The 120223-nt window shown below is 34.6% G+C and overlaps 8 protein-coding genes across 8 annotated transcripts; 2 read left to right on the top strand and 6 right to left on the bottom strand.

Moving 5' to 3' along the window:
- Positions 1 to 4595: 4595 nt before the first annotated feature.
- LOC131854316 (E3 SUMO-protein ligase NSE2-like) lies at positions 4596 to 8167 on the bottom strand. The gene is made up of 5 exons (XM_059205414.1): positions 7850 to 8167; positions 6567 to 6717; positions 6124 to 6173; positions 5622 to 5742; positions 4596 to 4885 (listed from the first exon to the last, which is right to left on the bottom strand). The coding sequence occupies exons 1-5, from the start codon at positions 8045 to 8047 to the stop codon at positions 4743 to 4745; spliced, it is 663 nt and encodes a 220-aa protein (XP_059061397.1). The 5' UTR covers positions 8048 to 8167; the 3' UTR covers positions 4596 to 4742.
- Positions 8168 to 9120: 953 nt separating this feature from the next.
- On the bottom strand, positions 9121 to 23986 carry LOC131854311 (exocyst complex component 4). The gene is made up of 17 exons (XM_059205408.1): positions 23823 to 23986; positions 22816 to 22977; positions 21556 to 21725; positions 20796 to 20949; positions 19141 to 19243; positions 18114 to 18271; positions 17294 to 17508; positions 16777 to 16873; positions 16313 to 16526; positions 15388 to 15520; positions 14835 to 14969; positions 14173 to 14509; positions 13839 to 13970; positions 13400 to 13567; positions 12801 to 12998; positions 11855 to 12043; positions 9121 to 9733 (listed from the first exon to the last, which is right to left on the bottom strand). The coding sequence occupies exons 1-17, from the start codon at positions 23877 to 23879 to the stop codon at positions 9569 to 9571; spliced, it is 2787 nt and encodes a 928-aa protein (XP_059061391.1). The 5' UTR covers positions 23880 to 23986; the 3' UTR covers positions 9121 to 9568.
- A 726-nt stretch (positions 23987 to 24712) lies between these two features.
- Positions 24713 to 28454, top strand: LOC131854301 (protein Spindly). The gene is made up of 5 exons (XM_059205400.1): positions 24713 to 25515; positions 26040 to 26131; positions 26819 to 26933; positions 27389 to 27521; positions 28181 to 28454. Exons 1-5 carry the CDS (start codon positions 24822 to 24824, stop codon positions 28425 to 28427), a joined length of 1281 nt encoding a protein of 426 aa, XP_059061383.1. The 5' UTR covers positions 24713 to 24821; the 3' UTR covers positions 28428 to 28454.
- Positions 28455 to 29668: 1214 nt separating this feature from the next.
- LOC131854307 (uncharacterized) lies at positions 29669 to 42088 on the bottom strand. Its single transcript, XM_059205405.1, has 5 exons — positions 41926 to 42088; positions 34260 to 34374; positions 31607 to 31755; positions 30553 to 30713; positions 29669 to 29870 (listed from the first exon to the last, which is right to left on the bottom strand). Exons 2-5 carry the CDS (start codon positions 34365 to 34367, stop codon positions 29704 to 29706), a joined length of 585 nt encoding a protein of 194 aa, XP_059061388.1. The 5' UTR covers positions 34368 to 34374; positions 41926 to 42088; the 3' UTR covers positions 29669 to 29703.
- On the top strand, positions 40063 to 60183 carry LOC131854297 (uncharacterized). The gene is made up of 7 exons (XM_059205395.1): positions 40063 to 40135; positions 56607 to 56744; positions 56937 to 57044; positions 57310 to 57468; positions 57829 to 58010; positions 58745 to 59417; positions 59831 to 60183. The coding sequence occupies exons 1-7, from the start codon at positions 40070 to 40072 to the stop codon at positions 59972 to 59974; spliced, it is 1470 nt and encodes a 489-aa protein (XP_059061378.1). The 5' UTR covers positions 40063 to 40069; the 3' UTR covers positions 59975 to 60183.
- A 2629-nt stretch (positions 60184 to 62812) lies between these two features.
- LOC131854352 (uncharacterized) lies at positions 62813 to 64484 on the bottom strand. The gene is made up of 3 exons (XM_059205460.1): positions 64442 to 64484; positions 63861 to 64047; positions 62813 to 63329 (listed from the first exon to the last, which is right to left on the bottom strand). The coding sequence occupies exons 1-3, from the start codon at positions 64482 to 64484 to the stop codon at positions 62813 to 62815; spliced, it is 747 nt and encodes a 248-aa protein (XP_059061443.1).
- Positions 64485 to 73444: 8960 nt separating this feature from the next.
- On the bottom strand, positions 73445 to 94509 carry LOC131854306 (uncharacterized). Its single transcript, XM_059205404.1, has 9 exons — positions 94464 to 94509; positions 83023 to 83123; positions 82413 to 82477; positions 81460 to 81572; positions 81043 to 81122; positions 79811 to 79890; positions 78968 to 79157; positions 75220 to 75332; positions 73445 to 73938 (listed from the first exon to the last, which is right to left on the bottom strand). The coding sequence occupies exons 1-9, from the start codon at positions 94476 to 94478 to the stop codon at positions 73832 to 73834; spliced, it is 864 nt and encodes a 287-aa protein (XP_059061387.1). The 5' UTR covers positions 94479 to 94509; the 3' UTR covers positions 73445 to 73831.
- An 8215-nt stretch (positions 94510 to 102724) lies between these two features.
- On the bottom strand, positions 102725 to 108682 carry LOC131854314 (uncharacterized). Its single transcript, XM_059205412.1, has 5 exons — positions 107029 to 108682; positions 106554 to 106852; positions 105451 to 105856; positions 104538 to 104631; positions 102725 to 103646 (listed from the first exon to the last, which is right to left on the bottom strand). The coding sequence occupies exons 1-5, from the start codon at positions 108301 to 108303 to the stop codon at positions 103483 to 103485; spliced, it is 2238 nt and encodes a 745-aa protein (XP_059061395.1). The 5' UTR covers positions 108304 to 108682; the 3' UTR covers positions 102725 to 103482.
- Positions 108683 to 120223: the final 11541 nt, after the last annotated feature.

The following is a 120223-nucleotide window of genomic DNA, read 5'->3' as shown; positions in this document are numbered from 1 at the left end:
CGGGAACAGCTACATAAATATTTTATAAAGTTGATTATGGGATGGTGTATCCTAGACTAACGGTATACACTGGCGGGGTACCAGTAGAAGATATACAAAGGATAACGACGAAGTCTAATCAGGTAGCCCCTGATGGTACACTGACCAGTAACTAATACTTAGGTACAGTATTTGATGGCACATTCCCTTGTTGTAATAAACATTGTAAGAACGGAATTAACGAAGAATGATGTGGTGATAGGTTAACTAGAACCACGTGTAACTACTTATTTATTATCATTATTACAATGTATAATAACAAAAATAATGTTTGCTTATTCACAATAATATCGAAGTTGAAAATGATTGGCCGTAATCTAAAAATTCTTAAGTTTCTTGAACAGAATTAAACGTACACACGTGCGCTGTACATGTACAAATACATAATTGTATACGTACAAAAAAATCTTGAAAGATATGACGGTCCTATCATTATTCGGAGTCGTGTTTATTAGTCAAGCATCCACGTTTTTAACTCATCAATAATGGTTGTGTACCCACATAACGTCATAAGGAAAACAGCAATACTGACGGAATACTCAGGAGTACAATTAAATTATCGATTTTAAGTATTATATGTAAATTAGCTTTATACAAAACAAGGGCTATTTGATATGACGCTATATAATAAGTATAGGTCGCGATGTGATGATAATGGTAATTAGAATCTACTATTTTTTTAACATACATCATAAAAAAGATGAATAATACCGATAGATAATCTATTCCTTACCAAATATATTCAGCAACTGTCAATATAAAGTAATTAACTCTCTCTGTGCCATACTAATTATTTACTTTATCTCGTCCTTCGAGCCGGATAACTTTTAGTTTGAGATCATTACTCATTTTCACATTTACGTGTTTTTGATAAACTTCTGTTAAGTGACATTATATAATAAATATATATATAATAATAATATTAATTTATTTTAATACAATTACATATAACATATAGACTGTGACATCTGTGCCAGAAATCACTGTATTACAGATGCTTGGTATAGTATAATAGTTAAATATAGTTCAACAGCGTCATATCAATCGCCTTATCTAATAACAGTGCTAAAGCCTCATTCATTACAGCTATAAATAGCGCTTCAATACAACAATCAAATTGTTATTAATATTACGTACGTTACGTATACCTACGTTTTTTTCTGATTGTTACAGCATTTGTGCTACTACAAATTGTAAAAGTACCTCTGTTACAAACATTTCAATAAATGCAATAAATTAAGCGATACATTTAAAAATAAATGCTTTAATTTTGAAGTTAAGAAAGTATTACCCTACAACACACCCCGTGTTGTAGGGTAATACTGGCTATCAAAATCGCTGGTAGAAGAAATGAAAGTCACCAAAATTGTAAATGACAAGTTGCTTGTGAAGTAGTGCTACAGTGATGAATTTTTATTTATTTATTTACATATACATATATATCACATATATGTGAATGGTTTTATAAACTTACCTATATAGCAATATCATTGTATCTATATTATTACATATTATATTTCTTACTAAATAAATTTAAATATTATACGTCTCTTAGATCACGCCTAACGCTTTACAAACTCGATCCGCCGTCATCCCCGATGTACGGATGAAGGTATAACAGAGTCCACTAGTGCATCTAACAATGTAGCTTGCATAACTTGTACTGAAATAATATAATAGGAATAACCTTTGTTGAAATTAACTTAATTTTAAACACTTGATGTATTTAATTAAGATATTTTTCTTGACGATCCTCTATCCAATATGACAACATATTCGAAAGTTGATCGAAAAAGTGACTTTATATGACAAAGGGTAGGGCAGGTCCTAAATTTCGTGACGTCACATTCGAAAATCTAACGTCTAAGAATTAAAACAAGTCTTAACTCACTCACTGTCTCTCTCTTTCTCTCTCTCTTTATAGTTATATATCCTACATGTTGTTGTAATCAACTTTCCTTGTTTTTCTCCTCCACTTTACCTTATCCCAGATATCGTCCTAAGAGACCCCGCACTCCATCTTCTCTATAGCAATGACATCCCTTCCTTGGTCTGCCTCAGCATCTTCTGAAGGAATTCTCATTCAACTGGGGAAGTAAAGCTGCAGAGCCAATTAAACGATTAATACGTCTATAATATTCAATATAATTGAAAAATATGTGACTGCGCACTAGGGAGGCGGGGTGTCTTACAAATGTGACGAACTGTGACAAGGATGGGGAGGGGACAAGATATCATAAACAGGTTTCAACTCAAGTTATGCAAGAGAAGCACGTTTTCTCTAAATACCGCCATACTATGTAACTTTTAAGATAATCCGATAGTGCACTTATTAATAAATAGTTCCAAATCGAAGCTTAAATATTGAACTTTAGGATTTATAGAATAAGGACCATTGCGTTTGTGAGGCAACGTGTTATTGCCTGATAGTGCGTAAAACGGCTTAAATTTCTCATTGTATTTTGATAATATTTAATACTAGCTGTGCTAGCGGTTTAACTCGCGTGAAATTTATAGCCTATATGTTATTCTGATGTATAATCTATATTACTGTAAAGTTCATCAAAATCGTTCAGTAGTTTTTGCGTGAAAGAGTAACAAACATCCATCTATACTCACAAACTTTCCGCGTTTATAATATTAATAAGATTAGTCCAAGCTACACGTTAAGAGATACCCTCATCAGTTATTCGACAATGACAATGTTTATATATTAACTAATATGTCAATATTAAATTAAAATTTTAAATCCAGGGCTTAATGTGTCAAATGATACATTTTTACTATTTTATTTAAACTCTTCCCTCATTTGTTATTCATCAAAATCATGCATAAGTCTAAAGAATATTACACAATGAATTGAAAAAATATAGAATATTAATTTCATTAATTTTGTGTAAAATTTCATTGTCATTATCGCATAACGGATAAGGATATATCTTAAGACGTATCTTCTTCTTTATAGTAGGTACTAACACAATTACTATGAATAATTGTCAGCAACGTTACACAATAATAAGGCCTCGTGCTTTATTTTCCGGATAATTTACGCAAGGTAATGTTAATTAAAGAACTATGATTATGTATGCTTGCGGGGAAATAAATTTATATTGTGATATAATTGAGAAAATTCAGAAATTCATTAACCATTTAGATTGTGTTTCAAATTATTTCAATATTTTCAATTTTTGCTATACAATACAGTACAAATACAAGAATACTATAAATACAAATTACAGTCCTTGGTGAAATTATTTGGCGCAGTACAAATTTTAACATTAAATGTTATAATGTAATTTTCATTAAAATAAATTTTTAAATTATATATAAAATATAATTTTTATTGTTATTTTAATTATAAAATAAAATCTTTTCATACATATCCTCAATGTTTTCAATTGTAAACGGCAGGGAGTATAGTTCAATACTGTATTTTAATGCAAAGATGTAAGGTATAGTTTTATAAAAATATGCTTCATAAGGCTTTTTCTCATATTTGAATCCATAGCAGGAGCTGAGTCTATAGCTGTATAAATAGAATAAAATTAATATTATCAATATACTAATGAGAATATAGTATTTTGAGCTTCATTCACATAGTTTACTAGAGTTAAATGTATAATTCTTGTTATAATGCACTTTTATTGATTAGTTTTACGGACCAAGATTTATGACTCGATACATATACATCCAGATTTTAATCAATTGATTAATAAAGATTAATAAACGAAAGTTCAAAAGTTGAAGTGTATAAAATGGTAACTCAAATAAATGATGTTTAAAAATCTAGATGAAAATGTGTCGAAGAGTATTATTATAGAAATAGTTTTCTGCTAATATATATCAATTATTCAAAATATACAAGGCTTTTTATTTCCCAAAACTGACTGTATATATGGATCGTGCATACGTCTGCGCTAATGTTTTACGCTGGCGCGGCAGAACTGGAGGATGATACTCATTATCGTCAACACAGATCAATTAGCCCAATGTGGCATTTTCACCGGGAATTTATCACAATAGTTTCCATGGCGGAACCCCGTGGACCTGACCTGATATTCATGAATATGATTGTTTGTGTCGGTCTGGGTGTTCTCTATGTATTTTATGTATGTATTAAAAAAAGTATATATGTATTTATATCAGTTGCCTAGTACCTATAACATAAGCTCTGCTTAGCTTGGGATTAGATGACGCTGTGTGAATTGTCCAGGGATCTTTTTATGGATGATAATGGTATGATTCACCCGCCTGTGCTAACGGATTATACTGGCGGGGCAGCAGTGACGGATGATAGAAAAAGCCAGTCAGGCCAGTTAGCCCATCGTGGTAAATTCACAATGAATTTATCACGATGGTTTCCAAGAGGAACCGCGTGGAGGTCGACCTAACATGGTACATTGCTAGCAATGGGCATTACTAGTTAGTTCCCATTACTGATTGTTAGTAATGGGAACTAACTAGTAATGCCCATCCTTCCCCCCTATCCAGGGATATTATTATTAATATATATTTTCAAAAGTTAATAAAAAAAATACAAAGAATATCGAATAATATTACTTTATTTTGATCACAGTCGAGTATAAATTACTACTTACATTATTGTTGTCATAAAAAATTAATAGCTATACAAGTAAATAGCTTTGTTAGTAAAATTGTAGTGAATAGGAAACAGTAGTGATTTTTTTTGTTATTTTTATTTTTTAATTTATGCTGTCGTCTAAATTCAAAATGGACCGCTCTTGTATCATGGTGGAATGCTGCGTAAGAGTCATGCGGAACTTAAGCTCTTCATCAGAGATAAGATGTTGCTTCATGATTGGACTGCGGTTACCGCAGCCGGCGACTGAAACGATAATTTTTTTTATATAAAATACTGCTATATTAAGACGAATAAAAATTATCTGAGGTTTTGGCTTTCAAGGTTTTAATAAAGACAACTTTATTTAAGCTTTTGTTGATTGTGTTAAAGCTGCTTTCTGTTTGCTTTGGGAGAAGTGGAAATTTTGTACTTAAATTTAAATGAAACGACGTTTTTGTCTTCGCAGTTGTATTTTGGCGACTGATTGTAATGTACACAAACGGTGGCCGGCCGGCAGAAACACACATAACTGTAACTGCGGTCCGATATAGACCAACCACCTTTATTTCACAAACATAAGTATGGAAGGAATATTAGTATATCGAATATATAAAATTCTCGTATTACAGTGTTTGAAACAAAACTCCTCAGAAACTTAAGCAATTCCTATGAATTTTTATGGTCAGTAGATCTGAGAATAAAAAAAATTGGGTTGGACCACCATTATCACTTAAGTGTATGAAAAATAGGGTTCAAGCTATTCTTCATAAACCTAACTAATAAAGATGGCCAACCAATTATTTTTCTTTTCAAGTTATGGATTTTTTTTTAATACATGATTTGATATTGAAATATACATACAACTACCATCTTTCATTTACCATAAACTCCTATTTTTAATAGCAATATTAGTGCTTTAGTTTATATACCAAAACAACATTTGCAGCAAATATTGCCATATAAATTAGTCAGCTAGTACTAATATAAAATACATAGATACCTGGGCACTTGGTTTTATTATTCCTGATAATTAAGTTCATAATGGCGTCCTTTTCATATATGTGACCACAAACTGTATTCTTAACGGGATCAACTATAGGTTTCTTTGTTATTGGATCAATCTGGAAGTATAGTTAACATATATTTTTAATTGAAATCATCTTTATTATTTGAATAATGCTTATTTATATCCAAGGGCTACTTGGACATAAATAACCATTATTCGAATAAACTTAATGTAAGCATTTTTTAATAGTCTTTTTTTATTTTACCACTATTTTTTAAATGCAGGCTCATGATAAGAAACATGTGAAAAAAAATTATGTACGTAACAGAGAAGTAAAAATTTCAATCTACATATTCGGAATCTAGATAAGGAATTATAAATTGAATTAAAGTGTAATCTCATGAAGATAGTTTTTAAGCTATTCTTTTAGTTAGTTACAAAAACTAAATAACTACTAATAAATAAATTATTATTAATATTATTATAAATAACTTACATATTGGTCCTGTGTTTCAGTAATAGCTATATCGGATTCATCTAGATTCTCTGTAAAAAAAAACTTATATAAATCTAATCTTATGAGGCTGCTGATGTCTCAATTTCAAAATAGAAATTGGACAGTTTTAATTGGTATATTATTAATTTAATATTAAATCTGTAACAATGATTATGTCTTGTGGCAACTGTGGTTTGTATGGTTTTGTGACACATTGATTCAAACTACCAGAATCATCTTTAGCACCAGTCATACCTTGCCAAGGTATGACTGGTGCTAAAGATGATGCAGTTTATAAGCTATTTTCACCATCAAGTAGATCTGATTGTCTAACTTTCCAGTTACATAAAAAAAAAGTAACAGCTATACTGGTTTATGAATTGAGACCTCTGAGAGTCGATTCTCTGTCAACTCCAAGGTGCTAGTGAATATAAGATACTTACGTCTGGCAGCCTGCTGTCCCTTGTCAAACCGTTTCTTCAGTTCCAACATGTATGGATGATTGTTTATATTTAGTCGCTTACTTGCAAGGCTGCTTAGGTGACTTTTAAACCTTTCCTGCAGTGTGTCCACATTTGATATGTCTGTTTCTCTCTGCAAAGGTGCATTGTCATTAATATATCTTCTTCTCTATTTGAAGGACTTCTGCCAAATGAGGTTGGTGATTTTGCCAATGTCAGCAGAGGCAGATCTACCTAAGGGCTTTTTGGGCTGCAGCCCAGGGTCCCGAGGATACAAAAGCCCCCAGTCCCCACTTATATATATAAACAATATTTAGAATATAAAAAAAACATCTAGAATGTTAAAAAACCTATCATAAGGTTGCCAACCCTGAGATCACTCAACCCATGCAATGGCGCGTCTAAAGAAAGGAATGAGAAATCTCTAGTCGGTGTATTTTTTTAGATAAATAATATAATTATAGGCCCCTAAACAGATTTAGCCCAGGCCCTCACAAATTCATGATCCGCCACTGAATGTCAGGATTAGGGAGACAGAGTGGTGTGGTTTACAAGTTCTATTGACTATATTAATTAAAGTTATGAGGGGGGAAGGGAATTATTAGTAATGTGTACTGATCACCCCATTGTTAACAATGTTGACCTCCGTGCGGTTCCCCTGGAAACCATCATAATAAATTACTGGTGAATTTACCTCAATGGGATAACTGACCTGAGCTTATGCTCATCCTATCATCCTCCCCTCATGCCAACGTAAACTGTTAGCGCAGGCCAGGAAATCATACCATTATCGTCCATTAAAAAAAAAAATTAAGTCAAGACTCAATTTTAATTTCCTTTTGATGAGAATGCTAAACAAGGACTACATAACATATGTTTTATTTTGCCTAGAACTATGTACAGTGCACCCATGCATTTATTGTCATACAACAGAATAACTTGTTTATTAATTTAATAAGTTCCCTAAACTATCCCTCAAAGAGTCAGCATGTGCTTCCTAACATTATTAAAGCTTGCTTGCTTTTTCAGTATTTCCAGTATTTTTCCTAGGGAGCAGAGTATCACCTTATATTTTAAGGATATTGTTGCTGACGTACTGGCTACATACTTGTATAATGTATTTTTTTATTTATTATTAAGAATTTTATTATATATTTTTGGATAGAGAACATTTTAGTATCTGATAAATATTGTGACAGAAAATAACAGATATATTGTAAGACATGTTGTAAATATATAAACAAAATAAGGGTTGTATAACCTACTTTTGCCTTTTCCAACGCCTGAATAGCAACATCTTCCTGCGCTTCTAATAGACAGTATTCACTAACGTAAGACTTGAGTTTGGCAAATTCGGATTCCTTTTCCTCATCTAAATATTTGCTCACATTGTCTGTACACAAATATAAGCTAGTTATACATTCTTTTCTCAATTTAGCTAAGTCCGTGTCTGCGTCAGCCATAATGATGCCAGGTACATTTAGCGGTTAGTTTTTTATTAAAAATATCGATCTATTTTGAATGAATAAATAATTTTTGATAGACTTTAAAGAAATATAGTCAAATGAATTAAATATAGATATTAAATATAATTCTTAAACTAGTAAATAAACTTAAGCAAGAAAAGAAAACATTACAAAAAAGGAACTGGCATTGACAACTGATAGATGACAGTTCGTAAATGTCAATATGTCTTTATTGGCTGTATGGGCATAGGTCCCTTTGCCGTTCCTTTAAAGGATAACTGATAATATAAAACTAAAAAAAAAGGATGTGATAAGAATAAAAAAAAAAGGTCTTTATATTGTTGAACAATTATTTATAAAGATCAACAAACATATTTCTTTCCAATAGCTGGTTTTTATTGTGATGAATATATTTCCAAATTAGGTAACATTAAAATATATGACTATTTAAAAAAGATTATATTAAGTTTATTTAAATAAAAAAATATTTCTATTTATTTATAAGTTTCGCCCTTCTTACCATTAACCGGGCAAAATAAATAAGTATACATCCATGTTGATTAAAATAGTTATTTAGATGAATTCGTTATATGACCCTATGTTTTTTTTTTTTTTAATTTAGGTATTAGGATAATAGATTCAATAAAATGCTACGGAATTAAATAATATTTTTTATTAATAGTAATATAAATGCAGTTTGTTATAACTATTCAAATAATAATCATCTTATAGTATTTTACAATATTAACATAAGTGATTAAAATATACAACAGTAAATAATATTTTCTAGAATATTTGCAGTGCATAGTTACAATTATACATTAGCATTAAACATTTCAAATAAGTAAATACAATATAAAACATGCAATTTTTTTTTTAATGTCAGTGCAAATAAATCGTAGTCTTACACATATGTCGACATTGAAACATAATACTACGATATACGCGACTCCTTCGTAACCACAAATGTGGATACTTCAATCTAATACTTGCAATTAATTAGGGTTAGTAAGACGAACTACATGTAGTCTACTAAGCACCGCACAAATGTGTCACCCCACCTTATATTTTTACTATTGTTATTTAGTGTATAAGATAGATATTTCAATGTCCATTTTGTCATGTCTCAACCGATAACATCGGGAGGAATGAGATTATTAGTATTGTGGACTAATAATGTACCATGTCAGGTACTCCACATGGTTCTTCCTAGAAACTATCGTGATAAATTCACCAAGGAAATGAACTAACTAAACTGACTTCACCATGTATTTATCACAATGAGTTAACTGACTTTACCTCATGTTCAGCTTATCATTCTCCACTGGTGCTTCGCCAGCGTAAACCGTTAGGGCAGGCGGGTGCACCATTCCATTATCATTCATAAGAACAACATTGTATTGTGGTGTGTACAATTCCACCAAATACCAGTTTGATTTCAAAAAGACTTGTATCCAGAGCCGTAAAACATAGTAAGTAAAAAAAAAATAGAGTGTGGGGGTTTTGGTGGAGTGTGGTTCAGACGGTGACGCCGACGTGTCCTAGCGCGGCTGCGAGGCGGTCCTGGTGCGCGCGCATGTCTGCGGCCGACAGCCCGAGCCGGGTGCCGATCACTTTGAACGCGTTCAGGTACTGCAGCTCCGTAAACTGGGCGCCTTTTTCGCGTATCGAGCTTATTATTTCCTGGACATAATAAATAGAATGGAATATTGTCTATTCTATTTCTATATTATTTTTTATACAAAAATTTACAGAGTATCTTAACTTCGTTAAACCTTTGTTAAGAGCTTATTATAAAATTGAAGAGTTTGTAAAAGATAAACTTTTTGAAAATTAAAAAATTAAAATTAATAATTATAGTTGACAATATTATTTGATTGCACAATAAAAGAGTATGTTCTATGTTGATTATCGTAAGCCTCTTGTTAATGTGTAGCCATTTCAAATAACATTTATTTAAAAGAGCAATACATAAGTTGCTTTTTCATTCTTCTGGTGATGACTTTGCTTTCCATGGTAGAATAAAAAAATATATATGTGTGTCTACTTATTTTTATAAATTTATATTAATTATTTATTACTAAGTACTACAGGATACAGACCCCAATGATCTGTTGTTAAATGTTTGGAGCACGTCGTGGAGTGTGCACCGAAGGGTGTACATATTTGCGGACCACAGGGATCCCAATGACCCGTTGTTAATGTCTGTTTGTCTGTCCGTGTGCGAGGCAGTGCCGCAGGGTCGCCATCAATGAGCCGTCGTCGATGTCTGTCCGTGGTCCGTGTGTGTGTCCGTACCTGCGGCGTGCAGGCCAGCAGGTGCAGGTAGGCGTGCGCCCGGTGCAGCCCGTCGTGCGGCAGCTGCAGCGCGGCGAGGCAGAGCCGCAGGGTCGCCATCAATGAGCCGTCGTCGATGTCTGTCCGTGGTCCGTGTGTGTGTCCGTACCTGCGGCGTGCAGGCCAGCAGGTGCAGGTAGGCGTGCGCCCGGTGCAGCCCGTCGTGCGGCAGCTGCAGCGCGGCGAGGCAGAGCCGCAGGGTCGCCATCAATGAGCCGTCGTCGATGTCTGTCCGTGGTCCGTGTGTGTGTCCGTACCTGCGGCGTGCAGGCCAGCAGGTGCAGGTAGGCGTGCGCCCGGTGCAGCCCGTCGTGCGGCAGCTGCAGCGCGGCGAGGCAGAGCCGCAGGGTCGCCATCAATGAGCCGTCGTCGATGTCTGTCCGTGGTCCGTGTGTGTGTCCGTACCTGCGGCGTGCAGGCCAGCAGGTGCAGGTAGGCGTGCGCCCCAGCTGCAGCACGTCGTGCGGCAGCTGCAGCGCGGCGAGGCAGAGCCGCAGGGTCGCCATCAATGAGCCGTCGTCGATGTCTGTCCGTGGTCCGTGTGTGTGTCCGTACCTGCGGCGTGCAGGCCAGCAGGTGCAGGTAGGCGTGCGCCCGGTGCAGCCCGTCGTGCGGCAGCTGCAGCGCGGCGACAAGGCAGAGCCGCAGGGTCGCCATCAATGAGCCGTCGTCGATGTCTGTCCGTGGTCCGTGTGTGTGTCCGTACCTGCGGCGTGCAGGCCAGCAGGTGCAGGTAGGCGTGCGCCCGGTGCAGCCCGTCGTGCGGCAGCTGCAGCGCGGCGAGGCAGAGCCGCAGGGTCGCCATCAATGAGCCGTCGTCGATGTCTGTCCGTGGTCCGTGTGTGTGTCCGTACCTGCGGCGTGCAGGCCAGCAGGTGCAGGTAGGCGTGCGCCCGGTGCAGGTAGGCGTGCGCCCGGTGCAGCCCGTCGTGCGGCAGCTGCAGCGCGGCGAGGCAGAGCCGCAGGGTCGCCATCAATGAGCCGTCGTCGATGTCTGTCCGTGGTCCGTGTGTGTGTCCGTACCTGCGGCGTGCAGGCCAGCAGGTGCAGGTAGGCGTGCGCCCGGTGCAGCCCGTCGTGCGGCAGCTGCAGCGCGGCGAGGCAGAGCCGCAGGGTCGCCATCAATGAGCCGTCGTCGATGTCTGTCCGTGGTCCGTGTGTGTGTCCGTACCTGCGGCGTGCAGGCCAGCAGGTGCAGGTAGGCGTGCGCCCGGTGCAGCCCGTCGTGCGGCAGCTGCAGCGCGGCGAGGCAGAGCCGCAGGGTCGCCATCAATGAGCCGTCGTCGATGTCTGTCCGTGGTCCGTGTGTGTGTCCGTACCTGCGGCGTGCAGGCCAGCAGGTGCAGGTAGGCGTGCGCCCGGTGCAGCCCGTCGTGCGGCAGCTGCAGCGCGGCGAGGCAGAGCCGCAGGGTCGCCATCAATGAGCCGTCGTCGATGTCTGTCCGTGGTCCGTGTGTGTGTCCGTACCTGCGGCGTGCAGGCCAGCAGGTGCAGGTAGGCGTGCGCCCGGTGCAGCCCGTCGTGCGGCAGCTGCAGCGCGGCGAGGCAGTGCCGCAGGGTCGCGAGGCGCGCGCCGGCCGCGGCCGCCGCCTCCTCCCCCTGCCAGCGCCACACCACCGCCGCAGACATCATCTCGCCCACGCCGTCCATTATGTACTGATCACGATACAATATACTCGTTATATAATATTTATAACGAATGCGTGCGTGCGGGCGCGTAACTGACACTAGTCATCCGCATTTTTCTAGAACGGTAAAGATTGGGGTCTCGGGACGAACTCCTTTGCCCTAGCATTATGGCGGTAACAAACCCTGGGTAACGGGATTACGAGCCTCTCAGGACGAGTTACTTAAAAAAATAACTTAAGCTAGGGACATAACTTCATAACGGTAAATATAAGGACGGTCCCTGCAAAGTAGGCACGTGAGAGGGCAGTATAGCAAAGGAGATGAAGGACATCTTGGAGTTTTTAGTGAATAGGAGTCTAACACTACCCGTTTGCCTCTCCCGGTGTGGGCAGGTCTCCATGAGGGATTTTCTTCAAGTAAAAAAAAGACATGATTCAAGCCGTAAGTAGAGAGCACAATGATGTCCTCGGAGAGATTCGGGGACGCGGGGCATCGAACGATGTAACCGTTGCTGTAGCTCTTATCGTCACTCAGATTTACGGACACATTCTAGCGGAATAGCGACCGCACGCGGATTTTTATATTTATTAAAATATAAGCGTTCGGTAGTATTAATATCGGGCTAGAATTTTGTAATCCAGTAATAAATCAGGTTGGAGATCGTTCACAGTCTACTCTTTTACTTCTTTACCCCACAAATACATAACTCGATAAGAAAACTTACAATTAAACTAAACTTAACCTAAGAAACGCTATATTTAGGAACATTTTGTTGGGTACGTACCGCGAGCATGTGCGGCGCGAGCACGGGCGCGGCGAGCTCGTGGAAGGCGAGCAGGGCGTGCGCGAGGCGGTCGGCGGCGCGGCCCGCGGCCCCCTCCCCGCCGCTGCCCGCGCCCCCGCCCCCGCCCGCGCCCCCCTCGCCCGCCGCCGCCCCGCCGCGCTCCTCCTGCCCGAGGTAGTGTACGCACGCGATGCGCATCTGTACGTACGCACGAACATTTCAAATTTTACCCACGGCGACGTTTGCGTGTTACGATCGTTGTCGTATCACGTAAACATTACATCAAATCAAAAATAGTTTATTCACGTAGGACATTTAAGCCGAAGTATTTTTATTTCATATACATATACATTTGTGAAACAATTAAAACTAAATCTTATACCTTAAATAGTTTCGCCAATGTATCGGTGAGATTTCGTACTAAATATATACGAAGTATTCCTTCCGAATATTAAAATATCAGAGTTTTTTTTTGTACTAGATGATGGTAAACAAACATACGGCTCATCTGACTTTACCGTAGCCTATGGACGCCTGAAACAGCAGGGACCCGGTTGCAGACCCTTACAAAACTTTAATATACTGCCATGTACTCTTACCTCTAGATGCAAGAAGAGCAGGCACTTGTGCGATATCTCCTCAAAGACTAAGGCAGTCGAGTTGATATCATTGATGAATTTATCGGTCAGCTTTATAGAGCCGCTGGAGCCGGGCGACGGTCCGCTCAATAACGATGGTATCGTCTTTACGTTCGTGCATAACCAGTCCTGAGAATAAGAAACTATTTTTACACCACGAAATTTTAAAACTTAAACCACTGTTAAGTAAGCGTTAGTAGTAGTTTGTAAATTAGTATATAAATCAGTGTTAAATTTATTTTGAGGTAACTCCAGAAAATTCTTCAGTCTTATTGTAGTACTTGTAGCACTTGGATAAATTATGAGAGCACACACTATTATGTGTGTGATTTCTTGCCGTCACCGGCGTGTCCGAGCATGACTGCTGACACCGGTACACGTGAGACTGTTGTGTTAGTACCATGGTGGCGGCGAGCAGCGCGAGGTCTGCGAGCTGGCCCACGTGCGCGACGATCTCTCGCCGCGTCACCGCGCCGTCGCCCAGCGTCGACACCAGCGTGTCCGCCTCGCGCGAGTACGACTCCTTTAACTCCTGAACAAATAACAATACATTACCTATATAATATTCACTACTTTTGTATTATACCACAAACTCATCTTACAATATATATTTTTTTCGCATATGTCCATATAAACAATTGTAGTGTTACAAATGTTAGTGGTTTATGAATTGTTTCAACACATAAACAGTATACCCTTAGTCCTATAATGAATTTCAGCACAACAAAAGGTACCTGCGCGTCGACATTGTCCCTGGCGTGCGCCGCACGCGTCGTCAACGCGCGCCAGTTGGGCAGCGACTGCAGGAACCGCACGATGTCGTCGTCGGCGAGCCAGCGGGCGGCGCGGGAGGGCGGCGCGGGCGCGGGGGGCGCGGCGGGGGCGAGCGCGGGCGCGAGGCGCGGCGGCGCGGCGCGGCAGTGCGCCGCCAGCGCGCCCGCCGCCGCCAGCGGGGCCGCCAGCGCGCCGCCGCCGCACCGCCGCGCCGCGCCGCACGCCGCCCACGTGGCGCGCCACGCGCCCGCGCAGCACGCGAACACCGCCGGGTACGAGAACCTGCGACCACATTCTCTTGTAAAGCTAAAGCGCCTACTATTTTTTTCTACGCTAATATTTTGTTTCATATATTTTTGTAGTTTTTATTAAGTTTAAACATGAAAGTCGTACAAGTAACGTTGCGTCTTAAATTTCATTATTCCTGATGATTCGATGTGATTAGTCCAGAAAACCCTCGTATCAAGCTCCAGCCAATTGTGGCTTAAAATTAAAAATGGCCCTTATGTAATGTATAAGTCTGCTAATCGTAACGCTATGATTTTGTCGGCGTCGGCCGTGGTCCGAGTGTACTCACCGGGCGGGCGAGGCCGGGGGCGGCGCGGGCCCGAGGGCGGGGGGCGGGGCGCGCTCCCTCCAGGCGGCGGGCGCGCACATGGCGGCGTCGATGGCGGCGCGCGCCGTCGCCGCCAGCCGCTCCGCCTCGCACCACCGCACGTAGTCCGACAGGAACGCGCGCAGGGAGCACTCGCCACCCCTACACGCCCACAAACAAGTGAATTAAATAATAATAAAAAAAAACAATTACACACGCCAGTATTTGCAAAAGGATATATACCAAGCACGATTTACGTATAGCCGAATCGTAGTATGTTCCCCTAGAAGAGACGGGGGTCAATTCACACATCACTGAGTTTCAGATAATGTGATTAGGCAGTAAAATCATTGGACAGAAGTACTCTGTCCAATTATTGTTACAACAAAGTTTGAAAAGAGTAGTACTTTGAAAAGGTAAGATAAGGTTTCAAAATTGTCACATGATAACGTAATGCCTGGTAGTACTATTCATGTACACGACAATTACCACTTACCATCAAGTAAGCTGCAACTTGACATTCCAATTACATAAAAACCCCTAACAAACTTCATATATAACGGGTACACCTGGTACATACCCGGCGAGCGACTCGATGTGCGCACAGAGCGCGTGGAGCGGCCGCAGCACGGCGTACAGCAGCGCGGGCTCCGCGCGACACACCACGGGCCCGCGGCGGCGTGACGTCACCAGCACGCTCACTTCGCTCGTAGCTGCGTACGCAATTCAAAATAAGGTTCTTATACTGTTCAACACTCGTAAAGTTTTGTCGATATATGAAGCGGTGTATAAAATACGCGTGCATTATAAACGTAAATAGTAAAATTATATATCACCACACTATTAGTGTTTTTTTAATTAAATATGAATATCATCGTCGTGAGTATTCGGCTAGTACGTAGTGCTCAGTAAAAAAGTAAAACGGCGGGAAAGCAACCGTGTGCATCACGGTTTTATGGTTGAGTTTATTACAAATCAAGCATGTTGAAAAATATCATTCGACATTTGTTTAAAAGAAACCATTAAACGGCGTCTTTATCATTGTTAGTTCCTTAGTTACCGTTGTTGATTTTCTATCGTAAAAAAGCAACCGATCATTGTACATTTGAATTGAAATAAATTTAATTTTTGAACATGAATAGTGTTTAACGTACTAAATATATTTTTCATTATTTCTTTCACATATTCAACACATTCAGCTCTATTATGTCCTCGCCTTCGACTCGGTCTGAAATTTTGCTTCAATCCACTAGTCAAATTACAATAAGTAATTAACCTACAAGCGGAGGGGAAGGAGATTGTTAGTAATGAAAATTGATAATCCCTAGCAATGTACCATATCAACGTACTCTCCACGCGGTTCCCCCTGGAAACCATCATGCGAATTTGTCACGATGGGCTAACTGACCTCATGTTCATCTTATTATCCTCCGCTGGTGCTCCGCCAGCGTAAGCCGTTAGCACAGGCGACGGTACATTCCATTATCGACCCTCAAGAAAGTAACCTGCAAGCTTGAATAGTTTGTGTCGCCGGCGCTGCGGCCGCTTGCGTGCGAAGTAGTCGGCGAGGCGCGGGTCGGGGGCGGCCGCGGGGGGCGCGGGGCCCGCCGCGCCGCCCCCCGCCCCGCCCCCCGCCCCGCCGCCCCCTCCGCGCCCCGCGCGCGCCTCCGCCAGCCGCACGCTCTCGATGTCCAGGTACTCCGTCACCAGCAACTGCAGCTGCGCACGACACAAATATCAGCGTTATTATGTATTCACTTAGAAAATAGTAACAGTACTGTATGCACTTTTCATATTTTTGCAACATTGATTATTGCTCCTGTTGATTGTAGCCTATAGCCTTTTTCGATAAATGAGCTATCTATATTATCCAACACATCCAGCTCATTTATTGAAGATTATTATACAATTTTTTTTTAAAAACAAAATCAGTAAAATTACTATAAAAAATTATAGAAAAATTACTAACAACTTGCTGCACTGCACTCCAATAATGTTGTTCTGTGTGCAAGCTAGCATCGGATAAATGATATTTCTGTAGTGCCGCTCGCCATAGTTGCAGAAGCCTGTAAAATCATTATATTAATACATAAAACAAAAACCTTTTAGGGCTTGATGATGCATGACACAAAGGCGAAATAGAGTAAAATAACAATACACTGATGTCCTTAAGAGGAAAAGAGAGCGATAACAAGACATGGAAAGACAAGCTACAGTTAACTGTGACCATGCAATGGAAAAGTTACAAATGATAGAAACTAATGGCAGGTAGAAAATCTGAAGAAGGTGTCAAAAGAAACTGAATTCAGACTCTAAATATAAAAAAAAAATTAAAAAGGCTCAGGCTCAAAAATTAAATTAGAAAAGAACCTGAGCTGCATTACTAGCATATCATAATCTAGAAAGTGAGATGGTTACACTGTCATATTTCATAAATTAATAATAATAATTTATTTATTTCAACAAATAATTAAATTTATACATACCTTTTATTTCTTGCAGCACATTCCCTAAACTCCTCATTCAAGCTGGTCATTAGTCTAGCCAACGGTCGCCCCATCTCTGTCACACTGTCCGTGTCGGGTATCTCGCCGTCTTCTTCACCCTCAATGTCCACTTCCACGTCGCCTTCTTCGATTATACGACGTGTCACTGTATCGATCACTTCCAAGAGTTCATTTTGGATTTGCACTTTGAATTTCTGGAAATTAAAAAAACTTCACCTATAGACAACTATATTAACAAAAACAGATTATAACAATAATAATGAGTACCATGAGCTGTAATTAATTAAAGAAAAAAGAGGTTCCTACAACAGGAACAGGTTCCTTGTAGGGTCTGCTGTGATAACTATGACATTTATTTTGTTACCACGGGTAGTTTCATATACTTGCGGCTTAGTATACCTTTTCTGACTAATGCTGTGAAATAAAGATAAACAGATGTTAGGGAAACTACTCTGCTACCAAAATGTTAGGGAATTTACTCTCTGTATATATATAGGGGAATTTAGTGGGGAAGCGTCAGTCACGTACCTTTATGGTTCTGCGGATTTCTTGGGCTTCAGGGTCTCGAAGATATCTTCGCTAGCTTTCCAGTTTCACAGTAGGTTTAACACAGTTCTAATTAATTTTAATTCACAACACAATGCGCGCGCGTCATGGCCGCCGTACAGTCCGTTCAGTACTTGGTAAGGGAGGGGAAGGGAAGCCGCGGGAACACAAACTAACGGACTCTAATATAATAATCTGTGCTTACGATGTTACAGGGTAGATTTTGAACACAGATTTTAATTAAAAATCTTACTTCTGTAGCTTCCTTCAGCTGATCGAGTACACCTATCGCCTCTAACGATATCATCACCGTGGTTTCGAACGTTTTATCTTCTTCAGACAAAGATGCTTCGAATTCCGGAGTAATGTCTTGAAGGTACTCGTCTGTTACTTCTTCGCTTTTTGTAAGCTCTGCCAATAATGTGTTTAATTATCTATTTATGCAATGAATTCTAGTATATTTCTGTGACTGTTTGCTTTATTTTCAGATCTGTTACAAAGAAAGTAAAAGAGAAAAGAGGAGGACGAGTTTATTGTATGTTTTGTAACTAAATTCAATTAAAATCATAACTGAAAACGAAACTATTTTAGTTTTCAGTTATAAGCAAATATAATAGCTTCATCAGTATATTACAGATATACAGAGTGTAGTCTCGTACACAGGCAAGAATACAGAGTGTTTGAAAATGTGTTTTCATGCAACATTTATTATATATATTATTAAATAATATATTGTTCATATTCAGTTTTAGGGGGCAGTGCATTCCGCAATATCAGTATTCTAGCGTGAAGGTCGTGGGTTCGATTCCTCGCATGGTGGAAACATTTGTATTTATAAGTATGATTGTTTGATATCAGTCGTGGAGTATACAAGTAAGACAGTGTAGCATATAGTGAGTGCAGGAGTGATGCAGTAACGCAATAGTGTAACAGAGCAGCAGCAGTGCAACAACAAAAAAAACTGTCCCTAAGTATGGCATTACGTTTAGTAAGCTAGTTTAAGTAGTTTTCTTTTTTTTTATGTATGCTTGCTCTGGAGGCTTTAAGCTAGCCACCCGGAGGTTGTTGCCCCCGGAGTAGGTACCGGGGCAAAGGGGTTCGCCCCGAGGCCCCGACCTTTATCTCCCTAGGAGAGTGTGGATGATCAGACAGTCGCAGCGGTGTATTAACCGTGGCAGTGCAACAGTGTCATAGTGCAGAAGCGATGAGTTAAGTGTGGCAGTGATACAGCACAGTAGTGCAAGTGTCACCGTATAGCAGCGGTGCAGTGTTTCAGTTACCTGCTAGAAGTGCAGCGGGGGCGGGGCGCGGCGCGGCGCGGGTGCCGTACACGGCCGCGCTGATGGCGCGCACTGCCGCTTCGACCACCTCCAGTTTCTTGCCCTGCCGACACAAATTAAGTTCAACGATCAACGCTCTACTAAACATATGGGGTTAACTGATACCCTCGGTGTCTTATGCGGCTATAGGCTATGGGAACCGTTTACCATTAGATCGTATGCATGTTTGCCAAGGTCGTAGAATAAAAAAAACTGTATTGGCCCGCAGCGCGTGCGTCACCAGCGTCGTGTCTCACCTGCAGGTGGTGGCGCGTGGCCGCGAGTGCGTGCACGTGTGCGAGCGTGGTGTCGGCGGCCTGCAGTGCGGCCCGCAGCGCGTGCGTCACCAGCGTCGTGTCTCACCTGCAGGTGGTGGCGCGTGGCCGCGAGTGCGTGCACGTGTGCGAGCGTGGTGTCGGCGGCCTGCAGTGCGGCCCGCAGCGCGTGCGTCACCAGCGTCGTGTCTCACCTGCAGGTGGTGGCGCGTGGCCGCGAGTGCGTGCACGTGTGCGAGCGTGGTGTCGGCGGCCTGCAGTGCGGCCCGCAGCGCGTGCGTCACCAGCGTCGTGTCTCACCTGCAGGTGGTGGCGCGTGGCCGCGAGTGCGCACGTGTGCGAGCGTGGTGTCGGCGGCCTGCAGTGCGGCCCGCAGCGCGTGCGTCACCAGCGTCGTGTCTCACCTGCAGGTGGTGGCGCGTGGCCGCGAGTGCGTGCACGTGTGCGAGCGTGGTGTCGGCGGCCTGCAGTGCGGCCCGCAGCGCGTGCGTCACCAGCGTCGTGTCTCACCTGCAGGTGGTGGCGCGTGGCCGCGAGTGCGTGCACGTGTGCGAGCGTGGTGTCGGCGGCCTGCAGTGCGGCCCGCAGCGCGTGCGTCACCAGCGTCGTGTCTCACCTGCAGGTGGTGGCGCGTGGCCGCGAGTGCGTGCACGTGTGCGAGCGTGGTGTCGGCGGCCTGCAGTGCGGCCCGCAGCGCGTGCGTCACCAGCGTCGTGTCTCACCTGCAGGTGGTGGCGCGTGGCCGCGAGTGCGTGCACGTGTGCGAGCGTGGTGTCGGCGGCCTGCAGTGCGGCCCGCAGCGCGTGCGTCACCAGCGTCGTGTCTCACCAGCAGGTGGTGGCGCGTGGCCGCGAGTGCGTGCACGTGTGCGAGCGTGGTGTCGGCGGCCTGCAGTGCGGCCCGCAGCGCGTGCGTCACCAGCGTCGTGTCTCACCTGCAGGTGGTGGCGCGTGGCCGCGAGTGCGTGCACGTGTGCGAGCGTGGTGTCGGCGGCCTGCAGTGCGGCCCGCAGCGCGTGCGTCACCAGCGTCGTGTCTCACCTGCAGGTGGTGGCGCGTGGCCGCGAGTGCGTGCACGTGTGCGAGCGTGGTGTCGGCGGCCTGCAGTGCGGCCCGCAGCGCGTGCGTCACCAGCGTCGTGTCTCACCTGCAGGTGGTGGCGCGTGGCCGCGAGTGCGTGCACGTGTGCGAGCGTGGTGTCGGCGTGCTGCAGAGCGGCCCTCAGAGCTGGCGTCACCACAGACGATACTCACCTGCAGGTGGTGGCGCGTCCGCGAGTGCGTGCACTGCGAGCGTGGTGTCGGCGGCCCGCAGCGCGTGCGTCACCAGCGTCGTGTCTCACCTGCAGGTGGTGGCGCGTGGCCGCGAGTGCGTGCACGTGTGCGAGCGTGGTGTCGGCGGCCTGCAGTGCGGCCCGCAGCGCGTGCGCCGCAGCCAACGGCCGGCCCGCTGCAACTTCAGCTCGCACCGAGCGCTCCGCTACTACCACGCGCTCGCTGCAACAATGGCGTGAGGCCGACATCCTGTACTCCACAACTATAAGTTGGGATCACGCACGATGTATAGCGCGGGAAAATCAATAAGCGCGATCGTGAATTAATTTTTTTTTTGAGTTCACTCTTCGCACGTGGTTGCGCGAGTGTTTTATGTCATTACAGTTTCTTCAAAATATTATTTTATATTCTACAGACTTGATACTCTAAAGACACATTTAAGATTTATTATTTTGAAAACCAACAGCAAATTGAAATAATAACAAATAATATGTTTTTAAAAACACAAACACTGCTATTGAGATTCAGATTAATCTTTTTTATAGTAGTAATTTTTAAAGTCCTTATATATTGATGTTGCATTTATCCACGAGTCTAGTTTATAAAATATAATTTTCAAATATTACTAAAGTAGAATATATATATACTGTTAAGTTCATTTACTTTCATTTATTGTAACAAGTAAATGAACAAATATTTCATCATTTACTCGATACAATAAATGAAAGTAAATGAACTTAACAGTATATATATATTCTACTTTTAAATTTAAAAATGTCACTGTAGTGAGTGGGTGGTAAAGGGTAAAAGAGAGGTGGGTGCGGTTACATGTCTGTGAGCATGTTGAGCGCGTGGTGGTGCGTGCGCGCGTCGGCCCAGAGTCGTCGCAGGTCGCGGCGCCGCAGCTGCAGCAGGCCGCCGCAGGCCGCCAGCCGCGCCCCGGCGCTGTCCCCGCGCCGCCCCCACGCCTGCAGCGCCGCGCCCACCGCGCTGAACTTCTGCTCGCCACGCGTCGTCCAAGATAAATTACATTTTTCAAAATTAGAAGTTGGAGTTGCCTCGGTTTATATGAGTCGATTAAATTATGTACACCGTCTTAATCGTTATCTAAATACTTCTAAAATTATATATTCTGTGTAAATTTAAAACTGTAAGGGAAAAATATTTTAAATAAATTTAAAAACTTTAAACGATTGTCTACAAGACAAAAATGTATTAGGTTGTTCGGAAAGTAATCTCGTTTTTTCCTAACTTAGAATTTAATTGTATTTTTTGCACTCAACTTCACACTTAAGCCGTATAATTTTTATATGCTTTGAGGGCTCATATAGCAAGGCTTGTGTGTGAAAAATTACAATTAATTCTATGCAGTAGTTTTTGGTTGGTGACCTTTTAAATATAGAGAGGAATAAGCAGCATTTTCGAAATATCTTATTTACTACAGAAAGGACAAAAATGCTGTTCAAGCCAGTAAGAAATTGACCGATGTGTGTGGAGAAGGTGTGTTAACAGTATGCGAGTGCCAGAACTGGTTCCTAAATTCGATCAATCGGATTCAATCCGGCAATTTTGATATCAGAAAGGCCGCTTGAAGCTGATAAAGGCTTTGGTTGATGCGAACTGGCAAATAACACAACAAGTGAGATCGGACTGAGGTTAAATTTATCAAATTTAATAATTTATGACCACTTGAAAAGCCTGGGATGTTATAAGTGTTGTTATTCGGTACACTATGCACTTAATCTCTGTTCAATCAAATAACATTGTCAGTTTTAAGTTAGATATGTTCTACAAAAACATTATTATCATATATAAATTCTTCAATTTTATAATAAGGTTTTTTACTAAGAAAATATTTTATGACACATTTGAATTTTTTTCTGACAAATTCAAAGAAATTTCTGGAAAATTCAAGACTGGGAGTTTGTTATAAAATATGATACCACTTCACTTCTGATGATGCACTATTAATTTGATAAAAATGCATCTCAAGGTTGTTAACTATTCATGCGTTAATCATGTGTTAATGTTCTATAGTTCTCAAAACAAAAACAATATGAGCTAAATACAATATTTTAATTAACCCACTTGCATAACATCCATGATCTCCTGTGCATGTATAGCCACCAGCTCATCGAGTCGGGCATCACTCTTCTTGTACTCTTTCTCCAATTTAGCTCTCTCTTTCTCTCTCTGCTCATTTGTTTCACTTGCAGATAATGTGCGAATAACTGACATCAACAAGCCACTCTAAAACGATAAATTGAGTTTTAAGAAAAAATAATGTTTAAGGATTGTTTTTATGTGTTACAATTGACAAGGTAGCTGATATCAAGCAGTAAATATAGGCTATATACAGAGGATTTTTGTTTTTTTAATTAATTAGGTCACCAACAAGGTTTACACCAACACAATTACATTACATTACATATAACATATTTAATATACTAAGCACAACCTTAATTACAGACTACTGCAGCTTCCAATTAAGAAAACATATGATGACACAAATATACTATTAAAAAAATATATATTTAGATTAAGATTGCCTTTGATCCTGTAATTTCACTGCCTTATCTGCCCCACAAACAAAACACAGCTCACAAAGAAAGCTGCATGGTATAGTAGTGGTAGCAGCAGAGTGAGAAAGCCACACAGATAACTCTTTATAGTCAGGGGAAAAGGGAATTGTTAGTAATGTGGATTGATGATCTTATTGCTATCAATGTACCATGTCAGTTTGACCTTCATGCTAAGAGGTAAATTCACCACTGGTGTCCCGCCAGCGTAAACCGATAGTCCAGGCGGATGCACCATCATATCATCCATGAAAAAATATGTTTACAGCCTACATGTGATAATTGGATCTGAATAAAGTAGTAAAAGGCAAACTTCTACAGATGCACCAGCCAGTAGTGATGGTTAATACTTACAGGGCACCAATGGAGGATGATAAAATAAGCATAAAGTTAGGTCAATTAGCGTAGAGTGGCCAAATTACAAGAAATTTATCATGATGGTTTCCAGGAAGAAAATAGCTGAGGTTAGAAATTTTAAATTTTAAATATAGTTTCATATATAAAGAAATTTTTTACCGTTTCTTTTCCCTGTTTTACACCCCGAGGGGGTTTAGTAGGGGGCGGTGAAGACATATTTAGTATGACGATGAAACAAATTAGTTAAACTAAAGTTACAACTTTATAAAGTAACTTTTTATACTTCGTTTTGATAACAATAAATAATAAGAAAATGGTATTTATTACAAATTTACTAAATTAAACAAAAACATTTATTTAAATTTTTACAGAAATAAACAAGAAAAATAATATTTATTTCCTTTTGTTGACAGCGGGCAAAAATTACTCTGTGCCGTTCGCTGACAGAAATGACATAGTGTCGTGAGATATGACAGTGCCAGCCTTTTCAGTACTTTATCAATACCAGCGTTAAATTTTGATAGTTTTCACAATGCTTAGTTCGACAGTGACCCCGATGGTACCACTTCATAACAATAAAAAAATTACAGTGTAAAAAAACTTCTGTAATATTGGGAGAAATATTCTACCTATATACAACTTAAATTGAAAAAAGTTGATCTTGGGATTATTAATATTTAAGTAATTATTGTTAGGCAGTGCTGATTCTTTTCCAAAAATGTCGATTTCTTAATCGATTCGAGGCGAAGTCTTAAACAAAAACAGATTTATTTTTTATTGTTCTATGAAAAAGAGGCGAAAGTAACGGAGTATGGAGTCACATCGCAAGTTTTTGAATTTAACATTAAAATAATTTTGTGGTTCTTGACAACAAAAATAAATTTTTGATTTCTATTTAGGGTGAAATGTCGGTTCACAGTTGTGTAACAATTTATAAAATATATTTTGTTGTTCGAAAGAATGCATTTTTCGTTTAACACGTCTCAGATCGCATCCCTAATTTTCATTCATTTCAGTCGTTCTTTTGTCAACAGTATCCGTCGTTATTTTGAAATCAAAATATTTTTTTTTCATATATCGTATTGAAACTTTTGTTCTTTTTATAGTTCTAAATACTAAAATAAGCAAATTAATATTAATAAACTTCGTAATATCACAATGGATTATTCAATTATAAGTAACAAAACCGGCTGTACCGAAATAGAAGATATAACCAACGGCGAATTATCCGAACGTTATTACTTACTCAAAAAACAATTTGAAAATGTATCTAGCAGCTATGAAGCGACAAAACAAGAACTGCACGATATTAGAAGGAGTTATCAGACCGCTCTGGACGTTCAAAGTCATTTGAACGCTGAATTGGAGAGCCATCAGGCAGACGAACAAAAGCGAAGAAATGAACTGAATTTTCGGTTGACATCTCTACAAGATGAGATATCATCATTGCATGAGGAAAGGTCGGATATATTGGATAAACATTCGGTGGAAGTTAAAAAGTTTCAGGGAGAAATTAAACGACTGAAGGAGGAACAAGCAATTGCTAATCAAAGACATAGTCCAGTTAAAGATACGAGCGAGCTTGACGAAGCCCGAGCTGCTGTGACCACTGCTCTATCTGATGCTGCTGCAGCAAAAGCAGCGCTTGAGGAAGCACGCGCAGAGATCATGTCGTGGAGGATGAGAGCTGAGGAGCTGTTAACAGAGATGTCTGAAGTGAAGGCGGCGTCTGATTTGCGCCGTGAGGAGTTGAAAGCCGCTGGAGAGCGCGAAGCGGCTACTTTGGCGGATCTAGCGGAAGCGAGAGCATTGCTGCATCAGTGCACTGATGCTCAGGATGTACAGCCACATGGTAAATATTATTATATTAATAAAAATATTATGTGTATATTTGTTGCAAAATATTATACACTACAAAATTTCATTAAAATTAGTGGTGTTGCAGATAATTTTTTAACAAACGATGTAATATGAGATTTTTATATGTATTAACAGATCCAGTACATATGCTGCAGTAGTTCCTTTTATTGGGTCTATTGTATTTCTCAAACCATCCAGGAACCTATAGAAATGTGCATACAAAATTTCATCAAAGTTGTTCTAGCCATTTAGGAGGTTGTAGGTGGCCAACTCACATACAGAAGAATTCTATATATTAACATTTTTTAAAACTAGTATAGTTCATATTTTTCATTACAATAAATATATTAAATGATTAATAATTCCAACATTATATTTAATATATTAAAATAACATTCAGGTAGAATTGAGAGATTCTCTTTTCCAAGATATAATCTAATTGAACATATTTTTTTTATATTTCGAATATTAGCATTCAATTGCAGACATTAATCTTTTTCATCATTTCAATTCCAGCTGCTAAAGGCAACTCCATATTCGCTGAAGTTGAAGACAAAAGGCAGGAGATGGCTAAGAATCTAATACAAATGAAACAGACCAACTCACGGGTAAATGTTTATAATTATTATCTCCTTATATATTAGAGATATGTTAAAAATGATGACAATGTGTAAAACTTTATAAATTATTGTAAAAGTAGTACTTAACAATGTTAATATTCTCTTTTACTAAAATATTTTTTCTTAAAAATATAATGAATTTTTAAAATATATTTAAATTATTTTAGTCATAGTACAAATATTAATTTTATATAAAAAATATTATTATGAACTTGACCCATTTGTTGTGACCAAGTTTTTTACTTATGGAATACAAATAATATTATTATAATCTAATGTTATTAATATCTAATATATACAATGGCTTTTATAAAGATTACTAGAGATTTAGATTCCATTTAATTTAATATTCACCATTCTTATAAATCATATTTAAATGCTATTGCAGTTAAGCATTGAGTCCAATTAATATAAACAGGTGTCTGTAGGCTATTGTAATGTAATTCTATAATTACCTACATGTAATATAATAAGGTTTTTTATGTTCAGTGTAATGAATCTCTAATTACATCATGGATTACTATAATTGGCTAAGATTAGTAAAATTATAAATTAGTAATATAAGCTATTGTTATCTTGAAATAAATAAATAAAAATGTAATCAGATGGGCAGTATGCTTTTTTTTGCCAACATCGTAGTATTTGTTTATAACAAATAATTTAATGCTGTTGCAGTTAAGGAGAGAGCTTGCAAACAAACAGGCAGAAGTGGACACATTGCTGCATGAGAAACAGACTATTTGGGAGCAGCAAATTGGGGCATCAGCACATTATGACAAGGAACTTATAGGTGAATATATTTATAAAGCTAATACAGCTTGTTGCTGTGAAAAAGGATGAAATTTTCATAGAATACCAGGTTAAAATGGTGCAGTCCAAGACCACATAGGTTCCAGTGTGTGGGTATGAATTCCCTGTTCATAGGGAGTGGTGTGATTATAAAAGGAAGTTGTAGGCATCATGTCAATTCTTTGTAATACAGTCCCTTATATAGATTACTAGCTACTCGCCCTGGTTTTGCCCGGGCGTACATGTATTATACATATATACCTTCCTCTAGAATCACTCTTATCTATTAAAAAAAACTGCTTCAAAATCCGTTGCGTAGTTTTAAAGGTTTAAGCATACATACATAGGGAATGACAGACAGCGACCATGACTTTGTTTTATATTATGTAATGATAAAGGTTATATACCCAATCTGGCATAATAGTCGCTAAGGTATATTTATATTTCACATTACAGATAGCTATGAAGAGCGCATCACGCAGCTGACAGGTCTTTGTGAGAGGCAGAGACGGGAGCTGGCACAGTGGTTTGGCAAATTATGTGAACCGACTGCTAATGGTTGGCTGCCTGGAGTGTTGGACCATCTAAAGTAAGTATTTTCTTAATGATTAGAATAGAATAGAAAGTTCTTTAATCAAATTAACTTAAAAATCTTCAAATATTAGGGACTGCTAGAAAATCATCTGAATATGTTAGGTAACAAATTGACGAGTGAAGTCCCCCACAGCATACCTTGCCTTAAGAAGTTACTAGAACTCAAAGGCTAATCAGGACCATCTATAGACGATAAATCTAGTGGGAACCACACTACATGCAACATAACTTATACTACATGTGCTGCTTCGTAAATGTGTTTGATCACAAGAACTAACAAGATACTAGCATATAACTCTTTTAAATATTTGTTACTACATTTTTAAGTTGAAATGTTTGAATCGAAACTACCAACTAGCACTAATTCTTAAATACACAATCATCTGGTTGACTAAGTATAAGAGTAAATCAGTTGTAATGATTAGAGCAGACCAGTCTCTACAAGCAGCACTTGTAGACGAGTGTCATCATGAGTGAGATACGTAAATAATACAAACCTTATCATACATTACCTTACAAACATTTTTCTACATAATTATTGTCCGCACCTTTTAGTTTCGTTACCTTGTCTATCTCTGTTTCAAAGAATGGAAAATAGAGATGATATTTTTTAAAATATCATCATGGAATAACTTGATAATTTCTATTTTTCAGATCAGAATGTGAACAGTTAAGAGCAGAAGTGCTGTCCCGTGGTGTCGCCCAACTCGCGAGCGCCGCGCAAATAAGAGAACTACGCAGGAAGCTCGCCGTCATGACCGCCAAAGAAGCAAAACAAGCCATCAGCTCACCTACTGAACCTAATGTCCAAGATGATAGGGAAGATATTAGCGCACCTAGAGTGCAAGTCAAAAGTAAACCTACTATTGACGATGTGAAGAAGAAAGTGTCCTTTAATTAATAATAATAATAATCCTGGACAATTCACACAGCGCCATCTAGGTAGAGTTTGTGTTATGGGTACAAGACGACTGATATATACATAGATGTTTTTGTAAATACATACATAATATACATAGAAAACACAGACCGATACAAACAATCATACTAATGAAAAATAAATGTTTGCACCATGCAAGGAATCGTACCTGCGACCGTCAGAAGTAAAGCAGTGTGCTAATCCTTTATATCAATGAGGCCGTCAAAAAATCGGTTTGAATTAATTGTAATTAAATATTATGTACATATTAATTTTGGTTTTTTATTTGCTGATCTGTATATTATTAAATGAAAATAAATACTACTTTTCTTTCCACGCACAACTGTATTGAGAATTGGAATCACCTTCCAGCAACGATATTCCTAACAAAAACGATATTGAAACCTTCAAGAAAAGTGCTTATTCCTTCCTAAATGGCTGGCAATGGACTTGCAATGTTTCTGGTGTTGTAGGTGCTCATAGGCGACTAAATACTTTCCGTCAAGTGAGCCGCAAGCTCATTTGTCTCCTATCTATACATATAAATAAAATTGGGAGTGTCTGTTTGTAATATTGAAATAACCGTTTTTAATACATGCATATGAATATAAATACGGTACATACACCAAAATAACATTTTAAAAATTTTTGTCTGTCTGTTCCGGCTAATCTCTAAAATGGCGGGACCGATTTTAACGGGACTTTCTGGCAGGTAGCTGATGTAATAAGGAGTAACTTTGGCTACTTTAATTTTAGAAAAAGTTAATATCCACGCGGACGAAGTCACGGGTACAGCTAGTGCTACAATAAATGTGCATTTAATAAAAAAATTGAATGAGTAAGATAGGCCGTATTTCAAGCAGATGATTTTGTAGAATACAACTAGTTTTATTGTAAAATAAAACAAACTATTATTATATACACAAAACACGATTTTAATAATAGAAACAATATCTATAATAGGAGAGAATACAATAATAATAATAATATCCCTGGACAATTTACACAACCCCATCCCAGTCTAAGCAGATCTTGTGTAACTAGAAAACTTATATAAATACATTTTTTTTTTGTAAATACATATACATAGAAATTACCAGGCCGATACAAGCAATAATATTCATGAATATAAATGTACCGTACGAGGAATCGAACCCGCGACCATTCGTAGTAAAGCGGTGTGTTAAATCGCTAGACCACCGAGACTATAACAATATACTAGCGACGAAAACTGCTAGTTGGACTACGACATTTAGTGTCAATTTGACACAGCTTCCTTTAAAGGTGGCGGACCCAAATCTCTGAGAGCATGTTCCCTAGCATGCGCGACGTGCCGCGACCGTCGAGCATGCTCGCGAGCATCCTTCTGAGTTCGCGCTCGTAGACGAGTTGTGGCTGCATCTTGAACGCATTTTGTAAACGCACCTACAAATATATTTATTTATTTAATACACCAGAAGTAAATTATAAAAAATAATGAAGAATGAATATTAATTTTACATTATATACAATTATAATGTAAAAAATTGACGTTCATAAGCGGCTCATATGTTCTACATGAATAAATGATTTTTGAATTTGAATTTGAATATAAATGAAAGCACAGATAACATAATATTACATAATCATTCAATAATTTGATTTATTACTCCTAGTAATAAATCAAATGAAAAATAATTTATTAATGTAGAACACTACAGCTGCTTATGAACGTTAAATTTTTAACGTTTAAAAGCTTAGATAAATCTTTGTGGACTGTCCAGGGATATTACTATTATTATGAAATGTTACACTTTACCATTTTCTATCAAGTCAGCAGCTTTATTATAGCAAATGATGAATAAATGAAGAGGACCTTTTTTGTGCAGAATTGTTTTCTCTACAACTTTTATTTGAAATATTTTGTCATATTTCAAACTGTAATCGAGTTATTTTCGAAAATTAGAGACGTTTTTCAACGCTTTTTTTAATTTTTTTCATACCTTTCCGGATCTAAATTTATTTCTCAACATTATTCACGTTGTGGATTTATTTACGCCAAACTGGTCAATTTATGTTTTATTTTATATTTTATTGGACTATAAGTAGAAAAGTTTCTGCTAATTACCAACAGTCTCCCAGCACTTGATGGTGTCAGTAGGTGATTCATTGTTGTAACATTCTATCACTTGTTCCTTGCAGTCAGCGCATACTGGCACCACACTCAGCATGTTAGCGGTTCGCAGTTCGATCCTCGTCGCGGTTGCATTCAAATCTTCTACTGTCAAGCTGAAAAGTTAATAAAAATTTTTGTTGTTTTATTTCATTCTCAATTCTATATACTCCAACTCCAAGCCAGAGCCTTGTATAGACTTTTTAAAGTTGCAATGCATAGGTAAGGTCTATTTTTACCAAAAACGTATATCATTAAATGCAAGAACAATTTACAGCACAGTCTACATTTTGTACAGCGCCATTTAGTAATGGAAAGAGTAGAATACGTAAATTTTAAAAATATGTTGTGATAACTTCGTATAAAGCTTTAAAACTAATAACGTTTAAAAAAATCGGTATCGCAGGTACAGCACTACCCCGCTACAAGAGGTTACAATTTGATATTACACCTGTCAGTTTAGTCTTCGAGATTCGAAAAAACAAACTATAGGCCAACTGAGCCCGATTCTAAGTAACACGTACCAATTTATAATTTCATCATAGCAATTATCGGAGAATTATAAATATTTCAATTATTGACAGATACATGAACAATGGAACATAAACTTATAATCAACGAAAACATTTGGCGATATCGCCTTAAAGATCTCTTATGGAAATCTTTCTCTCTCTCTCTCTCTCTCACACTTGTCTCAGTAATTAAATTGAATTGAATTGAATTGGAAATATTACTTAAGATTAGGCTGTATGGTCTCGTACCTTTGCCTATCCACTTGTGGATAAAATATACTACTATTACTATAACCACAGATAACATAATATTACATACTATAACCACCTCTATGTAATAAGGATGTACGGTGTAAGGATCTTTGCCTGTTACATCATTGAAAAGGAGATGGACGAATATGGAAAAAAAGCCTCCATGTAATATTATCTTATCTGTGCTACCACTATTGCTTAATATATTGCTCCTAATTTTAGACTTGTGAGCAGTGAAAACTGACCCTAATGTCTCAGAGTGGTGTTCATCCAAACATTTTAGTTTCTCCATGTATATTTTGTCTTTATAGTCGGCTCGTGGTGCGATGGCGGTACTGGCCACTGCTGCGGCCGCTCCCCCAGCTAATGTTGCATCCTCAACTAATCTTTCCACCTATTACAATAAACGCAAAGTAAATAATATAACAATAATCATATCTCAGGATAACAGTGAACATTTCATACTTTTTTCATATAATTAAAACAAAAACATTTTTTTAGTTACCAAGACTCACATTGTTATGTTAATAATCATAATATAATAAAAAAAGTAAAATTATTGTCTGTATTAGACCATATTTTAATGTATGAGTAAAACCACAAAATTTTTAACCCGATCCTTTTTCCTCTTTTACTGTTGGTTTTCCCAAGAAATAGGTACAGATAGGTACTTCAAAAAAACATGTGTCATTTTGGCCAATTTGTCCTTCTCTTTAATCGACTTAAAAAATAAATAATTTACGGTGTGTTACAATATCACAATTAAGATGAATTGGCAAGTTGATGCATTTTTTATATTATTTTTACCTGACAAGATATATTTTTACCAGTAATCTACTGTTAACAAGGTACCATGTCAGGTCATACATTACTAGTAATCTCCTCACTCACCCTGTTTTTCTTTTAGAAATGATAATCGTATAGTGTATCAGCCTGTGGTAACAGATTACGCGAACTAGGCACCAGTGGAGTATAATAAAATGAGCATGAAGTTAGGTTAGTTAGCACATCTTTGGAAATTCACGAGGAATTATTATGATTGGAAACAACCCAGAAGGACCTGGTCACGTTAATGTCAACTGGGGATCATAAGACTCATTACTCGGGGAGGGATTGTTAGTAATGTGGACTGTTGACCCCACCCCATTGCAAAGTACCATGTCAGGTTGACCTCCACGCAGTTCCCCTCCAAACCATCTTGATAAATTCCTGATGAATTTGTCACGATGGGCTAACTGACTTGCCCTCATGTTCATCTTATCATCCTCCACTGGTACCCCGCCAGCGTATACCGCTAGCACAGGCGGGTGTACCATTCCATATGCATATAAAAAAAGTCTATATTGTTAAAAATTCTCTTTCTTTTAAAAGGTTCAACCTTTTTTTTAATCGTAGAGAAATAATTAATGAATTTTAAAGAAGATTAGGTTTAGGTTCTTATATTTAAATTGCACATAGCGCAGTGAACAACAGTTGCGAGCGGCTAGCTCATCAACATGTCCCGTTGGAATTTCTGCTGCAATACCACAATTGCGGTAAGAATTACTCTAACAGTGCTGTGAACGCATGCAGTGAATGTTAATTGGTATAAACAACTTGATAAAGATAGTAATATCTGAGGAATAAGGAATTGTATAAGAATTTATTTTCAACGGTTTCCGCGACATTGTCCTAATGAACTGGTGTCACATTGTCCTAATGAACTACCGTCTGTGTCACGCTCTGACAGTTTAGATATATGAATGAAAATAATATATTTATTATCTACTAGCTGTACTCGGACTTCGTCCGCATGGAATTTAACTATATTTTTCTAAAAAAAAGCTAATTTATTATATATATATCATATAAATATTAACTCTACAGAATATTATTGTGAAAAATAGAAAATATAGAATATTTAGAAAAAATAAGTCTTAATATTTTATTTGTATTTACAACTAGCTGTTCCCGCGACTTCGTCCGCGTGGAATTTAACTTAATTTTTCTAAAATAAAAGTAGTCTAAGTTACTTTTTATTACATCAGCTACCTGCCAAAAAAAGTCCCGTCAAAATCGGTCCAGCATTTTTAGAGATTAGCAGGAACAAACAGACAGACAAACAAAATTGTAAAAAATGAAATCTTGGTGTATGTAATGTACCGTATTTATATTCATATGCTACGTGCATATGAATACAAATACGTGAAAAATGGTTATTTCAAATATTACAAACAGCCACTCCAATTTTATTTATATGTATAGATGTATAAAAAAAAGATATAGATTGACCGTTTTTTTTTTTGTAAAATCGTATTAGTATTATTATTATCAATTTAGGTTTCTTCTGCCCGCGATTACGTACTGTAATATATGTAATGTTATGTTATCTGTGGTAATACATATGTACAACTGATCGAGATAAAAGAATGATTAATCTTTGTCTCTTCCAAAATGCGCATAGAATACTATACTATTTGGTTTGTTACTGCTATACAGCAGTAAGTTCTATAATAGAACGTGTATCTAAAGCTGCACTAGCAGACTCCTACCAGATCAGCCTGTGTAGAAACGAGCGTCAAGACGTCGGCAAGGGGCTGCTTAAACCTACATCTGCTGAACTGCAGATTTTCCCTCTCTGCCACACGATGAACCCGGCTAAACTATAGAATGCCTAGGATTTCATCTCATTAATGAAGTATACAAACTACTTAGGCAGTATGATAAATGTTATGATATCCGGTTTATAAAACATTAAAAAAAGAAGTAAGGACGCCAAACAAAAACTAATTAATAACGAGAGAGGGTGATACATTGGGTCGGGAACTTGGGAGTCAAGAGGCGATGGTGGTCGCCATTTTGTTTAATTTACAAGTCGGAAGAAACCATTAATAATATATTAAAAAATAAATAACTGACCATTTTGTTAGAGATGCTGATGTGCTGTTCATCAGGGTCATCTTCAGCTGGGTCAGCGCCAGGAGTGTGTTGAAAGTGCGTAGCCCGTACCGACTGACCTCCACCCATTTTGTAACTGTAAAAATAAAACAGCATTATTTCAATATGTATTTCAAAATTGTTATCATTTTTTAGAGTGACCGAATCGAGGAGGACAAACTTTTCATCGATTGGTCTTGCAGTTTTTTTGGGTACCTAGATACCTACCTAGGTACCTAATATACATACCCGTCATATCTTAGGTAGATACGGGTAGTATCTAGGTACCTACGATATAATGGGTAGGTATATCAATATATGTCTATATCTTATTAAAGTAATAAACGCGAAAGTTTGTTTGTCTTTAATATAATATTTGGAAAGGGGTAATATGTTTTGATAAAAATCTAATGGCAGAAGCATGGCTTGAAAGTCTTTTGAAAGGAGTTGATATAATTGAAACCCAAAATCATACTCTCCGTATAAAGTTTATTCTCCATACACGTGTACAATCTCAGTACATAATGGATGTGAGTATGGATAGATGTTTATTACTCTTTCACACAAATATTACTAAACGGATTTGGATGAAAGTATATCGTAATATAGCTTATACATCAGAATAACATACAGGCTGAATTTCAGGCGGGTGAAATCGCGGGTACAGCTAGTAAATAATATTTTTGCTAATTAGCAATAGCACGCAATAGTATTGATTCCCAGTTCCACAACGTTGGTGAACTTAGTGATACAGCTGTTTAACAGACTGACCCTACTTTCCAATGGGCATAGGTTGGATTCTCGCACAATATAAACCTTTGTTTACTTAGAGTGTTCATTAGGAATGAATGTGTACCGGTTTCTATGTTGAATATCGTATCTCTCATACTTGTTATTTTGTAATTAATTTATTCAAAATAACATTTATACAAAGAGCAACACACAAGTTTCTTGCTCATTCTTCTTGTGATGAGTCTGCGTTCCGAATGAGTGGTAGAATAAAAAATAACTATTCAAAAGTGCTTGTATTGAGTTTATTTGAATAAAGAATATTTCTATTTCTTTCATATATTATGTTTTTACAAAATGGAAATAGATTAAATAACATATTACATATAATCTTTTTGTATTGCTTTGGTGTTTTATCGTAGGTATATTATGTTTTTGCAAAAAGAAAACAGTTTTAGTAACATTTTATAAACATATAAATTAATATATTCTAAACTTCTGACAACTGATACAAGGCTGATTAATATTATATATTTTTTATATAATTTTTTTCACCTATTTTTTTAATCTTTAATATTCCAGAAGCCAAGGTAAAGGCAATGATTTGATGCAGCCTTAACTTGAATATTAGAATATTCCCCCAAGCTAATCGGGACAAAACAACCGTTTGTTCACTATCTACATATAAAATCGATAATTACTCCCTCAGGCAACATTGGGATCGTGTACCAATCGAATTACACCACACTTAGGTATGATAATACATCTTACATAACACTCGTAATGGTCTATCAAGTGGATACATCGACTTTTGTAATCAGATCTCATTGATGTTTTAGTTCGAGATAAGACACAATCATTTGATAAAGTGGTTTTTGTTGTTTTTGAATATTTTAAGATGTTTTCTTATATTTATTGTTTGCACTTCTGTGACCCACACATCACTTCCTGTGTTACACTGTTTTATGTTGATTGGAAGAGATCGCTATTAGAGACAAGTTCTTCTTTCATCAAGACAAAATTTCTAATATGTATTTTAATTTTTGTATTTAAAAATGCAATAAAGAATATATAAGATTTATCAAAAAATATTTAGTATTTTTTTTAAATATATCATAATTGTATGGTTTACTAATATTCTAGTACCTATACAATAGCACATCAGGGATACGCAACACGCGGCCCGCAGCCCGCGGGCCGCATGCGGCCCGTCAAACATGTTTATGCGGCCCGCCAAGCATTTCTATAATTCAATAATATTTTTCAACTTTCTCCCATCAATATATTGGTATAAAATTACATACTAAAGTATTACATTACGTAGTACATACTAAACCGAAACAATTTTTTGCCATTCACTTGTTCAAACATGCAATATGAACGTTTGTATTAAAATTTGTATAGGAATCTTTACTTATTTTTTTTAATTCTAATGTTTAATATAAATAAAGTTTTATAACATTATTAATAGGTATTACTGCGGCCCGCCAAAAAATTTATAAATCAAATTGGCCAGTTGCTAAAGGTTGCTCACCCCTGGTGTATGTGAATATAAAATAACGAACAGCCGGGTGCAAACGTAGCTTTGTTTGACCGCTACAACACGATCTATCTCAGCCTTGAACTTTCTTGTTCGTAATCACACAAACCACAGCATCGACTTATCTTCATGGAACATCATTTGCATGCATATCTACTGTAGGTACGCATAGCCGGATATTCCGGAGAGACTTCTTCTTTGGGGATCCTTATTACGGCCTCGGTGGTATACCTTTAGCACACCGTTTCACTTCCGATGGTCGAGGGTTCTATCCCTAGCACGGTGCAAACGTTTGTAATCATGAGTGTGATTGTTTTTATTGGTCTAGGAGTATATTCTGAATGTATTTACGAAAAAATGTATTTATATCAGTTGTCTAGTACACATACATTTTATATGAATTTCTTCTGTTGCTGCAAATTATAGTAATAACTAATGGCAATCCAAATTTCAATAAACAAAAAAAAACATACAAATGAATCACAGATAAATGTAATTAAAATATAGTGATTATTTGCTCAGTGGATGTAGTAAAAGATTTATTTTTATACGGAACCCTAAATCAGTCGCAGTTATATTACGCTACTTATTTCTTACAATTTGTGATGATATCACAGGGTATAAGCTATTTTCAATATAACATATTATTTCCATTATTACGACTGCATATATACAATGTTTGTAGACAGACACTTTGTAAAACATGCCATGATAATTTAAATTAATTCATTATCTTCATATATATCTTAAGTTAATCATCTGATCAAGTGATATGATAATGGTTTGAATTACAACTTCACAGATCAGTACTAATTGATTGTTATTAATATTGATATTAACATACAGCTATGATGAGTTTCGCGCTGTGCTTTACGTATCTGTGGTGACGTTAGTTTGCGCGGGAAAATACTTTGGATACTATTCTTATTCTTTTATACTCAAATTTGTCGACTGCGATTTGGACATTGTAAATTCAGTGCACATTTACACCGAATGAAGATCATTAATTCTCCGATTTGTCTTTTATGCTGTAACGAAAATCAAACATTAGAACATATATTTTTGATTGCCCGGCCTTCAATTTAGACAGAATTTTGCTCATTGCTAAGCTTCAATAACTATATAAGATTATTCCGCCATCGCTTCAAGAACTATTCAAATGCACTGCAACTTTTAAACCAATTTACGACTTCATCATAGCAACTATCGGAGAATTATAAACATTTCAATTATGGACACATACATGGACTTAACACAAACTTATAATTAATGAAAAGATTTGGCGATATCGCCTTGAAGAATTTTTTTAATTTCATGGAAATACTACTGAAGATTGGGCTGTATGGTCTCGTACCTTTGCCTATCCACTTGTGGATAAAATATACCACTACTACTATTCTTATTCTTTATTCTTTTTAATCTGTGCTATTTTTTTGCAGATAGACATGTGTTCTCTTTTTAAATGTCCTTTTTTATTATTTTAAATGCATTTTGTTATCTGTATCTATGTTGTTAACTATAATATTACTTAAACATACGTCAACCCATTTAACAATCGGAAAGAAAATTAATTTATTCCTACAATAAGTTTCTTCTCTTAAAATAGTAATAACGAATAAAAATAGTTTAATTGTATTTTGTAAGACACATTAATCAAATCGTTCGTTCGCGATTATAAAACATGTAATTTATTTGCGATTATCTATAAACCTTTTGTAAGTTTTAGATGCAAGTTATGTACTATATTATATATGTATAATATATATAGTAACAGCATTACATAGTATATATAATGCTGTTGACCGCAGCTGACTTTTACAACTTCACCAAAGGATAGGAGGCGAGTGCAGATGACACTCCAACCCTGTGGAAGTACGTAGGAAGCGGCTAAAAGTCAACTCCTGCCTAGTCAAATGGTCCGTATATAAATCTAAAACTGTAGATTGTAACCACCCCACTGATTGGGGTCACATTCAAACGGGTCACCCCATTGTCACATTCAAACGGGAATTGAAATTTAGACAGCCTGAACCGAAGTTCGAACCCATTAGCGGTGCCCTTAGACTAAAGTCGTATTCGTTAGGCAGGAGTTGGTCTTCAGTCGCTCCATAAGTCCTTCCGCGTGTTTGGAGTGCCATCTGCACTCGCCCCCTATTGTTCGGTGAAGCTCTAAAGGCCAGCAGATGCCAACAGCAGAATAGTTCGAAAAAAAATATAACCAATTTTTATTACTATATTATCTTTACTTTTGGTAAAGGACATTCTCTTTTAATGAAATTAACTGATCAAACAAGAAATACAAAAAATATCTGTTCCAAAAATAACAATTATTTTTGGAACAGATATTTTTTGTTTTCAAAACACTGCTTGCATGTGAGTTCGTATGATGTTTACGCATGCCTTTCTTGCGTATACGCAGTTTTATATCCTGATTAGCCAAGTTTTGGAAGGTACGTTAGCATCTCCAAAATCGAGTTTGGTTAATTTGGTTTTTATTACATTATTTTATGGTGCAATATTCCCGATGGAATTTGAACTGTGGGTGGTAATGTACAACATACAACTATGTGGGCTGCGATGGTTGTGTTGTGGCGAAAATGCTCAATAACTGTATTTTTTGTAATACCCGGAAGTTTGTAAGTGTGGATGGATGGAAGGATACATGTTTGATATTCTTACGTAAATAGTACTGAATGTATTTTAATGAAACTTTACAATAATATAGCTTATACTGTGCTTATGCGTAAACATGCGCACAGCTAGTGCTTGATAAGTATAAGTGTAGGTATACATAATAAATAAAGATAATTTCGCCAAATTACAATCAAATTTAATCAAGCCTTATATGAGACAGGGTTTACAAAAGTTTAATAATAATATAAATACTATATAATATCGTCTTAAGTACAGTTTGTACTATGGATACTAAACAATTGATTGAAATTGTAAATACGTAAACACTCAGACAAACACACATAATTATTTGTATTGGTACAAATATTTGTATGATTACAATCATTCTCATGAATAGAAATGTTCCATTGAACCCGCAACTATGTGCCAAACCACTAGAGACTAGATCAACGAGGCGGTCAAAGTTGAGTGATCGGTCAAAAGTAACTAAAGAAAAATCTAACAATTCCGAGCATAGAAGTTGTCAGTAGAATACTGACACCTATGATACTGATGTGTTCCCGAGGGCTCTAGATTTGTATCCATAGATTTAAAAAAATACTATTACATTTCTGTAATAACTATACCAACGTAATATTGACAAATTGACATTGACTTATTGTCAATAATAATAGTAAGCAGCGTCAAATAACTATTCAACATCCATCGCTGCTTCTTAACTATAATATTGTCAAGTTTAAATATTAGATAGCTATGTATAGGTAACAAAGGTCAAGAGTCGTAAGGATGAGTTTCAAAACGGGTTTCCGCGGGGCGCGGGGTATGATGTCATAGGAGGCTTCGAAGGTATATAGGAGATGCGCACGCGCCGCGTGCGTCTGTTATCTTTATGTGCGAGAATTTGGTGCGACAGATGATGAAGATGCTGACTTTTGTGACATTGTTCGCCGCTGCGGTAAGTAGTTATGGTCATTTTTTTTAAATAACCTTGAACAATTCACACTGTGCCATCTAGTCCCATGGTAAGCAGAGCTTGTGTTACGAGTACTAAACCACTGACATAAATACTTAGATTTTTTTTTGTAAATACATATATAATATACATAGAAAATACCCAGACCGATACAAACAATTATACTCATGAAAACAAATGTTTGCAACATGCGAGGAATCGAACCCACGACCATCGGAAGTAAAGCGGTGCGCTAAACCGCTAGACTACCTAGGCTGTAATTTAAGGTCAAGTTGATGGGTGATATTAGAAAATAATAAAGAAATAACCTAGTTGGACGGCCTCGGTGGTCTTGCGATATATCACCTCACTCTACTTACGATGGTCGCGGGTTCAATTCCTGTACAAACAGTTGTATTCGTGATTATAATTGTACATGTATTTATCTGCATATTTCCTATGTGTATTTGGTATTTAAGTATTACTATCAGATATTTAGTAATCATAACACAAATTCTGTTAGTTTGGAACTAGATGGTGATGTTTTAATTGTCCAAGATTGTTATTAAAATAATTAATATGATATAAGCATATAACACTTACAAATTTGAATACTAACATGATTTCTACATTAATTTTCTTTAACTTTGTACATAATATTATAACTGTGCTCTAACTAAAATATAAAGTATAGCCATCTGTAAACAATACTAGAATCTATATTTTTTATAATATGCTCTAATGTAATAAGTAGATTTAGTTAACATTTTAATTTTTCGGTACTTATTTCAAATAATTGTTTCTTTACTCGATTGTCTTTCTCTTTTAATTACACACTGCAATATATTATGGCAATTTTATTATTGACTGCTGTAAGCAGAGCAACTTCGCTTCTTGTCAGTTCTCAGAACTGAACGCAAGGAAAAAGAAACATAAAAATTGGGGAAGCAAAAGCAGCTAAAAATAACTGAATAAATATCTTATTCTTAACTTAAATTTATAAACATTAAAATATTTTAATTTATTTAATTTACTAGCTACTCGCCCAGGCTTCGCCCGGGTGTACAGTACATGTATTATACATATAAACCTTCCTCTTGAATCACTCTATCTATTAAAAAATTGCTTGAAAATCCGTTGCGTAGTTTTAAAGATTTAAGCATACATAGGGACGGACAGACAGGGACAGCGACTTTTTTTACACTATGTAATGAAGATCTACTTTTTATTATGACAGTGCATAAAGCAAGTATGCTGTGTAAGGGTAGAGTCCAATAGCTTACTCGGTTCTCTCTGCCTATCCAGTAATGTACATGCCGTGAAGATATTTTCTTGATATCCAACGTGACAATTTATTGTTTGACACAAAATTGGAAACTGGTTAATTTATGTCAATTAATAGACAGTCAAAGAAAAAATAAATTTCTTGAAGATTCAGATAAAGTTAGCTTACAAGTTAAGTATTTATCGGATGAACAAATTTGCTTTAATATAGCTAGTGAAGCTGTTAAGTAAGACGACAGATAAGATAATATTGCATAGTAAGACTGAAAGTCTGGCCACGTTTTTTTATACCTATTCACTTTAATTATCAACATCACAACCGAACTGCTCGAGTATACATGTTTTCGTGGTAGTTCAGAAAACGGGACAATTTTGCGTTCCAGAGTTAATTTTGGGGACACCGGGACTCGATATAAAAGGGACAGTACCATTTAAAACGAGACGTCTGGTCACATTATTGATACCCAACAAACATAAATTAAATTAAATATAAACAAAATCAACTTTACCTTGTTTTTGGCAATCGTTGAATTTATGAACTACTTGTTTTATTTCACAGATTTATCTTCCGGTTGTCTACTATATTCTTGATGTATTTACTATAATTTTGTATTGAAACTTGCAATTTGAAAACGTATTGAGTGAGGTTAAAATATGATAGATGTCAAATGAAGACGGCTTTTGGTAGCAGTATCTAATAGAACTCTATGGAAGGATTTCGATTTAATTTTCTAGTGTTAGCTGCCATACTCTTTCAAAAGGTTTGATGGATTTTGATGACATGTTATATGTATATTCGGTAGCTCTAAGAATAGGTTGTTATCTAGTTTTTATTCAGTGATAAGAGAGGTTCGCCCCAAAACATTTTCAAAATTTTGACAATATTTATATAGCATTTTATTCTCCCCTCTATAACTAACCTCTATTTTTTTATATGAATATTTCGTTAGGGCTTAACTGCTTGGTAGACCACGTGGAGATGGCACCGACTTGGCATGTTTCTAGCAAGGGGATAAGCAGTTACTATTGCCAATAATCAGTTTAATGATTTTTTATTTGAGTCCCTGGATGATTTCGACCTGGACAACCGAATCTAGTAGTTGGTAGTATCAATGTTCAGGATACGTTCGTAGGATTAGTGCTTGATGTATATTAAAACTGATTAAAGAACCTCGAAAGCAAATTATAAGTACGTATCTCAACAACAAAACAACATAAAAGAGTTGCAATTGCTTAGAATAAGGACGTAATTAACATAGAAACATTGTATGTTATTAGTATTCATAATGTTTACAATGAAATAAAATAGCATGCTTTTATGATACAAGTAAAAACATAAGTCTCCTTTTTAGTCAAATTTACTTTCAATTATTTGAATTATATTGTATGAATGACGATTTTACAGTTTTGATGAATTTAAGGTATATACATATCACGTAACTAACATATTTTCACCTTTGAAAGCGACTTCGTTGACTTGAACGTAAACTACATTATACATATCTACTCTATATTAGATGTCAAGTATATACGGAACTTTAAGATTATTTTTATCCCCTCTGATCGATCCCCCGTCCAATTCAAACGGGGATCGAAATTACGACGGCCTGAGCCGAGGTTCAAAATCCTAGTGGTGCCCTCATACTAAAGTCGTATCCGTCAGGCAGGAGTTGGCCTTCAGCCGCTCCATAAGTCCTTCCGCGGGTTTGGAGTGCCATCTGCACTCGCCCCCTAACGTCCGGTGAAGCTGTAAAGGCCAGCTGCGGCCAACAGAATTAGAGTAGTCCGAAAAAAAAATCTGATCGAGCCCCCGTCCAATTCAAACAGGGATTGAAGCGACGAACGACGGCCTGAGCCGAGGTTCGAACCTTTAGTTGTCAGGCAGATACTGTTCTTCTGCGAGATTGAAGTGCAATCTGCATTCGCCTCCTATCTTCCCGTGAAGCTGAAGAGCCAGCTGCGGCCAACAGCATTAGAGTAGTCCGAAAAAAAAAACACAAAAGCAATTATGTGTTATTAATTAAACACATTAATATTTTTTTAAAACATACATAATATATATAGAAAATACCCACAATGATACAAACAATCACATCGATGAATATAAATGTTTGTACCGAGCGAAGAATCGAACCTACGACCGTAAGAAGTAGAACGGCGCGCTACACCGGTAGACCACCGAGGACGTCAATTTTTTTTTTTCTCTTTATTTTTTTTTTGGGATTTTTGTGCACATAATGTGACGATGACAATCCCATCGTACCTATACTAATTAACAAAAATAAACTAAAAAAACTTAATCTAATATGATACCATCCAGAACAATAACTTGGCTGCATCGGAAGCTGGTTCTGCCAATATTTCATGAAATACTCCTACGTCTAACCTATTTAACATTAAAGCTTGGATGGTATATTCTCTTTTATATGCGTTACGAACACATTCCATTAAAATATGATGCAGATCTTCTTCTTTTCCACAAGCTACACAATTAGGGGATATCTTTTTTTTCATTAAATAAGCAAATTTATTTAATGGAATGTGTCCGGAACGCAGTCTATTCGCAATAACAATGTGCTGCCTATTAATCTTTGTGAGTGCGAACCATGGAATATGAGGAGGCTGGCACTGTATCGTTTTATACCATATGCCCTTTGACTTAGATCTTTCATCAAAATATTCTTTCCAGCTTTTATAGCACTTTTTTTTATACTTGCTTAGTATCTCTGAATAGTCTGGTAACACATCAATAATTACTCCTTCAGAGCAGGCTTTTTTAGCCAAAGTATCAGCCTTCTCGTTTCCCTGTAGACCTACATGAGCTGGGAGCCACTGCAATGCCAATGTCACATTTTTAACCCTAAAATTATTAATTTTATCTAAAATTTTGCATGCTGTTGATATTCCTCTGATATATAATAATAACTCAGAAAATGAAGTTTGACGTCTTATAGGTATAGGTATTAAAACGGATATAAAAAATAGGTTTTTATAATTACATATATAACACTACAATACAATTATTACAATACAATCATAACATGATTGATGACTGTATTCTGTTTTTTTTCTGAATTACGTGTTCTATTCAAATTTTGTACATCGAAGTCGATAATTAATTTGTGAATGAATAAAAAATACTTAAGTATTTTGTTTTTGTTATAAATTGGTCATAATAACTATTGGTATGTCCATATAATTACTGCTGTAGTGTAATTATTATTTTTGCTATGTATATTATTTACAAAAAAAAATGTAACTATGTATTTATATCAGATGTCTAGTACACATAACACAGGATCTGTTTAGCTTAGGACTAGATGGCGTTGTGTAACTTATTCTGTGTTTACTTGCTAATATTATAAATGCGAAAGTTTGTCAGTTTCAATGGATAGATATGTAGAAGGATGGATGTTTGTTACTCTTTTACGCATTGCTGAACAGATTTGGATGACGCGTTACAGAAATATAACTTATACATCAGAATAACACATAGGCTATAAACTTCACGCGAGCGAAACTCCGGGCACAGCTATGTTATTAATCATCATTAATCATTACATAGTATAAAACAAAGTCGCTGTCGCTGTCTGTCCGTCCCTATGTATGCTTAAATCTTTAAAACTACGCAACGGATTTTGAAGCTGTTTTTTTTAATAGATAGAGTGATTTAAGATGAAGGTTTATACGTATATATAATACATGTACACACGGATCGAGTAGCTAGTATATTTATATAATACTAGGTGTCCCAGCAAACGTTGTTCTTCCTTAAAATAAAAAAAAAATTTGGGTTGGACTACCCTTAACATTTAGGGGGATGAAAAACAGATGTTGGCCGATTCTCAGACCTACTCAATATGCTCACAAAATTTCATGAGAATCGGTCAAGTCGTTTCGGAGGAGTATGGGAACGAAAACTGTGACACGAGAATTTTATATATAAGATTAATAATAGTATTAAGTACATAATGATTTAATACATTACAAAAAGACGCCATTCGCTGCTAAAAGCTTTGTTTGAGAATAAAATTTATCTTTAAACACCTGATGTCATTTGCTTACAGAAAAAAGATGTTTGACCGGCATTAAATCAATTTTATTAGTTGTGGTTCGAAATATTAATTGTAAGAATTATGGTTCAGTATACATTAAAGGAAACCATTCGATTTAACCATTATTATTAACTAACATTATAGTGAAATTACTAAGCTACTGTTAAAAATAGTTTCTTTCATTACGAAGATTTCATTCGATCTTGCTTGTCTAGCGCACCTGGTTTATAGCACCGCCTCACTTCCGATGGTTGCAGGTTTGAGTGCTCGCACGGTACCTGCATTTGTATTTATGAGCATGATTGTATGTATTTGTCTGGATGTTTTCTATATATATTATGTAGCTATTTTGAAAAAATATTATATATCTAAGTATTTATATCAGTTGTCTAGTACCAATTACCTTGTAAGCACAGCTTAGATTGGGACTAGATGTCGTTGTATAAATTCTCCTGTCTTATTTTTACTATTTCTCGTGTCACAGCCAAGCTGGAGGTCTGTTAATAGGACGGGCTATGTCAAGTATCTGGTTACTATTTTCTTTAATTTTTCTTGAAACACATATTTCAGTATTATCTTAGATTTCCGGTTCTGGCAGACAAAGTATTACTATTTGTACAGATAAAGGCTTTGATAGAAATAGCTTTTAGATCCTAGAAATAGTAATTAATATGTGTATACCATGAGTGTCATGACAAATCAATAGAGGGCTACATGCCCTCTATTGATTTTAATATCTTTATAGATAAGGAATTGTGATTTCTCAAGTGAACCCTTAAATTCTTATACATAAACTAACTGTACCAGCAAACGTTGTTTTGCCTTAAAATAAAAAAAAAATTAGGGGTGGACTACAACATTTAGGGGGATGAAAAATAGATGTTGGCCGATTCTCAGACCTACTCAATACACTCACAAAATTTCATGAGAATCGGTCAAGCCGTTTCGGAGGAGTATGGGAACGAAAACTATGACACGAGAATTTTATATATAAGATATGTAAATCGAGATATAAAAACAATATGTTCGTTTGAGACACATAGATAGTTAACTAATTCTGTTGATGACAATCGCTTCTTCAAAATACCTGTTCCTTGCGAATCAGTAACCAATATATTATAATTATTCATTATCACTAGCCGGAAGATAATAAACCCTTGATGTGTCATTCATTTCTTAATATGATCTTTTCCTTATACCTCGTTTGACTTCCTGGAAATATTGTAGTTTCTGATCGTATAACAATAATTATGAATTGATATAAATATTGGGTCAATGTTACTCATAGTGTAATAAGTAATTAATTGATATTTTGCCGTTTTAGTTTATTTAAATATTTATGTGATTACTTAAGTTAAGACTAAGAAACTTAAGTAAAAGAAAGAAAAATAAAGTTTTGAGTAAACTTGGCTTATTTTCTACCATTTTTTTACCATTTTCTACCATTCTACCATGCTATTCAATTAATATATCTAATCGAGTTTTAACGAATAATTTTATGGTTATTAAAAGATATTGACCTATGTAAATACCTTCGTTTATAACCAAATTACTCGTGTTTTAAGATCTCTCTCTTGTTAGCTATTTATCCCATATGGTGGTGGGGTCAGCTTTCCTTGATTTTCTCCGCCACGTTACCCTATCCCGGCCATCGTCTTCAGAGACCTCGCACTTCGTCATGTCTCTACCAATTACATCCTCCTTAGTAAGACCAGATTAACTATATTTATAATAAAACGTTTTGTTTTCCCGAAAAGTCAGAGTGTATTTGAAAAGGATATTGTTTTCTCTTTTTAGCTTTTTGATAGTTCTTCTCAGTTTAAACTACTTACCTGAAATGATGACAAGAAATAATGTACTAAGAAAATACACAATTTTTAACTGACAATAATAATCTACAGATAATATCTTATTCTTATAAAATGTATTTTAAAGAAAACAGGTATTTTTCCAATTATTAGTAGGTACTTACATCTTATATCAAAATAGAAGACCAATTCAAACTGCATATTTATACAAAATTTCTTAGACATAGGTAATGTCTTTTTTTGCAAGAAGCAGGTGTCGAGATATTTCCCAAAACCTGTTCTTTTAAAGGTCATTTTTCTTTATCACCCGTGAATTATATTATTACTTTAGGAAACTAGTTTTCTTCGCAATTTAAATGGCGTTAAAGTAATTAGATTTGAAGTTAAATCTTACTTATTCATTTCAATATTGACCCAAATAAAATATGTTATAAAAAGAGGACTTAAATCTAGAATTGTTCTTTATTAACTCACAAAGAATTGAAATGATATTTATTATATTTTAATAAATTTTCTTTCGCTAAAGTGAGTATTTGATCAGTCTAAGGGTATATTCGTAACAGAGAGTCCTATGCCCCTCAATGATATCCAAAATGTGCTATTCCAATAATATCTTTTAGTTATAACTTGGTGATTTTAATTATTACTATTTATCACAATTTACTGCTTCTATTTATTATAGGTATAGGTACGAGTGCATACCATTTCATAGCGAATTTTGTTATTATTTAAATAAGTTATTTGTTAAACAACATTTGAAATTATTGTTTACAATCTAAAGATATATTTACCATACATTGATGCGTTATAAGAAACAACTTATGGGGAAATGATGTCATATATTATAGACTTAATACTGTTTACTTCGATGTTATTGTGAGTCGTAATGTTATTATAATAAGATTATAAATTACAATACAGATGTCGCAATGATACGGTCAGTCAGGAGTGCCTAATCAATTGATATATTTTTTGTATTGTTACGAGGTCAGTGCCTCAGTAGATTAAGTTGTGATTTCAGTAGCAGAATTGTGTGTACATGATTTTTTTATGATCATTATTACCATACTTTGTCTTCACTATATCATTACCATAAAACATATCTAGTTATTAGCACTTGTTGAATTTTTTGATCATAAATCGTATGCGTCTAAACTAAGCTTTAGAGTAATAATATAAGCTTACAGTATTGGCAAGTAAAACATACCAGAACGCATCAAATCAAAACGAATCCAAATATAGTTCCTTTATGTAGGATTTTTATATTTTAGCCGTTCATGAACGTAACATTTTTTCCCTACCATCCAGTTCAATATACAGATTTAATTGAGAAGAACTGGCAAGAACTCAACTGAATTTCTTTTTTTTAATAGTTATTTTATTTACTTTGCGTACTTATATAGGTCTATGTCTAACATTAAGTGAAAATTTCGTGCATGAACTACCACGCCATGCACGTTTGTCATTCAAGTAATCGTTTAGTGTAAGTGTAAGTGTAAGTGATGTTTTGAATTTATTTAGAGGTAATTCCAGTATATCCTTCGGTATTTTATGGTAAATTTTTATACCCATTCCCATGACATGGACTTTTTCTAAACGATAAAACTTAGCTATCAGCGCAGATAATATAATATCAGCAAGTTTGTCTATAAATCTAGTATTAATGTTATAAATGTGGCTGTTCCTTGGAAATAAGTGAAGATTTGAAATAAAATAGATGTGATCAATGTTCCCCTCATTCATAATCGCCATAATTAAATTCGAAAAACTCTTGCTATTCTGACGAGATAATAATATTATGGTTATAATAACTTAATTAAGGCAATATTTCTGTTTCCTAACATAAGCACTATTGTCTAGATTTTGTACCAGTAAATACAAGTACATCTATAAAATGTTGCAAAGCTATTAAAAAAACATACGTAATATAAAGTGCTGCAGCGCCATTGAGGCATGTAAAATTCCATGCAAAAATACAGATTTGTGAAGAACTAGGTATCCGAAGAACCTGTGTCATGGAAAGCTATATGCATGGATACCCTGAAATAATTTAATAAAATTTCTTGTACTTTACAATAATATAAACTTTGGTTATAGTAACACAACGAATCTCAAATTAGTCATGATATAAATGATGACACAATCCAGTTGTATTGTAATATTTATTGAGTTTTAATTTACGAACTAAATATAATTAAAATAAAAAGGAAGTATATTATGTTACAATAACGAATTTTAAAATTTGCAGACGGTAAAGTTAGACCTAGGTTTAGATTATACAGCGTGTACTTTGTAATTATATAAATATTAATTTGATATATAACAATCCATGATTACGTTAAATTTTACATACAAATAGAACAGAATAAAATTTACTTTATAATCATTTCTACCTTTACCTGATTATGACATTCATTTAAGAGATTTAAAAAAATCATTTTGATTTACTAATATCTAGACACGCGGGAGCGTGTCAAAGCCGAGTTCAAGTAAGAGAACTGGCAAGCCACTTTTGACCCCTCATAACTCAAAAACTCTTTCACATAAACCTGTCAAATTTGGTTCATTGTATCTTACTAGTCTTACTAATCTTATAAACGCGGAAGTTGTTGAGTATGGATGGATGTTTGTTACTCTTTCGCGCTAAAACTACTGAACGGTAAACTTTACAGTAATATATGTAGCTTATACATCAGAATATCTGATAGGCTATAGATTTCACGCAGGTGAAACTGCAGGCACTGCTAGTGTCATATACGAAGTTTTGTGAGTGTTGACGGATGGATGTTTGTTTATTAGTCTTTCGCGCAAAAGCTACAGAACGGATTTCGATGGAACTTTACAGTAATATAACTTATACATCAGAATATCGGATAGGCTATAGAGTTCACGCAGATGAAACTGCAGGCACTGCTAGTGTCATATACGAAGTTTTGTGAGTGTTGACGGATGGATGGTTGTTTATTAGTCTTTCGCGCAAAAGCTACAGAACGGATTTCGATGGAACTTTACAGTAATATAACTTATACATCAGAATATCGGATAGGCTATAGAGTTCACGCAGGTGAAACTGCAGGCACTGCTAGTGTCATATACGAAGTTTTGTGAGTGTTGACGGATGGATGGTTGTTTATTAGTCTTTTGCGCAAAAGCTACAGAACGGATTTCGATGGAACTTTACAGTAATATAACTTATACATCAGAATATCAGATAGGCTATAGATTTCACGCAGGTGAAACTGCAGGCACTGCTAGTGTCATATACGAAGTTTTGTGAGTGTTGACGGATGGATGGTTGTTTATTAGTCTTTTGCGCAAAAGCGACAGAACAGATTTCGATGGAACCTTACAGTAATATATGTAGCTTATACATCAGAATATCGGATAGGCTACTGATTTCACGCAGGTGAAACTGCAGGCACTGCTTGGATGGTTGTTTATTAGTCTTTCGCGCAAAAGCTACTGAACTGACTTTGATGAAACTTTACTGTAATATAGTTTATATATCAGAATAACACATAGGCCATTAATTTCATGTGGGTGAATCTAGGGGCACAGCTAGTATTATAGACGCGGAGGTTTGTGAGTGTGGACGTATGAATGTATGTTTGTTACTCTTTCGCGCAAAAGTTACAGAACGGATTTCGATGAAACTTTACAGTAATATAGCTTATACATCAGAACAACACATAGGCTATAAATTTCAGTGAAGCCGCGGGCACGGCTCTTTTCTCATAAATCGCCTGCTATATTTTGCTACCTGCCAGTTTTTTATGCGTTCATATTGCAGTCGGCGTATCAATCAAGTTTGCTTTTATATTTGAGCAAACATTAGCCCAATTTACGTCCAACGTACAATATGAATAATACTCGATGGCCATTATGTAAATATTATTCATAAATTCATATAGTGCTTGGCGAATCGGTCACCATTACATGTCAGTTTGTGTTATTATCATTTATTATTAAAATCTATTATAAGATGCTACGTAGTTCCTTAACGGATTTTCCAGAATACACCATTCGCTTCGAATCGTATTTATTTTATAATTGCCTGTATCTATCAAAGTTTTTGTTGGATGTCCGCGTTTGATTTTTTTTTTAATTATCATCGTCCGTCTGGCTTTGATGTTCATTTTTGTTATTTCATTCGTATTGGTTGAATATTTTTTGGTGATTATAGGTTCTTGCTGATTTAAATTGTTTTGGATGACAAATCTACAAGAACAAGACTTGTTACTGAGGGGCAGGAGATTATTAGTAATGTGGACTAACCATTGCGAGCAATATACCATGTTAGGTTGACCATCATGCATGGAAGACATATATATATTCTTGATAAATTTACACAATGGGCGAACTAACCTCATGCTCATTTTATCAACCTCCACTGGTGCCCTATCAGCATAAATTGTTAGCGCAGGCCGATACACTATTCAATTATAATACATAAATAAATACTTGTTACTACAATCCTGTAAGAAGGAGGTTTACTTTACTATTTAACCACAAAATAGTTGATCTATTGTTGTTCTTACAATCAATGAAAATGCATGCGTAAGGCATTGTTTAATTTTGTATTCTTCTATATTTATTTTCTATGATGTTGAACGAAAAAAAAACATTTTAATATTTAAACAATTTTAATATCCGTCCGTTATAATCATCTATTAAAATATTACTAGTTTATCGTTAACTCTTTCTGATTTAGCTGTTTAGTACACTGTTTTACTTTCGATAGTCGCGGATTTGATTTTTCGCAAGGTAGGTACAAACATTTGTACTCATGAGTATGTTTGTTTGTATCGGTCAGTATGTCTTCTAAGTATATTATGTATGGTTTAGTTGTTATGTATGTATTTACAAAAATAAATGTATAAGAATTTGTATCAATAACTAGTATCCATAACACAAGCCCTACTTATACATTATTTATATTATTAATCGGGTCTTAACACAAATAATTTTATGGCAAATAAAGGTCGACGTTTCGACTAGGTTGCACTAGCCGTGGTCACGACCTGACTGTAACGTCGAGAGGTTAAGACCAGGTTAATAATATACATAATGTATATTAAACACGAAAGTTAAAAAATAACAAGCTCTACTTAGTTTGATAGTAGATGGCGCTATATGAATTGTCCAATGATAAAGAAGTCACTAATCCTTATTTTCAATAATTTTCTCCCCACTGTTGTATAACACTAAATAATTTAGCTGAAAAATACCATTATCAGTATCATTGTACCAACAATACCAATGAGGGGTAATCTATTAAAGGACATGTGAAATCTGATACAATGACGTAAAATTATATATTCGCTTTTATGATTAGAGTGTGACGGATATGTGCATTTAATAAACATTAGGTGGGAAATACTATGTAATGACATGTCCTTGTTATCCAGTACTAACTGGCGAGTGATGTAACTTGAGGCTAACATGACGATAAAAGCAAACAATACACAGCAAAACCTATTTATGAATCTTGGGGACTATTCTGTTTAGGTTACGTTTGTAGATTAAATTGTTTAGGTACACTGCTATAATCTATAGTAATACCACAGATAACATAATATTACATACTCGTAGTAATAGTGTATATTTTTTATTGGCTGATAATGCGCGCCAACGGTATATGCTGACGGGGCACTAGTGGAGGATGACAATAAGATGAGCATGAGGTCAGTTATCCTATGATGACAAATTCGCTAGGAATTTATCACTATGATGTCCAGGGAGAACCATAAAGTAAATCTAACAAGGTACATTGTTTTCAATGGGGTTATTAGTCCATATTACTAATAGTCCCCTTACCCCCTCTATAGCAATATTGAGTTTGTAATGTTTATTTCTTTTGTTTTTACCGGCTGAATTGCAATTGGATCTCAATTAAAATTGGTGTGAAGATTGATTGTATCACAAGACAGGACATAACTTAGTTATTATTTTAAAAATGCAGATGTTGGAAGAAGTTTATACTAGCATATACTAGTATATACTGGTGGTCGCTGTATTTTGATCCTAAAAATATTAATTCATTTATCGAAATTGATCCAAAATTAGCGAAGGTCATTATGTCATTCTTCGGTCGTCCGTTAAAAAGACCGGTTTTGGTAATGTCCGGTGAATATAGAATACTGCATCCTATACTCTCTTTACAAAAAATGCATTCGAATTACTTTGAATAAAAAACAACATTATATGAGGACTATTAAAAAGTTTTTTATGATTTTTAATAAAGTCATACGCTCAAATTGATTGAAAAATCGAAATCAAAAGTCGTGTAGGACAATTTAGCTGCTTATCAACTTAATTTTTTTTTGTATTATAAAATTCAGTTCAGTTTCCGTTCAGTTCAGACTACAGATTCAATTGAGAAGAATTGGAAGACACTCAATTGAATTTTGGACAATATTTTTTTTTATATTTTATATTGGTGTCTATGTTTAATATTAAATGAATGATAAATGAATCCCGTGCCTGAACAACTATTGCCATACACGAGCAGATCACGTGCTATAAAAATTGTTTTTAAGTCTCTGTTTACCTCATCTAGGATTATAGTGATACATATATGTTATTATTAAATAATTGTTATGTTCGTGTCTTTTAAAACATAATATATGAAACTCCATTAATTTTTTTAACCTGTTTATTCTTATTATTGGATCAATTATTATAGATCATATTTAACGTAATACTACTACTATTTACTAGACTTAATACAGTGATTTTATTTAATTGAACATAAATTGTGTTAACTTATAAATTGAATTTTTCCGCCGCTCTCTTGAGGTAAACCTATAAATTTAATTTTTGCACCCCTCTCTTGAGGTAAACCTATGAATTGAATTTTTGCACATCTCTATTGAGGTAAAGTACGGTTCTCGACAACATATATTTTCTTCAATGGCTGATAATGGAAAGGTTCATGTAACGATTTACGCTGGCGGGGCTGGAGGATGATAAGATGAACATGAGGTCAGGTTAGTTAGCCCATAGTGATAAATTTACCAAGAATTTAAAATGGTAGTTTTCAGTGGGAACCGCGTGGAGGTCAATCGGATGTGGTACATTGGCTAGTAAACGGAGTACTAGTCAACATTACCGTATTTATATTCATAAGCATGTAGTAAAAAACTGTTATTTCAATATTACAAACTGACACTACAATTTTATTTATATGTATAGATTACATCATTACACTAATACCACAGATAACATAATATTACATACTAATACTATACTAATTTACAATAATGTTTACTGTATAACTTAAAAGTTAAATTATATTGATAACGCTGAAAGCGACTCCCGCTGTGAAGGTTTATTTGTTGAGTTACTAAATAATAGATATTTTAACACGTGTATTAAGATGTATAAATAATCAAAGGTTATGTCAAGAAGACGAGGTCCGGTTCCTGATGAATGAATCGTGATTCTGTGAATCAAACGCATCACCCGTGATTATAGTAAATATTAGGTAAATGCGTACAGAATTGACGTAACTGCGCTAAAATAAATCGCCTTGTTTGTGTGAATCATAATTGTAAATATTTATCATGCTTATAACCTGCTTAAAACGTTTTTATTATTGTTTATTATATATGTATATATTACTTACTTTATAAACATAGTGACAAACAACAGGATTGGCGAGTTTTGTAGATTTATAGATGACGTATAGACAACGACGGATAAGAAAACTGCGTTGGTTTGGACATTTGAAAAATAAGTAAATAATCCCGGACAACTCACTTTTTTTTTTCGGACGACCGTAATACTTTTGGCCGCAGTTGGCCTTTACAGCTTCACCGGACGATAGGGGGCGAGTGCAGATGGCACTCCAAACTCGCGGAAGGACTTATGGAGCGGCTGAAGGCCAGCTCCCCCCTGAAGGATAGGATTTTAGTCTGAGGGCACCGCTAGGGGTTCGAACCTCGGCTCAGGCCGTCGTAACATCGGTTCCCGTTTGAATTGGACGGGGGATCGATCGGAGGGGCGACCGGGGGCGCCGGTGTGGAAAGCCTGGTCGCGCTCAGGCGCCCGCGCGCCCGTTTGAATGCGCGATATGGTGTGTATGAGGTCGTCGTCTTCGCCGGCGAGGACGGTGTCGTGTGTGTGTGTAAAAGTGTGGTCGGGGTGGAACGGGTGGACCCGTGAGGAGGTTTACTGCCGTTATAGGGTCGTCGGGGTCAATGAGAACGTGCCTCGAGCGACGTTGCCGTGAATGTCGGATATTACTCCTCGGTGCATAGTCGACCGCACTAGTCGGTACGGTTATAGTCATAAGTGGGTTAGGGTGGGATTGGGCAGAGTCGAAGTAGCGTCTGATAACTCACACAGTGCCATCTAGTTATAAACTACATTATGGGTACTACAGACAATTATGGGCATACTTGAATACTTTTTGTGAATATACATGCACTAGCTGTGCACCCAGTTTCACTTGCGTGAAATTTATAGCCTATGTTTTATTCTGAAGTATCTTACTAATATTATATATGTTAGAGTTTGTGAGTTTGCATGGATAGATGTTTGTTACTCTTTCACGCAAAAACTACTGAATGGATTTTGATGAAACTTTATAGTAATATAGCTTATATATTAGAATAAGATATATGCTATAAATTTCATGCAGGCTTACTAGTTGTGTACTTACAACTAGTATGCTATATTATTAAGTATCATTAAAACCCATTCAGTACTTTTTGCGTTAAAGAGTAACAAATATCCATCCATCCACACTCACAAACTTCCGCGTTTATATTATTAGTAACATAATATACATAGAAAAACAACCATACAAACAAAAATGTTAATTATTCATGAATACAAAACTTCGGATTGCCTGAAGATACTCGTATATAGAATCCGCGAGTATTGGAAAGTAAAATAGTATGCTAAACTGCTAGATCACCACGTATACATAATATACTTACATACATATCCATTACGGACAATTTATGCACATCCTCCTTAAAGGCATCATCTCTACTAATGTTGTAAATAGGAAAGTAACTCTATCCGGCTGTCCGTCGAGGTGAAGGCATGCCTTCACCCCAAAACTACTGAACCGATTTAAATGAAATTGAATACAGATAGTCTAAAGCCGATAAGAGAAAAGAGGAAAAGAGATAAGCGAAAAATAGGATGAAACGGGTGGTAAGCGGGGATGGAATGATTTAGCCTAAATAATTAAAAATGCTACCAAGATAAGGCATTATTAATAATCTACGCAGGCGAAGACGCCGGAACGGTTAGTATTTCATAAAACAAAAAAAATATACATTTATCTTAATGAGAATTTTTATCTATTTACAGGTGGCATCGGTAGCAGCGGAAGCGAATCCCGTTAACATCTTCAAAATCGACATCACCCCCGAGGAGGCGCAGCAGTACCTGAACAGCCCCCCATTCACGGACCCTCAGCTGTCAGGGAGAACTGCTGTCTTACCACTGGTAAATACTCTTGTACCTTTATTTCTTTAATTGTCGTTCCGACCTCGAACCTCTCTTTATAAGAAAGGATTCGGTCTATAGCAAAGTATTTATTTAAGCCTAGTTACTTTGATCTACGAATGATCACAACATTATTAATATAAAAAGAAGCAGGGTGAAGTTGAAAATTTAATTTATTATGAAATATTCCAGGTGAAATACAACGACCCTAAGTTTCGAACTGCCGAAGCAGGTCCCACACTAGGCCACTACTGGAAGAATGGACGGGAGATTGAAAACACCGATGACTACTTAGAAGAGGTATCAAATCCAGATGTACTTCTCTTAATATCATAGCCAAACATCAACTGTACGGACATTATATAATCTCATGGCCCTTATGGTAACTCCTATTTATAGCCATTTGTGAGGACAACGATGTTATACCTCCGTAATCCATAATTCCACTACCATATCACCTATAGAGAAATTTTACTCTCAAGGAGAATAATGTAAGTAAATAGAGAAATTTTACTCTCAAGGAGAATAATGAAATTTCTATCTAAATGCGTAAATTGTTTTCCAGGTTTACGACGCTTCCCAATTTCACGGTCAAGACGGACTTGGAGCTTATGCGTATGGTTACAAAACACCTGAATCAGCCAAAGTTGAAAACCGCGTCCACTCAGGCGACGTTACTGGTTCCTACATATACAAGGCTGGAAGCAGTAATGACCTTATTAAGGTAAATGATAATAAAATGACTAAGATGTTATACACTTCTGAAAAAAATAAAATGCTACCAATAGAGGATAACATGAGGAGATAAGATTATCTCCACACACACAGATACACAGAAAGCTAATTCCTCAGTGATAGAATGAGCTATACTTTACTTTTAAAAGATTTTGAGATTTTTTCACATGTGAGATTTTTAAGAGTTTTTGACACATGGACATGAGATCAGGTAAATTAGCCCAACGTGACAAATTCACCAGGAATTTATCATGATAGTTTCCAGGGTGAATCGAGTAGAGGGTATGCTTAGTATATTAAAGAGCGAACTACTTATTATCACATTATAAGCATATTAATTTTTTGCTAGGTCAAATACTGGGCAGATAGTCAAGGTTTCCATCAAGAAGACAATCTTCCCAAATACCAACCACAGCCTGTGCAAGATACCGAAGCAGTGAGGCTGGCCAAGATAGCTCACGAGAAAGCATGGAAGGAAGCAGCTGATGCCAATCTTCATCCTTACCAAAATTTGCAACAACAGCAACCACAGTTAGTATCTATGAATAATGACTTGTTTTTTTATAGAAATCTTATTAATATAATAATAACGTAATCATATTTTCCTATTTCAGTATTATCAACTATATGGGTATAATTTATAACTGCCTTGTTGGTCTAATGGTTTAGCGCATCGTCTTACGATCGCGGGTTTGATTCCTCGCACGGTAGAAACATTGGTATTCATGAGTATAATTATTGTTGTGGGTCTTAGTGTTATCTATGTATAATATATTTGTTCGACATTATGGACAAAACTTTGTATATTATACTTTATCGAATCTTCAATAGCTTATTCAGTATTCGCACGGATTGTACATAATACTATCTAACTTATGTGCATTATGGGACACAGTTATCTAGATACTTTAATGTAATACTTACAATTAATTAAGGCCAGTAAGACAAATATAAATATTTTACTATTTTTAATTAATATATAAAATCAATATTTTAATGTACATGGGTTAGTTTACTCCCATCTGTTAATATACATCGTCTAAAGCGACAACATCGTATGGCTATTGCCGCAACATATATCTACTTTTAATCTAGAATAGAGTATTTTTCAAATGACAATAAAATTTTTCATGCAGATATAGTGATTCGAAGATTACACGCGCATACGTACAATTTTATAGTACAGCAACAATATTAGTGTCGATAATAGTCTGACTGTAATAATTTTGATAAATGTATATTATAATATATTTCCATCTGTTCAGGTATCAAAATTCACAGAATAACCAAGCATACCAAAGATACCAGCAAGGATTCCAAAGTCAACAGGGCAATCAAGGATTGGGAGTACTACATGCAAACCAGGGTCAAAATCAGCAAGGATTCCAAGGTCAAAGTGGTCTAGGATACCAAGGCCAACAAAGCAGTGCATTCGGAAGTCAACAAGGTGCTCCAGGATTTGGTCAGCAAGGAATCGTTGATCAAGCAGGTGATCAAGGATTTGGTAGCTCTCAAGGATTCCAGAGTCAACAAGGAATACAAAGTCAAGGCTTTGGAAATCAAGGATATAACAGTCAACAAGGTAGCCAAGGTTTTGGTGGACAAGTTCAACAGCCAAATCCCGGATTTGGAGCTCAACAATCAAGTCAGTACAAATCTCAAAATCAACAATTCCAAGATTATCAAGCACAAGGCTCTGCTCCACAAAGCTACGTAGCAAATGCTGAAGGGAACTCCGTAAACCGTGAACCAAAGTCATACCAACAGAATTATGCTGGTCAGCAACAGTACCAAACTCAAAGTCAAGGACAGGTTGGACAGCAGGCAGTAGCGAGTGCGCAGTACAAATCTGTACAAGAACAATATCAAAAGAATGCAGACCAACAGTACGAGTCTGGTCAATATGATGCTGCTAAATACCAGGATCCTGAGCCCACTGTGAGTTGAATTTAATATTTTATCCAAAGAACTTACCTGATTTTTTATCAAATGATATTAGTAGAATTAGAATTGCAAAAACAAAAATAATATTTAAAATAATATGAGATGTGAAAGAGGTGATGAAATATCAAATTGAATAAAAATATTAATAGACAAAACCCTCAAAATTTAACTACAATACTAATAAGGAAGGCTGTGTACTAACATTCTTGGATAGGACAATATCAATAATTTTATAACTAAACAAAATTTTATAAAATATAAATATAAAATATATTATATAAACTTAAATCCAAATTGAGTATACGAAGAAATATGCAACATTAATTTTAAATCATTTAATAAAAGTTTTATTAAACAGTGAAATGTTTTAGTAGTTATACAAATTTGATGAATATTTCTCATTTCAGGGTCCTCCACGAGGTTTCTTTTACAGTTACACCTACCCTGTATCTATCATAACAGCCAAGAGTGAACTGCAAGGAGGTGGTGTCAATCCTGGACATCCTGTAGATCACGATACAGTAGGAGTGTCTGGACAGCATCAACAGTAAAAATTACGAATTAAAACAAAAGCGTTATGATGTATAATTTGAAGTTGTTAAACAATTTCAATATACAATAAAAAGTGATAATCTTAGGTTAAATGATAATTCGAGAAATTCGGTGGCATTCCCAATTATGAGCATAATACATATTATAATGTACAATCGCAAGAAATTTATAAAAGTATACTGATTTATTTGCACTGTATATTTGTGTTGTTTTTTAAGAATCTAAAATCAAGGTATCATCCCATAGGGAACATGTATTCGATATTTTTATGTCTTTTATGGATTTGTTTCACATATTTATAATTGATTGAATCGTTATCTATTTAAATTCTTTCATCAATTAAGTTCGTCTGAATTGTATTCATGAATATTTTATTTAACTTATTTTCGATTTATTTGATTGGAACTTGAGCATGTGTTGCTTTAATTTACTAAGCAGCTGTAATGATTATTTTAATTGATTATGCTTGTAATTTTTCATATTATTGATCTTTCTATTCGTATATATATTTTATAAAGTATATTTCTCTTGCGATTGTATGTTTGACACAATTATCTTCATACTCACGTAGTACCTAATTACTTGCAATTGCTTTCTCCTACAACTTTACTACCACTTCTATATAGTAATCAGGAAGCGATTAGTGATCGTCTTTGGCTCGTTTGTATAGTGTTACGAGTATGACAGTTTGTATGTCACAAGCGTATTTGGGAGATTATTTGCGTAAATCGATTTGGACCTTTGGAACGACGAAGCAAGGTTATTGATGTTGCCATTTTATTTTTAGCATTAGCTTGTATGTTAGTTTTATTTGTTCTAATGTGGTATATTGTTTATTATTACAAAATTATTGTATTTGTGTCCTTTTTTATATTTAACGAAATTAAAAATTGTATTGCTTATTTTTGTTTCTTCATTTTAAATAAATTTAATTTATAGATTCATGTGCTGGCATTAAGTTAAAAGATCGATATAGATATCTGTTAAAATTATTTTCTGCTTTTATTTTACTTTAATATAATTAAATTTATCGATTTATTTTTCTTATGATAATAGTACTGTACCATAATATTTGTGTCACGTAGGTTGTAGTTTGATTGGTGTTTAACAGTGTAACTTCAATATTTATTTATAAATATATATTTTTATTTAATAGAATTTATATCATATAAAATTTCACTCGAAGATCTGATGACTCTGAGATGTAATAATTTACGAAGTCTTACCTTTTAAAAGCTGCAGGTTATATGCCCGCGTAATATGAACTTTGTTGTTATAATTAAGTTTATTTATTTAATTTATCTGTTCATAATTATTTGTATGTTCTATTTACAAAATATATTAATTGGTGCCATAATCTTCTTATTAAATATTTAGTCCTTCTGAGTTAAACTCTTGAACCCATTCATTCTCTTGAATTAGTGTATGGTATATTACCGTAACTTACAATATCAAACATGTATGTAACGATCATTTATATATCTATGTATACATAAAAAAAGTGAAATTATTTTATAAAAATAATATTGATTATTATGAGAACGTTTATTAAAATCAAATCAGAAAGAACATTTCATTGTAATTGATTTATAATAAATTATAAATTAACAAGAAATGTACCTTATTCGGAATAAAGTATTTATATTACTGTGTATTTTTATTTTTGCTGCGTATTCCTAATAAAAATACAGAAAACAGATATTAATACAATATTCAATACTTTCCCACAAAGAAAAAGAACTGTTTGTCTATGAAAAATTAACATTACGAGTTCTTAAAATGTAATTTGAATATATAATATTTTGTATGGTAATGACTACGTATGTTTTTTCTATTTACATCTAAAACTTTCAGTATTGCGTTTCCCGATATATTATTACTATTTATTGTGTATCATACATTTGATGCAATATAAATAAACAATAAATAAAGTCAATTAATATGTATTAATTGACTTTATTTATTGTTTATTTATTTGTCTCTCTAGTAGTGAGGATGTCCTCACTACTAGAGAGACAGAGAGAATAGAAGCTTGTTTATGATACTTAAATATTTTATTTAGTACTAGCTGTGCCCGCGGCTTCACCCGCCAATTTATAGCCTACGTGTTTTTCTGATGTATAAGCTAACTAGCTACTGTTAAGTTTCGTCAAAATCCGTTCAGTCGTTTTTACGTGAAAGAATAACAAACATCCATCCAGTCTCCTATTTATCGATACTCACAAACTTTATTGTGTTTATTATGTTAGTAAGATTCGTCGTTTTATATATATAATAAAATTCTGGACAAACATGGAGTAATGGTATGTCGATTAGACTATGTGATATATATATATATATATATATATATAATAACTATTTTCCTATAATACATGTACAATAATGAAGACTAAAGTAAGCATGCTTCTGTCTCCAAAAGTAGAATACTGTAAATTCATCTAAGTATTAAATATTTATCAATGAACAATTTTATACAAATAACATCTATTTGATGAATCCTGAAAAAGAAAATTTAATTTTATATATACAAATAACATATATCCTGAACACATTTTCACATCTCGCAATAACGTGTAATAAATAAATAAATCACAAATTTATTTATACTTATATGTTGTCTTACGCTTATTGTATACATTATGTAAACGGGATATTTATGACAATATTATTTCTGAACTCCCGATATTTCGAAGGTATTACAGACGTTATCCCGTTTATAAAAGGTGTACAATTGTAAACAATTATGTTAAATATGTATAAAACTAAACAGCTGACAAATGTATAAAACAGTCCTACGCGTATTGTTCACAATGACCGTAATTATATTCGCGTAATTATCACAACTGTCCTGGAATTATAGGCATTTCCACAGGCATAATTATAAATGGAGGTGCCTGATATTGCTTCTTAGTTTGTAACTCTTTCAGCAGTACTCTTAAATTTGCATCCTGTGGAGTTTCACCAGGTCTAGGCTTCAAAGGCCATCTTTGTCCAATACCTGCTATGATACTTGAAATCCAGTTATATATCCACATAGCTGTATCGGGAACGTTAATTTCTATAGGTAGAAAAGGTATTGTGGAAATAATACCTCCTATAGAAATTCTTCCTCTATTTGGTAGAAGTAATATCGCTTTTTGTGATTGTTCAACTGCAGCGTTGCGATCGACATCTGTTTCTGCGTTTACAATAATAGAGTCTAGTTCTTCATCGAGTTCCTCGTTGTTGGGATTCTTTAATTGGTTCTTATTTCCTAATTTGTCTGTATGAGAAAGTTTAAAATAGTTATTCGTGTCTATCATAGTATTTGGCAGTGCGCTTGGTAATATTAAAATCATTGGAGGTGCGGAGTATCTGAAATAAAATATATACGTTACATATAATTATTCGGCAGATAAGCATCGTGTTTTGAATACAGCATTCATTAATTGTAAGCAGGGTGTAGCTAGATGACCTTTACAATATTAAAATAAAACAAATGTTTGCCTATATTGAAAAAGAGACAAAATATTTTATATTTATGGTTACTGTAACAACATACTTTCTAAACTGTGCTTCAGATTGAAGATCACTGAAATTACTCTATACAAAAATACATTAGTCTCAAAAATATTTCCTGGGCGGTTATTTTGTGATCTCTATGCTGATATTCATGCTCAAATTTGATGTATTTATAATTAGCTGAATCCATAAGTTTAATTTCTTCTTTAAACGTATATAAAAATATATTGACAAGAATACTCTACTGTTTTACATATTTTAGCTTAGTTTAGTACTGGGTCATATTTCAAAATTCCATCTTTTTAATTGTTCTTAGACTCCTGCATACTCTTTTATGGAATTCTTGACATGAATGCTTTGTAATTTAAATCAAAAATAACTTACGGCAACATTGGCGAATTTACTAAATTCAACTGTCTTAACGCCTGTAACTGCTGTAAAGCTAATAACTGTTGCTGCAATGAGATCTGTGATGACTCCAACTGCAGAGGTTGATGAGACTGGAACGGTGCTGCGTACATCAATGCTAATTGCGAATATAACAATAACACTACGTGTAAACTCATTTTAACTGTCCCTTTTTATCTTTCCGTTGCTAATTAAACTTTATCACTGATTGTTCTTTGTTTTATCTAAACTTCTTAATCGTTATCTTCTCTATTTTAATTATCATCTTTAATTATAATTACTATATCAATTTGTTTTTTGTTAATATAAATCACAATAGATCAATAAATTACTTTGAGTAACTCTGTTAATGTACTTTTTACGTCTACTATATTTAAAACAGAGAAATTTAGTTTAGAACACTTGTGTTAACTGGACTGTACGTGAATAAAATTTAGCACTGGATTATCAATTACAGACAATGTGAATCCTTCGACGGTGGTCTTCAATGTGACAGCCAGGGACTGCGTACGCGCATATAATTATTATGCACACGTGATAACAACATACTAACCCACTGACTGCACTTCCGACCCTGTCGCTTTCTTTTCGAGGGTTCATTTGCTTTTCGACGTTTCTTGGTTTATTTTTAACCGACTTCAAAAAGGAGTAGTTACTCAATTAGACTTTTTTTTTTTAATAAATTTCGTAGTTTTAGAAAGTCGTTAGAGTTAATTTTCGTATAGATGACATACAAATTTTGCGAAATGTGATATTTATTTTTAATTGTGATTTTTTTATAAATTAACTTTGTTCGTCTATACTAACGTTTCCTTAATGGTATTGTCAGTGATTTGTTAGGTTTCAAAGACAACTGTATATATAATATATACTTAATTCTAGATTCAATTAATATTAAATATTGGTTGTAGTTGGCTTGATATAATCGTAATTGCTAACGATAGCGTGTATAATATTTTCACTTTTAGAATGTTTTTATTATTTTTTAAATGATATATATACTAGCACTTTCGGACTGTAATGTTCTAGGTGAACATTTGAAAGTCCGAATCCAACTTGTGAAATAAATACAACAAAAATTAAGGATTTTTGTCGTATATTTTTCACATGTGTAAAAAAAATACAACAATAATTAAGAATATTTGTTGTATTTATTTCACATGTTGGAATATTTACGGAAATTACTGACAACTAGCTGTACTCCCGACTTCGACCGCGTGGAATTTAATTTTATTTTACTAAAATAAAAGTAGCCTAAGTTACTTCTTATAACATCAGCTACCTGCCTTCAGATAAATAATATCAGAACAATTCAAACAGCGCCATCTAGACCCAAGTTAAGCTGGCTAAAGCTTTTATTACGGTACCAGATAACTGATACAAATACATCGATACTTTTTTTTTGTAAATACATACATAGTATACATAGAAAACATCCAGACCGATACAAATAATCATACTAATGAATACATATGTTTGCACCGTGCGAGGAATCGAACCCGCGAGCGTCGGAAGTAAAGCGGTGTGTTAAAGCGCTAGACCACCGAGGCCGTCAAAAGTAGTCTGAAATAAATACATAGAACAATGTTATGTACTACAATTTTATAAATATCGAAGGGTGAATATTTTTGTTTTACGGGTGTATAAATAGCAGAAATATCAAAATTAAAAAGAGTAGATGGAGTGAATTATACTCATTTTAAAACAAGTATGTGGTAATTAAATGTACGAATTACTTGATGGTAAAGGAATTTGTAGTTTATTAAAACGGAATTAAACAAAATTATATAAATCCATTAAGTAAATAAAACTATATCTTTACTTAATGGATTTATATAATTTTGTTTAATTCCGCTACCATTATCATGCGTAGGATTACAATTATTCAGTGCGGAAACTCGACCACCGCTACTGTCCTTAATGGATTTGTATTATTTTGTTTAATTCCGCTACCATTAGCTTGTGTGACACAATAAATATTTAGTGTTGTATGCCTACCACCGCTACTGGAAGCGTTATGACCTTAAAAACATTCTTATTATCTTCTAAATTATGCGTGTGGTGTCGCTGTAAGAATAGCACCACCCCCTCTCTTCCCGTGGGTGTCGTAAAAGGCGACTAAGGGATTCATCGACCAGTGGACGGGCAGCAGCGTTCTACTGAGTACCTACCATCATACTGCGATCGCCAACCCGCATACCAAGCATGGCGATTATGGCATATCCCCCCAAATGGATGGACCGATCGTCGTGGAGATCTTTGGGGGAGGCCTATGTCCAGCAGTGGACGTCTTCCGGGCTGCGATGATGATGATGATGATGATTATCTTCTAATAAAATGGTGATGATTTCTATCACTTGCAAAGACTTAGACGTAGACTCAAAGTTTTGCATTTACTTTATTGACAATATTAATATGGTTCTAACTTTAACGATTTCTCTGTAATTTAGTCGGCTGTCGTGACTACAGTGCAGCCTAATCAATACGTCATGACTGACATCAACTCAATTGTAGCCAAAAGATTTATCACATTGATCCACGAATTTAAGATCCAGAAAAGGTACTTAGGTATAACGATTTAAAATTGGTTTACAATAATCCAGACAATATTTCTCTATTGTCTTTTCCCTTTGCACAAAGATGCCAATGCTCTTTATTAACCCGGTTAAGATATATGTATAACATCTACCGATGTATAACATCTGTCGATCTACACGAAGTGATTTTAATTTTTAGCAATAAAAAAAAATTGTCTGTATGTTTTTGCTAATCTCGTATGCTTCTGGACTGATTAATTTTGAAAGGTCTATCAACATATGTTTATTTTAGAAATTTTATTTATTTTAATTAAAAAAAAAACACGCAGATGAAGTCATGGGTAACAATAGGTAAGGTAATAAAACTGGACTATTTTATTTATAGATTATACAAAGGTATGATTTTGTCAATGAATATGTCAATTCTATTACGATATTTCGTAAGGAGTTTTGATAAATGATTTAATTTTAAATAAGCTAGAATTTGAAATAAGACATCTATCGTTTTCAAATTACAATACACCCAATTAAATTTATACATATATTGTTGCAGACACAGCAATCACACCAAGTTTTCCAAAACAAAAATATTTAACGAAAATTCCACGTAGACGTCCAGTTTGAACAAAAAATGAGTAGTTTTTTGGTAGGTGTTGTTTGTGTCGTAATATTCTTTGTTACGTACGTGGAATCCAAATTATCCAAATCAAATGTTGTTTTTTCTTCAATATTAAAAAGGAAAACTAAAGTGTTATAATTACTTACCTGTTCTAAGTGTTATGTAATGTAATATATAATTTTGGACCGTCGTTTGACCGTTTCAAATGCAAATGATACAGTTAGTAATGAATATGTATAGGACGGATCCACGCTACCGGTTAAACGTGCTTACTTTATATCAACAAACGTTAATTGCTTCAAGTCAGTATACCTTTACAGTGGGAAAAAGTAAACGGAAAAACATACACAATAATTTAAATTTAATTAACAATATGGCAAGAATAAATAAATAGCAATAGAATAAGACTTAACTGCACTAAGACTAAGTTACATTTTTAAATGCAAATTTATAATATCACGGTTTTCCAACATCTGCCCTTTATTCTATATACATCTAATTTTTCTTATTGTCTTCGGGTTGGCCATCGTCAACTACGACGTCGATTTCAACCTCATACGTGCCTGGTTTCGTTCTTGAAGGTCTGACGACTACTCCTGGCATTTTAGATTTTTGTATACCATCTACTTCATTTTCAGCTGCATCAGCCATTTGCACTTTAACTGCTGGAGACAAAGTCGAGTCTGATTGAACACCTGCTGCGGCGGATGGATCTTGGGGTAGTCTTACAGACATCAGTCCTTGGACGCGTTGGACTAAATACTCCAATATTGGTCCAAATCTTGACACACCATCCGTGGTTACAAATAGGCGGTCCGCGGTATCGTCTTTGGGGTGTAATACGAACATGTTGAAGTTGAGAGTTCTGCGTACGGGCCTGGCTATAGCCTGACCAATGCAGATTACAGCCACTAACACGACGAGAGCCCGAAGCGACATATTCAGTGGTTGAGTGCGACAGATGTGCAGCGTGCGATTACCGCGGCGTTTCTCCCAGAACTGCGCCGGTTGCGTTTTTGCTCCGCATCTAAGCTAAGATAACGGGTCTCAAGCAAAAAGATCATAATTGCCTCTTGGTATACGGTGAGCGCTGGATAATTACGGCGATCTCTCGACACCTTTCGCTTGGAAAGCTTCTATCTTAATTTGAGTGAGTCATTATTAGACGCCCAATTTCTGATGATCTCCTGTGCTGAATTGATGGTGAGACGGTCATCAAAGTATAGGAATTTTCGAGGGGGACGCACAGGCCAATCATGATTGGTTACTGCTGTGTCATTACAGTGATAATAAAAACTGATTATAAACAAAACAAACTGTTGGAAGCAATGTTTGCATCTCGTGTAGCTCTTCCGACGGTGCACCAAAGTCATATTGTTGCGTGTTTGAAGTTTTATTTGGCTGAATATTGCATTGTTTGTTCTTTTGTGTGAAGGCATCAATCAAATTCGAGATCCACATAAACAGCTGGTTAATGTAATGATGCATTATCAAGATGCGGGTCAGTAGGAATAAGCGAAATGCGGTTTGTAGATTCTGCATTGTTCTACAATGTTAGCTGGGATGTAGAAACTTTTATAGTCAATTTGCGAGAACAAATTGCGTATTAATATTAGAGAAATTATGTGCAAGTATACAATTTCTCGAACAACTTAAGTATCACATTGATTAAGTAACAATGAAGTAGAAAAATAAGTAATGAATGCACATATGTCACAGGGTCCTATAGTAGGACTAGATCGAAATTCCAAATTATAATAAATAAATAACTCTGAACAATTAACATAGCACCATCTAGTCCCACGGTAAGCAGCCTGTGTTATGGGTACTAGCAATTGATGTAACTACTTAGTTTTTTTTTGTTAATTAATACATAATATACATAGAAAATACCCAGATCGATACAAACAATCATACTCATGAATACAAATATTTGCACTGTGCAAGGAATCGAACTCAGTACTAACAATTTTACTCATGAATAAGAAATGTCAGTATTGTACAAGGAATCGAACTCGCGACCAACGCATGTAAGGCGAGGGGGAGTCTAATTAAAAAAAAATGTTTAAATATTAATTTACTCTTTATGAAAAATATTTTCTTAATAACTTCCGTATTTTGCGTATTTGTTTGCGTGAGAAGTTAATTTTGTGCAAAAAATTCGATTGGCATACACGTACAAATATGATGCTACAAATTATTTAAATAAATTTAAAATTAAAAAATTCTGTTTGTATGGAGTTAATGGCTGTTAAGGACTAAGATTTCTTCGTAAATAGACATTTCTATATTGATATTACTGGCACTATTTTTCTGTTATTTTATGCGAATAACTTTACATGGAGTAATTTTCCCTCTCCGTTTGTTATTCACTATTTCGGTGTTATTCAATATTATATAAGAAATGATTAATATTAACAAATTTGATACACTTCCTTCGCATCATTTACATATCCAATAGCTTAGCTAATATCCGCGACTTTGCCCGCATCAAATTAAAATAAATGAAATTTCTATAATAAAAGAAGCCTAATTTACTCCTTATAACATTATATATTTGCATGGCAATTGCTCTAGCCGGTTCAGAGATTAGCAAGAACAAACAGACAGATATTTTTTTTTAAATTTAGAATTTGTAACTTTCATACCCATATACTTTCTTTTATATGGTTATAGTGATAGTAATTTGAAAGACACATAAATTTTATTTATTTGTATATAAATAAATTCTATTGCATTTCCTGTTCATAACCATCTATTTTACATCGACATCTATCATCAATCTGCTACACTTGAACACTGTGATATTGCAAATTGAACCTTATTCCCGCGTGTTATGAGGTTGATGCTGTTTCATTACATAGTGGTGACGTCTTTGTAGCCGATGGTGACTTGATATTTCTGGATGCATACAAGATAGTGGTCCGTTAATACTTGCAGTAAAGTATAGATTGTAAACTGTAACGGAGCTAGTCGAGATAAGTTTTGTACTTGAATGTTAACTGAATCTATTACTATTCAATACTAGATTATTACCCGCGACTTCGTTTGATTTTATTTATATTAAAGACAACCTGAGAGATGAGATGATGAGTTTGCGCTTTTTGACATAAAGACGGCTTATGAGATGAGATGACTAGTTTGCGTTTTTTGTGATAAAGACAGCCAATGAGATAAGATGAGAGGAAGGGCCTTCGTTTTATTCAGGCAAATGGTATACGAGGACAAAACTCGTGATACAAACAATTTTCATATTTAATTAAATTTCATTAAGATCTGTTCAGCCATTTAGTCGTGAAATAGGAACAGATAGATTAATATGCTTCAGTTTTTGGGTTTTTGGATATGGATTCACAAATCTGATATTTTGTTAAATAAATATGTGATTTCCTATTCTATTTAGGATTTTGATTTAAAAAAAATTATAAAATTATTGTTTAAATATTTTTTTTTTGTTTTTTTATAACACAGGGGACAAACGAGCATGCGGCTCACCTGATGGTAAGTGATTACCGCCATCCATGAGCACCCGCAACACCAGGGGAATTGCAAGTACGTTGTCGGCCTTTTAAAAAGGCCCTCTTTTCTTGAAGGAATTGAAGATAATGGAATTTAAATTTAATACTCAATTATAAAATAATAATAATCGTTTATTTATTTTATATTATTTATTTAAATCAGGTAATTAGGCCTATATTGTGATTGAGTAAATAATATATGCAATTTAATTTTCTACTTAAATAAAAATATCAACAACAGACTATCAACGAAATATCAACGTAACAATTATTTTAAATATTATTTATGCAAGTACAAAATTATTTATACGTATTTATATTTAGTGATAATTATAGTAAGAATATTCATTATAGATCAATGACGAAGATTGTAATATTGAAATAACCGTTTTTTACTACATGCATATGAATATAAATACGGTACATACAACAAAATAACATTTTTTACAATTTTTGTTTGTTCCGGCTAATTTCTGAAATGGCTGCATTCCGATTTTGACGGGATTTTTTTTGGCAGGTAGCTGATGTAATAAGGAGTAACTTAGACTACTTTTATTTTAGAAAATAAAGTTAAATTCCACGCGGACGTAGTCGCGGGAACAGCTAGAGGTAAATAAAGGTATTTACCTCTCTCGACGTCTCAACTAGATTGCACTACCCGTTACTAGTTGAGTCAGCGGTTATCTATATAATTGATGTTGAACTGTACTTATTCCGAATTGCTGAATTCGCACTCAGGTTCAAAAACTTTTAGTCCTACCACAGATAACATAATATTACATAGTCCTACTGAATACTTTTTAGTTTCTGGCAACTAACTAAGCCAAACTAGAAATTTTTTGGCACTAGAGGTTGTGACAAAAAATTTACATGCATAAATGGCCGAAATTGTCCTATATGAATAAATAGCTACTCGCCCTGGCTTTGCACAGGTGTACATGTATTATACATATAAACCTTCCTTTTGAATCACTCTATCTATTAAAAAAAAACACTTCAAAATCCGTTGCGTAGTTTTAATGATTTAAGCATACATAGGGCTGTCATTGTCTGTCCGACAATGACAGCGACTTTGTTTTATACTATGTAATGATGATTCCTGTGCCAGGAATCGGACTCACGTCTGTTGGAAATAAGGTAATATGTTAAACCGTTATACTATCGAGGACGTCAAATTATTTACTACCAAGATTCCGTGTTTGTGGCGTGGGTACTTTTGTTTCACATATTTCAGCGCGAAACAGCTTGCTTTGTACGATGTGTTCAGTTAAAATGGAAGCACGATATCTTAGTCTTCCTAAATGGCAACCCGTGAGTAGTACGACTGACGTCATAACAAAATTCTTTTTTAGTAATGGATTATAATGGAATGATGCACCCGCCTGCACTAACGGTTTACGCTGGCACGACACTCGTGGAATATGATAAGATGAGCATGAGGTCAGGTCAGTTAACCCAACTTAAAATCACCATGAATTTATCACGACAGTTTCCAGGGGGAACCACGTAGCCCATCGCGGGAAATGAACCATGAATTGATTACCATGGTTTCCAGAGTGAACACCACTTAGAGGTCAACCGCTAGTAATATAGTAGTACCGTAGTGACATGGTACATTGCTAGCTATAGGGTTATTAATCAATAACGTGAATAAAATTTTTATCTATCTATCTATCTAATCACATTACTCACAATCCACTTCCCCCATCATAACAAACTAAACAGAAAATTTTCCTTGAATATAATTTCCCGAACCTATATATAAGTACACCCTTGGCAGGCGTGTGCTCAATAGATCTGCCTTAATGATATCCGTTAATTGCGGACCAGGTGATAGAAAGTTGTACCCGCAGCACTGGTTAGGTTAGGTGCACTATCGCTCCATATTCTGAAGGGAGTCGACACTCATATACAAAGTTACGTACGCCATTAACGTATTTGAACATACGTTCAGTTTAATTAGTTTAATTACATTTCACCTCTCAGGGTTTAATTGCGCGACTGTTATTATTTCTGTATAAATTCTCATTAGAAAAATTCTTTATTTGTTGATTTTTACGTTATAAATTGAACTTGTATTCCAAATTTAAGCTTTCTAAATATAATCAATATGTCTGTATGTTGAAACGGTCCTAGAAATTAGAAAGATTAGAGTATAGACAAACAGGATTTTTTTTTTAAAAGTTAATCCTTAAATTACTTTCCATAACTTAAAAACAATAGGTAAATATTATTAAATTAAAAAAAGAGGAAAGAACAAAATAATTTCAAACAAAATTATTATTAACGTTGTCAGATTATGTTCAAAAATTTGCCATCATAACCACGGGGGTAAATTGTCGATGTATATTTTTTTTTATTTAGATTTATACCTAATTGAATGAATTCGACAAGATGCTATACATCCATAGACCTGCCCAATATTTGATAGTCCTTCTAAAAGCCTATCGAAAATAATAAAGTAGAATTTAATAAAACAGTTTTGTTTAAATAAACTTTTATTGTTCTTCCAGTTAGGCACAAAAATAATTTGTACTATTGTTTTTATAATTTTACAGTGTTTTATTAATAAATACATTATTATATAACAATATATTACATATTGTTACACACCACATGGATATCGAATTTCTAATGTAAATAGTATTTCCTTCTATAATTATTTTTATACGAATATATTGGAAACTTAATATTTATAATTATTCTACATAATTCTTACATCAATAATAAACAGCCAAATATTACATCAGTAATTTTCTTTCTCAAGTTCATTAATAGGTACGAGTAATCACATATTTTCAACTTTATTTACAAATTTCACAGTTATTTTGATAAACAGATAGTGTATTAACTAATTGAAAGATAGTGGCGTGATGGTCCTTAAAGATTTTAAGAATAACGAGTTATAAAAACTCATTATTTATGCTTTGTTCGAATTTGATACAAATCTAACTAATGCCTGTTACACACATATAGTTATAACTGAACCGATTAACTGTCAGTTAATAAGTACCGTCCGATTTTGTAAATCTAGTAGATATTCTGTATAAAAGTGTAGTGTACGACATACTCAAAGAGTTATATCCATCCATTATTAATGAATAAAGTTTAAATAAAAGAATAATAATCATTTACAGTTGTCAGTTCAGCCCAGAACGTCAAGTGTGAGCGGGCTTAAGTCTCCTGTATTTTTTTCAACAAATTTTCCTTTTTTTTAACTTCCTATAAATGAGGCACAGACATAAATTGAATGTGATTGAGATAAGTTATAGTCTATGCTTTTCTCCGAATCTGTGCAGGTCTAGCGTTGCGTCTCGGTTCTTCAGCTGGTTTTGTTTCACTGCCGTCGCCTCCCTCCACTAGTCGTTTTGGTTGTGCTTCTGCCACAAAAAATATTTTTATTTATATAACTAGCTGTCCCGGCAAGAGTTGTTTTGCCTTAAAATAAAAAACAAATTAGGGGTGGACTACCCCTAACATTTAGGGGGATGAAAAATAGATGTTGGCCGATTCTCAGACCTACTCAATACGCTCACAAAATTTCATGAGAATCGGTCAAGCTTTTCGGAGGAGTATGGGAACGAAAACTGTGACACGAGAATTTTATATATAAGATATACCATTATCGCATTATTTCTGGGAGCAGGTTTCTCGAGCATTTACTTATACTAAGTAACTAGTGCCTCAGGCTTTAGGAATCTTAGAATGTAAAGAAATTATATTTATTGTAAGGTTAAATATAATTTATTTACATTGTAAGATTCCCTGTAAGCAGTAAATAAAGATTATTATTATATAGTTCCTACGTTGTGGTTTTATTTCATGTTTATTTATTCATGTCCTATTGTCTTTGTCCTTGACTCTCCTAATTGACTCTTACATGAGAGGAAACAGAGTACTGATACATTGATTTCTTTTTTTATCATTAATCTATTTACTTAATTACGTATTTACATTTAGGTGTTCAATCTTGTATAGTGTTGTGTGAAAATACAATTTATACTATGCCAGTATCTTCGGAACTTCGCCTAAAGGGACTCCTTTTAATAATATATTTTAATTATTATATTATATTTTTTTTGCTTTTTAATTTTAGGTTCTTAGGTTATTAAGTTATGTTAATAAAGTAAAGTTAACTTTTCCTTTTTTTTTGCCATTTGTGTAAATTGTCATAGTGTAAATTAAAAATGTGTTTTGTTAAATTGTCTACCGTTTATACTATTATACATTTTTTGTTAAATTGTGTGTTTATTAAATTATGTCTACCGTTTATACTATTATACATTTTTTGTTAAATTGTGTGTTTATTAAATTATGTCTACCGTTTATACTATTATACATTACTTCTTCCCATACATTATATGTTTTTCTGTTGCGAATCTTAAAATTAATGTAACTGATATAGTAAAATGTCTCATAAATGTGTTAATAAAATATTCTATATTATTTCTACATTATACATTACTAATTGTGCCCACGGTTTGATCAGATTGAAATTTATAGCTTATATTATTGTAACGTTCCTATAAAATCCATTCAGTAGTTATTGCGTGAAAGAGTAATAAACATTGATCCATCCACCCACACTCACAAACTTTCTTGTTTATAATATTAGTATGTAATATTATAGTATAATGTATTTATATATAAGAAATACTCACCGTTACTGACTGTTTTAGGATTAGCCGGGTTTGGGAGACCCTGAAGGGCGATGTACTGGGAGAGCCGCACGGCCCCTTGCGCACCGTTTATTCCTTGTGGTGCAGGTCCTGGTCTGCAACACGATAATTAATAGTTCGATTAATTTTTTTTTTATATGATTGGAATAGCAAACAAGCTGACGGCTCGTTTGATGGTAAGTGGTCACCGTCACCGTACATGTACAGCAGCGGTCATCACGTTATCATATGGCTGGCGTGGTCGCCTCATGCTTTAGTGTATTGGAGTTAATAAGAGTTGTCGTTTTTCAGATTTTCTTCCGGAAGTTTTTTATATAAAATAATATATATGTATCATAAGCATAAGATGTCAGTCACATATCTAAATATATATAACTCAAAGGTGATTGACATAGTGATCTATCAACGCACAGACCAAACCACTGGACGGATCGGGCTGAAATTTGGCATGCAGGTAGATGCTATGACGTAGGCATCCGCTAAGAAAGGATTTTGATTAATTCTACCTCCAAGGGGATAAAATAGGGGATGAAAGTTTATATGAAACTTCGTCAATTTTAAACCGATCGGGCTGAGACTTTGCTTGCATAAAGCTACTATGACGTAGCCATCCCCTAAGAAAGGATTTTGATAAATTCCACCCCTAAAGGGATATATTAACGCGAGCGAAGCCGCGAGCATAAGCTAGTACAGGATAAACGGCGTTTGAAGCAACGGTGGGTTGTACTATAAATATAATTGAAATATCTATTTGTAATTTCAAATTAACAGCTTTTCACTAAATGCACGTGAAACTATATACGGTACTAACATCATAAAATAATTTCATAAATTTTTGTCAATATGTCTGTATATTTGTTATTTCTAAACTATGAAACGACTAGACCGATTTTGACTGGATTTTCACTCGCAGATAGCTAATGTATATTATAAGTAACTTAGGCTACTTTTATCTTCTATTTTTTTAATTCGAATTGGATGAGGTTACGTCTAGTTAGTATTATGTTGTCTGTTTTTTTTCCTAGATTAATCCAACTATTGTGATATTTTTCATATACGTAATATAATACAAGAAATGAAGGAAAAGTCCAATTTTTTTAACCTTTTAGTCGATTAAAGAAAGTAGACAAACAACAATATTAAATAATCACATTGCAATTAAAATTTAGTAACATCTCAGCCAATTAGTATACAAATATAACTATTTAGTGACTATAAACAGAACGTAATTAATTCATTAATTGGCCAAAGATAAAAACAGATCAAAGGAAATTACATGAGTTGTTGTTTAATCTATATATATGAATAAAATTGGAGTGTCTGTTTGTAATATTGAAATAACCGTTTTTTACTACATGCATATGAAGATAAATACCGTAAATACACCAAAATACCAGTTTTTACAATTTTTGTCTGTCTGTCTGTTTGTTCCGGCTAATCTCTGAAATGGCTGGACCGATTTTGACGGGACTTTTTTGGTAGGTAGCTGATGTAATGAGGAGTAACTTAGGCTATTTTTATTTTAGAAAAATAAAGATAAATTCCACGCGGACGAATTCGCGGGAACAGCTAGTAATACATAACTTTTCAGATTACGAACACTTAAAAATAAGACTAAACTAGTTCTTCAAGATCATTAAATATATGTATATATTGATATATTTATACTAGGTTATAAAATTTAAGAACATTAATTTCATTATTTCAGAGGAAATGATATGTCTTATGTAACATTTGACGAAAAACATCAATTAGAAAGGAGATTTATATGTGAATGGAATTTCTGTATTGAATTATAAATATGAATGCGTCGCCTATTGGTTTTCTATATAGAATTACTAGCCATCCACCCCGGCTTCGTACGGGTGTACATGTACTATACATATAAAGGATCCTCTTGAATCACTCTATCTATTAAAATAAACCGCTTCAATATCCGTTGCGTGATTTTAACGATTTAAGCATATATCGGGACAGACAGCGACAGCGACTTAGTTTTATGTAGTAATAACCAAGAGGCGTTCAATTCTGGCTCACACCACAAATAAACAACCTTTGTTGTTTTAATTTATATTTCTGATTGAGATTCTCGTAAAGAAAATAGCAACATCAAAAAATTAGTTGGTTGGGTAGGGATTGTTAGCAATTTGGATTAATACCAACCATTAAAACCATCATGTTAAATTCCTGGTGAATTCGCAAGACTGGCTAACTGACCTGACCTCATGCTCATCTTATCATCCTCCACTGGTGCAGTGCTAGCGTAAACCGTATTGCAGGCGGGTGCACCATTCCATTATCAACTTTACACAGTATAAAACAAAGTCGAAGACTGGCTAACTGACCTGACCTCATGCTCATCTTATCATCCTCCACTGGTGCAGTGCTAGCGTAAACCGTATTGCAGGCGGGTGCACCATTCCATTATCAACTTTACACAGTAGAAAACAAAGTCGAAGACTGGCCAACTGACCTAACCTCATGCTCATCTTATCATCCTCCACTGGTGCAGTGCTAGCGTAAACCGTATTGCAGGCGGGTGCACCATTCCATTATCAACTTTACACAGTATAAAACAAAGTCGAAGACTGGCTAACTGACCTGACCTCATGCTCATCTTATCATCCTCCACTGGTGCAGTGCTAGCGTAAACCGTATTGCAGGCGGGTGCACCATTCCATTATCAACTTTACACAGTATAAAACAAAGTCGAAGACTGGCCAACTGACCTAACCTCATGCTCATCTTATCATCCTCCACTGGTGCAGTGCTAGCGTAAACCGTATTGCAGGCGGGTGCACCATTCCATTATCAACTTTACACAGTATAAAACAAAGTCGAAGACTGGCTAACTCACCTGACCTCATGCTCATCTTATCATCTTCCACTGATGCAGTGCTAGCATAAACCGTTGTTGTAGGCGGGTGCACCATTCCATTATCAACTTTACACAGTATAAAACAAAGTCGAAGACTGGCTAACTGACCTAACCTCATGCTCATCTTATCATCCTCCACTGGTGCAGTGCTAGCGTAAACCGTATTGCAGGCGGGTGCACCATTCCATTATCAACTTTACACAGTATAAAACAAAGTCGAAGACTGGCTAAGTGACCTAACCTCATGCTCATCTTATTATCCTCCACTGGTGCAGTGCTAGCGTAAACCGTATTGCAGGCGGGTGCACCATTCCATTATCAACTTTACACAGTATAAAACAAAGTCGAAGACTGGCTAACTGACCTAACCTCATGCTCATCTTATTATCCTCCACTGGTGCAGTGTTAGCGTAAACCGTATTGCAGGCGGGTGCACCATTCCATTATCAACTTTACACACTATAAAACAAAGTCGCTGCCGTTATCTGATCGCTTATACATATCTTTTAAACTCCATTCATTCATTCATAATTTAAGAGCTGTGCTCTTGTCGGTGGAGCTCCCGCCACCTTCCACGATCTTCTATCAGTCCCTTTAGCTGTTGATACGACACGACTCCAACTTTTTCTTTAACTTGCTTGATATAACTGTGTCTTGGTCTTCCCCTTCATCTTTTAAACTACGCAGCGGATTTTGATACAATTTTCAGCAATACATAGAGAGAGAGTTTAAAAGGAACATAAGCCGAGAAATACAAAGTAATGCATCCGTGCAAAGACGGGACGGATCGCTAGTGAATAAAAGAAAAGACACTGGCAACATTAGTGTTATTATATTTAGATGAATACCTACTGGTAAGCAATAACTGGCTCCTGATACGCCAAATCAAAAGGTCTGTTCACACCCAGTGGTGCCCCAAGAAGCAGTCCAGGGTTGCCGGCTTGGATGGCCTGAACACCTGCCACTCCCTGTCTAGGATAACCGAGTACGGGCGATATAACTGACTGTCCTGACGGATCAAGAAGAATAGCGTTCTGGTAACCTAAAAAAAATATAGTATTGTAAAAAAATCTTGTTCTACATAATTTATTTTTTAAATTGGGATGGTCAATATCAAATCAAATCAAAAGTCATTTAGCCATTTTTGCCGATTATGAACGTCAAATTTTTTGTATTAATATTTATTCCCTACTGTCCAGTTCAGTAACCGGATGCAATTGAGAAGAATTGGCAAGAAACTTAACTGAATATTTTTTTAATAGCTAGGTTTTTTTTGGATATTTACTTTTTAGAAGAAGAAAGATATATGTGTATAAAATATACGTATAATTCTTATATGGGTCGACTGGAAAATATCTCTTCAAGGGATATGTCCAACTTTGTTCACATTTACTGTAAATTATTTGATTACTGTATTTTGTAAATACAAATTCAAATTCATAAATCATTTATTCATGTAGGACATTTTAGCTGCTCAAATTTACTATATTATATTTTTTCCCTGCCCTCCAGTTCAGTATATAGATCCAATTGAGAAGAAATGGCAATAAACTCAATTGATTTACTTTTTTTAAAAAGCCAGTATTCAAGAAGCTATATATGTTATAAAATGAAATCAATGTTATTTTGTAAAGAATAAAGTTTACTATACAATATTTTGAGACTGGGTTGTTATAATTTATAGAAGTTGCTTACCGTTTGCTGGAAAGCCTGCATTGCCTTGTGGTGCTGCTGCCACAATGTACACAGGCTGGTAACCTCCAATGGTACCGGGTCTGAAAGTGGGATTATTTTTTATATTACTACGGAGGCAAACGAGCATGCGGCCTCTAATGGTAAACTGTTACCGTAGCATATAGACGCCTGAAATACCAGGAGTATCACGTGCGCATTGTCGACCCTACTTTATTAGTTTTATATCATTATCACAACAAATTAAGGTCCAATTGTTTAGCGTCATCTACCTCTTTGACGACCTCGGTGGTATAGCGGTTAGCACACCGTTTTACGACCGATGGTCGTGGATTCGATTTCTCGCATGGCACAAACATTTGTATTCATGAGTATGATTGTTTGTATCGGTCTGGGTGTTTTCTATGAATAATATGTATGTATTTACAAAAAAAATATCTATGTATATGTATCAGTTATTTAGTACCGATAACACAAGCTTTAGTTAGGTTAACTTGGGTCTAGATGGCGCTGTGTGAATTGTCCTGAGATTATTATTATTATTATTCATCATCATCATCATCATCGCAGCCCGGAAGACGTCCAATGCTGGACATAGGCCTCCCCCAAAGATCTCCACGACGATCGATCCTGCGCTGCTCTACATAATCATAAAAAAATTAACTAACGTTATTTATTTTTTATATCTATATTGAACGACGTATCAAGATCTACATCTGAAGTATAGCTTTGTATGGTTGTGAGATGTAGATATTGACTAAAATGAGATAGACAAACTCGATGCTTTTGAATGTGGTGCTGGAGCCGGATGGAAAGATAAAGTAAGAAATGAAAGAGTACTGCGAGGGTTAAGGAAAAGAAGGTTATAAATATTATTATATTATATATAGAAAATAGGCTGGAAGATCTCACTATAATCTCACAATGTCTTTGTACCCCTCTAAACTAAACAATGAGTGATAAATGACAGTCAAGTATTGACATGCGCAAAACGACACTACTTTCCGGTACCCCTAATACTTATGAAGATATTATCAAAGGAAGAAAAAGAAGGAAAGAAAAAATGGGAAGACCAAAAATATAGTAATTGGATTATATGGATTACAATTAAACATATTGATGGAAAATAGTGCGAAATGGCAAACGATATGAGCGCTGCTCTTAAATGAAATGTATGAATATCTTCTTCCAAAAAGTTCAAATGGGGAAAGATAAGTGATAAGAAAAAGATATACCTGTATCCTGGAACTGGCATGTGAACGATGAACACTCTTTGTCCAGGTACTAGTCCAGGAATATTAGGAGACACTGGATTCTGGAATGTATTTGAATTTGTACACAAGTTAGTAAGAAAGTTTAGGACGCTTAGTATTTTGCACAGTATACACGAAAATAAAAACTTTCGTTTAATAAAGTAAAGTAGTAATATAATAGAATTACAGTATTCTCTGTATATAATAAAACTGCCAGGTATGCGGGAGACAAGAGACTTAGTCTCTACAACAACCTTTCTCAACAAGAGACCAAATTATTTTTAACATCCCCTATGTTAAAAAAATTTTGGTACTATAAGACGTGCATACAAAAAAATCCAATATTAATAAAATGCTTTTGAATTATTACTTTTTTGACTTGCGTAAAAAAAAAATAACCTGCTGTGGCGGTTGCTGAGGCTGTTGAGCGCCTGGTAAGAGTTCCACCTCGCTGTCCGGCTCCAAGGTTTCTAGCCTTGAAGGTGCACCATTTGAATTTGTATTTGTGGAAGCTGAAAACAATAGTTAAATAATTTACGTATGGATTCATTAGCGGTATTGTTTGTCGAGCATAAATATGAGTAATTACATGGTACATAATACATAAAGAAAGTAGTAACTTGGGTCGATTATTATTAATTTTAAGTTTGAACGATTATTCCCATTATATGACTAGAGCGGGATTATTACAATCTCGGTTTAAAAAAAAAACAAGCATAATTTTACGTGCATATTAGCCTAAGCGCTCACAAGATAGTCAAAATGATGAATAAAGAAAAAGGACATTAACATTTATAAAAAGAATGATGGAAAAGCACAACACTAACACATTGTGACAACTATACTAACTCTAGATGTACAGCTCACGTTAGTTTGGGAGTCAGAATTGCATTAAACTGTATACTGTATATCTATTGATGAAAGTTAAAATTAAGTAAATTGTTTATTTATAATTAATTTAGCCAAGGTAGATTTTGGAAATGTTATCCTTGTGAGTATCCAGGTTCCTATATATGTATATATGTTTCGATCACTAAGAATAGCACAGCTATTTATCCCTTCAGATCTATCCTCCATCCCATTGAAACAGGGATCGAAATTAGGTCGGTCTGAGCTGAGGATCGAACCGCTAGCGGTGCCTTCAGACTAAAGTCGTAACCTTCAAGTAGGATTTGGCCTTCAGCCGCTCCATAAGTCCTTCCGCGGGTTTGGAATGCCCTTTGTACTCGCTTCCTATCGTCCGGTGAATATGTAAAGGCCAGCTGCGGTCAATCGAATAGAATAGTTCGAAAAAATCTTATTATTTGACTGTATAAATTGGTGAAGTGAAAATGTTATTGAAATGAACTTACCCTGTTTCTGTTGTAGTTGATTATAATAGTTCGCTACCTCCGGATTGTCCAAATAGTAGTCATAACTGAAATAAAAAATATTTTAATATAATAACTAGATGGCGCTGTGTGAATTGTCCGGGTATAAGATATAATGATTATCAGCTTAACCTCCAAGCAGTTCTCCCTGAAATCCATTGTTGTTGATGTTAATCAATTTACTACGATGGGTTTACTGATCTGAATTCATCATCTCATCAACATTTACTGGGGCCCCATCAGTTCCATATTCATAAAAAAAAAATCTATTGCTAATACTAAAAAGAACAGAAACCTCTATTGTTTCCTGGCGGCGCTGGCAGGGCACCAGTGGAGGGTGATAAGATGAGTTTGAGATAAGGTCAGTTAGCCTATCTTGGCAAATTCATCAGGAATTTAACATGATGATTTCCAGTAGAGACCGCGTGGAAGTCAACCTAACGTGAGACATTACAAGCAGTGGGGTTACTAATCCACATTACTAACAAACCCCTTCCAGTCCCTTTATAGGATTAGTGTAGAAATGAGTTGATAGATAATAGAAGGTAGAGACAGAAGTTCAAAATAAATATAGGCAAATATGCAAACTTACGGATTTATCTGTTGTAACTGTGCAGGCGTGTTTTGAGGGTAGAGTCGCGGCGGCGCGGGGGGTGCAGCGTGCACTACCATGCACAGACAGGTGACGATGTACTGCAAATATTAGTATTCATGATTACTCATATATTTCTTTATATCATCTTCATCATATATGAAGGAATGAACTCCCTGCTGAGGTTTTCTCGAGAGATTACAGCATGGGGGTTTTTCAAGAAGGGTATATTAAGGTTTCTTAAGGGTCGCCAACGCGTATGTGACACTCCTGCTGTTTCAGGCGTCCATAGGCTACGGTAACCGTTTACCATCAGATGGACCGTATGCTTGTTTGCCACCTAAGTGGTATAAAAAAAAAGTATTATGGATTTACTGTTTAATGAATTTGAAAATATATCAAATCAAAAATCATTTATTCATGTAGGACACTTTAGCAGTTTATGAACGTAAAATTTTTTGTATCAATTTTTTTCCCTACCGTCCTGTTCAGTATACAGATTCAATTGAGAAGAACTGGCAAGAAACTCAACTGGTTTTTTTTAATAGCCAATTTATTTACATTGTGTATAGGTGTGTATGTCTAACATTAAGTGAAAATCCCGTGCAGTAACTAGTATTGCCATGCACGTTTGTTCAACAATGATAATGTGTGTAATAGGTTTTACTCAATAAATACGATTTAACAGATGTTTTGAATTTATTTAAAGGTAATTCCAATATAACCTATGGTATGTTATTTTAATGAAATACTTATTGAATAAAACTAGAGCTATATTGCTCTGTAATTAGTATTAATTATTACTCACATATTGCTCCAAAAGGTATTATATATTTACTGTATAATCAATAAAAAAATATGAAGAACTACTTATTAAATAAAGTCTATCTCAGTAAATGATTATTTGGCAGGCGACCGTGTATGGCGTTAGTTGTTCAAATAAGGGATATATATTTTAATTATGTTACATATACACTACTTATAAGTAATGTAATAATTAAAAATAAAATCTGACAGAAAAAATTACTAGTTGACTTTCTTGCCAAATCAAAAAAGTTAAAAGAAATATACAAAAAAAATGACGTGCATGAATTATTTTTTAATTCATGAATAATATCTAAATTTGAATGAAACAATTTTGTGTTTCGTTCAGTTGAACTAAATCATTATGATTCATGGGACGTGCGGTGACTAACATTTCACCTTCGCAGAGGTCCAGATGAGGACAATTGACCGGAAAATGACCCCTAAACTACGAACTGTTACGAAACATCAAAGATGGCGAATATTATTACGTCACCATAAAAATTGCATGCCTATAGATACTAATTAAATTATTTCCTTTTAACAAAAATGCAATAGCACATGCTGGTGGTCACTACATTATCCACATTTGAATTTAAAAATGAATCTGTATTTTTGTAAACATGTACAAGTTTTCAAATCAAATAGAAAATAATTTATTCATGTACGACATTTTAGCCGCTTATGAGCGTCAAGTTTTTTGTATTAATATATTTTTTCTAATAATATTCTTGTACAGTCGAGAAGAACCGTTTATTTTCAAATCGATTAGAAAGACGGCCGCGTTGGTTTTCTTCTTTCTATGGTCGCAAGTTCAATTTCTTGCCGTATGCAAAACACCAAATTCACGATAAGTTCACCAGGAATTTAACATGATGGTTTCCAGAGGAAATGCGTGGATATCAACCTGATATAATATATTCCTAGCAATTATATATAATCCACATTACTAATAATCTCCTTTGCTCTATCATCCAGGGTTATTATTATTATTTTGCCATATTGACTTTTATTTATATAGGAAGTATTCCGACTCACGGTAATGTTAATCGATGATTCAATTGATTACAATGACGCCAACGATGATTTACAAAAATTACCATTGGCATTTGTGCACAGCGGCGACACGGGTTGGTAAAAAAGAGGACTACTGCATTTACAAACGATCCGATCGATGGGTAGATCCATTGTGACAATTATACCAGGAATTTAACATGATGGTGACACGTGAACCGCGTGGAGAACACCCTGACATGGTACATTGCTAGCAATGGGGTATTAATCCACATTACTAACGATCTCTTTCTCCCTATAATCCAGGGTTATTATTATTATTTTTCCACAAACATCTATTAACATTTATAATGATAAGAAACACGTGATCAACAAGCTCAATCTGACATGGTACATTGCTAGCAATGGGGTATTAATCCACATTACTAACGATCTCTTTCTCCCTATAATCCAGGGTTATTATTATTATTTTTCCACAAGCATCTATTAACATTTATAATGATAAGAAACACGTGATCAACAAGCTCAACCTGACATGGTACATTGCTAGCAATGGGGTATTAATCCACATTACTAACAATCTCCTCTAGTAACAATCCAGGGTTATTATTGTTATTTTGTCACAATCGTCTGCTAATATTTATAATGAAAAGAAACACGTGATTATGAGAATAATAGGAAGTATTCCGACTCACTGTAATGTTAATCGATGGTGATGATTTACAAAAATTACCATAGGTATTTGTCCACAGCGGCGACACAGGTTGGTAGAAAAGTCGATTTACTGCATTTATAGACGATCCGATGGGTAGATAATAGTTTTGTTATTTATTATGGCGCCACGGAATTTGTAAGGTTACGACTGTGGATGTGATGCTTTATGTTTACTATTGTCTCGGTCTGAGATTGTTGTGATGTAGTGGTTTATTACTTCGAGTTAGACAGCAAAGATCGTTAGTTCAAATCTGGCCAACACAAAAAAGTAGTTTGCGTGTCAAATAAATTTACATTTCTGATTGATTTTCTGGTAATATATACAATATAATCAATAAGTATAAACTGAATTAAAGTAATATTTTTTTTATTTAAGTTAAATTAAGTGAAATTTAATTTAAATTAATAAAAATAATTTATTAATAAGTTTCACTATAATATTTTATTTATTCAGGCATTTTATTTGTACCTTTTCTTTACTTAAAACTTGGGTACATGTAAGAGATTACTCTAAGGGGTAGGGTCGCATCAATTGGCACTTTATTTATTAAATAATCGTAATGTACTCGTAAATGACGGCGTTTTTCATTTACTCATTAGTACAATAGATACACTCATGCGAAGTCAGGGTGAGCAGTTAGTAGTATAATCATACAATGGAATCCTGGAATTTTATTACTATAGTAGAATGTAATGATAAAGTTGGTTTTACCAATTACTATTACTGGCTGAGCGCCAATTACTAAGTATTCATAAACGTTTACGTAAGTTAATAAATAGTTAATTCTTAGACAGTATGTTATAGTACCTATATAGGGAATTTCTCAATACAATATACAGCTCAGAAGAGGAAGAAAGGGTTTTGTTAGTGAAACCCTGAGCAGTTCCCGGGACTTGTGACCGGGAACTGCTCAGAGATTCCCACTCTGCCAGAAGATGGATCCGGCACCCAATATTTTTTTATGAGGGTCTTATTTTTATTATAATATTTAACGTACCTAATAGTATCTCTAGAAAGGTAAAGTTTGTATTATTTGTTTGTTCGGGGAAATCTCCGGTTCTTATAATCCGATTTAAATCTTTCATTGTTAGAAAGGTTTATTATCCCCGAGTGCTATAAGCTATATCACGCTACGACCAATAGGAGCAGAGCAGGAATGAAAATTGTGGCAAAAAATATTTATTTTCAGCTTTCGCTGCAAGCGCTGCGTAAACGGTTAAAGTTACGCAAAAAATATTTATGACGGAATTGTTGGCCTTTAGTTCTAAAATAAAGTCTACGACAACATATGTCTATCCTGTAACATTAGTTTACTGTATCTTTTTTTATTGGTAATAAAATTTCTTTTGAAATAATGCATTACTTGCGATGGTGTGTTTATAAACACGATATTCATTCTTATCTAAATAAATAGCTTATTTATTGAGTGGAGCGCAAAGCGCGGAGCGATCTTTGAGATCAGATTTGCACTCTTTGTAACGATACTCCTCCGAAACGGCTTGACAGATCGAGACCAAAATTTCATCGACGATAGAGACCCTCTCAAAAAATTCCGATCGGTCATGTTCATGAGGAATGATCGGTGGTAAAGTTTGCCATAAACTTATCATGGTGGAAAAAATCATATGCTACTGAAAATTATTATAATCAAAGGCCGAGTTTAGAACTTCAAATGTTGGCCTCGGGGCGGGTTTCTTGCATCATAAATCAGAAATAGAACTACAATATTGTATAACTTTTCTCACAGCCTTGTCAAAATATCTACATTCAAATGTAATAACTTAATACATAGATACAAACATCCAATTACGGTAACAATGCTGACATGTCACAAAAATTGTAAGGGCGTACACACATTAGCATAATAACGGATATGCAAGAGGTAATAACTCGTCGGAAGACGTCAGGTGAATTAGTATGCAAGTGGCGTATAATCCTTCACCCACATACTGTCAACCCACCAGCCGAGACTATAGTGATCGATGTTCACATTCAAAGATGGATTTAGAACAAAAATATCACACAGACAGACACAGTTACCTAGATATATCAATATAATAATTGCAATTAAACATGCCTAGTAAGAAAAATTCATTATTGTCTACTAAACACTGACGTGTCTCAACCATCTTACATTTTCCTATTGTTATTTATTATATACTAGCTACTTGCCCTGGTTTCACACGGGTGTACATGTATTATACATATAAACCTTCTTCTTGAACCATTCTATCTATTAAAAAAATGCTTCAAAGTCCATTGCGTAGTTTTAAAGATTTAAGCATACATAGGGACAGACAGTGACAGCGACTTTATTTTATACTAGCTACTCGCCCCAGTTTCACACGGGTGTACATGTTTATATACATAAATCTTCCTCTGGAATCACTCTATTTAAAAAAACCGCTTCAATTCAATTTGGTTTTGTATTCAATATATTTTATTATTTTATGATCGATTACTTGAATTTATTATTATATAATGTTGATTTAATTTTATTTATTGATAGTTTTGGGTTTTATTCGGTCTAAGTTTGTTTGATTTTAATTATAATTGATTAATTTAGTTTGATTAGATTCTAATTGTAATTAATATATAGGTCGGTATACCATAAATTGTTAATAAAAGAAAATTGTAATTAATTTTAATGGAGATAGATAAAATTAACATAGGAACGGACCGCTGTCTGTGGAAATATACAAATAAAAAAAACTGTATTACCTTCCTTACTTTATTACCTTTAATATGTATAATTATTTTAATTATCCGATAAACATGTCTAATTCATTTAATAAATTATATTATACATTTTCATTGACGTTTAAATCCATTGTTATGGACACTATAAAGAGGTCACTGAACCCTGTCCTATGTCTGTACTTTTATACGTGAATCACTTCACATGAGATTTGGACGGCGATTCCATGGAATTATTTTTTGCGAGCACAATAAAGTTTATTGTGGAATATAACATAAAACATAAAGCTGACAAACGTACGTTTATTGTTGGTAGAAATTATTTTTAGTTAAATCACCAGTCATAGTAAGTAGCTGACCCCGCGTACCGGTCCGCGTGGAATTTAACTTCATTTTTCTAAAACTGAAGTAGCCTAAGTTACTCCTTATTATATCAGCTACATGACAAAAAAAGTCCCATCAAAATCGGTCTAGCCTTTTCAGAGATTAGCCAGAACAAACAGACAGACAGATGAAAATAGTAAAAAATGTTATTTTGGTTTATTCACAGTATTATATGCATGTAGTAAAAATGGTTTTTTCAATATTACAAACAGACACTCCAATTTTATTTATATGTATAGATGTATAGATAAAGTCAAGTAAACTCGTCTAATAGGTAGGGAAAAAAAATAAAGTATAATGTAAAAAACTTGACGTTCATAAGCGGCTAAAATGTCCTACATGAATAAATTTTTTTTTAATTAGAATTTGAATAATGTACCTGCTTTTTAATGGATGAAGCATCTTATCGTCCTCCACTGGCGGGGCACCAGTGGAGGACGATAAGATGAACATGAGGTCAGGCCGGTTAGCCCATCGTGATGAATTCACCAGAAATTTGTCACGAACCATCGTGACAAATTACCACGTGGTTCCCTCTAAAAGCCATTTTAGAGGGAACCACGTGGATATCTGGTTCACATTACTAACAATCTCTTTCCCCCAATGTATATATGTATATATATGTATACCTACTATATACATTATCTTAATTATTGTCTTGTTTTTATTCTAATACTAGCTGCGGCCACGGTTTCACTCGCTTGAAATTTATAGATCATGTGTTATTCTTATGTTTAATCTAAATCTTATTATTATTAATATTATAAACACGAAAATTTGTGAGTTTGGGTGGATATTTGTTACGCTTTCTCACAAAAACTTCTGAACGAATTTTGATGAAACTTTACAGTAATATAGCTTATACATCAGAATAATATATGGGTTAAATACTAAAAATACATGATGTGAATTGGGCGAAATATAATGATAAATATCAAGTAAGTGTGATGCAGATGAAGTAATCCGAGTCAGTTAGTACGCTACTATAAAGTTTCATTTGGAGCCGTCTAAGTTGTGGTGATCATCAGACCGCTTCCAAAATCAGTTGCAGTCAAGCGCTCCGCAGGTAAGATATTAGTCTTGGACAACATTTTGATGAGATTTTTTTTTATATATTTCTAAAAAATTAATGCCCAAATACAAAAAACAAAGCTGCATATGACGGTCTTAACACCATAAGGCATTTTCTCCCAGTCGTACATAGGGCAAACAGAGATTAGTGGGCGGTGCATTTTGAATAATCGTGAAATAAATAATAAAAGGAAGTAGGTACAAAATTTCTTGCAGGAAAGGTTACATGACATTAAAATCATAGAACTTTCTTGGTATTTTTAGGCACACATCAGTAAAAAACCATAGCACATAAACGGTTAAAACAAACGATATAAGCTGTGCCTTCATTGTAATTGTCAAATCATATTCATTTATGCAACAAGTCAGTAATATATTAGTACAAACACAGTAATGGACCGAATTGTTAGATTCTACCGTCTCTTTCCGCGTTTCAAAATGGTTGCAAACTGCAAATCTGTCACACGTATTTAGCCAAGCATGTAGGTAAGTAGTTGTTTGTCGTATAGAGTTATTTATTCCTTTTATTGCGTCATAGTAACGCAAGGTGATGGTAAAACTGTAATTTTGCGGTAATTGCGGCCGTTGACAGCGCGGGATGCGCGTGGTTGATTTTACGAGCCACATGCGACCTGATTTCCAAAGTTTTTACTCCACTTGCAACGAAAGTGGGGTCCTATTTTAAGGGTTATAGCCACAACAATGATATATAGTTTTGAGTTTCTCTGTCTACGATTCTTTTAAAAGAGTATTTTTTATAATTATTCCACATATATACATAGTATAACTGGTTGACATGAAATTCATAAAATACATCAAAACTATCTCCTTCATCATCATCATCATCATCGCAGCTCGGAAGACGTCCATTGCTGGACATAGGCCATCTATTCTAACTATCTCCTTATTCATTCCAAATTCTATAATTATGACTATATATTTATTTTTTATATTAAATTTGAATGGGGATGAAATCTGAATTTGGGGGAAAGGTTATAATTAAAAATGCTGCATAAAGTCCCTAACAGGCTAGTGAAGTCGCAGGCACAACTAGTATATAATATACTAGCTGTGCCCACGTTAAATTTTAATAAAATAATAGCCTGTATATTATTCTGATGCTATATATGTAAAGGTTCATAAAAATCCCTCCAGTAGTTTTTACGTGAAAGAGTAACAAACATCCATACTTACAAACTTTCGCGTTTATTATATTACTAGCTACTCGCCCCGGCTTCGCCCGGTTGTACATGTATTATACATATAAACCTTCCTCTTGAATCACTCTATAAATTAAAAAAAAAACCGCTTCAAAATCCGTTCCGTAGTTTTAAAGATGTAAGCATATATAGGGACGGACAGACAGCGACAGCGATTTTGTTATACTATGCAATGATTAAGATTAAAATAGAACTGCACGTGACGTTTAAGCCAGTAAATCATATACAGACAGTACGTCATCCTACCTAATGTTTTCCTCACTGTTATTTAATAATGTTTAATTTTTATTGCAAGGAAAACAACGCTCTACGGACGGTACTACTGGTGGTCGCTTTTGTGTACATGCGTTAGTGACATCGACCTCGGCGGTGTAGCGGTGTAACCCCGTCACTTGATGGTCGCAGGTTCGATGATACAAACATTTATATTTATAGTCGACCTTGGCGGTGTAGCAGTATAGCCCCGTTACTTGATGGTCGCAGGTTCGATGATACAAACAATTATATTTATATTATTAGGCCGATTGTCTGGCATAGGTATTTTTTAATGGATGATAAATTTTCTTTTCCTTTCTTCTTGCACTGAATAAAATATTTTTCTTTCTTTCTTTCTTTTTTTTTATTTATTTAATTCAGGCTACTAATGGTAATAATACAGACTGACATACATATGAATGATATTAAAATTAATATTAAGTACACATTGGTAATGGTAATGCACCCATGCCTGCGCTAACGGTATACGCTGGCGGGACACCAGTGGAAGATGATGGGATGATCATGACATCAGGTCAGTTAGCCCATCGTGATAAATTCACGAGGAATTATCACGATGGTTTCCAGGGGAACCGTGTGGAGGTCAACCTGACATGGTACATTACTACCCATCGGCTTGGGGGAAAGGGTATTGTTAGTAATGTGGACTGATGATCTCATTGCTAGCAATGTACCATGTCAGGTCGACCTCCACGCGGTTCCCCCTGGAAACCATCGCGATAAATTCATGGTGAATTTACCACGATTAGCTAACTGGCCTGACCTCATGTTCATCTTATCATCCTCCACTGGTGCCCCGCCAGCGTAAACCGTTAGCGCAGGCGGGTGCATCAATACATGTGTATCATTCTTTAAAAAAACTACCCATCGGCTGTACATTACTAAATTAGCTACCTTAGTATGATATATTTAATAATTAGTGTTGTAAAATAATTTTTGCAGGTTCGGTTCCTCGCTCGGTGCAAACATTATTCATGAGTATGAATGTTTGTATCTGGGTGTTTTATATGTATATTATGTATGTATTAAAAAAATCTAAACATTTATATCAGTTGTCTAGTACCCATAACACAAGGAAATTAGTGCTAATTGGTGGTTTGTATTCACACACTTAAACTTAAATATGTGAAGTAATAATAAAATTATTTAAAAGAGCAAAGTTTCTTGCTCGTTCTTCTTGTGATGAGACAGCATTCCGAATGAGCGGTAGATTAAAAAAATGTAATGACTATTCAAAAGTGCTTCAATGTAAGGTTATTTGAATAAATGATTTTCTATTCTATTCTATTCTAAGCTCTGAATACCGTGGGACTAGATGGCGCCGCGTTAATTGTCCAGGGTTATTTATTTATATTTATTGATTCTATATTCATATTTGAAAGAATATACAAGCTACAATGTGAAGGCATATCTGCAATAATGTGTACAAAGATGTCTTTACCTATTAAGTACAATATTTAATATTTATAAAATCAGCAATCGACAACATTGTATCAACATTTTGCTCATCTAAAATCCATATACGGGACTTAACTATTAACACTGGATTTGGTATTATTGAAATTTATGTTACATGAATCCTTATATACAAACAATCATGAATACAAATGTTTGTGCCGTACGAGGAATCGACCCCCGACCCTCGGTAGGAAGACGGTGTGCTAAACCGCTAGACCACCGAGGTGGTCAGATACTATATGCAATATCTTAATCGGTGCATTGCTTTTAATCCATTACTAACTGTGCCCGCGGTGATATCCTCGTGACGTTATTGTAAAGTTTCATCAAAATCCATTCAAATGTTTTTGGCGTGAAAGAGTAATATATTTTATAACATTAGTTAGATAGGTTTGTTTTTATTAGCCACATTGATTTTAGAAACACATTTAAAATAAGTAATCATGTTGCTAAGTTACAGTTTATATGTAACGTGCAACTGATCGGAACGAGAATAAATTATATTTACTGCTGTATATGTGTAATCCACTGAATATCTCCATCAGCTTTTTCCTAATGGTTTTTACCGTTTTTTTAATAGTAATAATTGACCAGTGGATGGCGTTTTGTTAGGATGAAGTTAGACACATCTCTTAGCCCATCTTGATAGCGGTTCAGTGGTATCACACCGCTTTACTTCCGATAGTTGCGGGTATGATTCTTGGCACGGTACAAATTTTTGTATTCATGAGTATGTTTATTGTTATCGTTCTGGATTTTTTATATATATATTATATATGTATTCACAATATGCGGAGCTTGTATACTTATACATATTATATATGTATACAAACTGCGTTTACCTTGGGACTAGATGGAGTTGTGTAATTTGTTCTAGGGTTATTATTATCACTATGACCGATTGTGATATCTATAGACAAGTTTCCATCGTGTGGGTCGTCAGTTTGTTTGTCAATAAAATTAAAAAAAAAGTCCGTAAACAGCTTAATTTCATTCAATGAGTCATATTAATATTTATTCTACAATTCTAGATTTACCAAAACTAAAGAAGACAGGAAAAATTCCGGTCTACCCAGTTGTTTGCTCAAACAATTTTTATTGCAAAAACCTAAATTTTTTTTGTATAAAAAAACATATAACAGATATTTCCGTGTAGAATAAGCAGGCATTAAAATTTAAAATGTTACAGTTTAAATAAGTTTTCCTAATTGAAATGATGAACAGAGAAAAGATAATGGTCTGCTAAATAAATAAATCATCATTTATAAATATTAATCGGTCATTTATTCCATTTATACTTCGCTATTTATACAATAGTAATATCTGCATCTTTGTACATAGTTGCAGATATTATCATTGTGCTATGAGAACGCATCCACTAGGCAAGTAATCACTATGTCAAAATATTATATATATTTATAGATTGTATATAGAAGTTTATTGTAAAAAAGATAGTTAAGATTAAGGTATAATATATCTACATAACGTATGTAGGTATATTATATTATCATATTAGTAGAAATTACATGTATTAAAAAAAGAATTAAAATTTTATTAATATTTGTGTATCTGAATATAGAAAAATTGACAATGCGTACTGTCATGTAAATATAGAATCGACGAATTGTCATTATAAAAAAAAAGAATTGTTTCAACATTCGAAATATGAAAAATGACATTGATAAATTATTACATTTATAAGAATTGAGTTTCACGTTCGAATTTTGAAATTTTTAATTGTGAAAATATTATATTTAGGAACGCAGTAAGGAGTACCGAAAATTAAAAAAATTATTACTTACTATATAAGCGGCCATCTTAGTACACTTTACACGGGAGCCGCGCGCGCAATCCGCAAGGAAATAAAACGCGTAACTGCGCCCGCGCTTACCTTTATATCGACTCGATTGTATCAAGCCTACATATGTATAGTTCTCATGGATCATATACTATTATTTAATTCATCTCTAGGGGAAAATATATAATACTAGAGAAATAAATTATAGGAAGGATAATAAAATGACTAGAGGAAAAATTATAGTCGAAACATGTACACCTAAAAATAAAAACCCGAAAATGTTCCTGAAACAGATTTCGCAATTTGTGAATAATACAAAAATAAGGAATAGACGTGTAGACAATGCTATGCACATTTTATACTATTATAGTTGAGCAATTAGTTGAGCATTTTTTTTAATGGATGATAAAAGGAATGGTGCAGCCACCTGTGCTAACTGTTACTGTTTACTACTCTATAAAAGATAAGGCTTTGCAGATCATCTGGTGACATCATCTTAGTTTAAATCTTTTTAAAATTCTAAAATTTAAGAAATATTTTTCAATACAACAATTGTATTGTATGTATTGATGTATTTGTATAATGTTTTATTTTTATTATTTTTATTAATTAATTAATTTACAATTTTTTTTTCTAAATTAATATGATATATATACATAACTTCATTATACAACAAGGCACCTAAAATTAAAAACCTTAAATAATATATTGTATAATTATATGTATAATTCAGAAAATGAAAAACTTTATTTTATAATTTATCGAATAATGTGCATACCATAGCTTTATTTACGGTCAATTACGCAGACGCATAATGACAGACAGACAAAGACGACATATATAAACATATATAAATATATATATGTTATAGTGAAGGATAGTCACCGGAAGATGTTTAATATATTATTTGCTAGTTAAGTGTCCACATATCTCTACAATGGTATGTTAGGTCTTTATGATTTTTTTATTATATGTTAGTGTCATTTTTGTTGGCATTTATCCAGATTTAATCATCTTAATAGAATGTCTTGGAATCTGCAATGATAATTCCTATATGGCTTGATTAACATTTTAAAGAGATTGCGAAATTTGTTAGTTTTTATAATAATAATCTCAGGACAATTCACACAGCGTCATCTAGTCCCAAGTTAAGCTAGCTAAAGCTTGTGTTACGGTTACTAGATAACTGATACAAGTACATAGATATTTTTTTTTCGTAAATACATACATATTATACATAGAAAACACCCAGACCAATACAAATAATCATGCTCATGAATACAAATGTTTGTGCCGTGCGAGGAATCGAACCCGCGATCATCGGACGTAAAGCGGTGTGCTAGACCGCTAGACCACCAAAGTCGTCTCAAGTAATATCTATAATATCTCAAGACAATTCATATACCGCCATATTCATATATATATTAATACAGTAATAAAATACGCAGACTGATACAAACAATGATTCATGACTACAAATGTCTCTACTGTGCTGTGTGGAATCGAACCCGCGACCAACGAAGTAAGGCGGTGTACTCAACCTGAGCCGAGGTTCGAACTCTAGCGGTGTCCTCATATTAAAGTCGTATCTGTTAGGCCTTCAGCTGCTTTATAAGTGTATCCACGGGTTTGGAGTGCCATCTGCACTTGCGCCCTACCGTTCGGTGCAGCTGTAAAGGCCATCTGCAGCCAACAGCATTAGAGTAGGTAAAAAGTAGCACAATTATTGAGTAAGCGACAGTTCTTTTTAATGCGAATACATGAGCATTTTTTTTTTCTCCTTTTATTTGTTTCACAGTTTTATTTTAACGTATATATTTTGATTTATTTTAAATCTTATACTCCCGCTGCGATTTGATACAGGGGAAGTTTTTAATAGAAGTTTTCACTGTAGGGATATATGTATATTATATCATACATATTTTCATAATTACACATATATTATACATAAAATATTATATTAAAGTATATAATAGATTTAATACTAAAATATAAAATTTAATCATAAAAAGTTTTCGCTTGTATGTAGTGTACACTTATGTATTGTTAATCTGTTTTAACTTATAAATAATACTTTTAGCCAGGGCATCATAAGAAGCAAGAGTTTCCGGCTTCTTAATGAGGCATTATCACGGGTGTCATAAAATAACATCATGTTCATATTTCTGTTCGTATATATGAGCCCGTCGCTCATATATACGAACAGACGGCTTTCCATCGGGCGGGCAGTCTCCTTGGTAGTCATTTAAATTACATGAAATATACTTAGGTATTACTACAACATGTTTGCAGAATGGAAAATTTATAGTAATAAAAATAAGTGTGTGTAAGTTTTCCTTGAATATACTATTACTCAGTGAGATTTGTCATGACGACATTATTCTTACTAATATTATGAATACGAAAGTAACTCTGTCTGTCTATCTGTCGCGCTTTCACGCAAAATCTACTGAACTGATTGAAACGAAAATTTAGTACACAGATAGTCTACACCCTGAGAAAGGATATAGCCTACTTGTTAATGCGAAATAAGGTTTGTAAGGGATTGAAAGGTGAGATGTAAGGTTGTTGGAAGTATCGTTATTTTTAAAGCTTGAAACTGACTTTTTAGGCTATTGTATAAGTATAAATAAATATGAATTTCAGAGTTTGTAAAATAACTCTTAAGGGGGTAAAATAGAATAGGTAATGAAAGTTTGTATGGAAATTCGCCATTCGTCGTCTCTTCCATGCGGACGAAGTTGCGGACAGAGCTAGTTTCTTTATACGCAGTTGTCGTCAATATATTTTAATTTTTCGGGGAACTCTGTGGTCAGGATGTTGTGTTTATTTCCCAATTAAAGTTACAAATGGGTCTGGGGTTTACTTATGAATCGAATCTTACTAATATAAAGATTTAATTTTCCTTTTCATGCTGTCGTGCTCTATTTTTGTTAGTGATCACCTAATGCTTTAAATTATTCAAATTACAAGGTTATTAAGGCAATTTTATGAAAAAGAAGGTTTATCGTTATATAATTAGAGCATATTCTTTCACGACTGTAATACCAGATGAGTTAGTCAGAGGTATTGATAATTGCACGAAGGTTTTGAGGGGGAACCACGTGATCATGGTACATTGATGGCTATGGTATTAGAAGTTCATATTTATAACAATCCCCTCCATCTATAGATGACAGTCATCATTCACTAATAGAAGGTTGAACACCTTGTGGTTGTAGCTTGTCGCTACCTTTTTTTATCTTAGATCTATTTAGTAAATCAAGTATTATATATAATAACAGGTTTGTTTTTAAATCTTCTGGTGTCACTTTCGTTTTAATGGCAGCTAATCCCAGAATGTTGCGTTGATTTTTGCATATTCATTTGCATTCTTTAGATCTTCCTTTGAACAGGACAATAGGTGAGCGATAGTCTGCGATGGGTCTGCGAAGATCGCAAGCAGTGGGTACAAGATAGGAGCCTCCCAGGTTACTTGGCTCCTTAAAATATAATCGAGCGTAGTGATGGCTGGCTCATCCGTCATACTCGTAAACGTATGCTGCTTGTAGGGACTGGTCTGCTCTAATAACTAATAACTATCACTGATATACTCTATTTAATAACTCAACCAGTTGATTGTATATTTAATATCTTCTCTACTTGAGTATTTTATTGAATTAAATTCAACTTATAAAAGTATGTAAGTAACAATAAAATTATTTAAAAGAGCAACACGCAAGTTTTTGCTCGTTCTTCTTGTGACGACGCTTTCCGAATAAGCGGTAGATTGAAAAAAATGTGATGACTAAAAAATGTCAAAAGTGCTTCAACATAAGTTTAGTAAAATGATAAATAAAATGATTTTCTATTCTATTCCCCGCTGCGCACCTGGAAACAGCTGGATAAGGTAAATAGCAATACAAGCCATAAACCCCGCAAAAATAATCTTCCGCTAATACACGGAAATACATCCAGAAATGCCGGAAACACATTACCCTCCTTTCTTCGGCAGCTAAGTAAGTCACACTTATGTCACCTTTTGCGTGTTGACTTCATTTCATCGAGATTTTATGCGGACACGTGGTATTTATTAGTGTTAGCTGTGTTAGTAAATAAACAACAATTAAATGTAAATTAATTTATATTACCTACTGCGCACTAAATTGTATGACTAACGTTGTTTCCTGTCCATTCAAAATAAACATTCTTTGGCCATCAGGCTCAGTCAACAGTCTGCCCAATCATTATGGCTGGAGGAAGGATTGTTATGAATATGTACAAGTGGGCCCTTTGCAGTACATAAACATAGAATGTATATAAATATAGAAAACTTGACTAATTCTCCAGTAATACCTACCCAGTGAATAAGAATATATAAATAAGTACACATACAAATAAATAAATAAAACACTGGATGTTTGCAATCTAATCATACTTATGATTACAAATGCTTGTATCGAGTGGGAATTGAACCGCTACTATCGGTTTTAAAGCGCTGTACTAAACAGCTAGACTATAAAGGCCCTTATAGTACCTTAGCACGTAATGGCAATATATGAGGTGATATGACAGACATGCTATTCATGTTTTAAGGCAACATTCAACTGGCCGATTCAAATGGCAGTTTAAACGCCAAGCCAGTTCATAAAAAACCTGCTTTAATTATGCAAAAATATAATTAACACAATTCCTTATACATTCTGATTAGAGATTTTGTTTTTATGTTTATTAATTTAATATCAGAATTAATTAACCTAATTAATATTTTATGGTATTAGATGACGTAATTTGGTGTCAAACATTTAAAAAAACTTAAATTTCATGTCAACTGTGAGAAATTTTGAGAATTTTGTTACCGTTTCTTCGAAATGCAGTATTGACAATGATGATTTGCCTGTTGCTGTTTTAAACAAATAATAAAAAAAATAACAGGACAATTCGGATAACGCCATCTATCCGGGCTAAGCAGAACTTTTGTTATAGTACTAAACAACTGGTATAAATAGAATTAGTAATAGAAGAACATTTTTTTTAAATACATACATACTTTTTTAAATACTACATACTTACAGGAAGCATCCAGATCAATCATAGTCATGAATATAAATGTTTGTACTATGCGAGGAATTTGTGTGAATGCAAAGCACGAATTTATAAGAATCAAAACACCTGAAAATAAAATAGATTACGGAACAAAATAGATATTTTATTACGGCCTCAGTGTTCTAGCGGTTTAGCACACCGCTTACTTCCGATGGCCACGGCTTCGATTCCTGGCACGTTATACAAACATTTGCATTCATGAGTATGATTACATATATGTATCGGTCTGGCTGTTTCCTATGTATATTATGTATGAATTTACAAAAAAAAAATATGTATCTATGTATTTACATTAGTAGTCTAGTACCCATAATAGAAGCTTTGCTAAGCACGTTACTAGATGGCGTTGTGTGAATTGTCCCTCAGGACAATATCTCAATATTACTATTATTTTTTTATCTTTACGGACCTCCCACTTTGTATATAGGAGAATCAGAGTATGTAAATTCTAGAGCTGTCATACAATGTTATAATATTATGTACATACTTACATATCACGTACAATACTATTGTATATATGCATGTACTGTGATCACGTGCCACAGAGCGTTCCTATATTACCATGTAAGTGGATCGATGTTATCTAGAACATGATCAGTTGTGTCTCATACATAATGAGCACTATACTCACCCATACAGATATATATTCTTCTCTATTCTTCCAAATTTTAAGTTAAAAATGAATTTGTATTATGGTACACATGTACAACCTTATTTGAAAAGAATAAGAGCTAAGTTTCTTGTTAGTTCTTCTCAGCTCGAAAGCAATCCGAACTGACGGTAGATTTGGCATGATTGTAGGCTCTTATGAGTCTGTAATAGACTTACATGAAGAGCCGCAACTCTTCTGTGTGCGAAGCGTGCGGCGTCCATCCAATCTATTTTTTTTTAGTTGAAGCCAACAAAAGTAGCAAAAACTATTTAAGACCATATGCCATCTGTTAAAGATATTTATGAAATTATGTTTTCTATTTTTAATTAATTAAACTCAATAGCATAAATTATAGCATATAGCAACACCAACTTTTAGGATAGATTTCGCACACAGACGCTGTATGGGGTTGGCGCGTCCCTGCCTACATGAATAAAGATATTTTGATTTTGATTAGATAGATAGATAAAATTATTAGTCGGTCTATTCCTACAGTGGTGCCATTGTTTGTAGTGATTGCCACAAATGTCTGTGTCAGATAAAAACAACACTTTTTCATATATGTATACCACAAGGTGACAAGCAACCTGTCCATCTAGTGGTAAACGGTTACCGTAGCCTATGGACGCCTAAAACATTATGAATGTCAGGTGCTCGTTGCTGACCCTTAAGAAACATTAATATATCCTTGAAAAACCTGCTTTCATGATTAATGCTTCATTAGTAAGGCATATATATACAAAACCTATAAACTATGTTCCCGTAATTCCTCTATATTAATCTATACATATAAATAAAATTGGAGTGTCTGTTTGTAATATTCAAATAACCGTTTTTTACTACATGCATATAAATATAATACACCAAATACACCAAAATAACATTTTACATAATTTTTGTCTGTCTGTCTGTCTGTTTGTTCCGGCTGGACTGAAATGGCTGGACTGATTTTAACGGGACTTCTTTTGGCAGGTAGCTGATGTAATAAGGAGTAACTTAGGCTACTTATGTTTTAGAAAAATTCTTTTATTTTTTCTAAAATAGAATTTCGTCCGCGTAGAATTTAACTTTATTTTTCTAAATAAAGTTAAATTCTACGCGGACGAAGTCGCGGGAACAGCTAGTAAATAATAAAAATAAAATAAGTGCTCTAATCTAAAATCGATTTATTATAAATAAATTGTAATTATTTTAAAATGTTTAATGTCTTTCAAAGACAATTTTATCACATCGTTACAATGGTAAGTTTACATATACGTATTTACATTTCTACTTCAATTGTATGTGTATTTTGATATCACTATATCATTGTTATCTCATTATTATTACATATTTTAATTTATTTATGGAATAAAAATTATTCAAGTCTATAAAATAAGAGAATGTTCAGATAATTATTGTTACATAATCTATTTAAACTATATATAATATATAAATTTCCTAGATTTCAATTAATTTATATATTTTTACTATTTAATTATGATGATGATTATAATTATATTATTATGATTGAGTTATTTATTTGTAATAGTTAATTAATGTATACTAAAAGATAATATTAATCCACTTTGATGAATAGCAATGTTCATATATATAATAATATAGAAATTAAACTACGGATATCAAAGCTGAAAACTATTAAACTACTTCAACTAATGCTTCAGCGACTGTAGACTACTAACTTATGTATGTAAGTATTTACTATTATTTTACTTTTTAAAAGATTGTACGGGTTCATTTCAAAATGGACGTACAATCTCTAAAAATATTTAGATGTTAACCTGCTTATTGTTACGGCTTATTATTGAATTGAATTTAATTTATATTATAAACGCGAAAGCTTGTGAGTATAAATGGTTGTTACTGAATATTTCACGCAAAAACTACTGAATAGACTTTGATGAAACTTTACAGTAATATAGCTTATACGTGCTTTCGAGATGTGGTGTTGGCGCAAAATGTTAGGAATATCATGGATAGAGCGCCGCATTAATGCATCTGTTTTGGAATAACTGGGTATCAGAACCCGTCTCTCTGTGTGCTTCCAGCGTCTGCTAACTTTTTTCGGCCATGTGGCCCGCCGAAAACCAGATAATTTGGAAAAAATTATAATGTTAGGCCACGTGGATGGTAGAAGGGGCAGAGGTAGGGCACCTGCACGTTGGACTGATCCTGTACGAGAAGCAGTCAAACAAAATATACAGTCGGCGGTCCATTTAGCACAAGATAGAAATGCCTGGAGAGTATTGGTTGGAAGGAGCATTCCTGATGGTCACGACCCTCAGTCTTGAGGAACCGACAAAGAAGAAGAAGCTTATACATCTGAATAACATAAAGGCGAAGGGACAGAGGTAGGGCACCTGCACGGTGGACTGATCCTGTACGAGAAGCAGTCAAACAAAATATACAGTCGGCGGTCCATTTAGCACAAGATAGAAATGCCTGGAGAGTATTGGTTGGAAGGAGCATTCCTGGTGGTCACGACCCTCAGTCTTGAGGAACCGACAAAGAAGAAGAAGAAGCATCTGAATAACATAAAGGCTATAAATTTCACGCTAGTAAAATCGCGGACACAGCTAGTTCTACATAATTTTGAATGACGTTGCACTTTGTGTGGTTCTTTTTAATTATTAGGTGACTGGGGAAATGTAGGGTAAAGTTTTAATATAGAAGAATGAATAGATAAACTAGTCTTGTGCAAAGACTGCGCTGTGACTTGAAGAAAGAAGTACAAAATTTTATTAAAGAATATTCTTCTTGATTTGTTTTTACATAAGATTTCTTTTCTAGTCTTGTGCAAAGACGGCGAGGTGACTGGGGGAATGAAGTACAGAGTTTTACTAAACACGAATCTTCTTGATTTGTTTCTACACAAGAGTTATTTTAGTCTTGTGCAAAGACGCCTGTGGTAATAATAGAAGCTAATATCCTTTTCGTATGTAATAAGGAAAACGACAATCAGGGAGACGTAAACTGTTCTAATGATGATGAGATATGTGTGAGAATTAATATGATTACTTAATAGATTTGTGATTATTATGTTTATTTCCGCTACATTTTTTTATACCATGTAAATGGCAAACAAGCATTCGCCCTTGTGATGGTAAATGGTTACCGTAGCCTATGTACGCCTGAAATATCAGAGGTGTCACGTGCACGTTGCCAACCCTAAATAATACAAATCCATTGAGTAATTAAAATGGAATTCCGCAAAATACACCTAATTCGATTAAATATAATTATTAAGATATTGCAATGTATGATAATTTTCTAATATACACTAGCATTAGTTTCTGGAGTGGTTTATTTGGAAGTTTATGCCTAGTACAGTGGGGTCGAGTCCGGCGACTGCAGTGGCGATGGGCCTGGCTAAAGCAACTCCACTAGCTGCTACCGCTGTGCCAATAGGTCTGGAAGCTGCTAATCCATTTTCGCCAATGATGGCCAGACCTGGAATTAAAATTAATAAGAAATAAGTGATATTCTATGAAGTTCACAACACTATTATATATGATTATTTCTAATCTATAAATTAATACGTGAAGCAAAAAATTTGTGCCCGTTTTTACGAAATTGCGAAGACGGTAGAGTATCAAATTTCGCACACTTATAGTTTATATAGAGAAGAAGTTCAGAGTGTTAATATTTTGTTTAATTATGCATAAAAATACATTGAATCAATAAAAAAACATTGTCATGTATAATATTTGGCACACACACGCATATATACTCCCTCTTTGTTTATAGTTAAAGTCTGTGGTCAAATTGAGAATAGATTGTTTTTAATTAGAGAATTATTGTTTGTCTTCAATATTATTGGTCTATAGTATTACTGAATGGTAAATTAATTATGGTCGCTTGATTTAAAACAAAAGAAAGCTATATGGCGGCTGTATATATTCATAGCCATACGTCTGGGTGGCTAGCGTATTAGTACACCACCTTCCTTCCGTTTGTCGCAGGTTTGATTTCTAGCACAATAGAAACATTTGTAATCATTAGAGTATTTGTGTTGGTTTAAATGTTTTCTATGTATGTATTAACTAAAAAATATACACGTAGTTGTATCAGTTGATTAGTACCCTTAATATAGGCTCTGCTTGCGCTTGGAACTAGATAGCGCCGTGTGAATCGTTCACGCTTATGGTTGTAAGTGCATTTAGATTAACTTTTGCCCAGTACCATATAAATCTTTACTGCATATAATTTCGAAAGATATTCTTTTGAAATAACTAACTATTAGAAAAAATATAAATTAACTATTCACTATTAGTAAATACTTATAAAAAAAGATTTTACAGTAATACAATATTGTATAAAATAATGTGTTTGTTTATTTACCAATTGGTTTAGCTTCTGCAATCGTGGCTCCACTGAGTATCTCGTCGGGATCGTTGTCTGTAGGCGCGTCAATGCCAACACCTTCCTCGCCCACCTGCAATTTATTATAATCAGTTTGAATATACAGTCCCAAGTTGTTTTTAAAATCTAATTTATGATAATCATCATCATCTGATTCTTCCTTATCCCATTTGCTTGGGGTCGGCGTAATATGTTTTTCTCTTCCATTCTCTGTTCGCACTCATCTCGTTATTGTCACTCCCTTTCTTACTATCATCTTTCACACAGTCCATCCATCTCTTTTTTTGCCTCTGCCTTTATAACTATCCACACTCATATGTAACACCATCCTTAAAATATTATCTAATTTATGTCAATATGGCAATTGAAAATATGTAGGTACCTATGCTAAAATTGTGTCACTAGATTAGTATGTTCCTTGTAGGTAGTAAAAATCAATTCGGTCACTACAGAGTTGATTGTTCGGTTTTTTTTCGACGACCCTCTCAGATTCTAACGCCCAAAATTTCTTAATAATTCAGAACATAAAAAATACTACAATTGTGCTTGTAAAAAGTAATTTGAAAGTTACAGAGTACACTCGAATTTGATAAAAGATAAAAATTATATAAAGTCTTAAAATTAATGTTGACTAAATTGAATATATTTCAAAAAACAAAACGACATTTTTAACATTATGTTTAAGTTTAAATAAAAATTAATAAAATAAATAATTATAATTTTTTTGGCTCCTGTCCAAAATTATATAGTTTTTAATCGAAATAAAGGAGAATCACTAGTATTACATAGACATAAAAAAAGCAGTCCAAGTATTTTTTTCTGTCCAAGTATTATTACTATGTTTATGTAGTTTAAAATATTTTGTAGGAGTATTAAATATGTGTATACTTACATCATCGTCATCATATTCAATTCGTCTCAGCGTAGCATTAGTTTTGAATAACATGTCAACATTTTCTCCTACTTCGTCTATTAGCTTGATGGTATTTGAAGCTGCTTCTGCCAGTTTCTCTAGTTGAGTCCTGAATCGTTCCTTATCATTTGATCCTAAAGATCCGGTTCTTCGACCCAGATTGTGAAGTTTCATCACACTCGCGGATAGCGTCTTCAGATTTTGTAAATTTGCTGCTAACACTTTCGAAACCAGATTTTCATCATTATTTTTAACTATACTGTCTGTACTGATTTTGTCTTCTGATACTATACTTTCACTTATAACACGACCTGATGTATCTTTCTTTATTTCTAAATACTGTCCTTTTGCTCCACCGTAAAATGGCAAATATTGAACTGATTCCCTGGGAAAGTAGATTAATTTATGACATTAAGACATACAATTAAAGTAATTCTACAAGAAACTTTCGTACTTATATACTCATATAATAAAATGTAGAAATATTTAATTATAATGTTAATGTGATTTCCATATTACTTGTAGCTGTGGTAATCTACTTATGGCAAACGAATATACTGTATTGATAATTACATCTAAAGTTTAGTGTAAAAAAATTATATCATAATTTAAAACTACCTCAAAATTTCAGCTAAGATGTTTTTCCATTAGTTAAGGTAAGTTGTCTGGATGTAATTTAATGTTATAATAGAAGTTACTTCATCGTAACAAAGAGCTTTTATAATTCTATTTATTTAAGTTTTGCATGTGTATATTTTTAAATAATTGTTATGTATTAGTATTAGTATTATAAATAAAAATACTATGCTATTGTCCAAATTGAATTTAATTAAAAAAACATAATAATAACATTCATATATTACTATTATTTCTAATTAAATTATTTCATGCTCGAAAAACAATTTCAAGGATTAAGTCGAAAGTATTTTTCGCTTTTATTCGACCATAATTTTAAAACTTAATAATTTCTTATACAAAATTATAGTACTTCAAATATATTCTAATAAACTTAATACCGCAAGTCTTAAATAGTATCTTCTTATGCTAAATATATCAGTCAATATACGTATTCGTAAATATACAAATCAGATTGGGCATGAGCTATGCCACCTGGTCCTGCAATAGCGGCAGCAATCGGAGCATGTACTATACTTCCCGACTTATCATGAGCAACTACAACTTTTGAGATGGGGTTAGCTATTGCTACACCCTTAACACCACTTATAGCATGTGCTATAGGTTTCACATGCAACATAAATGTTGAGTCTTGATTTTTCAAAGGCTGTTTCGCAAAACCGGAACCGTTGTATTGGTACTCGTCAGATCGTTTATTGAATTCGTAGATCTGTTGTTCCCTATGTTCTCCTTTGAAGTTTCCCCACTCTCGTCTTCGATAGATTCTAAGAAGATAGAAAAAAGAAAGTTTAGTATACAGATAAAAAAAAAGGAGTTGAAAGAAGAAAAAGCATAGGAATATTAATTCTTCGGATGATAATAAATAACAGGGCCAGTTGCGACAACTTTCCCTTCAGGTATTGCTTCTAAAAATCTTGGTACAGAACCATTTGATGCTGATACTTCTTGCAGTCTGGAGACTATGGATGAAAGGTTCGTGTCGGGTGACAAGGCAACGACACGCGCCGCAGGTCCAGCAACAGCAAGACCTCCAGGTTGTGTGTAGGCAAGTCCACCAGGACCAACAATAGCAGCCCCACCTCTTCCAGCTGTAGCTACTCCGCCTGGACCAGCAATTGCGACTCCACCTCTTCTGACTTTCAATCTATTTATAAAAAAGCCTGGACTAGGTGCAATAGGCTTTTTATCCCCGAACCAAGAAAATTGGCCAAAACGTAGGTCGCCATCGTCTAATAAACTATTCGTTTTTGTGTCCTGTGGTGTCTCTTCTACAGAAGATTGTTCTTGTTGTTTTACAGGTTTGTGGGCGTAAGTCGATGGCTTCTGTGAGAAAAACTTTTTTACTTTTTTTATTGTATTTACATTTTTATCAACATTGGACTGTGCTGCAGTATGTTTCTTAATTGCTCTTCCTTGCCTTGATTTGTGGATTAATTGATTCACCGTATTGTTTTCAATTTCGGGTTCATCTGTATTTGCAGATGACTCTTCTTCAATATTTTCGTCGTTTGTGGATTTTTGTTTTCTACTGCATACATCAGCATTTTGTCCATATTCAAATATATTATTCCAGCCTCCTCCCTGAAGTATGGCAAGAAGCGGGTCTTTAATCAAAATTGGAAAATACGGAGCAAGAGGCCATTGAAATGGAAAAGATATCTGTTGTTGTCTTGTTTGATATTGTCCATTTAAATCATTATTTATACTATTTCCTTGTACATTATAGGCATTGTTCAGAGATGGCATTACTACCACAGGAATATTTGTTATATAAGGTATTGGTAAAGCTGGCACTACTTGATTTCCCGTTACAGATTTGGTCAAATACGATAAACTTTTAGAATATGAATACCTCTGTGTATCATCATTGTTAATAAAGTTAGTTTCTTGAAAATTTGGAACCTCTGTTACTGGTTGCAATTTACCCGAAGCTATAATCTGTTGTAATCTCTCTAAAGTATCTTTATCAAGAATATATCCTGGGTTTATTTGTGGAGGTTCAACAGTAACTTTATTATTAGAAGGTGGTCTTCTATTTGGTTTCTTCAAATTCGAGTTCACAATTTTAATTTTGTCTAAAATATCTTTGATGTCACCATCTGGTGGATCACTGTAGGTCAAAGATTTTTCTTCTTTTCTACCAACATTTAAATCCAGTGATTCTATCGGTTCTTCGTTTAATTCAGTGGGGTTCATCAACCTGAAATAACCAATACAACTCTTTTTACTATGTGTATTATTATATAAATATAAATTACCATGCCCAAGCAAAATATTAATTAGCGTGTATATATATAAAGAAGCAGTGATTTACGCTAGGAATAAAATTTTGAAATTCACCATACCTGGACACCTGGTTTTCCCACTACGCTTGCTTCAAGGCATCGTTTGTGTATTAAAGCCTTTTGGTGTAAAAATGGTTAGTTGTGCTTTTGTAGTAGGAGGTACTTGTGCAATATTTATAGTGGATTTAGTTGAAACTCCGAGAAATTGGGGTAATATTTAATAAAGCGCTGATGAAGGATATTATCGTATAACATCTAAGCCGATTTGCAAATAATATTTTCAAATAATTTATATAACTCAATTATAACACAGTTATATATTATGAATGAGTTTATAATAAAGTCAATTAATTTATATAATACAATTTATTAGTTTATTAATAAATTATTATTTAAGACAGAGACGAAACTTACTCATTATTTGATGGTCGAGCCGTAACATCCAGATGTAAGAACGCGAACAGGATCTGAAATAGAAAAAGAGTAATGTTGTAATGAAAATAATAAAAAATATTATATCTATTAAATTTAAATATGTAATTGACATAGTTCATATATATATAACAATATTAAACGTTTAATACACCTACTTTAGATATTGTAACGTTTTGTCTGATTTATTCTAGCTGGAGTTTTAATTTGAAATAGGAAACGCTATAATAAAGATCTTTATAACTAAGAAAGTCTGTATAATATTTAAAAATATTGTGATGTTGCAAAAGGATCAAATGAAAAATACTTCTTAATGGTGGACTTGTATGTTAATGAAGAAATAGTAATAAGATCTATGTATACATCGGAGCATTTGGCGTACTATTGTCTCTGCCAACCTCAGTGGGAAATAGGTTTGAGATATGTATAAATTTGTACTAGTAGTTTAGAATATTTACTCTCACATATACAATAATTATATGACGAACTCGATAGCGTAGCGGTATAGCAAACCGCTTTACTACCGATGGTCGCGGGTTCGATTTCTCGTACGGTCGTCGTACAATAATTTTTATTCATGGGTACCATTTTTTGCATCGATTTGGGTATTTTCTATGTATATGTTATGTATGTTTTTTAAAAAACAATATTATAATATTAATAACCCTGAACATTCCATATAGCGCGACCTAGTCGAAGCTTGTGTTGTGGGTACTAGATAACTGATATAAATACTTTAATACCTATATTTTTAAAATATGTCTATCAGTTGTCCATTACCTATAACACAAGCTCTGCTTAGCTTGAAACTAAATGGCACTATGATGATTGTTCAAGGTTTAATAACCGTAATATAAATATAGCGTTGTGCTTTATTTGAATTACATATAATTACTAAAATAAATATAGAATTGTGCTTTAGCAGTTCATTGCACCGACTTCTATGATTGCGGTCGTGAATTTGTGTCAGGTTTGATGGAGAACTATCACTCTCAGGCGTACGACCATAACCTCGTTTGTCAAATAGATATATGTAATAAGTCTCGAACAGGCATATAAATATCAACTCAACTAACGTTAAGTTTTATGAACATATCTTCATAAATTTCGAAAAATTTCCGTCTTCAAGAATTTTTTTTATACTACTATGGTGTCAAACAAGCATACGGCCCATCTGATGGTAAATGGTTACCGTTACTTCACAATACATTTATGAGAATATCATGTATACACGGAAGAATTTAGAGAGTTTTAGAAAACTTAAAGACTGTACAAATAGAAACTTACGCAATAAAAATAAGCTAATTTTACCTAAATGCCGCCTGCACAAAGTCAGTAATTCATTCTATGGTAATTGCGTAAGATTTTATAATAAACTGCCAGAATCTGCACTAAATCTGACAAAGAGGCAATTCAAATCTTATATTAAACAATTTTTGTGTAAGAAAGCCTATTACAGGATAGACGAATTCATAGACGACAACATATCAAGTAAATAACTAGTTTATTAGCATACAACGTTATAATTTAATTTTCTCATTGCTTTCTTGATTTAATTGATTGATTTTAGAAATATGAAAGCGTAGCGGTTTTTGTATTGATTGCCGCATGCATTCTTATGTAAAATGTGAATACTATAACTATCAGATAGCAATTGTAAGTAGCTTTGACGTAGTCTAGTGTTTTGAGTAGTCATGCTCACTAAAATGTCCAGACTTGTGGCGGCGTGGTGGGCCGGGTCTTGGGCTCCCTAAAATATGGTCGAGCGCAGTGATGGCTGGCTCATCCGTCATACTCGTGAACGGGTGCTGCTTGTAGGGACTGGTCTGCTCTAATCACTATGACTGATTTCCTCTTATTAATTGTTTAACCAGTTGGTTATATATTCAATATTTTTTCTATTTGAGTATTTAATAGAATTAGTGCTAATTGGTGGTTTGTATTCACACACTTAAACTTAAAAATGTAAAGTAATTATCAAATTATTTAAAAGAGCAACACGCAAGTTTCTTGCTCGTTCTTCTTGTGATGAGACAGCTTTCCGAACAAGCGGTAGATTAAAAAATGTAATGACTATTCAAAAGTGCTTCAATGTAAGTTTATTTGAATAAATGATTTTCTATTCTATTCTATTCTATTCTATTCCGTAGTCTTAGGCCAGTTTGGGGAGGTCCTATGTTTTTTTATGTGTATATCACAATAACAATTAATTTATTGGTCCTATTTTTTGGTAGTATGTTCATACTTGTGAATTAATTGACAAAATATATTTTGATGTCTCTCAAATTTTTTCTTCACGTATTATAAAATAATAAATACGTTCTCAGCAAAAGTTACATATTATACTTAGCAATATCGTGGAAGTTCCTGTGTATTCATGAGTTTTGTGTTATCCCTAGTATATAATTTATTTAGATATATATACATACACCTAGATGATATATTTATATATGTATTTGCTATGCCAGCCCGTTAAATATCTATATATAAAGTTCAATAAAAAATATAGCCTATGTGTCATTCTGATGCATAAGCTACATTACTGTAAAATTTCATCAAAATCCGTTCAGCAGTTTTTTTTAAAAGAATTACAAATATCTATATTTTACAAACTTTTGGGTTTATAATACATTACGCACGGTTGCACATGTATTATATATATATATATATAAACCTTCCTCTTGAATCACTCTATCTATTTAAGAAAACCGCTTCGAAATCCGTTGCGTAGTTTTAAAGATTTAAGCATACATAGGGACGGACAGACAGCGACAGTGACTTTGTTTTATTTGTTTGTTTTATGTAGTGATTAAGATTAAGATATAAGCTACGTATATAACAAAATTAGCTGTTCCCGCGACTTTGTCCGCGTGGTTTTTAACTTTATTTTTCTAAAATAAAAGTAGCCTAACTTACTCCTTATTACATCAACTACCTGCCAAAAAAAGTCCCGTCAAAATCAGTCCAGCCATTTCAGAGATTAGCCGGAACAAAAAGACCGACAGACAACAGACAAAAATTATAACAATGTTATTTTGGTATATGTACCGTATATATTCATATGCATGTAGTAAAAAACGGTTATTTCAATATTACAAACAGACACTCCAATTTTATTTATATGTATAGATAAACAGTCGTCATGTTTGCTATTTTAGTTGCATCAAAAAGTATATTTTTGCGGATCAAATTTTTTATTTATTTATCGATTGTACATAAATTAACACGTTGCAAAACTTGTGCTCTCTAAAAGAAAGTGTACGTTGTGGAGTGAAAATGAGCTAGGAACTGCCAACATCTGTACAGACCGGTTTTGGAGTCAATGTTTTGAATATATTGAAGCGAGTTGGCCATTTCACGTGTTTATTTATATCTGTATCACCTTGAACTTGACCGGTAATTAAAGTAAGGCAGTTTTTAAATAACTAGTATATGATTGCAACACCAGTGAAATTACTAATTAATTATTTGACGACCTCGGTGGTTCAGCGGTATAGCACATCGCTTTATTTCCCATGGTCGCGGATTCGATTCCTCGTACAGTACAAACATTTGCATTCATGAGTATCATTGCTTGTATTGGTCTGAGTGGAGTATATTATGTATTTAGAGTTCTATGTATATTATGTATTTATTTACAAAAAAAGTATCTATGTGTTTGTATCACCGCCTTACTTCTGATGGTCGTGGGTTCGATTCCTAGCACGGCACAAACATTTGTATTCATGAGTATGATTGTAACGGGTGTTTTCTATGTATAATATGTATGTATTTACGAAAAAAATATATCTATGTATTTGTATCAGTTATCTAGTACCCATAATACAAGCTTTAGCTAGCATAACTTGGGTCTAGATGGCGCTGTGTGAATTGTCCTGAAATTATTATTGTTATATACAGATATTAAAGATAAGATTGCGTTTAACAACTTTGCATGTTTGTTAATCGTGTGAACCTTTTCTATAAATTGTAAATTTGAGAAAAATTATACTCGTGGATGTGCTTTTAATTGGGGAATTAAAGTAAAAGTGGGGTGGACTTGTTTTGTATTTAACCTAGATGTTAATGCTATCTGTATCATTAGTTTTTATACTATTTAATGATATTAATATGATTTTCATAGCATTTGTGTGTGCACTTGTGGTTTACTTGCATTTGAGGTTTATTATGTTTTCTTTTAATGGATGATAATGATAATGGAATGGTGCACTCGCTTGCTCTAACGGTATTCGCTGACCGAGCGATAGTGACGGGTGATAGGATGAGATTAAAGTCATGTCAATTATTGCTCATAATATTGCGTTCACCAGGTTTTAAGCACGATAGAGTCCAGGGTGATCGCGTGGAGGAGTGTCGAGAATCTACTTCAGCAGACATTGTACAAAGTCGTCATGTATGTATGTTTAGTTATAAAATAAAACTTTAATGCACAAATTATTGAAATAAATTGACGACCTCGGTGGTGTAGCGGTCTAGCACACCGCTTTACGTATCGGACGCGGGTTCGATTCCTCGCACGGCACAAACATTTGTATTCATGAGTATAATTGTTTGTATCGGTCTGGGTGTTTTCTATGTATAATATGTATGTATTTACGAAAAAAAAAAAATTATGTACCTGTATCAGTTATCTAGTACCCATAACACAAGCTTTAGGTAGCTTAACTTGGAATAGATGGCGTTGTGTGAATTGTCCTGAGGTTATTATTAAATAAAGGTGCACACTTAACATCTAGGGGCATTTTCTCCCTGTCAACCATAGGAAAACAGAGATATAACGAACAATAACTTAACACTTCTTAGTATATTGAATACGTCTGAATTTTTTCGATGAATTGAAATTATTAATAAGTTGATTAAATCCAAAATAAGTATTCATCTAGGGTTGTTGGGTGTTTGGAATATTTTTTTTATTAAATTTTTATTTCATTAAAAGAATGAAGGATCTACGACTTGATTAAGTGCCTAAGTCCTGGTTGGCGTTAGTATATGGTATTATTCAGTTTATTATGAACATATTATTTAGATAAGGTATGAAACATTTCAAGGCAAATAAAAAATATAGATGATTTTGTTAATATTATGTTTGGTTAACGTATAATGGTTTATAATTTGTAATAGTCATATTTATATACACGACAACGGTGCAGTGGTTTAACACACCACCTTCCATTCCAATAATTGCGGGTTCGATTCTCCCACACTAGGTACTATTCTCCTACATTGTATTTATGAGTGACATTACCTTTTGTAGTAATCCCAGTTTTTATATATATATGAAAAAATGTGTTTTAATAAATATTACTATGTATTTATATCAGTTGCGTAATACATAACACTGCTTAGTTTTAAGCACTAATAATATTGTGTTATAAAAATGTAAAATCTATTTAAATATCAATTTATATGACATTAATTCTAGGTATTAAGATATTTATAATATGGGCCCTTAGTAGCCGGAAATAAATAAATAAATTTAATTAAAATACGTCTACTTTACAACACCAAAGAGCAGGACATTGTCGACTACATAAATAATGTATAAAATTTATTTTACAAATTTTATTGACAACCCTGATTTTTGGCTAGGCCATAAAAACTTTATTGTATTATACGATTCTCGACCACAGGTGAAATTCCAATAAGCTGACGGTACATAATGTACCCTAACATTTGTAGGTCATTTGGCACTTGGCAAATGTTTGAACCGTTATACGCTCTTCCAAATTGGCAATACTCATTCTGAAAAGGTTTTTTTTTGCTTGCACACAATTTATAGTTATTTTTACTTGACCGAAAATTGTTTATAACTAACTTTGCTCACGGCTTCACCCGCATGGAATTTATAGCCTATGTCTTATTCTGATGTATAAGTTGTGAGGTTTCATCGATATATTTTTAGTAGTTTTTGTGTGAAAGAGTAACAAACATCCATCCATGCAATCCATCCATATTCATAAACTTTCACATATATTAGGCTATAAATTTCATCGATATATTTTTAGTAGTTTTTGTGTGAAAGAGTAACAAACATCCATCCATGCAATCCATCCATATTCATAAACTTTCACGTTTATCATATTAGTAAGATAGATAATAATTAATAACAACCCTGGACAGTTCACATAACGTTATCTAGTTTTATTAAACCTAGTTTGTTTTATGGCTACTAGACAACTTATATGTACTAATACTTAAATGTATATTTTTTGTAATTACATACATAATATACATAGAAACCCACCCAGATCGATACAAACAATCACACTTATAAATACAAAAGTGGGAAACTTAAATATTTTATTTTGTAATTACATACATAATATACATAGAAACACTATGTCCAATACGAACAATTATATATATCAATACAAATGTTTCTACCATGCTAGAAATCGAACCCGCGATCATCGCTAAACCAATAGACCACCGAGGTCTTAGAATATTAATACTTTGTTTTTGTGTTAAAATTGGCTATATATAGTAGCATAATATTTTTTTTATGTAATTATTACCTTCTTTATATAGTTTAAGAACTAATATATAGTTTGGACTTTAAAGTATATTTTTGTGTTTTATTTCGTTCGACTGTCCCAGACCAGGGACATAAGGTAATGTATATAGAAGGGATTTCCATTTGTGGCAATCTGGTGTGGCAAGTTCCATATTATACCAGTTAAGACCAGTCGATTCAACTAAATTACGGTCTTAAAATTAAGGCTTAACACAATAAATTCATTAATTTACGTAGGTATTTTATAAGTTCCTAATAATATACATATAAGTTTTTTCTGTCTTCCAGAAGACAAACAATTTTTGTCTTATTAATATTTTGTATCATATTCTTACTCTGTTAATATGTCTCATTTATATATAATGATGATACAAACAGAGAAAAGAGAGCGCCGTGGCCGAGTGGTTTACTATCCTAAATTACGTCCAAGAGGTCGTCAATTCAAATCTGATGACACTAACAAAATACATGGTCAATTTATATTACTTACAAACATTCCGGTGAAGGTCACTGAAGAGACGACTAGGCCAAAATATGGGCATGTCAATTGATGCGTTCACTATAACATCGATAACAGTCACATTTGAAAAGAGTTAGGGCAGAATTTCTTCTCAGTTCATAACAAAACGTAGTAATATTGAGACAAGTACAATTTGTAATTAAGAACTCCCTACAGGTCCACCCATTCCGTTCCTATCATGCTATCACACAAACACACGACACCGTCCTCGCCGGCGAAGACGACGACCTCAACCACACCATACAGCGCAATCAACCGTGCGCTCCATAGTTGCGCCCCGGTCACCTTCGAACGATCTTCATCTAATTCTAATGAGGGTCGAAATTACGATAGCCCGAAGTTTAGACCCTCAGACTAGTCGTATCCGTCACGCAGGAGTTGGCCTTCATAAGTCCTTCTGCGAGTTTGGACCGCCATCTACATTCGCCCACTATCGTTCGGTGAAGCTATAAAGGCCAACTGCAACCAACAGTATAAGAATAGCCTAGTATTTTTTAATTGTTTGACATACATGAACAATCATGTTGATTAGTTTAAATATTAGACGACCAGTGTTTACCCAGATGTGCAAGCAACGAAGCGTTATATTTTCGACACACTCACAGTCACTCGTACTGTTTGTTTATATACTAAAACCGTCACTATGCAAAAACTTGTAAAATTTCCTACATACTTTCTCTAACGCAGTATCTTAAACTGTAGAATCAAAATAAAACGGTGCTATGGCAGTATTGACATTGAATGTTTATGAGATGTTTAATCAAGGCAAATATACAAAGAAACGAAGATATATCAACATGTGTATCATATTAAGAACTTTCATTTTTAATACAGTTGTATTCGTAATTATGTTTGAATGGATTGATGAATATGAAGACAGCGAAAGCCTGGCATTAATTTTATATGTATTGGCAGATCATCATTGTACTGACAGTCTATTGACATAGACAAATAAGAAACATGAAGCCTTTTGATTATAAGATGTGCAAAAAGTAGCATAGATTTCTAAATTAGCTTTGTAGCCATACAAAGTTTTTTTTCGGACTACTCTAATGCTGTTGGCCGCAGCTGGCCTTTAAAACTTCACCGGACGATAGGGGCCGAGTGCAGATGGTACTTCAAACCAAAGGAAGGACTTATGGAGCGGGTGAAGGCCAACTCCCGCCTTAATAAAGTTAATTTAGAAAATTTTAATTATTTTAGCGTAATTGAAATTGTGCTGTTTTAGACCCGGATCATAAAGGTTTTTAGCCTAAAAGCACTGCATCGAATATGCATCGAGTATAATATTATGTGAATAAATATAACACAATCGGGGGACGGGGATTGTTAGTAATGTGGACTGTTGACCCCATTGCTAGCAATGTACCATGTCCGCTTGACCTCCACGCGGTTTCCCTGGAGACCGTCATGACAAATTCGAATTTGTCACGATAGGCTAACAGACCTGACCTCATGCTCATCTTATCCTCCACCGGTGCACCGCCAGCGTATGCCGTTAGCGCAAACGGGTGCACCATTCCATTATCATCCTATAACAAAACATATAGCACAACTAACCGCATGTATTGAGTGTGTGGTTTATATGACAAGGTCACTGCATGATGCTAGTATTGTTTGTCATACATTGTCATAAATCTGATCTAAAATTTCACTAATTATGTTCACTAGTGAAAGTTTAGATTTTAGATGTATATAGATCCCTAGATGTATATATATATATATACATCCACTGTAAACGTAATAATAATATCCCCAGACAATTCACAATGCATCGTCTAGATGTCGTCTGTGTCGTTCGATTAATTGAACCCGCGATATTCAGAGATAAAGCGACACTAGACAACCGAGATGTCAATATAATATAGACCAAGAAGATTCTTATGAAATGTTGTGAGGTATATTCGGTAAGTCTGAGTTGGATAGTTTTAATTGCTAATTTAAATATTACTAAATCAGATAGTTATTATATATAAAAATATCCTCATATTAGCATTACAATGTTTTTTATGAAACAGTAATTTCAAATTAGATTTTTATTAAATTTCTGCTTAGTTTCTCTTAAGTCAGCTGTATCTACAAAAAAAATTATAAAGTCGTTAATAAGTTAACTAGTTTTATTCATAACTATCTACTCGCCCTGGCTTCGCACGGGTGTATATGTATTATATATATAAACCTTCCTCTTGAATCACTCTATCTATTAAAAATTCGTTGCGTAGTATTAAAGATTTCAGCATACATAGATATGGACAGATGTAATGTAATGACATGTAATGAAATTAAATAGTACATGTATAGAAACCTTTTGAGAAAGTTTTAGTTTATTCATTTATTATATTCATAACGTTGGTCTTTGCTTTTATTAATATTCTGTACAGCTCACATAGTTTCTAAGGAACATGCATATTATCGCGATTCGTTCTATTCATAAATACAATGTCTCCTCTAAGCAGGTACTCGTGCTACATCTAGTTAGATTAATATCTTGCTTAGCTATAGAAGACAGACCGAGGTCACGCGGTCAGAGTGGATTCAACTGGTAGACGTAAGATAAACGATGGTTTAAGATCGCACGCTGTGGAAGAAAGGAATGCAATTATGTTTTTTGTTTTTGCAGTTAACTTGGTTTTTGTTTTTGATTGCTTTCGCTTTGTAATTATGACTCCATATTTGATTTTGTTGTTTTTGATTTGTTGAATTACTTTTTGTGATCTTTATTTTTCTTATTGTGGTTTAATATTTTATACACATGTAGGTATTGATGTACACATTGAAGGCATCTGTGGTCTGGCTGTTTAGCATACCTCCTTACTTCGGATGGTCGCGGGTTCGATTCCTCGCACAAACATTTGTATTCATGAGTATGATTGTTTGTAGAGGTCGGGGCGATTGTTTATAAAAAAAAATCTATTTATTTGAATCAGTTACCCATACCACAAGCTTTAGCTAGCTTAACTTGAGTCTAGATGGCGCTGTGTGAATTGTTCTAATATTATTATTATTATTCAAATTATTTAAAGAATTTTAACAACTGAATTCCATTCGGGCTGTATTACTTAATATGAATTATTTACCATTTTGTATAAAAAAACTATAAACGGTATTAGTACAAGTACAGGTCTTGTACTTTTTCCTGTTTATGTGGAAATGTCGGTTTGTCTGTCTATCACTCCACATAAGTCTGTAGCCGATGTAATTGTTCGCGGATGACTAGAGAAAGTCAGTTAGATATGTATGTATGGCAGTTAATAAGGGTAATGTGATTTACGCTTGTAGGGCATGTTGTATGAAGTAGTTATGAACATAGCTGTATGTTTACTCACAGAACATCGTTGTATTTTGTCATTCTTTTTTGTTTTAGTCGTTTTTTTATTAGTCACTTGCGTATTATACTGTGTAATGACCTCCGAAGTTTAAGGTCATTACTCTAAACTGATGTAAACAATATTTTGCGGTTATATTCTTTATTGACCCTATTTTAGTAAATATACAGATTGTTATTTTTTTTATAGGTATACGTAACTGAAATAGTTTTTAAGTTGATAGCCCACTTGATGGATAGTGGTTGGACTCGCTTATAATAATAATAATAATAATAATAATCTTAGGACAATTCATACAGCGCCATCTAGACCCAAGTTAAGCTAGCTAGAGCTTGTGTTATGGGTACTAGATAACTGATACAAATACATAGATATTTTTTTTTTGTAAATACATACATTTTATACATAGAAAACACCCAGAGCGATACAAACAATCATACTCATGAATACAAAGGTTTGTGCCGTGCGAGGAATCAAACCCACGACCATCGGTCGTAAAATTTAAAAGCTTATGTTTTAATGAACAGTATCATAATATCATGTCATGATATATATCATATTCTTAGATATTCCTTACAACTGCCTTAATTTGAAAGATATTTCGTTCAAAGATAAATATACGGTTTGGTAAATGCATTTTAAATATTTAACAACGACTTCGGTATTCTTGCGGTTTCAACAAGCATATGGATACGGCCAATCCGATGGATAACGGTTACCGTAGCCTATGGACAGGTGAAACACCAGGGGTATCACGTGAGCGTTCCCGACTTTTAAGAAACCTTAATATACCCTTCTTGAAAACTTCATTCAAACAAAATTTTTTGTTAAAAATTGTTTTTAAAAACAAGTTACCACAGAGTCTGTATTCCGAATGTGAGGGTAGCCTTAAAAATTACTGTTTATAACTGCTCACCGTAATATACCCTTCTTGAAAAACATCATTTATACAATATCTTTTGTTCAACATTTGTTTTTAAAAACAAATGTTTCACGGATTCTGTATTCCGAATGTAGGTGTAACATAAAAAATTACTAT

Source organism: Achroia grisella, unplaced genomic scaffold (genome assembly GCF_030625045.1).
Source record: "Achroia grisella isolate CSIRO2021 unplaced genomic scaffold, CSIRO_AGI_Agris_v1 utg976, whole genome shotgun sequence".
Taxonomy (NCBI): domain Eukaryota; kingdom Metazoa; phylum Arthropoda; class Insecta; order Lepidoptera; family Pyralidae; genus Achroia; species Achroia grisella.
Note: the sequence above shows the minus strand (reverse complement) of the source record. Positions and strands in the feature narration are given on the sequence as shown.

Coding starts and splice junctions, on each gene's coding strand:
- LOC131854352 (XM_059205460.1), bottom strand. CDS start 64,484: ATGAACCCTCGAAAAGAAAGCGACAGGGTCGGAAGTGCAGTCA. Junction 64,048..64,441: donor CAGGGTCGGAAGTGCAGTCA/GTGGGTTAGTAT, acceptor AAAAAGGGACAG/TTAAAATGAGTTTACACGTA. Junction 63,330..63,860: donor GTAAATTCGCCAATGTTGCC/GTAAGTTATTTT, acceptor ATTTTATTTCAG/ATACTCCGCACCTCCAATGA.
- LOC131854306 (XM_059205404.1), bottom strand. Junction 81,123..81,459: donor CTCAGCAACCGCCACAGCAG/GTTATTTTTTTT, acceptor AATACATTCCAG/AATCCAGTGTCTCCTAATAT. Junction 79,158..79,810: donor TGCAGGCTTTCCAGCAAACG/GTAAGCAACTTC, acceptor TATTTTTTTTAG/GTTACCAGAACGCTATTCTT.
- LOC131854307 (XM_059205405.1), bottom strand. CDS start 34,367: ATGGGTGGAGGTCAGTCGGTACGGGCTACGCACTTTCAACACACTCCT. Junction 30,714..31,606: donor CACCACTCTGAGACATTAGG/GTCAGTTTTCAC, acceptor TTAACTTTTCAG/CTTGACAGTAGAAGATTTGA. Junction 29,871..30,552: donor CAAGTGCTGGGAGACTGTTG/GTAATTAGCAGA, acceptor ATATATTTGTAG/GTGCGTTTACAAAATGCGTT.
- LOC131854316 (XM_059205414.1), bottom strand. CDS start 8,047: ATGGCTGACGCAGACACGGACTTAGCTAAATTGAGAAAAGAATGTATA. Junction 6,718..7,849: donor AGGCGTTGGAAAAGGCAAAA/GTAGGTTATACA, acceptor GCACCTTTGCAG/AGAGAAACAGACATATCAAA. Junction 5,743..6,123: donor CTGAAACACAGGACCAATAT/GTAAGTTATTTA, acceptor CTATACTTCCAG/ATTGATCCAATAACAAAGAA.
- LOC131854297 (XM_059205395.1), top strand. CDS start 40,070: ATGTGCGAGAATTTGGTGCGACAGATGATGAAGATGCTGACTTTTGTG. Junction 58,011..58,744: donor TTGCAACAACAGCAACCACA/GTTAGTATCTAT, acceptor CCATCTGTTCAG/GTATCAAAATTCACAGAATA. Junction 59,418..59,830: donor ACCAGGATCCTGAGCCCACT/GTGAGTTGAATT, acceptor TTCTCATTTCAG/GGTCCTCCACGAGGTTTCTT.
- LOC131854314 (XM_059205412.1), bottom strand. CDS start 108,303: ATGAACCCCACTGAATTAAACGAAGAACCGATAGAATCACTGGATTTA. Junction 104,632..105,450: donor TTGAATATGATGACGATGAT/GTAAGTATACAC, acceptor AATAAATTGCAG/GTGGGCGAGGAAGGTGTTGG. Junction 103,647..104,537: donor TGCAGAAGCTAAACCAATTG/GTAAATAAACAA, acceptor TTTTAATTCCAG/GTCTGGCCATCATTGGCGAA.
- LOC131854311 (XM_059205408.1), bottom strand. CDS start 23,879: ATGTCTTCACCGCCCCCTACTAAACCCCCTCGGGGTGTAAAACAGGGA. Junction 16,527..16,776: donor GGAGTGCAGTGCAGCAAGTT/GTTAGTAATTTT, acceptor TGTCGTGCGCAG/CTGCAGTTGCTGGTGACGGA. Junction 12,044..12,800: donor TCGCGCCGCACATGCTCGCG/GTACGTACCCAA, acceptor TATCGTGATCAG/TACATAATGGACGGCGTGGG.
- LOC131854301 (XM_059205400.1), top strand. CDS start 24,822: ATGGATTATTCAATTATAAGTAACAAAACCGGCTGTACCGAAATAGAA. Junction 26,934..27,388: donor TTATGACAAGGAACTTATAG/GTGAATATATTT, acceptor TTCACATTACAG/ATAGCTATGAAGAGCGCATC. Junction 27,522..28,180: donor GGAGTGTTGGACCATCTAAA/GTAAGTATTTTC, acceptor TCTATTTTTCAG/ATCAGAATGTGAACAGTTAA.